Here is a 144,179-nt window from a genome sequence, read left to right as displayed (position 1 = left end):
ATTCTCTCCAATATACCTTCTGCTCCCCTCTCTGTTTCCTCTTCTTCTGGAATCCCAATTATTCTAATGTTGTTTCATCTTATGGTGTCACTTATCTCTCGAATTCTCCCCTCGTGGTCCAGTAGCTGTTTGTCCCTCTTTTGCTCAGCTTCTTTATTCTCTGTCATTTGGTCTTCTATATCGCTAATTCTTTCTTCTGCCTCATTTATCCTAGCAGTGAGAGCCTCCATTTTTGATTGCACCTCATTAATAGCTTTTTTGATTTCAACTTGGTTAGATTTTAGTTCTTTTATTTCTCCAGAAAGGGCTTTTATATCTCCTGAGAGGGTTTCTCTAATATCTTCCATGCCTTTTTCGAGCCCGGCTAGAACCTTGAGAATCATCATTCTGAACTCTAGATCTGACATATTACCAATGTCTGTATTGATTAGGTCCCTAGCCTTTGGTACTGCCTCTTGTTCTTTTCTTTGTGGTGAATTTTTCTGCCTTGTCATTTTTTCCAGATAAAAGTATATGAAGGAGCAAGTAAAATACTAGATGGATGGCAACAACCCCAGGAAAATATGCTTTAACTAAATCAGAAGCGACCCCAAATTCTGAGGGGGGAGAAAGGGGATAAAAAAGGTTCAGAAAGAAAAAAAAGAGGAAACAATTAAAAGAAGAAAGTGAATAAAGAAAAAATATAAAAAGGAAAAAATATATTAGATAAACTAGTTAAAAAACGTTAATAAAGAAAAGGGTTAAAGTGAAAAAAAATTTAGCAGAAGAAGAGGAAAAAAATTGAAAAAGAAAAAAAAATTAACTGCAAGGCTAAAGATCATGGGGAGAAAGCCATGAGCTCCGGCTTTACTTTCTCCTCCTCTGGAATTCTGCTGCTCTCCTTGGTATTGAAACTGCACTCCTTGGTAGGTGAACTTGGTCCTGGCTGGGTTTCTTGCTGATCTTCTGGGGGAGGGGCCTGTTGTACTGATTCTCAAGCGTCTTTGCTCCAGGCGGAGTTGCACCGCCCTTACCAGGGACTGGGCTGAGTAAATCTCTCGGGTTTGCTTTCGGGAGTTTTTGTTCCCTGAGCGCTTTCCTTAGAGTTCCGGAGGGCGGGAATGAAGATGGCAGCCTCCCGGTCTCCGGCCCGGAGGAGCCGAGAGCCCGGGGCCCCACTCCTCAGTGCCCCCTCAGAGAACAGTGCCCAATTACTCCCGTCACCCTGGCCTCTGGCCGCGCTCCGAGCTGAACGAGCCTGCGACCGGTTCAAGGTAACCCCGAGCTGAGAGCTCACTCCTCAGCTCTGTCTTTGTAGCCTGCTTCCCCGTTCTAATACCTGTAAGCTCTGTGACACTCAGACACCCCCGATCCTTCTGTGACCCTGCGGGACCTGACGCCACGCTGACCCTGCGTGGGCTTCACCCCAGTTAAGCCTCTGGAGCGATGTCCCTCATCAGAACAGACTTTTAAAAGTCCCGATTTTGTGCTCCGTTGCTCCGCCGCTTGCATGGAGCCGGCCCCTCCCACCGCGGTCTATCTTCCCGTCGCTTTGGATTCACTTTTCCGCCAGTCCTACCTTTCAGAAAGTGGTTGATTTTCTGTTTCTAGAATTGCTGTTCTTCTTCTCTTCGATCTCCCGTTGGATTTGTAGGTGTTTGCAATCTTTAGATAAGCTATCTAGCTGATCTCTTGCTACCTGAAGTAGTCTCAGCCTGCTACTTCTCCACCATCTTGACTCCTCTCCCCCAGTAGGTTCTTAATTTACATTGATGATTTCCCCCTACACCCTGAGGAAACCCCATCAATTTCATCCAGGAAGGCTTTGTGAATGGAGATGCCATGAGCACCCCCAAGATCTCCCTGGAGGAAAGGAATCACCATTTCTATCCTTATCTCTTTCTATCTTATCTATCTTTCTCACCTTATCTCTAACCAGTGTGGTTCCTTCCACACATAATTCCCAAGACCCTTTATTGTGGTCTCTGTGATCTTCAGTGGCACTTGGGTCTGAACAAATTTTATTTGTTGAGCATGTGCTTCAGCTGGCCCGTGTCTGTTCTATCCCCACACGATATCTGCATGCCCCCAGAGTGGTCATGTTATAGTGTAATCTGTGTTTTCTCCTTTAACTCTCCTGTTAGACCATAAGTTGCCCAAAGATCCAACAGTGTCTTACTCAGTTTTGTAGAGTGACAGTTCTTAGCAAAGTGCTAGGAGGCTTAGCATACTCTAGAGGCTCAGTAGATGTGTATGAAGAAATTGATGAATGAGCTGCTGCCCTGACTCACTCAAAGTTGGTGTTTCCTCCATAGAAATACAAAGTAGGAGCTGTGAATTCAGACTTAGAATGAAATGCTTTATGGAACACAGGACAATTGAGCTGACTGCTTAGAAAGGAGCAGAGCAGATGGGTGGTGGGAGTGTTGCTGCTTGTGTAGCAGGTGGGGAGAAGAGCATGGGCCCAAGTATAGAGTATGCTTGGGGACTAATGATCAGACTGGTATGGCCTGGGCATGGAATGCATGAATAGGCTCAAAGAGAACTCAGTTTCAGACTGTAGACTGGGTATAGGTCTAGAGGTCTTTCAATCAAGTGCCAGGAATTTAGAATTAATTCCTTGGACACTAGGGAGCTAAGAAGGGCTTTGGAGGATATGAGAAAGTAGGTTTTGGTGGCCATAGAAGTGTAGGGGTTTTGTGTAGACATTTTGAAGAGCTTCCCCCAGGGCTAATTAGCCTGAGCTACCAATCTCTTAGGCAATTCAAAATAACTATCGGTCAACTTCCTGGGGATCTTTTAGTTGTGGCTCTTGTTGGGGGACCCTAAGAGAGAATCTAGGCAGTTTCTGGGTTGTCTTCATCCCTAAGAAACTCTGGTTTGTGATTTTTCTTCTTAAGAATAAGACTGGGTAGATGTTCTGTCCTGGGAGAGTCTCTGGGGTTAGGTATCTCTATTGGAACCAACCACAGGTCTCCAGGCCTTCAGAAGGTATAAATTATGGTTCCATTCAGCCTCTTGGATCCAAGGGGTGATGAATTGCACTGGAGGTATGTGTAGTACATGACAACTTGGCTCCATTGTGACATTGCCTAGCAGGAATTCACAGTATGTTCTAGAAGGTTTCCAGGAAGTATGCTGAGAAACCTGTACAGTTTTGGATTTTCTTTCCCTGGATCACCACTCTGACCTAGTACCTGCAGAGAGGGTTTCTCCATGAGGAAGACTATCTTGATCCTGGAAGCTGAATCATAGCCCCACATCTGAGTCTTCTTTTTCTAAGTTTCCATGCTTAGGTTGGCTGAGGTCTTGGATCCCAGATTTTGCAAATCAGGAGAGACATCTTGCTCCCACCAGCTCTGGCCAGCTTCCCTTCCCCATAGCACAAATAAGGCCCAGGGATTGGCGAGAAGGCTTGGTTGAGGGACGATGGTCTACCAGTTTGTGGGTAGAGTAGAGTGCTCAGGTGGGGCAAAGGGAATTTGGGGGCCTTAGAGAGGAGGGATGAAATTTGAGGTAATCTGTCCCTGCTCTCTGGAAGAAGGTGAGGCAACTGAGTCTCTGCCCTGTCTGGAAGGCAGCTATGCTCACCACTATACCACCAACGCACTGCCCTGTCTGGATCACTTTCTGGCATCCCCCCAATCTATTCCACACGCTCAATTCTTCCCTTTTTTGGATAATCTTGACAAACATTCGGCCCAGAGTTGGAGAGGTCAGGGGGAGACTTGTCCTTCTGGGCTTTTTCTGGACGGGGGCATGGGGGACAAAGGGCCATCACACGATTGGTGGGTCATCATAGATGTCACATTTTCTGGGTCAAAAAAAAAAAAAGATCCTCACAGAGGGACTGTTTGCTATGTTTGAGAGTGTGCAGAGGTTTTGGTTTGTTGAAGCACTCTGGGAGATGTTAGTCTGTCCTGTTTTATTTGCCATCAAATCATAGAGTCCCCGAGTCACAGAGCCAGCAGGCACACTAGGTAAAGGTGCCCTTGGTTTCCCCTGGTCACACAGGCAGAGAGTGTGAGGTCCGAGTAGCGGGGTGGGGGGGGGCTTTCTCAGAGTGACACAGTGTGTCTCGTGCTCCACACAGGCTGGGGACTGAGCAGAGAGGATGCTGGATTGGCAGGGAGCATTTTTTCTTTTTTTTTTCTGGTGTATTCTTCCTGAGAGCCAGAGATGAGAGATGCATCTAAATGCCAGGCCCACAGGAGGATAGGAAATAAGAGCTAACCATTGAGAAGGATTCTTCTGGAATACTTCTTCATGCGGTGCTCCTGGTTACCCTGGCTCAGGATCCCCCTTCACACATGACTTGTTCGTGGAACACTGCATGCAGAGCCCATGTGTCTGGCCTTGGACAGCTGCCAGAAGACAGGGCAGGGTTTCCAGAGTGCTGGAATCTGAGGGGCTCCTTGAGACCACGCAGAACTGTCCCATTAGCTGGGGCTTGGGTTGTACTCATGGTGCTGTCTTCCCCATGCCCTGCATGGCTAAGTGAGAATTTATACTAAAATATAAAATATAAATATATATATATGTATATAAAATATAAAATATTTTATATATAAAATATAAAATGTAAAATAGAGGCTCTTCCTTCTCTTTGGGCAAGGGTCTTTGCTGCCCAGGAGGAGGCTTTATAGATCTCCCAGTGTTGAGGGGAGGGGTGTTTAGCTTAGTTAGACCAGGGAGGAATTTAGCTCACAGTTCTTTTTATTTTTTTCCTCCACTCTTCTTCTATATTCTAACAGTGAGTCCCTCTAATTAAACTGTTAAATCAGGTTTAGTTACCTTTCTTGATGGGAGAATCTAGAACACAGATTGCCTTTCAAAATTCCTCCTAAACATGTTAGCATCATGTTCCCATTTCCGTGCTGTGCCTTTAGAGAGGAGGAAACAGAGGCACAGAGATTCAGAATAATCTCTGCTTTCCAATTTCACATCATTGCTGATATCACCATCTTCCCAGACATGGAGGCACACATTAATGTCTTCAAGACCCAGAGAGAGGCTTTTATGCAAAAAAGCTTGGCTGAGCTGCCCCCCGATTTTGCTCTGGGAAGATTAACCTGGAGTTTTCCTACTAGCTCAATACTAACGCATGCTGTGGCCTTGGGCAAGCAAGTTTACTTGTCCAGACTTCTTGTCTCCCCTGAGCAAAATGAAGGAGCTGGTTTAGGTGGTCTCCACAGACTATTCCCAGCTCCATGCTCTGTCCCAGCCCCACCATGCTGCCTCCCCCCTGCACGGCTCTGCTGCTCCAGCAGGCAGACCTGCTAACACATGGATTTATGTGGGACACTGGCTTTCCCCAGAAGCTCGTTTCCACTGCTTATTACCAGAGGGACAATAGGCATTAGCCTGCTTTGCTTATTGAAGCCTTCACTCCAAAGATTTTATGTAGTGATGGCAGCTTGAGCCCCCAGGACTGACTGCAGCAAACTTTCTGGTTGCACTTCAGTACCTCAAAACTGAAAAGTGACTTTAGAGAGCACTCCTGGGTGGGGAGGAACACATGATGCCTTGAACCCTCGGTAACTGCTGACCTCACTTGAGTGAGTCAGGGTGGGGGCATGTGTGGCAATAGGCAGGTTTGGAAGATGAGTTGTACCTTGGTTTCTTCTTTCTGTTGGGATTTGAAGAGTCAGGTTGACAGTGGTTATAAGTGGAGTGAGGAGAGTAGCTTTAGCCTTATGTGGAAAAGAAGTTGGTGAATCATGAATACAAATCATTCTGTGGATGGAGAATAGGAAGAAGGAAGTACGCTTTGCCTAGAATTAGTTCTGGGTGGTTAATCTTGGCTTTTCTTAGTTCTATAGGTCTCTAGATAGTAGAATAAGACTGAATCTAGATAGCCGTGGTATTTTTCAGCAGGGACGCAAAGATCCTGTAACTGGAGAGACTTCTTCCCTGGAGCTGGTTCATCTGTAAGCATAGGAACTGAGTATTTCATGTAGCATCAATCCTATGAGATGCTCAGGAAGAAAAAGTTGTGTTCTAGTAAATTCTGAAAATGCCACAAACTCGTTTCTTGGAGAGGAATGCCATGCAATTCTATAGTAAACCCTCAGATACCCTACAGGGCCAGGGAGACAATTTCATTTTGTTTAACCCTCAGGCACCCAAGCATATTTGAGAATAAACCGTCTACTTTTAATATCCCACCCAACCAGTGTTCTGTAGATCGGACTTTGGGAAATGCTACTCCAGGGTGAACTCTGACATTAGAAACTATTGCTGTGGGTCTTCTTTGCTGCACAAATGAATAGGATTTTCTTTCTTTCTAGATCCTGGGGAAGGCATGGACATGGATTTATAGCTTATTTTTGATAAATTGACTAAGGGCATCCTAAAACCACAAGTTCAAGGTATAAAACCAAAAAAATACATGAAGTGAAAAAAAAAGTGAATATAAGTCATTGGTGTTACCACTGGAAAGGTATATTACACTACTTCCTTTTGGGAGGTACATGGTTGGGAGAGGGAGGGGCTAGAAGAGCTAAGTGGGTGGGGGTGAGGGTGGCCTGCCTAAATTAATACCTCCAGCTGGGGAGAGAGTTTTTTTTTTTTTTTTTTTTTTTGAGAGTACAATCTGAGGGCAGCAAGAGTGAGGGATACAGAAGAGGAGGCACAGAAGGAGGGAAAGAAAAATCCAAAGTGGTATTTTATGGAGTTGGCCACAGCCTTCCAAGAAGACACACGGCAAGTCATTTGGGTAAATGGGAAATTTGAAAGGAATAATGTTGGAATATCTTGGAACAGTCCTTTGGACACTCGACTCTGGAGAACAGTGAGAAGAATTTATCAGCTAGATCCTTGTACTGTTTGCCTCTCATGATTCAGAGTTGACCCGTTTTGGCAGCTGCTGGGAAAGGCAGAAGCTCCATGAATCCAGCTGGGTCAGAGCTGGGTGCTAGAGTGGTTAAGGCTCTGAATCCACCAGAACTTTCACCTCAGAGCAGGTGTGCTGGAGGTCAGTGGGAACCCAGCTCCTGCTCTGTGGAGGCACTGAGTCAGCTGGCAGTTTTTGAAGATGGGGGAGGGGCAGTAGTAGCAGCCCAGACTCTTCTGGCTGGGCAAGCAACTGAGGCTTAGGGGCAGGTGGGGCTGGTAAATCTGGGGAGAAAAGAAACAGAGTCTGGTATGAGGATTATCCTCAGAAATAGAATAGGGATATAATCCCTCTGGAAGGAGAGTGCAGGAAGTTACTTTTTTCTATTGTCAGACTTTGGGATTTAGGCATGATGAGATAGGATGGATAAGGCAGGCCAGATAGAAAATCAACCTGTTAACCATCCCACATTGCTGTCTGGCATTTTGGCAAAGGCCATATCCATGCGATGGAGAATGGATATGAGCCATTTTATACTCTTTCTCCAAGCACCAACCTCCAGTCTGGCCCAGGAGATGAGAGACCTTCTGTACTGGGAGGTAGTTTTGCCTGCCCCAGCATTCAGACTATGACAAGTTTATTTTGGTTCACCCTTGGATCATCTACACCCAGAGACCCATGCCTCCTTTGTGTGGAAACTCTCCTTCTCTTTGTGGTCTCCAGCTTGACACTGGCAGGCCTGGCCCAGCTGGGAGGCCGTATCAAGTTACATCTTTGCAGGGGCTCACAGGGATTCTTTTCCCTAAGCTTCTCAAGTGTTTTGCAAAAGAAAAACAAAAAGAAAGAAAAGAAAAAAAAAAAAGAAAGAAAAGAAAAAGAAAAAAGAAAAAAAAGAGAAAAAAGAAAGAAAAAAAAGGAAAACAACCTCTCCCCTTCTACCACATAACTTGGGCAAGGATGCAGTGGCTTTGGAGCCTCTGGTTTGCAGGGACAGAGCACCCTCCCCTTCTGGAAGGTTCAGCATTTAGCAGGGTGCCTTAGAACCATGGGACAAAGTGAAGCTGAGTGGGGATCAGAGGCCTGTAGCTGGGCATGAAGTCTCAGGGCTGGATAAGACTGGACCCTGAGATCCTCTCTAGTTGCCATTTTCACACTAGAATCTGCTGGCTGGCTCAGGGTTGTTACATAACTTCACTAAGGTCAAATAGCAGCATGCGAAGCATTGCATTCAAACTCGGGGATGCCTAGATCCAAAGTGAATCTCTTCCTTATCCTTTTAGCTAGAACCTCTCTTCAAGGCTCTCAAACTTGGCAGGCAGTGATGATATTTGGCTCTTTGAGGTCTTAAACTCCCTGAAGATGGATAGCATACTCCTGTCCCCAGAGGTGAACATTACTAAGTTAAGATAAATTTAGAATCTGGGAAATGTCAAGGTTTTCCACATTGCTATTTTCTCTTTGTCTCCTCCAGAGACTGGCCCTCCTATGTGCCTAGAAAAAGTTCTTGGGGTAGTCCTGCCTGCAGGTGAAGGCCGGGTTTCCTTGTGGCTTGGGGAATTTCTGATCTGTGCCTGGGACTGGCATTCATTTACTATGGTGACTGCACATTGCAGAGGTCCCTGTGGTCATTCTCCGGCTTCTGAGGATCATGGTTCCTAAAGAAGACCACAGCAGAAGAAAATGGCCTTGCTTGTTTTTGTTCTGGTTAGTAATTGTGAGATTTATCAAAGTGCCATTTATTAATGCGTTTGCATATAAATAGAACCCATGAAAAAATTGCTCTAATTTTGACTTTGCTTTGAAGGACCTCCCAGACAACTTATGTCATTGCTTGACAGAATGTTCAGACCATTTTTAGCAAGACTGTTACTTCATCTAAAAGAAATAAGATCCTGGAACAAAAATTCTCTAAAAAAGGACCTCCCCCCCCGCCAAATATGCAACAATTAAGCTAGTAATACCATGGGTATCCCATGGCGTTTCTTAGATGCTATTTTATTTCAGAGGCAAAAGGAGTTTATTTCCTCTTTATGAAGACCAGTACAACTCAACAATAATATGTTGGCTCCAGAAAGGATCTTTGAAAGCATCTAGTCCTGGCCTAGTAATTTTCAAATACATTTTATAAAGACTTGGGGCCTCATAAAGGAGTTTCAAGGGTATCACATTTATTTTATTCACATTTCATTCTGGAAAACATAAAAACTATTTCAAAAGCTCCAATGAAAACAACATGTATCATAGACTGCATTTTGAGATGTGCATTTGAGAGCCCTAAAAAGTTAAGTTGTGTTGACAGGTAATTAGGTAGTTCTAGTTGCTCTAAAAAATTACATAATGGATCAAGTACACTAGAAGAATAAAGCCTAATGGGTGTTTCTGAATGCTGGCCAGCTCTCCTTTAAGCAGAGGTGTGGAGACCCAGGTTCCTTCCATCTTGTGGCTCCACAATATCTCATCTGGGACTTCCAGGTTGTCTGGGTCCCTGTTTATTGAGCTAGCACAAGAGCAAAAAACATAGAGAATTGCGTGTCAGAGGTTCTTAGGGGGGCGCTGTGCCCATCTTTCCACTCCTATGCTATTGGCTGGAAATACGTTATGTGGCCCCATTAACTGTGAGGGACTCTGAGAAATGTAGTTGACCAGCTAACCAGCTTCTGCCTTTTCAAGGGACTCTCTTAGACACATGTTTGTAAATCAGACGTGGTTATCTGAGGAGTCACCATTTTTAAACCACTTATCTGTGTGAATCTGAATTTTGAGATGGTGTAATTAAACTTAACAGAAAGTGTCAGCTTTTCTCCATAGCTCTGGATCTGATATTTTTTTGAATTCATTGAATCAGCCTCATCAGTCCCATTGTTCTTGTAAACAATCAAGTAAATATCATATATTTGAACTCAGACAATATTGTATGCTAATGAAATGCTACTTTAACCTGTTATAAAAAATATGACGTCCTAAAACCTTGAAAAAAATAGTAATCAGGTGTAATTTCGTCTTTTTATAGGAATGAGAGACAGAGAGAACAAGCTACTTGCCAAAGGTCATATACTGATAAAGTAACAGCTGGTATTTGAACTCAGACTTCTTGGCTCTCATGAGGTCCAGGGCTTTTCCTTCCATTTCAACTTGTTCCAGGGCCTCATGGCCCTCGTAACTTGGATGTTTTTCAGCCTGTTTTAATTTTCTCAGACCGCAAGGGAGAGAATAGCTGAAGCTCAGGGGTTGTTAATTCTGTTGTAAGTGTAATGTCTTGCATTTTTGGCCCAGCTGCTTCATGAACGGACATCCACGAAGCATTTGCTGGGCATTGATTTGATGCTGCACGTTGTACCAGAGCTGGGGGTGCAGCGGCTCAAAGGGCACCCTTACGCAGGGGGTCTTGCAGTCCAGAGGGGTGATTAAACAAAAGCGTGAATGTATATATTTGCAAAAAGTGTTATGAAGGAAACAAACAGGAGACAGAGAGAGAAACCCCCGGATAGGTGAGCTCTGTCTTTCAGATGGGGCCAGCAGAGGCCAGCAGCCTCCTTCCCCTCTGAACATTACCAGTGAGATTCTTGGCCTGCAAATGTGCCTTCTCAGTGTTTTGTAGCACATCAGCAACATAAAACTGTCGGAGGCTGCAGAATGTGCACAGATGTTAAAATAAGTACAAACAATTAAAAGATGAAAGTGAGTCAAGATTCCTCTAAGATCTAAATAAGAAAAGGGTTTTCCCTGATGGCTGATGAAGTAGCTAAGTCAACGATGAAAGACAAATAGCCTTTCCATTTTTGAAAGGGTAGGTTGGGGGAAGTTTTTATTAAATATTCATTGGCATCCTTGTTGCCTTTTTGTTGTGCCTAAGTTTTTACATCTGCAACCTCCCCTAGAATTTTGCTGTGCAGATGAAAATTAAGACAGAGGAAGTGAGGCCATATGGAGGGCTACTGGAGTGGACACAGACCATAAAGTAGGGAACACAGAATTTTGTGCTCTGTGTGTGTGTGTGTCTTTATGTCTGTGTGTCTGTGTGTCTTGTGGTGTGTGTGGTGTGTTGAGTTGAACACAGATTGGTCCCCCAATAAAATGGCCCGAGAGCCAATGCCAAAGAGGAGAGCATCATGGGAGTCACCCTCTCTAAAGGGGAGTGATGTGCTGGGAGTAAGCAGATGACATCTTAGAAAGCCAGGATTCTAGGCCTCAGTCAGTTAAGCATCTGACTCTTGGTTTCAGCTCATGTCATGATCTCAGGGTCGTGAAGTGGAATCTTTTGTCAAACCTCACATCAGGCTCTGGGCTCAGCGTGGAGTTGGCTTGTGATTCTCTCTCTTTCTTTCCCTTTGCCCCTCCCCCTGCTCTCCCTCTCTTTCTCTCTCAAATAAATGAATAAATAAAATATTTTTAAAAAGACTTAAAGACCTTAAAAAAGATTTTATTTATTTATTTGACAGAGAGAGAGATCACAAGTAGACAGAGAGGCAGGCAGAGAGAGAGGGGAAGCAGGCTCCCTCCTGAGCAGAGAGCCTGATGTGGGGCTCGATCCCAGGACCCCAAGATCATGACCTGAGCTGAAGGCAGAGGCTTAACCCACTGAGCCACCCAGGCATCCATGAATAAATAAAATCTTAAAAAAAAAAAAAAAGAAAGCCAGGATGCTCAATATAAAAGGGATCTTAAGGGATACCTGGCTCTACTCTCCCATTTCTGCATGACAGGACTGAGGCCAGAGAAGGGAAGTGACACGCGGGATGAATCAGTGATTGGAGTCAGGGCAAGAACTTCAGTGTCGCCATTCCCACCCCAGTCTATGCCAGGACACCATGGGGCCAGGGTGAGGGATGTGGCCATTAAGGAGCCTCGGAGAAGGGGTTGCTCTAAAAGAAAACAATAATTCTATTCTAGAAGACAAAACCATGCCATCCACCTGCTTTGGGTGCCAGAAGGAGGTGGTTAGTATGGAAAAGGGATAGAGACTTATACTCTAGCACACTGTAGTGACCACTGTCACTGGGGGCTGCAGAAAATGGCACTTCATATGGAAGAGAGGGTGAAAGATTTTGTGCAATTGTTTTTAAACATCTCAAGTTGAAATTGTGATTCTCCTGGTGACACTCATCCTTTATGGTCACAGTGATATTTTTATCTATTTTAATGAGATTTCTCTTTCTATCCCTTAAAACATTTGAGTAAATTTGTACGAAGCAATTGAGTTCATTTATTTTGGGTGAAGACAAGGGACCTAACCTAATGATTTTTGGTCTTTGAAGGACGTGTGTCATCTTTCTTTCCTTCTATTCACCCTTCTTGCTTCAAGTGCCATTTGCAGATGGGTGACTCCTAAATTGACATTCCTTTTGTGGGTATCCCCTGTTGGATATTCATTTCCATCTCCTTATAACCCCAGATCAACATCATTCCTCTAAGCTGGGTTCCCCAGAAAGCAGACACCGAGATAGAGACTTATCTATTGCACTAGTGAGGGTTCTCCAGAGAAATAGAACAAAAAGAATGTATATTTACATACAAAGAGATTTATTTTAGAGAACTGGCACATGATATTATGGAGGCTGCTAAAATCTCAGGGTAGGCCTGCAGCCTGGAGACCCAGGAAGAGCTGATGTTGCAGTACAAAGCTGAAGGCCATCTGCTGGCAGAATTCCTTCTTGTTTGGGAGAGGACAGCCCCTTACCTGACGCAGCCCTTCAACTGATTAGGCGAGGCTCACCTGCATTATGCACTGTACTCAAAATCCACTGATTCAAATGTTAATCTCATCTCAAAACACCCTCACTAAAACACCTAGAATGTTTCACCACTGGGCACTGTAGTCCAGCCAAGCTGACAGATAATATTACGCATCTCATGTGTGAATAGTTTACCTAGGACTCCAAAGAGGAGTAAAGGAAAAGGAGAGTGAAACAGGAGAGAGAGGGAGATCCAGTACAAAGACAGATTGCCAAGTTTGCTATGGGCAACAGGGAGACCCAGCCTGTGGTACCTTCTGAGAAGGGGAAACATTTCCCATTATCCCCATTGCCTACTGGGTGCCCAGTGGGCGTGACTTCTCCTGTGCTTCTGGGTTGGACACATGTGAGTGGCCAGTGGTCCCGTCAGAAGCCGGTGCTCTATATGCCACTGGAGGCCAGAGAAGTGTGAGACTCCCCAGGGAAAGTATCCAGGCCCAAGTGGAGCTACACCGCACCAGCTCTGAGCTGTGGTCCCTGCCCAGAGCTGGCCGCTGAAGCTGAGAGGCTGGAGCTGGTGCTCAGGAGGGGACAGGTGCCTTCATCCCAACAGCCTTCCTCCCCTGCAACCCTTGTTTTGGAGACTGACACTGCATCTTCCAGCCACCAGGTCTTGGAGTCATTCTAGATTCCTCCATTTCCTTGACTCCTCCTATTGGATGAAGGCCCTTTACTTCTGTTTTTCTCTCTTTAGTATGTCTCATACATGTGTTCCTTCTCACCAACCCCTATGTTGTCACCACCACCCATCAAATCTCACCGACTCTCCTCTGGGTTCTTAAAGTAATTTTCCACCTGGTCTCCCTGCATCCGACCTTGGCCATCTCCCAGAGCGATCTGTCTAAAATGCATGGCTGAGTATGGCCTGTCCCTTGCTTAAAATCCCCCAGCAGCTCTGAAGTTTGAAGATGACATCTCTTCCAACTCCTCAGATGGGCACAAAGGCCACTGGTAACTTGGCCCCCATGTACCTCTCCTGTCATCTCTTGCAGCACGGCTCTTCAGATGCTCTGCTCCTCTAGGGAAGAATCTTGGAAGCTACTCAGGGCAACGTGTTCTGGCAAGCTCACTGCCCTTGGTCATGCTGGACACTTTGCCTGGAATATTCTTCCGCCACCTCCCTCCTCCATCTCCAGCCCAAGCTCTTACCTAGTGAATGTGTACTTCTCTTTTAAGGCTTGGCTCATGTGTCATTTTTATTATGAAATTGTCCTGAGCCTTCCAGGCAGAGAATCGACCATGTTTGGTGCCCTTCCTGCATCTTTCTGGGGAGCCTCCATTAGGTGCACGTAATAGGTAATGCACTCACTCCTAACACATCTGTCTTCCTCAGACATACAGTAGTAAGTGCCTCAACCGCAGGGATCCTATTCTGGCCATTGCTTTGTATCTACACCATGTCCCGCTTAGCCCGCACCAAATAGATGCTCAGCAAAGACCACTGCAGATGAGGCGATGGGGCTCAGAAGGGACCACGTCCAGACTCCTGGTGGAAGGCCATCCTCCCTGAAACACTGAGACGGGAGGCTGGGGTGAGCATTATGTCCTCTGGCAAGGTGCGAGAACGGGTGAGGGTCTTGTGCCTCTGATTGTGTTAGGGCCAGACTGCCTCAGTGGAGGGGGATACATTTTCTCCAGTGGAGCCCCTTCCCTTAGCACGAAGAAGTTGGACGTAGCTTCGGCAGAAGCTGAGTTGTTAAGGTCGAGCCAGAGTAGGTTGTGTTGGCCTGTGTCCGAGGAACCAGTGCTTCTGGGTTCTGAGAATTTGTTCCCTAATCTCTGCTTCCAGGGCTCCGAGCGGCTGGAGTCTGCATGAAAGGGGCCTTTGTCTGATATGGGAATGGCTTTGGGGGCTAATCTCTTCTTGGATGCATTTTAATTCACTTTAATGACTCTGCCTCCTGTCAGGCTTTTCTTCACTGGGTGGTGGGGTGGGGGTTGTTAAAGAGATTAGGAGTGAACACGAGCCCCCAAATCTAGCCTTCCTTGGAGGGCGCTGTTGTAGGGAAACTGGTGTTCTGCACAATGTATTCGGTTGCTCTGGGAGTAAGAGAGGGGAGGGAGCGGTTTGGAGAGTTGGAAAATTATATATCTAATAAACACACGCACATGTGAACACCCCAGCACCAGCCTGCTGTAGTTTTCGCCGCCCACCTCGTCCTGCCCCCCTGGTTGGAGCTGAAGCCGACAAGACAGTGATGTCATCCCCAGGACACTGTCCTTTCTCTCCCTCTCTCCGTCTCCCCGCTTTTGTATAAACACAGCTGTTTGTGAGGAATGCTGGCTTGGGAAAACATAAACCATCAGCATCTTCGACCTTTCCTCCCTACCACGCACCCCTTCCTACTGAATGTGGGAGACTGGAATGCTTTCAGCCCGGCAGACCCATTATCCTCACGTCAGCAACGCCAGGCCTTTCAGCTTTCTGGTCGGGGCTGGGGTGACAGGGCTTGGGGACTGTGCAAAGTCCTGCAGGGCAGACAGAAGCTTTGGTTGTGGGTGACACCTGAGACCACCTGTGGGACTTCTGGAGGAACACAGGGAGGGGAAGAGGGCTTCTCTCTTAGGCTGGGGGGTGTAAAGTAGAGGTTGGAAGGGTCACTGTCGAGGCAAGGGCTCACTGATCTGCTGGCTTTGTCCATGGAGCCCAGCCTCTGGAAATCAAGGGAACCAAAGAGCTGTGGCCTTAGGGTGAAGCTGTTGAAAAGCTGTGAAGAGGGCAAGCCCATCCGCCCTTCCTGGGCATTCACAGCCACAGTTTGGGTCTCCAAGTCTTCTACCATTTTAAGGGATAAACATGGGAGAAGTGAAAGGGAGAAATAAAGGCTGAACTCAGCTTCTTTTGAAATCCAGAGATGATGCGGTGGGCAACAATTTATTGGGGATGGTTTTCCATTTCTGGATGATGACCTTGGACCTTGGGGGTTAGGATTTTTTTTTTTTTCAAGCTACTAAACTTGGCATTTGGTAGAGAACAGGCTTATTTTTTGGCCCCTGTCCCATCCCAGTCTCCTAAGCCTCTCCCTGTGCCCCACTCTCCTGGGTGATTTTCTGGCCACAGCTGCAAAGGAAGAGAAACAGTGAAGACCCCCCGAGCCGCCCTTTCCAATGGCCAGGCACCCTAGAATGATGGCTGCCATTGTGGAATGAATGGGATTCAGTGCTAGAGAAATGGGGCTGGGCGGGGAGCCAGTGGTCTTCTTTAGTCTCTGCTTGGGTTGCCAAGTGGAGAGAAGACAAACCTTCACTCACTATTCTATGTGAAGTAGAAATCTCGAAGTTCACGCTCTGGGCCACTGAGGCGCCACTTGGCTCCCAATTGCCTTTCTTGCCTGAAGTTTGCAAGGCAAGGGGAGATCTGCAGCCTTACACCTCCTGGGTGCATGCTAAGTGTCAGGATGCTAGATATTTTGCATCTGTCCCAGTTCTATTCTCACAACAACACAGTGTTATTAAACAGTGTTATTTTATAATTAGTGATAAAAAAGCTGAGATAGAAGTAGTTTAAGAAACACTATCTGATGCGTTAAGATGGAGCCAGGATTCACACCAGTTTGAATGTCAATGTCCACGCAGTCCAGGAATTCAGGAGATAGGAGTAGAAAGAACCCAACAAACCTGAGAGATAGAGATGCAGTTGTGTAGGTGGGGTGATTTGAGGGCTAAAAATAAAACCCTTCACCTCCCCAGATATTCCTCCTGCAGCCTGAAAATCACATCACAGAGCCCTTCCTTTGAGTTAAGCCAAACTCTGCTTTTGAATGCGAATATTTCTGGGAGGGGGAAGTCCTTTAGCTACTAAGGTGCTCTATTAAAAAAAATAACTCTCGTTTTCTTTTAAAATGTTTTACTTTAAATTAACTGTGTTCTTTGTAAAGTAATCCTTAACAAAAAGTAGTTGGTATCAGAATAAATGCCTGGCAGGAGACCTCTTAAGGGAGTTGAGAAGTGTTAATCTTTGACATTTACTATTATAAGCACATTTTAAGTAATTCCTAGAAACTGATAAAATCTGTTAGGAGAAAAGGATTTCTCTGTCTCTCTCTCTTTTTTTTTTTTAAGTAGTAGAATATTTCACCCTTCTGATCTAAATAAAAGATAGACGGGGTGTTAACTTTCTGAGATACACCTACAAAAATGCAATCGTGTGGGGTTCTGCTTCCAAGAAGGAAATTAGAAAGATACTTTGAAAGCTTCAAATATTATGAGATGAGATGATATTTGTTAAAGCACTTGGAAAAACCCTAGAGTGAAATGAAGAGAAGCTATTATTATTTCTCCTAGGACTTAGAGCTACAAGGAAGGAAGAGAGAGGAGAGGAATAACATCCTGAGGTAGGGTTTCCCAAGTTTTCTGTGGCTCACTGGGCCTTAGGTTATCAATAAGTGCTACATGATTGCAGAGTTTTCTGGTGAAATGCATTTGGAAAACACTGGGTTAGACCAAGTGAAGCCTGTCTCTTTACAATAGGAGTTACCAGAAATTGTTCAATAAATAATTTTGCATCATTATTCTCCCAGAGGGTGGATGGGATAATATAGAGGGTTTCCTAAAAGTTATTTTTTTGGGTGATGGGTGAGTGGAGGGGTGTGGAGGAGCTGTCATTTCATAAGATCAGCATTCCCTGGGACATAGTTTGAGAAACAGTCTAAAACAGTAATTTACTTGCGATATGATTCGGCAGTTCCGATGACCTGCATTCAAATTCTAGCCTCACCACTCATAAAAGATACAAGCTGGGGCAAGCCATTTAACTCTCCCACACCTCTGTGTCTTCCGTCTGTCAAAAGGGACAGGTAATATTCTCTATTTATTTCTATTCTATATATTCTATTTATTTATTATCTCTATTATTTCCCCAGTCATGAGGATTAAATACAGAGTACTCACTATAGAGTGAGAACTCAAGAAATATTAGCTAGCGTTGCTATTATTTTTGACATTGTGTCCTGGTCCCTTCTGTGTATGCTGAGCACCACCAGAAAGGGAAAAACTGACCAGACATTTCTCCATCTTTCTTCAAGTTCTTTCCTCCACTTAGAGAGCCTTGCCCACCCCATCTATGCCTATACAAACAGCAAGATCTATCTCAGTGCTACTTTGGCAGCGAAAATCCTGGAATCTTCCAGCATTCCTGCTTTTGAACCTTCAACATCCTTTTGCAGGGCTCTTAGACTCACAACATTTGACTTTGTATTTTTATGTAACTTCTTTTGTCCTTGGAAAGATGTCCTCTTTATCCTTGATTTGCTGGTCTTGGGGGTAGTAGCTTCACTGGCTGGATCTCAGCTAATGCTTGGCTGAACTGTTAAATTTCAGAGCCCTCTACCTAGACGCAAATGCTCCTTAGTGAGCTAAGTCCTTACCTATACATGTGTCACCAAACTTTTTATAATTTGGCAAGGATTGGTGAAAACTGGCCCTAGTCTGGGCCTGAGGCACAGAAGGAGGGGATTCCAGTAAGAAGAAAGAGGATGAGGTAGGTACTGTGATGGTATTTTTATTTTTTTTTTCCATTAAGAACTTTCCAAATAAAAACATTCTCTCCCACTTTTCCTAGCCATGCCCACCCTGGGCGTGGATTTTGGGATGGGTATTGTATGCTTGGGGAAGGTAGAAGAAAATCAGAGACAACTCCTGGCTACAGTTTTACTGACAAAACCCTAACACTCCATAGTGGCGGCATTTATCTTGCTCATTCATTCAACAAACATTTGCTGAAAACCTGTGTGCGCTGAGCACTGGGCTGGTGTTGGGGATATAAAAATGAGCAAGTTGGACCTGATCTCTTACTCTCATGAAATTGCAGTCTGGTGGAGGGGCGATCAGGTCAGTAAAACACATAATTGCCAAACCCAGTACATAGTCAACATGTCATTGGTATTCATTTATTGACAGACTGAATAAAAGAATAAAGACAATATTGCTCCAAGTGACCGATGTCAGGCAGGGCTGCTGTGTGGGTTCACACAGGTCTTGTGTCCTACGTACCTCCAGAGACTTCACAGAGACAAGAGATGAAGCTTGATCCTGTTCAAGGTGAGGTGGTAGATCCTTTTAGAAATCAAGTTGGTTCTGCTTCCAGATGGGAGTGGGTATTCCGTCCTAAGTACCCTGCCTTAGAACGGCACATGCCTCTGCACCCTTTCTTTACTGGGTCACCTCTCTCAGAGATCACAACCCTGTGCCCACACTGTGCTCAGTAGTTTTGTCACCATCAGTGTGTCTGTCCCCTTGCTCTAGGCTTCAAGGGGCCAATCCTGGTATCCCCTGGCCCAGGACACAGAGCCTGGAGTGGATTAGGTGCTCAGCATGTGATTGCCAGGAAAATGAGAAAAATATCCTCTAGGATACCTTTAAACAGAGGACCAGAAATTGCCTCTCAGCTCCTTCTGAATTTGAAATCTGAACCACATTAGCAAGCCCTTTCCCTGACTCTGACTTGAACTTTAGTCTGCAGATGCCTCTCACCTGCTCATGCATTCCAAGGCCTATCAGGAGCCAGGTGGAGTTGGCAGGTGTGGATCCTGAGCCTGGGAACCTACACAGCCCATTGGGTGTGTGCGGGGCCTGCTGTGACCCACAGCTGAGGTCTGGTGTGAATACCCACAGATGCTCCGGGGGCAGGAAGGCACCGTGTGAAAGACACAGCCCACCCCCGCGCTGGGGGAGACTGCACTCTGCAGGCGGGCATAAGGTCTGAAGAGCAGACTTGTCTTTCCCCACTGGGGGACCTGTGACAAGAGGCCCCACAAGTGTCTGGGATTGGGGGTAGAATATAGAGGGAAGACTTGGGTTGGATGTCACCCCTTCTCATGCTCCCTGGAGGCAGAAAGAGAGTGAGAGAGAAACAGCTCATCTTTCCATTCTATTCACATAGGAAAACAAGACAGTTGCTTATACTTCTTTTACACATCCACTCCCCTCCTCTGATTGTGGGCAAAGCCTGGCAGACCCGCGGAGCTCCATGGAACAGGGGAGGACAATGATGTCAGAGGGAAGCTTGCTGGCTCCAGTCTTTAATTCCAGGAGTCTCATGAATTCCTTTCTAGGAGAGGTTGTAACCAAGAATATGTGGTCTAAAGGGACCTCTGGGGTTCTTCATTCCAACGTTGTTTCTCATATGAAATGTCTGAATGCTGTTTTATCTAGTCCTGAGGGAATAGAAACATATTTGGGGATGCAGCTCTGGGGGTCGAAGAAAAATGACTGCCTCACGGATCCTTGTTGGAGGGGAGGAGATTCATAGAGTCCCCCAGTTTCTACTACGCAATTTTGTTGGCTCTCTTATTCCCTACAAGTGTGGCTTGTGTATTCACTATTACTCGTGGACCCCTGGCTGAAGTGTTTAGTGAGGGGTGAGGAAAAGAGGAGTTGCATCCGGTATGATTTGATGTACCCTTCCCACTCAGGGGTTCCCATTCTCAGAATCTGGCCTAGTCTATGCCTGGAAGACTGCATTCTCAGGGAAGAAGTGGAAGTGACTTGTGACATTCCAACACCATTTTGGGCCCAGGAATGAAACGCATGGAGTTCCGAAGGCCAAAAGGACAGACTGAGGGTACACAGTAAGGACTGGAAGCCCTGGCCCGTCCTGCAAGGGGTTGCCAGGCACCAGGTTAGAGACAGAAGGGTGGTGTCCTCCCATCTGAACGAATTTTGTTTCCTCTTAGAGGCTCTGACCATCCATAGAGCAAAACCGTATCTTTTCAGGTGATGGCTCTAGTGCCTCTACTTTTCATTCCACCCCTTCCCTCCAAACCTGATTCCACTCATGGTTGAGAAGTTCAGGGGAGACAGAGAGGGGATGAGCAGAAGGGAAGTAGATGGGGTTTTGGAAATGGCCAATTGGTCTATTAGGTGGACAATGAAGGTCAGCTAGATAAGTTGTATCAACTTGGTTTATATTTGGAAACTGTGGACTACAGAATATATTGGCCGAAGTCCTCAGAGGTTATAAGAACAGACACACTAGTTCAAATTTCAGTTCTTGGGGTTTATTTCAGAGATGTCAAGGAATATAGGAATGTAGAGTAGTTTGGAATGTGACCTCTCAGCAGCATGGCATGTGTGACCTGGTGCTTCTAGGACTAAGAGTTATGGCACTAGAACAATCTCTTGACCTTACTTAGGATACACCATGATTTCCAGGAACTTGTCTTCTTCTATATGTATTGACCTTGTCTATTGGTTAGAATGTTTCCAATTGCAAGAAACAGAGCCTCATACTTCTTTAAATGATAGAGACACTTAAAATCTCACACAGAGAACATCTAGAGGTAGTATGGACTCTAAGCAAGTGATGCTTATCAGATCATTTCTTTGTAATTTGCTCAGTTTTTTTTTTCCCCCTTCTAAGGATTGGTCTTGGCTCAGGCCACCTTCTGTCCTGGTTTTAAGATGGCTGCCCATAGCAGCGGGGGCAGCAAGCTCTCTTATTTCACATTCAGGCAGACAGGGAAAACACGGAATAAAAATCCTTCCCCAGCATGGAATGAAAGTCCTTTCCTTCTACCTGGTTGTTCTACTTAAGACATGTGCCCATTTCTGGACAAATAATAATTGTTATAGGAATGCTGTGTGCTGAGTGGCTTAAACCTGATTTCTTGAGCCAAACACTGGTCAGGGACACGGGACTGCCATGATTGAGGTAGTGGAGTTAGAACCCACATCTGAAGGCACACAGAATAAGTGGGGAAGAGCAGACACTTGAACAAACCTGGAGCTTCCTAGGAAGGAGAAAGGGGTGAGAGATGCTGGATGGATATCCAAGTGAGTTTACATTGCTTAGCATTTTAGCATCTCAAAAGGGAGCTGCCAGTACCTGTGTGGTTCCTGGGTAGATTTCATACTGTTTCATCTCTGATGTCAGTGGTCTTACCCAAAATCAACTGATGTGTGGTTGTGGTTGCCTTTGACCACTCTAGGTGGTTTAGCTCAACTTGAAGCATGAGTTATAGCAATTTTTGCAGGGAATGACTGCATAAAGGGAGTCATATAACAGGCAGGCTCCTAAGACCTTTATGGTGGACCTGGTTCAGAAAGTTTAAGCCCATTGCTCAAGGTCATGCACTACTGAGTGACAGAACCCGCACTAGAAACAGGTCTTATGGCTCACATTCCAGTGTTCTTTCCGTAATACCAGAGGCATGTCAAAGCAGTGAAAATGACATCAGCCCTTTGGTGGTCAGGATATGGGTGAAGAATGCAAATTTTGACCTTGAGCAAGTTCCTTAATTTCTCTAGGTCCCAGTTTACTCACTACTAGAAAAAGGAATCTTATAAGGAGATATTGAAAGTACCTTCCAATTCCAAGAATCTATGAATAGCTTTAGATCATGCTTCTCTTCCAAGAACCTGACAACACTTGTTGTATTAGATCATTTAACTGCAGATTATTTGTTTAAATAGTTTCCCAGGAGTGACCCAGAATATCCTACATAATAAACCAGTTGTTAAATCATAAACAATATGGACAGGATTCATCATCATTGTGCTTCCCAACTGAATATCCCTGGGGCCTTCTGGTTACTTGGACACTCCAGCTAATGGAGTGTTGTTAGGGATTCCCTACGTGGGTGACCACTTTTCCAAGAATTAGAAAAAACACACTGTAACAAACACTAGAGCTCTCCTGGAAAAAAAAAAAATGTGTTTTTTTTTTTTTTTTATGAAACAGAACTGTGAAGAATCAAAGAACTTTGTGTTCTTCTTTCACCTCTTTCTTATCTGGGTGTCCTTGTTACTCACCCCACACCCCGTTATGATCAAGTTCTCAATGTGGACCACGAATCCTCAGTTAAGTAGTTGAGGTTTAGCATATTATAGTTCCTGAAGTGTTTGTAGGAAATCTTAAAGCCTACAGACCCAAAGGAATATATGGCTAATGACGGAGTTTTTGGTTCAGCATAAGAGAGGGATGGGGATGAGGATGTCTTCTTAGAGCATTTCAAAGCAGAGAACCTACTCTGTTCTCCAAGAGAAACAAGAAAACCCCAATGTTTCAGGTGTCCTTCAGAGTATTAGTTGCTGCTACAAGGAGGGCATGTGGGAGATGGGAAAGCATTACTTGAGTTTGAGAGAATTTATGTTGGGTGCTCTCAATCCCCTCACAACGGTTCTATGTTATCCTGATAAAGAGAAGATACATGATGTGAAAGTACATACTGTTAAGACGAAAAAAAATGCAGGAAAATAGGAAGAGTATGATTTTATTTGTATTAGTCAGGATAGTCTAGGTTCTTCTCCAGTAACATATAAATATCAAATCTGAGAGACATACCACTACCAAGGCTTATTTCTTACTCATGTCCCACTCCAGTGTGGGTCCGTTGGCTCTCTGATGTGGCTTTCTTCCAAGTGGGGACCTGGAAGCCATGTTGCCCTATCTTATAATTCCATCATTTCAGAATTCTTTACCTCTGGCTATGGGGATGACAAAGAGGCAACAAGGAGAAGGCATTGTTGACATAATTGCTTTGGACCAGAAGTGATATATGACTTCTGCTCACACTCCCACTGGCTATAACTCAGTCCCATGTTCCCAACCTAATTGCAAGGGAAGCTAGGAAATATTTTCTACTATATGCCCAGGATTAAGTAATAATGTGGTGAATACATAGTGTGATATGGTTTCTGCTACATCATTTATGTAAAAAAGAATAAAACTAGCTGTGTGTGTGTGTGCATGTGCACACTTAAGCAAATACAAAGAAAAATGTCTAGAAGGATATGCACCAAAGTTACCTCTAGGAAAGGAAGTAGGATTGAGATGGTAAGATGAGGTGGGCTTTCAGGACTTAATCCATTTTTTTTTTTTTGTATTAAGTTAAAATTTTTTTATAATTGTAGATCCATGAATTATTTGTATTGTGAAACAAAAGGTATCCTCCTCAAAGCACAGCATAACTCGTCAATGGTTTCATAGCAAGAGAAATCTGCCAGACTCCAAAATTCATGCTGTTTCACTCTTTAAATCCATTCCTTGTGTATCCCATAGTCTTTGCTTTTTAGGATTTTTCTCTAGTCTGCTGGGGGCTGGTGTTGGTGGATTATTTAGTGACGCCCTATTGGGAAGGAAGAATGGAGGGCTCATTTTTCTCACACTTAATGAAGAAGCATAGAGGTGCCAGGAAGAATGTTGGGATCAGTATCAGTCCCTTTCTCTTCTAACCCAGAGATCTAAAGCTCAGAGGGAGAGCCATTTAAGCTGGTTGGCTCCAGACAATGTTGGTGAGATTCTCTCCCTCTCTCTATCACTTTGCTCTCTTCTGCAGTGCCTCTATCCTCAAGAAGACTCCTCTTTAAGGTGGCAAAACAGACATCAGACAAAGTTCCCAGCTTAGGTAATGGCAGCTGAGCACCCCCAATGGCAAGTGCATTTTAACAACAGTTTTACTCAGAAGTTCTTGTCCTGAGTCTCTCTGGCTTGTCTTGGGTCATATGCCATCACCTTGACTTTGACCAGTCATGGAAGTAGACCGGGAGTCAGACACAGGGCCCAGACACAGGACTGAGCATGTGGGGAGGGGTGGTTTCCCAAATTGCATTTACAAATGGAAGAGAAGACTGTTTATTCCATGGTGACAGGCCAGCAAGGAAGATAGTTTCTGCCAGGAAGCTCTTTCAGAACTCCTGATGTACTCCCAGGAAGGAGGCCATGTGCTCATGTGGGACCAGTTGCTCCCCCTTCTTAGACGGGACCTCAAAGAAGGCAGGGGTCCCTCAATGTAACTGGTGATGAAGGTTAGGAGTGTCTGGAAGGCCTGCGGAATTGAGCTGGGATGGTGAGCTCTCAATCAGATTTAGTTTAGTCTGCTTTGATGGAAAGACTGCCTTGGGCTGAGTCATTTTCACACTCACAGCTCAGGAAGGTGGAGGAGGGCCCAGCAGGATCCAGGATCTGCAAATAAAGCCGCCATCCGGCGAAACGGGCCCTCGCAGCATCTTGATGACAGAGCATGGTGCTGTGGTCATGCTGGCTTCCGGGTCACTATGGGGCTTTGGATTTGCCAATCCCTGCTGTCCGCTTTACCATGGCATATGTCGACCCACACAGGCTGACAATGCACCCCAGCGGGTCTCTAAGACACCTATAGAGGCTGTCCTCCTTCTGAGCCCTCCTGATAGCATGCCGCCTGTCCCATTTGCTACTTGTTTCACAGTGCAGGGACCCTGGGAGGTCACCCAAGACCCAGTTTTGCTCTTTGGATGCGTGGAGACCTTCTCAGAGAGATCTGAGACCATCCCCAACCCCCAGACCTCATCTAGATGGGATGGCAGAGACGGGACAGCTCTGAATTTCCAGGAAGGAACTCCAGGATTCTCATCCCCTCCCAATGAGAAGGTAAGAGGCTCTATCGGACACGGTGATCCAGAGTCCAAAGAGAAGGAACATTAATTTTATGAAGGTCACATGGTTATTTAGTTCATTTGTGGTTTTTGACAGACTGAGGCGACCAGAGCCCAGAATTTGGTTCTGTCTTGGTCATGACTTTCCTCTATTACTCCACTTCCCAGATGACTTTCTTGGAGTAGAGTGGGAGGGCAGAAACCAGACAGGGACAGGAGGGCAAGAAGAGCTTGGGCTTGGGGGCTATGCCCACTTTTGAGGTTAAAGAAATTTTTCTTTTTGTGTTTCTTTACCATTTTGCAAAGTTAGAATGCCAGAGCCACAGGCACCCTCAGGTTTTCCTAGTTGTCCTTTGTCTTTGTACTTTTCCCCCACAGAGCCTCTGAGGAAGATGGCAGAGAAGGGGTATCCCGGGTCCCAAGTCATGGAGCTAAAGGAGGTGGGAGGGAGGTAGTGGTCAGGCAGCCCTTTTATTCTATAAAGCTGTGTGTTATCATCCAGGGCTGTCCCACCGTGAAATGGACTGTCCTGTAAAGTTGTGAGCACCCTGTCAATGGAAGTGGCCAAGCAGAGGCCAAAGGATCAGCAGACAGGAAAACTGTGGGGAGGAGGTTTCTGAGCAAGAGCGAGTTCGAAGGACTCCGGGAATTCCATGAGTCTATGGCGCAGCAGAATAAAATTTCCCCAGGCCCAAGATTGATGGGGCTCCACTGCCATCCTTTTTCTGGCCTTGGTCTGGCTGGGATGGCCTGGCTGACATCCAGGAAGTGTGGGCACGATGCCAGGCCAAGCGGTGCCTTGCAGAGTGCGTCAACATACTGGGACTTCCTCTCTGGTCCTCATCAATGACTGCTTGGATTAATCTCCAGGATGATGAGCATTGCCACGCTCTTCACCGAGTTCTCTATGCCATTTCCCGAACCATGCACTCCCCTCAAAGCCACAGAGTTACGTATTCTATTCGTGCCCTCAGAGAAGACAGACAGAAGGAGAAAGAGGCTTTGACGCTCTCCTGAGGTCCCTGCAGGGAGCATGCTTGTGAGTGGTAAAGCCAGAGAAAGAATTTTTCATCTATTTTTTGTCATGCGCCCCCTCAGAGTGGACCCTGGGCAGGGAGAGCATGAAGTGAGTAGGGAAGGGACAGGCAGGGGTTTGTCTTGTCTGATTCCTGGATATCTCATCCCCATTCGACAGTGGAGCCAAGAATGGACAAAGACATGAGGCCACCAGATAAGAGAATGTGCAGAACTGCAGTCATATCTGGGCTGCGCGGGGCCACACTCCAGGCGGGGGCGGGGGGATGCCACTGAATGCTGGCCTGAAGGGCCTGGCATGAGCCTCATGACCTTGTTGGTTAAAAGAAGGAATTGGGGCCCCTGGAAAGTCTCATGGGAGCTATTGGCAGAGCCCAAGCAGGCCTCCAGGTTTCCTGCAATCTTGTACTCCTTCTACCAGGAAAAGCTGGCATGCTACCCCTGCTTTTACCTGGCTGTGTGAACGGGATCCCCCGAAAGTCTGAGCTACAGGAGACACCCCAAACTATCTGTCTTTTCCCCCATTGTACATGTGAGGCAAATGAGACTCAGAGCAATAAAGGGCTAAGACCATGTTCAGAAAGAGGAAATGACTCGTCCCAAGTGACACAGTGTTGTAGGTAGGCTTGGGTCCCCTGGCCCCCTGCTGGCTTGTTCCCCCTATGCCAACCTCAGACTCCATGCCATCCCATCCTTGCCTCAGCAGCCCTCCCCTCCCTGCCTCTGAGGGAGCGGAAGCTCACAATGGCAGTAGTGGGGGTCCATTGGTAGAGAACTCTGCTGCACACAGGTTGTGAGGACCAGTGGGTGCAGGTGCTGGGGGTGATTGGGACAGACACCTGCACCTCCACAGGGGCCTGGGCAGCATAGCCCTCCTGGTGCCCCTTTCTCATGCCTCCTTTCAGAGTGAATGCAGTCATTGGTCCATGTTCCTCGCCCTTCAGCAAGGCAGTGGCCGAGTTTACCGTCCATCTTCCTGACTGCCCACTCTCCAGCCTCGGAGTGGGTGGGAGACCCCAAGTCACACCGTAAATCAGGGAAAGTTTCCTGGAACACTCCTTGAGGCCCAGAAAGAACATTCTCTGCTGAATCAGAAGGTTTCTGCTCCCCGGTGGCTGTAAGCCCCTTAGAATGTGTGTTGTGACTTTGACAGATGCTGGGTCTGGCAGGATGGAGTGCCTAGGTGAAACCCTCACTGAACTTTGTATTTTATTTCCCTCTGTGATTGCAGAAGGATAATCAGGACACAAGCTCCCCCACAATCCCCTGCTTATCCCTCCTTAGGGCCTGGGAGCCAGAGTCTCCTGGCTGGGAGGGCTCTGGGCAGGGCCACTGCCACCTCCACTCATGGCACTCAGGGCTCTGTGCTGCTACCCAGCCTCTCCCTTCAGGCAGCATCAGGCCCTCTGTGCCTCTGTCCTCGGATCTGTCCACCATCTGCTGTCTTCATGACTTTAATGCCTCTCCCTTTCCAGGTGTGCCCTCACGACCTTGTGTAAATCACACTGGGACATGGATATTGATCCCACACTCCAGGAAGGAGACACCCCTCGCTTTTCCCCAGGCACCTGTTCCATCACCTCTGTAGCCCTCGCTGTCGGGCAATTCTTTTGGTTGACCCAATTCCACAGGCCAAAGGTATTTCCTCTTTCCAACCACTCAGTGGGTGGCAGCATCTGGGGTCAATGTGGAGTGCGAGACAGCCCAGACCTGGCTGTGATTTTTCTGTCATCCGTGTCTACCTATCCTTCCTTAAGGATGCTTAACTCCCCAAGCACTTTCCCACCACCATTTCATTTGGTCTTTATTACTGTGAAGAGCACTGGCCTGGAATTCCTAAAGTGAAGACAATTCAGGGACCCAGCCAAAGTCCCAAGGCTGGTGTGGAGCAGGGTGGGGCCTGTCATCCCACTCCTGCCTGAACATTTGTCTATCATCTGGGCGCATGTCTCTGTCATTGCTTTTGTCACCTCCCTGAGCAGTCCTTCCACTCTTCCTGGAGTCTTTCCTAGCCCTACAACTGCGTGGTTCCCCCTGTGTCCCATCAGCCTTTCCCCAGCCTCTGACCCCACAATCCTGAGCAATACTGACACAAAAGAGACCTCAGCCACCGTGCAGACACACATACCACACACACATGCACACACATACCACCCACAGATACCACACACACTACGTATATACATGCACCACACGCACATACCACCCACAGACACTACACACACACATTACATATATACACACACCACATGCACATACCACACACACATGCACACATACTACAGATAAACACCCCCCACACACAATACTACACTATACACACACCACACACACATGCTACACACAGATACCACATGCACACATACCACACACAGACGCCACAAACACATACCACACACACACACCACTTACAGATATTGCATACACATACCACACACAGACACTATACACACACTACTTATATACACATACCACACACAGATACCACACACACATGCACACATGCACACACATACCATACACAAACACATACACACACATACCACAGATAGACACTGCACACACACACACACACACAGTGCTATACATATACACACACTACACTCAGTCACCATGCATACACATACCACACACAGACACCATGTACACACACACATACCACTTACAGATAACCATGTACACATACCATACACAGATACACAGTATACATACCACACACACACCACACATATACACACATACCACACACACACATACACATTCACACACACACACTATGAAGACTGAGCACATGAGAGGCAAACAACATCATGAAGAACAAAGAGAAGGACCCAGAAGTAGAGAAAGGGAGGAATGTAGTCTCTGATGGGTAAGTGGAAAGGAAGGGAAGATGGAGTAGGGAAGGAAGACAGATGACAGATAAGAGTGAACAGATCAGGGTTTGTACATCAGAAGACTGGTGTTAAGTCCACTTTCACCACTTACTGGCTGAGCCTTTTGCCAAAGTCACTTCACCTCTCTGAAGTCATTTTCCTATTTGTAAAATGGACATTGTTTTTAAATTAATCATGTAGGGTCACCTTCTAGGTGCCTAGTTACATCAGTGAACACAAGAGTTTAAAAAAATCCTGCCTTCTTATGGGTGGAGACAGAAAATGAGATAAATACCATAAGCAAAGGTCTTAGCCTACTGGTAGAGAAATTAGCTAAAGAGTGGTACTCAGAGGAAATGCTTGTGGGAGGGAAAGTAGGGGGCCATGGAGAAATGTGAGCCATTGGACCACCATGCAAGTCTGACCCTGGGTGAGGAGAGGTACAAGTCTGGCTGAAGGCTTCCCGGGTTGGCAAGGCCATCAGGGAGACTTCAGGACTGAGATGGACGTGAGGAGTCCCAGTTTTGTGGATGTACCCAGTCACTGGCTGGGGACAGCCTTTGGAAGGTGGGTCTCAGCTCAAATGCAATGGTAGGTATCAGGTCAGAGCAGCTGAGGCTCTTGGCCAACTGTGTGGCCTGGAGTTGGTCTGTAGGGTGCATTCTCACGTTACATATGTGAAAAGTAGCTTCTAAAGAGTGGAGTGGGTTAAGGAAGGTGGGAGAGCTGGGATGTGCACAGGTTGCTCTTTTCATAGGGTGGTTAGGGTAGACCTCACTGACAACGTGATTTTGAGCAAAGATTTGGAAGAGGTGAGGGAGAGAGTCATTGAGATGTCACCACTACCAACAAGTTGACATCATCGTGGGGTCGGCCATGTGTGGGAAACCACTTTGTAAATGGTATAGACTCGGTTGACAGAGAACAAACAAACAACAAGGCCGTTTGTCCTGGCATCTTGGGCTGACATGTCCCCAAGAGAGGAGATGCTGGCCTCTCTCCCAGACCATGCTGGACTCCTCTGTTGGGGAGGAGCAGCCTGGAGGACCACACTCCCACTGGGAAAGCAAGGTATTCTGTTTCCAGGACATGCCACTCTCAGGGGTCCAGGACTCTCTGAAGAGCCAGAACAAATAGCCCTCAAGATCCCCAGAGGACAGAGTCTTATTTTCAGCTTAACAATGGGAAATGAAACAAACTCTTTTCTCAGACAACTAGATGAATATGTTATTATCTCTGACAACTGGAGTTAACAATAGCTCCTGATAAGCGATCATTTTTGTCTCTGTGGCATCCTGGTAGACAGAGGGTCATTAGTTAAGTCCAGGGGTGAGAAGGAAAGGGTTGGAGGTCACCAAATGTTTATTCTGTGCCAGGTGCAATCATGTGATTTTCATGAGTCTCTGAGCATTCCATCCCCTTTATGAAATAGGAAAGTGAGGCCCACAGGAATCCACAGTTGATAAGTGGTAGAATAGGGATTCAAACTCTGCTCTCTTGTGTTTCCAAAGGCCATACTCCTTAAAACACTGCTTTCCATAGTGGCTCATATTTGCCCATTTTTTATTATATCTCTCAGATCTAGTTGTATTTTAATTACTCATCTGAGGTCTGTCTCTTCATCCCTCTCCACTCCCTCATCTCTGTCTATGCACTAAATACTGCTGAAGGGGAATCATAGGTTATATTGGTCTCTGTTTGGCCCACAGCATATATAAGTTGCCATGATGTAGCAGGCTCTGAAGCTGGGTAATAGATGGCCAAGTCATACTCAACCAGCTGTCTGTACCTTCCAGTGGAGAGAAGGATGGCAATAGGCTTTGGTATTCTTTGCAACTAGAGTTCTTAAATAGGACTCTATATCAGGATTGCCCGCAGGAAGTTGTTGAAATACTGATACCCTGGTCCTGTCATTGGAAATTCTGATTTGGTGGGTTCCAAGCCAGCCCAAGAATCTGCATTTTAATAAGCACTTTTACTCTATGAGAATATGCATGTAGGGTGGGCAACCAGCAGGTTGGGTCCATTTGGTGGCATTTCCAGGGGAATGGTTACTATTCTTCCTGTTGTCCTCTGGGAAAGGGCCACGGAACAGGTGGTTCTAGTGTCTTTGGAAAATGCCCAGGTTCCTCATCCCTAGTTCTGATCACAAGACAAGGACCAGGATCAAAGCAGAAGGGCTTGTGCACTTCCTTTATGTGGTTCAGCCTCCTTGGCCTGTTCAGAAATGCCCCAGTAATCCTTCAGAGGAAGGTGGGCGAACTTGCCCATAACTTGACCCCGTCCTCGAGATGTACTGTGTGAAGTGGTAGAAACCTCAGAGATATTTTCACCTCGTCCCCCTCATTGGTGTATGAACAACAAATTGGTGCTCAAGAGAGGAAATGATAGTTTGTGGTCACATATTCATAGTTCCAGAGCTAGCCGTGGAGCCCCCATGTTGATTCCCAGGTGAGCCCTTTCTCCCTATTTCTCTTGGAGCCGTAAAGGCATGCTGCCCTCAGGCCCAGTGTCCAGCTGTCCAGCATGAACAAGCAGGCCTTCTAAGATGTGCAAGGGTGAATGCTGGGCCTGACCAGTGGAGAATTCTGGGAGATGATTCTCCCGTTCCCAGAACCTCCATGTGCAGTAGGGCTAATACCTCCTGGTAGATCACAATAAAAACCAACCCCACCTCCACTCTTCGTACTCCATACTTGTTCATCTTCCTTCCTTCCCTCTGTAATGAATTAGAACTCACCCTCAGGTTCGTTGTTTTCAGAAGTTTGGTGGTATACAAGGTGATTTTAGATGGTCTCAGATGAATATTTTAACAGTTAGCATGCTTTGCTTGCTCTATGACAGGCTCTGGACATATCAACTCATTAAATTCTCAGAACTATCTCATGAGATAGGTAGTAGTGTGTCTCCATTTGTAATGAAGAAACCAAGGCACTGTGAGGTTAGATCTTCACCAGGGCCACAGAAAGGGTGTGTGGTGGAACCAGGTTTCCAATCCAGGGTCTTGTGCCCAGAGGCTGCATATTTATTTGCTATTCCATGTTCCGGTTTGATTTTTATTCCAATATGTATTAGAAAACCAGACAATGTAAATGCCATTTGGGGGATCTGGACTCCAACTCCTACATACTGTTGGTTCCAGATAAGACTAGGAAATTTTTTAAAAGAAGAGGAGCTTGAAAAAATTTTAAAAGCTTGTCTGGCATTTTCCAGATAAGGAAACTGAGGCCCCAAGGGCTGAGATCACCACCCACCCCACCATGTGCTGCTGGGAGTTAGCGGAGGGGCTGGAGCTGGAATCAGGTCCTCCCAATGCCAGTTCCGTGTCCATTGCTTTTCCCCTGACCATCCTCTTACATGGACCTGATGGAAGTCAAGTTTTTCACAATTTAAATGGTTTAAACTTGACACACATAGTTTAAGTTTGGAACCCAGAATGCACCAGGGTGTTTGCATGAGCAAATTTAAGCTCAATGCCCCCAAAGCTATTTGGTTAATAATATGGTTCAGAATCTGAAGGAGTTCCACTTAAAGCACTGTTACTGTGTCTCAGTCTCCACCCAGTTGATTTCTAAAGCACGGGGATATGTGTTATCTTTAAGTGTTGCTGGACTTTTCTTCTCCTGCTTATCACCTCTCCCCCCTAAGCTGCTTCTCCCCAAAGAGGCTGCTCTCATTTGCCTCTGCCCCCAGCCTTCTTGTGCCAGGCGATGGGTGACACATTTTGAAGCACAGCTGCTAGGCCGCCACTTATGACTCCCTTCCCTTTGGGGTCCCTTAGTTTCCTTATCTGTAAAATGATGATTAGGTTTGATGGTCACTAATAGCCTATCATTGACTCAATCGTGCTAACACTGAAATACTGTTCATTCCCCTTGACCCTCATGTTATTTCCTCTCCTCCGCAGACTCAGCTGTCAGAAGCATGCCGAGCAATTTCCTATTCCTCAGGAAGTCCTCAAATAAAGCTCATTTTTCAATGGGGGTGGGAGTTGCTGCACGTTATTCTTTTTCAAAATAATGACAGGAGAAGAAAAGGAACCAAAAAATTAAAAAAAACAAACCAAAATCCCAAAACACAACAAAAGCAGAAGCGGGTCAAAACAGGAAAATCCACCCTTGCAGGAGGAGGTAGAGAGAAAGGTCAGCACCCACCACATTCCAAGGAACCTTCAGCCCCCGGCTTTGTGGTTTCATATATTATTAGAGATTTTTACAACAAATAAATGGAGAAGAGAACCTGGACAGCGCTGACAAGTGGGGCTCTGGTGGGAAGTCACTCCTGCCCAACAAAGGCTCTGTCTAAAAATACCCAGCCAGGACCTCGTTGTTTCCATAAACAGATGGACACCACGGGCCCGATGGAGGGGTAGAGGCAGTGGGAGGAAATTATATCTGACAATGATAACAATCTGGCATCTCCCAGAGCTTCACATCCTGGATAAGTCCAGCGGGCTGTCCAGATCCCCTGCTTGTGCAACTGAGGTGGCTGTAAATAGAATTCTCTTGGCTCCCACCATGGCCACCCCTTGTTAGAAAGGGGGAGGGGAGGGCATAAAGCATATACTGCCTGCCTCCCTGCCTGGTGTCATCCACAAAGAGGAGGCAGCTGAAGTATGGATGCTGCTGGTAGGGTGGAAGAGATGAGATAGGCCCTCCCAGGGGGCATCCGTGGCCACCCTCAGTCCTAGCTGTAGACCCAAGCAGATCATGTTGTGTGCCTGTATGTGTGACTTTCAGGAAGTCTTACTTAAGTTCTTAGGACCTAATGTTCAATATCTGTCAAAAGGGAGGAACACGATTCCAGAAGTGGTGTGTTCCATTCTGAGAGACACACTTTAAGAGGGATAAGAACCAAGTGATAGAGTCAAGTGGAGAGGAGACCAGAGATATGACTGCTCTGTGGAGACCTGTCAGGATCTGGGCTCTCATATGAAAGGAAGCGTGACTTGCTTTACATAGTTCCAAAGGGCAGAAAGAAAATCGAGACTTTTGCATACAAAGTAAACATGTATGTTATCAGGGAGGAAGCTTTCCTCATCAGACTTGCCTAGATGGAGTGGGCACATCAAAAGCATGGAGTCCCTCATCACATAGGCATAACAACAGAGATTGGGAGACCATCTAGAGGCATGTAAATATTGGATTGAAGACCAGACCAGGCAACTGTGGACTCTAAAGTTCCTTCTGAACTCTGATTATAGGAACTTGTTCTCCTCTTTCATGAAATTTACCTCCAGAGTGCTTAAGGAGATGTGAAGAAACTATGAGGACTTAAGAGAGAAAACATAATGGTGACAGATCATTCAATACTGGTTTTCAGTACATGAGAAATGAACCACATTATTTGCAAAAATGGTTATTTGGACACAGATAGGGTGGTGAGGATAAGGGATCACTGTTTGGGGTTCACGGGTGTCAGTGACCTCTTTCTGGGATCCCTTCAAGCAAAGGATGTCCCCAGACTGAAGGTCACAACTCCTGTCAGTTGGTCCTCTCCACTAATTTTCTCTGGGTTGGATAACAGCTAACTTGCCAACCTGTCAAGTCTAGGTATAATAATGGTGCTCCACTGTTGCTTGCCTTGGGGTACTGAATGACTATTCATTATTTCCCTACACTCTGCTCAGATCTTTGTTAAATAGTCTTTTTATTAAACCCACTTCAAATGATCCCAATTTGGTTGTGTCTTCTGTTTCCCATTGAGACCTGGACTGGACTGTGATGGCCACAAAATTAACATTCTTTTTCTTTATTCCACAGACATGAATCAAGTACCTGCTGTGTTAAAGGTCTATTCTACCTACTGGAGATTTTATGGGAAACATAAACAAAGATTCCCTCCCTACATATTATGTTCTGCTCTTCAACATAGTGCAAAGAAGATAGTGGGGGTGAGAAAGGAAAGTTTCCTTCTCAGTGATAAAAGAGGCCTTCATTTCTGCCTCCCTAAAATCAGGGGCAGGGATGACCAGTTTTCCTGGGGCATGTCCTCAGGACTTGTTTGTGTTGGAGGCTCATTTCTACCCATTCCTACAGAGATGGACAATGCATATGACCAGAGAACTTAATTTAATTTAATTAAAGCCATTATTTGCTGAACAGTTCCGATGCTCCAGGTTGTATATGAGACAGTTTGGTGGGTACAAGGTGCACAATGGAAGGTTCTTAACCCCTGGATGGTCAGCACTGGAACTGGAAATCAAAGAAACACCTAAGAAAGGCCCAGGGGAGAGGATAGTTGCTGGGACTTGGTACGATGATAGCTATTGGGAAAGGCCTCCAAAAGGCAGTTGTGTCCTCAGGTAGGTATATTCAGGCACTGCCAGCCCTTGGACAGGAAGGGAGGGATTGGGGAATAAACATCTAGACCTCTTGCTCTTCCTTCCCTCCAATCTCTCCCACTGTAGGCTGCCAGTAGTGGAACCAAGGAAGCTAGAGGGAATGGGAGTTTTGTTCATGCCTTCCTAAGACATCATCAACTAAGGCCCCAGAGCTGGATGTGAGTAGAGAGTGGACCTGGGGGAGCAAGAAGGGAAGACCTGGTCTCAGTAGTCACGTCCTTGATCTCATCTCCACAAAGATACTGTACATCTGAGGAGGCCACCACGATGTCTCCTTCTGTGATCTCCCTGTGTCTGGTCCAGTGCCTTGCCCCTAGTGGAACCCTAAGTATTAGTTAAGAGATTGGGAGCAATGGAGCTGAAGATTGGTGGAGAGACTGGGTGACTTCCAGGGTGGGATGGTAATCTCTGATGCAGGAGTGAAGAAGGTTGGTTTCACATGGTCCCCAGGAACACCAGTCCTCTCTGGGTTCAAGGAGGTCACCCAGGGAGTCCCAAATACCACGTGAGGATGATTCTGTATGAGAATTCTTGCATCTGGATCAGCATCAGGACGACTGCTTGCTTTTGCCCTGTGGTTGGTGAGGTGATGAGGCTTCCGTGGGGCTCTCCTTAATCAGAGCCAGAACTTCCCTCCCCCATGTCATTATACCACTGCACATTCCAGCTATGACTCCATTTTTCTTATGTTTAATTTCAGTCCACTCATTCCAGCTATTATTATCATGGTGATTATTATTTATGGAGTGCTGACAGAGGGCTTGGCAACAAGGCAGATAAAGAAATACGTGCCTCTAGCTGTTGCGACTGCCACCACCTCCTCCTTTTGTTCTGGAATATTCTGACAGTCTTTTCTGTTTTCTGTTAGGTCTTGGATGGGAGTTCATAGGGCAGTATTTTTCAAGGGCATGGGTATGTTCCACTTATAACAGGATCAGTTTGGGTGCTGGAGAAATACAATTCTGGGGTACCACTTCTCATCTACTGAGTTGGAATCTCTGGGCCCCAGGACACAGGACATGAGCATGCTCCCCAGGAAATTCTTAGCTCCAAAGGGAAATCCTGCTGTGGCAAACCCATTGAACAGAAAGGAAAAAATGAGGAAAGTGGCAGGGTATAGACGTGTTGTTTATACCCTTGTCAGGCAAGTCCCAGAGAGAAGCTAGGAAGAAAGTTTTCATGAAGAAATGCTATCTACCTCAGTTTGGAAATGCTGATAAATGATCAATATGAGTTAGATAATAATGCTGATAAATATGAGTTAGAAAGCTGTTTTTGGTATTGCTTAGTTTTAAACTCCAAACCAGGGACACCTGGGTGGCTCAGTGGGTTAAAGCCTCTGCCTTTGGCTCAGGTTGTGATCCTACGGTCCTGGGATCGAGCCCCACAGCGGGCTCTCTGCTCAGCAGGGAGCCTGCTTCCCCCCCCCCTCTCTGCCTGCCTCTCTGCCTACTGTGATCTCTGTCTGTCAAATAAATAAATAAAATCTTAAAAAAAAACCCTCTAAATCATTGAAAAGCAAGGGGTGTATATGTATATATGAAAGTGATCTTACTCATACAGTCCCCTAAGCAATATTTAGAAAGCTGATAGTAGTAACTATTCTTTTTGGGTGTGTGATACTTGCTGTACGTTCTTCTCAGAGCCTTCTATGTGTGGTGCCCACTTCATGCTCACTACGGCCTCTGAAAGTCTGTGCCAGCAGCATCCCATTTTGAAGATGGGGAAACTCAGGCATGGAGAGGTTAAATGCATTGCTCAAGATAAGAAAACTGGCAAGTGAAGCTGGGGTTCAAGTTTAGGCATTCTGTCCTCCTGAACGTACTCTTTGCTCACTTCCAATGTGAAGAAAATGAGGTTTGATAAAATGTTGCATCCATGATTCATTGAAAAGATTTTGAGTTGTCTCCTGTGTATGAGGTGCACTTAAGAGTTACCAGGAATACATGGGAACTCATAGCCTGGAGTCAGAAGATCCAACTTGATTTTATTGGTTTCTTTATGTTTCAGTGCAGCTTTTTGGGGGTTCTACACAAGGCGCTAAACTTGCTTAGGTCAGTGGGGGATGTGTCATTGGGGAGGTGGTCTTGCAACTGATTCTTTAAAGACACGCAGGAATGGTTTGGGCAAAGAAAAAGGGAGAAGTAAATACCAGGGAGAGGAAAATGCACATGTAAAGACATGGAGCAGGGAAAAGAATGAGGTATTTTAGATGAACTGTGGCTGTCTGGAGCGTTGTAACACAGGGACTCTGGTGTGCAAGAGGCAGAAAGTGAAATTGGAAGGGTGGGCTTAGGACCATGTTGTATGGACCTTGAAAGCCATGGGGGCACTTGAGCTTATTCTGTCCACTTATTCCAGCTATTATTAGCATGGTGATTATGACTTACATGATTGATAGGTATTGGGGGAGCCCTGGGAGGAATGGCTTATCATAAGATGACTAGTAACAGTGGGAAAGAGTGGTGATTTGATAAAGAAGAGGAAGGAGTCCAGGAGAGCAGCTTGGGCTGTGAGAAAAAGCCTAGGTAAGAATATTGAGGACATGAACTCATTACAGCGGAATTGAGGATGGAGAAGAAATGAAATCGAAAAGGTGTTTACAAAGAAGGGTGAAAATTTCTTGGAGACCGATTTGATACTAGGGTCTGATGCAGAAAGAAACACACAAGTTCACTTTTTTTTTTTTTTAAAGATTTCTCTGTTTACTTGAGAGAGAGAGATGGGAGGGCAGAGGGAGAGGGAGAGAAAAACTTAAGCAGACACTGTGCTGAGGGCAGAGACTGACATGGACTTGAGTCAAGACAAAGAGTCTGATGATCCTGGTGGTGGGTATTAAGGAGGGCATGTACTGCATGGAACACTGGGTGTTTTACATGAACAATGAATCTTGGAACACTGTATCAAAAACTAATGATGTTTATGGTGACTAACATAACACACACACACACACACACACACACACACACACACACACACACACAGACCAAGAGTTTGACACTTAATCCAACTGTGCCACCTAGGCACCCCAAACAGGCTGACTTTTGGGTTTTAGGCTTGGAAGACTGAAAAGATGTTGCCATGAAGTTAAAGAATATAGGAGTAGGGATAGTTTTAAGAGGAGAGTAAAGGATTTGGATTGTGCCATGTTGCCTTCAAAGGGCCAAGAAATATGAATAAGAAACATAGGAGGGAGATCAGGGATGGCGATACAGAAACAAGATTTATTTTTTATTACTGAAACTACATACCTATCTGATGGTTCTACTTGCAATTTTTGTAGACCCCCTATTCCCAGCTGGAGAAGTATTTTTATTTTTATTTTTTTAAGGACACATTTGCACTTTACTAGTTGATAGAGAACATATGTACCAGGTAAAACCATCACTCAACTCAGATTTTTAGAAAAGCAACTTACTTTTTTTTTTTTTCCAAATTGAACTCAACTGCTGTTTTTAGTGATGGTTTGACCCCTCTCTCCCTTTATCTTTTTTACTCATGCCCAGACACTGCCCCCCTTCCTCTGGCAGACAACTGTTTGTTCTCTGTATTTAAATCTGTTTTTGATGGTTTAAACTTTTAACCCTGCTCCTCAATGCAAATTAGCTACTCGTAGTTTGAAATCTGATCTAGTTCAGGTTAATTTTTTGAAGCAGAACTTGATTTTCCTTTTTCTTTTCTTTTTTCTTTCTTTTTCCCTTTCTTCTCCTTCTTCTTCTTCTTCTTCTTCTTCTTCTTCTTCTTCTTCTTCTTCTTCTTCTTCTTCTCTCTCTCTCTCTTTTTTTTTTTTGTTCTTTTCTTTGCTCGTGGCTTTTGAGGAGAGATAAGCTTCTATGCTTCTACTATGGTATCTTGTGGTGGTACTGGGAGAGTATCTAGCGATGTCTAGGAACCTTACTTATACTCTTCTGTGGGAAAACGAATTTCGAAATATTTGTTTGTATGTGTTTTAATCTGTTTTTCCCTTCTCTAGTTTCAAGGAGGTAGTTTGTGAGTATGGTTTATATCACAGACCACAGACTCTAGAGACATGACCTGGGTTCAAATTCCGGTTCCACCACTGACAAGCTGTGTGACCTCGGGTGAGTTACTCAGTCTCACTGTACCTCATTTTCCTTGTCTGTAAAGTGGGAGAACAATAGGACTTACCTCGTAACATTTTTGTGAGAATTTAATGATCTAGCATATATAAAGTGCTTAGAATTTTGTGCTTTACTGCTTACGTACTTAGCACATAAAAAGGCTATACATGTTTTATATTTTTTAAGTGCTTTTCTTACAAGATGGAATGTACAAGTGACATTGAAATCAAAGTCTGTCTCTGTCTTTTGTGTATGTTTAAAGCTACCAGTCTATTTTCTTGGTGTTCTAGAGGAGGAGGGAAAAAGGAAGGAGGCAAATATCTTGGGAGCAGCATGACAGACAGTAGGCACCTCCAGAGTTTCGGGGGTCCTGGTGGTGCCTGGAGAGGAGGTTGGTTTTGGAGGGGATGATGGTGTGGAGGACCTAGGGAGGTTGGACTTGGGGCACAGTGGCATTGGACCTAAAGGGACTGGACTCTTTAGGCTGGCACAAGGACATCTTAGCCGGTACCAGGGAGATCTATTACCCAGGACCAGAGGGCTGTCTCCAATGTTGGCACCCTTTTGGGGAGAAGTCTCTTAGGAGAATGGAAGTGGATTAGTTTTGTTTTGCTCTTCCTGGTAGGTAAGAGACCTGAGATGAGGTACAAATGGATTGAAGGAAAATGACAACGGATGCCCTTGTACCTGTGAGGTAGTGGGCTCTTTGAACTCCACAGCCAGTTCCAGGGAAGGGCATGGAATGGTGGAGCAAGCACATGCTGCCTGTGTGACTCTTTTTGGTTTTTTTTTGTTCATTTTATTTTATTTTATTTATTTGAGAGAGAGAGTGATTGAGAGAGAGAGAGCACGAGCGGGGGGGGGGGGAGGGTGGGAGCTGCAGAGGGAGAAAGAGAAGCAGACTCCCCTACTGAGCAGGAAGCTTGATGTGGGGCTTGATCCTGGGACCCTGGGATCACAACCTGAGTGGAAAGCAGATGCTTAACCCACTGAGGCACCCAGGCACCCACTCTTTTTGTTTTTAATGAAAACACACAGAAAAGCTCTTTCCACTTCCTTCTTTCGCTTCCCCTCCAAAAACTAGAAGCGGAGTCCTTGGTTTCTGAGCTTAAGCAGGCCCTCCCCAGAGCATCATCATCAGGCAGGAAGATTTAGCCCCGCTCCCCTCCACTTCCCTCAGACCCTCCCTGAGACTGACTGCCCTTTTGTGTTTCACTTCCTGTTCTAGTCAGTCTTAAATGCTCCCCTGTGCAGCTGTTCCACAGCTGCTGGCCCTCCGGTCACCCCCCACCCCCATCACTTCCCTGTTGAAGGGGGCTCAGGGAGAGTTGAAAGGTGCTACATCAATGCACAACATTTCCTCTCCTGTCCCCTCAGCTGTGCAGCTCAGCTGTGTGTCCTCTGGCACCTACAAAATCAAACACCTGCCATCCAGATGTTTGTACCTACAGGCTGGAGAAGCTGGCTACAGCAAGTCCTTTAGAATGGAGACAGGTATTTAGTGGAGGGCAAGATTTAATGGAATTCTTGGCCTGAAAAGACTTGGGGTGAGTGTCATCTTTTCCATTTCTCTGCCTTCAGGAGGATGAAGCTTAACAACCAAGTTCTTTATGCTTTAAAGACTTTTAGTGGAAGAGTCCACCAATTCCCTCAGGCTCACTGTAGGGTGTTTTCCTTTATGATTGACCATATTTCTTTCTAATTTTAAGGGAGGTAGGCTCATACCATGCGGAGCTTATACATAATAATCATTCTTCCTTTCCCCCAAGGTAATTACTAGGAAGGGAGGAAGTGTGGTGGTGCAGAATGAGCATTGTCTTTTGGGGTCCCATAAACCCATGTTCAAGTCCAAGCTTAGCCATATACTGGCTGTGGCCTGCTTTAACCCCCAATTTCAATTTTGTCTTTTTAAAAATTTAGATAGTAGCCCTTGTCCAGATGAGTTTTGAGGATGAAATTGATAATGTAGAATTGTTGCTGGGTTAGAATAAGCCCCCAGCAAATCACAGCTATTGTTGATATTGTTAAGGACAGTCTGTTTCTTCATTTAGGCAAAAAAATCATTCTGTCCAGAATTAATTACCATCAGCCCATTTACGTCGAGTGCTTGCTGGTCTAAGTGTTGTGTAAAATAAGACATCTCACTAATGTGTTTTCTTTGGTGCACAATTTCTTTTTTTTTCTTTAAAAGATTTTATTTATTTATTTGACAGAGAGATCACAAGTAGGCAGAGAGGCAGGCAGAGAGAGAGGAAGGGAAGCAGGCTCCCCGCTGTGCAGAGAGCCTGATGCGGGGCTCGATCCCAGGACCCTGGGATCATGACCTGAGCCGAAGGCAGCGGCTTAACCCACTGAGCCACCCAGGCACCCCTGGTGCACAATTTCTTAAGGTAGGCTGTGGTCCAACCGCATCAGAACTGCCTGTGAGCACTTGTGGAAACTGAAGAACCTGGGCCCTAGCACCCTTACTGATTCAGAATATGTTCACTGGGAGAGGGAATCGGCATTTTTGTCAAGCACTTCAAACAATTCTTAATCACCTTAATGTCTGAGAGCTACTTCCTAGGGTATGTTACTGAGGTCGGATGGCTCATAGGTCAAAGAAGGCATATTGCTTGGTGTTTCCTGGAAGACAGAGCAGGAGCTTTGCCACATGTCCCTTTGTTCTTCCTAAGAGACAGCAGTCAGCAGTGCAACTTTCTGGAATCACAAGGGGACATAATGTTAGCATGGAAACAACCTTGGAGGCCACATCATCCAGTCTCTCACCAGATATAAGAATCCCTTTTATAGAAACCTAGAGAGTGGACTGCAGGTCCTCCAGGGCAGGTAGAGAAGGTGGGACAAAAGAGCAGGCACCCAAGAACAAGAAAGGTTTAGCCAAGGACTGGAACAACTGGCAATATTATGGGGTACTGGTTGTTTGCAGAGCCCAGCACTGATTGTGGCAGGAAGACACAGAGGAAAGCATAGATGGGGCTTACGGTGTCTCCAGCACACTCTGCATCTGAACAGGAACTGGGAAATCTAGTCAGTCATTGTTTTTAAGTAACCAGATGTTGCTTGCCAGATTGTTGAGGAGTTCAGGGTCCCTTTGGAAGACAGGGGAAGGAGAAAGGAAAATACATGGAAATAGACTGGAAGAAAAGGAAAAGAACCCAACAAGATAGAGGCTAATGTTGGTTATTAAATTAATGAATTCATTTATGGAGTCCTGCTAGGTGAACAGCCTTGGATTTACAGAGAGTAATCAAATATAAATGCTCCCCTCAAGGGGCATGTAATGTGTGGGAAGAATAAAGTCACTGGAACAAGATTCAAATTGGGTCTCACCACTTAGTAGCTCTGGGAACCTGGCAAGTGCTGTAATCTTACTGAGCCTTGAGTTTCTCAACTCTAAATGATACTAATAATACCTACCTTTCTGGCTGTGGTGAGGACTAAAGTAGATAAAGTGAGAGAAGTATCTGGTACAATGTCTGCACATAGAAGTACTCAACGTCTGAAAGAGTAACATAACTTCTATCACGCAGATGCAGTGGCACCATTAGTATCTGGTTAAGGTTGGTTTTGGTGTTGCAAGGGCAGGATGGACTTGCCTCTTGAAGACTGGAGCCCAGGTGCATGATCACCATGCATTATTCAACCAGTAAAAACTCACAGAGCTGGGGCACCTGGGTGGCTCAGTGGGTTAAAGCCTCTATCTTCGGCTCGGGTCATGGTCCTAGGGTCCTGGGATCGAGCCCCGCATTGGGTTCCCTGCTCAGCGGGGAGCCTGCTTCCTCCTCTCTTTCTCTCTGCCTGCCTCTCTGCCTACTTGTAATCTGTCTGTCAAACAAATAAATAAAATTAAAAAAAAAACCCTCACAGAGCCCAGCAGTAACTGCATTATTTGTTAGATCCTTGAAGTGCCCCTTAAAGCTGATCTAGAGTCCTTATCCAATAATCTTGAGTCAATGCTATGTGAAGACAGAGACAGTAAAGCTACTCATCTTTCTGAAGAACAAATCTAGGTCAAGCAACTGTTTTAGTCATTTCATTGTCTTCTTATTATTTTAAATGGTTTAATTAGAAAAATGTGAGGAAAAAAAATTAAAGATCACATGTATCGCTTCCATTTGAAAACGTTGCAGAAGATTCTGGTTTCTGACCTGTGAATTCAAAGCCTAGACAAAATGCATGGTGCTGCTATTTGAGGATTCTGAAAAGTCGATAGTATCATATGGATTGGGGGAAAAGGCTAGAATTTGTATTACCCCTGAGCTGGGAGTGAGTTTATTATTTTCCCCCAACTCTGTTATTTCCCTGACTTCATCAGCCCCAAATCTGCAAGTAGGCAGGAGGATGCAGACAAAAATGTCCAGGAGAAGTCCTTGAGTTCTGGCTTAAGCAGGAAAGAAAACTCCCAATATTTAGAGAGATTGTAGAAGTCCTCGTTTTTCTTTTCTTCTGGCCTTTTCTTCATTTTCTATTGTCCCAGCTCAAGCAAAACTGTGGTAGCAGCAGCAATGGGAACCTGCAGGAATCTGAAACCAGAGGGAAACCCCTTAACGTGGTTTATGGAGCTCTGGTATAACACCCTGGGCTTGACCCTAAAAAGCATATATAGATTTTGAGACCTGAACGATGGGATATACCACTATCCAAATCCCAGTGTGACCACTGGGTAGTATACCTGTGAGACTGATCCAAATAGTACTACAACAGCTCTGAAAGCTGAACTGATAACAGAACCACAAACCTTATAAGGCTAATTAGAACTTGTGGCCTAAGTGCTTTCTTTATAGGATTTAGATACACCCAGAATCTCAGAAAACAATGCTCAATATGTTTCGGATAAAATCAAAAATTACTTGGCACACAGAAAGATCCAGAAAAATCTTGACCCATACAGAGAAAGATAGGCAACAGAGTAAATGTCTCACTAACATGGACAAAAAATTTAAAGCAGTTATTAAAAAATTCTCTAACAAGTAAGGGAGAGCACTCTTTAAATGGGTGAAAAGATAGAAATTCTCAGCAAAGAAACAGAAGATGTAAAAAAAAAATCCAGGAAATTTAGGAAAATAAGGAAAATTTGTTAATCCAGAGATAAAAATAAATCCTCACTAGATGGGTTTAAGAGTAGAATGGAGATGACAGACGTGAGTCAGAATATGAAGATAGATCTAATCAGGACACAGAGAGAAAAGATTAAAAAAACAAAAAACAGATCTCAAGGGCCTATGGGACCATAACAAAAGGTCATCAGTGCACCAGAAAGAAAAGAGAAAAAGTATAAGAATAAGAAAAAAATGGTCTGAAAACTTTCCAAATTTGATGAAAGTCAGAAACCTACAGGTTCAACAAGCCCAGTGAACCTCAAACCTCAGATAAATCCAAAGCAAACCACATTCAGATATGTCATAATTAAACTGCTGAAAACATAAGACAGAAAAATCTAGAAAGCATTCAGAGAGAAATGATGCATTTCTTGTAGGAAAACCTGATTCCAGTAACTGCAGATTTCTCCAATTTCTCATCAGAAACCAGGAAGCCAGAAGAAATTGGAACATTTTTTCATGTGCTGAAAGACAGGAACTCTTCATCTAGAATTCTACATCCAGTGAAAATATTTTCAGGGATGAGAGCAAAATAAAAAATCTCCGATGAAGGAAAGAGAAAAGAGTCTGTTACCAGCAGACCTGATCTAAGGGAATTGCTAGAGGAAGTCTGCAGACACAAAGGAAGTTATGCCAGGAAGAAACTGGGAACATCAAGAATCAAGGAAGAGTAACAGAGATAATAAATATCTCAGTAAATTTAATAGACTACCCTTCTCCAATGAGTTCTTTGAAGTTTGTTTGATGATTAAAAACAATAAAATACAACGTTGTCTGATGGAATTTTCAGTGTATATAGATATAACCTAGGATAGCTATGACATAGAGGGGAGATGAAGGGAACAACTGGTAGTTTCTGCATTCCACTTAAAGTGATAAAATATCAAACCAAACTAGATCAGAAAAGCTGATTATGTATATAGTCATTTCAAGAGTGACCACTACAAAACCTATACAAAGAGATACAGTAAAAAAAAATGCAGTGGATAAGTTACAATGGAATAGTAAAAAATGTTCAAATAAACCCAGAGAAAGCAGAGAAGAAGAAATAGAGAAACAAAACCCAGAGAGGAAAAATGGAACAAAGAACAAAATGGTAAATCTAAATCCAAGCCTGTCAATAATTATGTTGTAAAAAACTCCCTTCAGACGATAGGTGTTGGTTAAAAGTAAAAGGATGGGCAATGATCTGTCAGGCAAACACCACACAGAGGAGAGCTGGTGTGACTCTACTAATCTAAGACAAAGTAGACTTCACAGAAAAAAAAACAAAAAACCCCCAAAACTCATGGGCACAAAGAAAGACTTTATACATTTTATAATGATAAAAGAGTCAATTCACAAGGAAGACCTACCAATTCTAAATGTTTTGCTGCTAACAACAGAACACTAAGATACATGAAGGAGAAAAGCAGATAGAATTGAAAAGAGAAAAAGACAATTTCACAATTACAGTTGGAGACTTTAGAAGTCTTCTCTCAGCAATTGGTAGAACAAATAGAAAATTGGTAAATATGTGGAACTGAACTACACCATCAGCTGACTGGGCCTAATTGTCTTTAACCCGTGGCACCTAATAGTGGCAGGATATACATTTTTTTCAGGAACACACAGAATTTTCATCAAGATATCCTGCATTATAAAACAAACCTTAACAGATTTAAAAGACTCAAAATCATACAAGTATGTTCTGTGATCACAATGGAGTTAAGTAGATAATAGAAAACATTCCAGAACATAGGAGGAAAAGGAAAGGCTTTGTGACTTTGGAGGAAAAGGAAAGGCTTTGTGACTTTGTGACTTTGTGCAATCTCCCTTTGCAAAGGGGATTGCATCGCTATGATACCAAAGCATGGGCCACAAAAGAGGCAACTGCTAAGTTAGACTTCATCAATATTTAGAATCTCTTTTTGAAAGACAGTTAAGAGAATGAAAAGTTAAGCCAGGGACTGAGAGAAAATTTGCAGCTTACTTATCTGATAAAGGACTTGTTACAGAATATGTGAAGAACTCTCAAAAGTCAGTAAAATTAAAAATGAGCAAACAATTTGAAAAGGCACATCACCAAAGAAGATGAACAGATGGCAAATAAGCACATGAAAAGATGCTCAACACGGTTAGTCAGTAGGGAAATGTAAGCTGAGACTATGATGAGAGAACGCTACTCTTCTGTGAGAATGGCTGAAATGAACAAAGGCCAAGAATTGTCAGGGGTCTAGCATGGCTCTGGGCCGCGGGGAGTGGTGAGGAGTGTGCAGGGGGACACAATGTGGGTGTGATCAGATTATGTGGGCCCAAGAGTCCAGGTCTCCCTGGCTCTGAATTATTCCATGGTGTTTTCTAGAGGTGGGCTGGATTCTGATCCATGAAATCTTAATGTATCTCCCAGGGCCAGCATGACTTTATTTTGAGATGCTCACTTTTCCCCCTTCAATGTTCCTTAGACCCTTGGGAAGGAGACGGCACAAAGTCCCATCACTCCTGCTTCAGAAGATAAAGGGCTTATAGGTGTTGCCAAGGTAACATAAGCAAAGTTGGAAGTTTTCATAAAGAGGAAGCTTAACACAAAAAGATACAGGACTTTGCATTTTCTTCTTCATTTTCCAAGGACAAAACCTTTGGCCATGCCACATGGCCCCTTTATCTCAGCACTTACCCTTTCCTCCTCCTGTTCTTTCAAGCCCAGTCCCACCCAACCCTGACCTACCTCATGAATTCATCCATTCTGCGTTTGGCTCTTTGACTCACTCTTGCACCTTACTCCTAGTTCTGGAGCTTGTCTAGATTCCAAATGCTGCTGGTCTTTGGAATTTGGGGATTATTTTCTTTTTCTGACTTGATTTCTCTTGATGCTGCATCAAGTATTGCTGAGTACAATTCCAAGCACCTTTGACTCAGCAGTAATTATTCTCCAAGTTGGTGTGGAGGGCTTCATTGGGAAAAGCTGCATGCAGAGTTCACAGCCTGAAGTTATGACGGAGAGCCAAGTGGTGTCTACACAATGCATTTATTCATTCAAGAAATCTTTATGGAGTACCTACCATATTCCTGGCACTGTTTAAGGTTAGCAATGAACTCTAAATGAGCTTCCATTCCAGTTGGGGGAGAGAAAGGAAAAACAACAACAACACATTGATCACTATATAGTATGACAAATGACAAAAATATTATGAAGAAAATCAGAGGAGTGTAAGGGAGATATAGAGTGAGAGGTGCAAGGGGATGAGGGGAGGTTGCCATTTTATGGAGGGTGGTCAGGAAATGTATCCCTGAGGTAAGGAAGTGGGCAAAGCAGGAATCTGGGAATCAAGTGTTACAGGGAAATGGAAAAGTATGTGGAGGGATCCTGAGGCTGTATGTGTGTCACAGCAAGGAGCTGAGTATGACCTGAGCAGGTGGGGTGCAGGCAGGAAACAGAACTTACCATAGATGGTTCCAGTGGAGACTCTGATGAAGGCACTACTTTAGAAAGTGAGGACTGGCTATTAAAGGATTGAACAGGAATGTTGAAGCCCCCAGAGAAAATTGTCAGCAGGAAGCTGCCATCATCTGTGGGGCTGAGGGGACAAGGCATGGGGTGTGGTGTCACTGGAGCCCTGTGAGAGACAGCTCAGAAAGGAGGGCTCCTTGGTAGGGGCTGTGAGAAGGAAGGGGTGCAGTAAAAACCCCAGAATCAGGCAGAGGCAGGGATATAGTGGGGAAGAATGTCCTTAATCTTTTTTTCTCCTGCCCTCTGATCTCCTACCAGCACCTTCCACTGGCTGAATCTGAAACGTGCCAGTTGAAAATGGTATCTTCAAGGCCCAGCCTTCTGGGGCAATAGCACAGGGCAGGACAGAGCATGGATCCAGAGGTGGGGCAGTGGCTATCTAGCACTGAGAACAAGAGAGAGAATGGTCACTTGGTGTAAAGAGAAGGAACAAGTCACTTCAACTCAGGAACAGTGAGGTAAAGTGCCAATTCAGATCATGCATGGAAAGCAAACGTCCTTTGGTGTTTGAGTGAACAACCTGGGAAGGCAGTCTCTGCAGGGGAGGCTGAATGGCCTGGCTTGTGAAGGTCAAGTGACCATTTCTACAGTCATTGGAACCAGGTTCCTGACCTGCTGGCTGTGTGCACTGTGTTGTAGTGTTAAGTTCAATCACACCGTTTTCTGTCTTTCCTCTCATTTTTCTCACTTAAAAATTAGACACACTTCTCCTTCTGTCTAGTTGGCTTTCCTACACAAAAGTCTTTGTGAAGAATATTATTTAGTTCTGTTCAAGAGCTAGCTTGGGATTTATTGTCCAATCTAGGTAAGCTTAATCACGAAGACAGGAGCTTTTAAAAAGAATGAGATTTTAGGGGAAACCTGCGTGGCTCAGTCAGTTAAGTGGCCAGCTCTTGGTCATGATCTCAGGGTTGTGAGATTGAGCCCTGTGTTGGGCTCCATGCTGGACATGGAACCTGCCTGGGATTCTCTCTCTCTTAGGCAATTCTGCTCCAGGCCAGAAGTGTGGCAGGGATGTCTCACAGACCTCCCCATCCACCCAGCAAGCTAGCAACTCCAATTTCCAGCCTTGGTCTTGCCCAACATTATCCCCAAATACAACGTCTTCTCAAAAGGTGGTGCTGCAGATTAAGGAGAGACTCCTTGGCAACTGGTTCTCAGGCTGTCTGGGGAGTCACTCTGGCAGGTCTCCAGGAATCATCTGCCTTTAGGGGTCACCTTGAAGACCTCAGGCAGCCCCACTCTCGCCTGGACCTGTGCCCAGGAGGCTGGAGTGGTTGTGGAGGGAAGGGACTCCTGGTGGTCTGTCAGGTTTGAGCTGTGTGTTTGTAGGGTGAAGACTGAAGTGATATCAGGATAGCAGAAAGGGCAGAAAAACCAAAGATGGAATGGGACACTCTCTAAGACTTCTCCTACCTCAAGAAAGAACACATGGATAGCCTTTGGATAGGGGAAAATGGGTCATGGTAATCATGAGTAGTTGCTATCAGAGCATTGTCGGGTTCTGTGTAGGAAGATTGGTGCTCAACACAAACATATTCATGGAGACAACCATCCCTCTTTTAATTATGAAACACTTAGAAAAATGAAAAAGAATTCATTTAACCCTCGATGTTAATTCCGTTTGGAACAGTTAGTCCATTTCTTTGTAACAGTCCTTTGGGAATGGGTTGGGATATTCCAGAACAGAGTCTCGACTGGGGTTTGGTGAGTTGGGTTAGTGTGTGTTAACAGTGATTTATTATGGTCATTTCCTACAAGAGAGAACAGATGGATGTGGAAACAAGATGTTGAAGAACTGCCCATAAGAAATGCCACATTCTGCTACAAGGTTCTTAAATGATTTAGGTGTAATGGGTTTAAGGCTCTCAGAATGAATTTTACAGTCCTTAAATGAAGAAATGAGTCTTGAATCAGTTTCTTTAACAAGAAATTTCTCTGCTACTTTATCTAGCACAAGCTTTGTGATCTTCAGTGGAAATCTCTGAAGCTCATCTGTAAAGTAGGGCCAATATTATCACCACACTGGGTGGTTGTTAGGAATAAACGAGGAAATGCCAACAGTGGGTCCTTAATCAACATTTATAAAGTAAGGATATGTGTTAATCAGGTCCCTGTGTCAGTATCACTCTAAGGAGAAAGACATGGGAAAATAGAAGGAATGAAATATGAAAGCTTCTTGGAACAAACATGCACTCAATTACATTACACTTTATTTTTTAAATTTATTTTTATTGTGGGAAGATATATGTAACATAAAAATTACCATTGTAGCTATTTTTCAGTATGGGTTCTTTGGCATTAAGTACCTTCCCCTGGTGTAACCATCACCACTGTCCATCTCCAGGGCGTTTTCACATGATGGCAAACTGAAACTTTAAACCCATCAAACAGTAACTCACCATCCCTCCCTTCCCGCAGCCCTGGGCAATCACCACCCTACTTTCTGTCTCTGAATTTGACTGCTCCAGGTGCCTCCTAGAAGTGCAATCATACACTATTCATCCTTTCATGTCTGGCTGACTTCTTTTACCATAATATCAAAATCCTCAATTAGAGGTCAAGGCTAATGTGAAAGACAATAAAAATGACCAGAAAGACTGAGGAGGGATGATCTATTGGAGAAAATGAGGCACTAAATTCACTGATGCTAGTGGGGGAAGAGGGGCAAACGAATTAGCTGTGGCTTTTACAGCTCCCAAACCTCTGCAAGCAGGAAAGAAAAATCTTTATTTCAAATTTTTATTTGCTTTGTGCATTCATCTTAAGGACTATTTGTTTCACGACCGGTGGAGGAGCCATCGATCATGATCTGGATTTGCCCAGATGTATGCTAAACTCCACAAGAAGGGTGCTGCTCTGTACCTTCGAGGTACTTCTCTGTGGATAAAGGAAGTGGCTCCATAGATTTCTAGAAATCTCTAATTTCTCTTCTGGCTTTGCTACCCTGGGCTGCTGGGACCTAAACTTAACTTCCTAGATATTTCTAGCCCCCTCTGCTGTGACGTTAGGCCAGGCCACCGTTACTTTTTACCGAGACCATATGTTCTCCCTGCTTCAGGCAGAGTTGTTGAGAGTACAAATCTGAACATGTCATCCCTATTAAAACCTTCCAGTGCCCACACTCCTCCCTCCCCTTCAAGCCTGCCACCAATCTCAGGGTCAGACTGAATTTCTGACATGGCCTTCCCTGCTCTGCATGATCTGGACCCTGCTTCTCTCCCTCTCTTTGTCCTAGGCTCCTCCCACTCCTCATTGAGCTGCCCTGGGGTGGTTTTGGCTCTTTTTTTTTTTTTTTTAAAGATTTTATTTATTTATTTGACAGAGAGAAATCACAAGTAAGCAGAGAGGCAGGCAGAGAGAGAGGAGGAAGCAGGCTCCCTGCTGAGCAGAAAGCCCGATGTGGGGCTCGAACCCAGGACCTGGGATCATGACCTGAGCCGAAGGCAGCGGCTTAACCCACTGAGCCACCCAGCCGCCCCTGTGGTTTTGGCTCTTGATGGAGCTTGCTGTCCCATTGCAGTTCATCCTTTAAATGTCTGTCTTCCCTCCATGTGTGATGGGGGGCTCTTGTGTCCACTGCTAGAACTCCCATGCTTGTCACAGCTCATGACACAACTGCTATTTATTTAATGGATGGCTGAGTTGTATTAATCAGGGCCATTTAGGCATTCATTTTTTTAATTAAATCATCCACCCCCCTCCCCCAACAAATGAATAGCAGTTTTATTTGAAAGTACATAAACCCAACTCTACAAGCTTAAGTTTTTACAAAGTGGGGAACATACTGGGAGATGTAACAGAAAGCCCATGGGTGGAAGGGGTTTCAGTCACATCTGGATCTATAGGTTTAAGCAAGGTGTCATCTCCCTCTGCATTTCTGCTCACATCTCCATACCACTTCCCCAGCCTCGGGCTTTATTCTATCCTTCAAGAGATAGATTTCTTCTTCAGTGCTTCCAGGATTCATGTCTCTCCTGTTCCATTCCTCCAAAGGCAAATACCTTCACCTACAGCTTCAAATGGCAGAACCCTGGGTGGGGTGGAGGAGGATGGGAGGGGGACTCTCTCTGACCTGGCTTGAACTACATGTCCACATTCCAGACTGTAACTTTGATTAGGGAGATGTGGTCCTCTGATTGCTCAAGACTGAGCCCACCCCCCTGTGGCCAGGAGGAGGGTGGACTAATACAGAGGTTAGTCATAGCATAGGGTTGGAAGCACACATTTTAAAACTAGACCTTCCAGGTACCCATTCCAACTCTGCCACTTGGTAAATGACCTTAAGCCAGTTAACTTAACTTTTCTGTACCTCAGATTCCTTGTCTGTAAGAAGGATATAATAATAGTACTTGCTTCACAGGATTATTGTGAAGATTAAATGAGTGCATATATGTAAAAGCACAGGGGACAGTGTTGAGTACATGGTAAGTACCATGTAATTATTTGTGAAATAAAAATAGCCAAGCAATGGAATAGAAGAGATTCATTCAAAGAAACAACCACCTCATACATATTTATTAAGGATTCGTATGCACTAGACAGTAGTGTTCATAGCTAAGGGGAAAAAGATGAAATTTCTTTCTTTATTACATTCTGAAGTGCTATGCACAGGGTACAGAAGGGATAGTTTGCATCCTTGAAGAAATAAACAGATTGTTATAGGACTGAAAGCCTCAGTGAATTGTGCAGTTTCTGTTTTGCAGGAACCTTATCTGATTAACAAGAGGCTACTGCTTAATGGAGTACTAAATTGTTGCCATCCAGCATGGGGACAAACTGGTGGGAGGGTGCTCATGCAGATATACTGCCATGTACAGAGGGGAGGAGCGGTCGCAGGGAACACAATGGGGAGCAGAGGCTCACTGACCCCCCCCCACCCCCAGCTGTGGAGAAAATCCAACTTTTAGAGCAAACAGTTTTTGTTTTTGTTTTCTTGGGGGTGGATTGGGTGAAGGGTAACAGCATGAGACTCGACTTGCTAGCTAGAGCTGGAAATCAAAGGGTATTCTTTCTGTCAATTGGGGACCAAACTGAAAGGGACCCTTAACTACTATAAAAGATAGTATTTTCTTGAAGAGTATGTGTGTGTGTGTGTGTATAGTGGAAATACATATTAACTTTTTTATGATAGACCTGATTTTCAGTATTCTATCATGAACACCTTTAAATTATCAATACAGTGCAGAAATGATGTTACTTTATTAACTGTAACTGCCATAATGATTTAGCTAAGCATTATCATGAAAATATTTCACAACTGTTCCTTTGTCATATTACCTGATTCTGATTTTGGTGGAGAAAGAATTTGCTGTGTAAGGACACACTTGACACATGACCCAAATTATTCATGAACAATGCTATTCTGTAGTCAGATCACATTTTCTCTGCTAATCTCTTCCCATTGCCTAAAGGAGATTGGGTTAGGGGAACAACTTGTGGCCACTGGATGTAATCTACTAGATTTCATTTTCTAATGAGTCAAGCAACTGTATCAGCTTTGTCTACTTTTGTATTCCCTTCCCCTAATAATGATAGCAGCTAATTCTCATTAAGTATAGAGTGTGTGCCACATACCACGCTAAGCCCTTTGTGTGTTCATTTAATCTCTTCAACTCTATAAGGTACGTTGAATCCTTTCTTCCTCTATACCTTAGGAGTCTGTGGCTTGGATGGATTACTCACTCCCTGAGATCATGTACCTTGTAGGTAGTTGGGCCATATTTGCACTCAGGACATCTGAGTGGAAAGGCCCAGGCTTGGGCCATTATGCTAGACTGGCAGCTGGGCAGAGGTTCAGTATGTGTTGGAGGAATAAATTGTAGGATGGGATGAAACTAAGTGCCTCATTCAAGGACTCACATCTTTGAATATGGCATCAAGTGTCCTGGACCCTCATCTGCTGAATTGACCAGGATGGGGCCTCAGACCCTGAAAGATGACCTCATGCATATATATTTGAGAAGTAGGGACTCTTCAGAATGCCTTCACTGCTTTTGGGAATGTAGGGAAGGACTTGCATTGATCTAGAACCTGGGGTAAGGAATTATGGATGTGACCACATGCCCTACAGAGATGACGTCTCATCTCATTCATTCTAACACAGACCCAGGGACAGAGATGATGAAGGAATTGTTTGATTCACTGGAGAGGCTGGAGCACGGGGGCTCACAGAGGAAGTAAACTTGATATTCATCCTTTTTCAGTGGGTGTGATTACTCCTCTCTTCAACTAGCAGAGTGTTTGTTTTGCAGCTCACTTCTTTATTCATCTTCCTTTTTCTTGTATGGTGCTGTTTGGGGATATTTTGTTTTGTTTTGTTTTGTTTTTATCTATTGGAGTATGCTTTTTGAGACGAGGCGTGATCTCCAGTTCATAGTAGATGCCTAGGAAATAAAATCAATTTATGTATGTTTTTTTTTTTACATAAACTTTCTATTTTAAGTATATTTTTAAACATATCGAAAAAGGGACAAAGATAGTACAGAGAGTTCTCATATACCCAACAGTATCCCCTATTGTTGATGTCTTACATTGTGATGGCACATTTGCCACAATATTTCAATACTGAAATATTAGTATTATTTTAAAGATTTATTTATTTTAGAGAGAGAGAGAAAGAGAGAGAGAGAGCATATTTCTGAAAGGAAGTCTACAGAGCTCCGGTGCAGTGCGTTCTCAATATATTGTATCAAGAGCATGTGTTATAAACTTGCCTTTCACTGATGATGTTGATCTTGGTCATCTGGCTTAGGAAGTGTTGGTCAGGTTTTTCCACTGCAAAATTACTTTTTATTTTCTCTCCATACTGTATTCTTTGTAAGCAAGGCACTAGGATTACCTACATCTAAGAGGTAGAGGGTTACACTTCACTCCTTAAGAGGGTAGTATCTGGGGGCACCTGGGTGTGGCTCAGTGGGTTAAAGTCTCTACCTTCGGCTCGGGTCATGATCTCAGGGTCCTGGGATTGAGCCCTGCATTGGGCTCTCTGCTCAGTGGAGAGCCTGCTTCTTCCTCTTTCTCTCTCTCTCTCTCTCTCTCTGCCTGCCTCTCTGCCTACATGTGATCTCTGTCTGTCAGATAAATAAATAAAATCTTAAAAAAAAAAGAGGGTAGTATCTGCATAAATTATTTGGTATTCCAAGTGGGAAATTTACCTATCCTCTACCATTTATTTATTCAAGCTTTTACTTCTGTCAGTATGGATGCATGTGTATTTATTTATTTTATACTTTGGGTTATATAATCTAATATTATGTTACTTATTTTGTTGCTCAAATTGTTTCAGCTTTAGCCATTGAAAGTTCTGTTGGTTCCTACTTCTTTTTGACATACTCCTATTATTTTGTTTTCTGAGCACATCCTTAATTTCTGGCCCTACAAAGAAGCTGTAGGCTCATCTTATATTTTCCCTGCTCCAGCCCTAGAATCAAGAGCCTTGGTTCCTTTAGTTGTATAATGTATTAGCAACCAAGGTCTGGGTGTTGGGTATGCTTATTGCTAGTAGAATGTCATTGCTTCTAGGCCCTCTTAAGGGCCAGATCAAGAAAATACATACATGTATACTAACATATATGTCTATAATTATTTTCATATACCCATCAGCATCTATATTAAGCTAAGCATGAGTTCATATGGCTATCTCTGGCTAATCCAGTACCACATGGTTCATCCCTTTCCTTATCTGTAACCGCCCACTTCAACAGTGAGAAACATGGCTCCTCATATTTGATGTCCATTTATTTATTTGTTCAACCCTGGCACACAGGACCAGCCGTTTCAGAACTGTTAGCTTGTACCACTGTGAGAAACAAGTTTACCCACTAGAGAACAGTACAGCGCTGACGCATAGTTCTCTCAAATGTACGTCAGTGACAACAGATTTTTTCCCCTAAGAATCATTCTACCCAATGCTAGACGTCTAGTGGTTCTTTCTCAGAAATAATTGTTTCAGTGTGAATGTACTTAAGGCCACTGTACACTTAAAAGTTGTTAAAATGGTCAATTTTATGATAGGTACCTTTTTACCACAACAAAATAATGTGTTTTACCTTCCTCCAGATATTCTAATGAATTCATCTCTAAAGCAGGCCGATTATCAAAAGCCAGGTCGTTATAGTATGAAGCAATAATCTGGATTTGTAACGAGTTTCCCAAGTGATTGGCAGCCGCTTCTGAATTAGTGGACTTTTTTTTTTTAAGAAAAGAAAATAAATATGCAGCTGGGGAGGTTCTGGGGCCCTGGGCCCTGCCAGTAGACAATGTTGTCCCTATGCATGATGAGGAGAGGTGCGGGCTTCTCCACGGGCTGGCCTAAGGACCTCATTCGAGCCTTGCTCCTCATCGCCTGCCCAGCCTGCCTACAGGTCTGGCTCAGCAGCCCCCGCTTTGAGCTGCCTGGGCATCTCCCACAAAGGCTGTGCTGAGTTGCAGAAATTCAGAACCCTGCCTCCCTGTTCTTCGGCATGATCTCAGCATGTCAGAGTTGCCACATGAAAGGAATCTGCTTGTTTCTCAGAGCAGGTTGCCAGTTGGATAACCAACTTTTGCCTCCCAGCCCATAATAAAACCTCCATTAAAGCCCTTTATTACTTTTCCCAGTCTGTAGAGCAGGCTTGCCTGGAACCAAGGACTGCTGAAGTCGGTTCCAATGTGGGTCCCCTGCCCCTTGCCCGCGGCTGTCTTCTCTGACACCTTGGAGGCTGGTAGCCTGGCAGTGAGCGGGGCTTTGATTCCAGAGCCTGACCTGGCCTGTGTAATTAGATGCTCTGGCTAGACCCTATCTCATGTCTGATTCACCCAGAAGAGGGTGCAGTCAGTAGGTTCTCTGAGCCAGTCTGTTCCCTTGTGCTGAGAGCTTCTGTCTCTAAGTAGAAGCATATGGAGATCCAGGGCCCTGTGTGGTGATTCCAGGTCCTCTCCAAATCACTCACCATGGCACAGCCCCGATTTGAAGGAGAAGGAAGGGGATGTCACTTTGCCTATATGGACTGATGTATTACTCTTGCTTTGTAGGCTGCTTTGTGTATTTGAGTACAGGGTATGTAAATAAAAAAACTATAATCTAGGCAGCTGACACCTCCCAGACATGAGAGCATGCGAGAGCAACTAGAGACAAACTCTTGTGTTCTCACTGGTCCAAGGTCAAGAAAGAGGACATTTGGAAAGGAAACTGAGGTCAGAAGGCAGGTTAGCCATTCACTGGCTGAAGGAGCTTGGGAAAGTCATGGATCCTCTGATTTTCTCTTTATTTGAAAAAAAAATAGAGTTAAAAAAAAGAGTTAAAAAGATTTAAAAAGTTAAAAAAAACTAAATTCAGTAAGAAAATGACTATGAAGTTGTTTGTAAACTATGACACAAGAGGTCAGTGTATTATAACTGGTTAAACCAGATCAGACAGTAGATTATATCACTGCACTTTTCTAATGTGCTCTGTGCTGGCCCCATCTTGCCCCGTTCTGTGGAATCACTCTGGATAGTCTTCTTTATCCATTGCCTTGGCACAAAATACCCTCACTCCCCGACCCCCACCATTTTCAAGATTATCTCTTGTTCTAAAGCTACACCCCAAAGTCATCTCCTTTTTAACACCATTTCATCAACTACTTCTTTGCAGAATTCATTCATATGTCACTCTGGTGAAGCTATCTTCTTACCAACTCCATCTGGAGGTTCCTTCACTGTCCACCTGCCATGTTCCTAGGTACCCCCAGAATGTGCACCCTCAGCTTTCCCCTAGAACAGTTTGCTGCAGAGCTGTGTCCTACCTTGACCACGATCATGGCCATTTCAGCCCTCAGTGAGTCCCTCTTCTTTGAAGCACAACCCTCACACTGCACCGTTCTTCTCAGTTGTTCACATGTGTTAGCACAGCCTCTTTGACAGAACCGTGTGGTCCTGTTGCCCAGCATGGTCAAGATCAATAGCACTTGCTCAATAATAAATGTGTCGGTTGGCTGGCAATGCCACAAAGATGGAATTCTGACTTCTTTTTCACCCTTTGGCACAGGTTCTTTATCCAACGCCATCTGTATTTCTCAGTTCTGATTGGTAATTTCATATCATGTTATAGACAAGGGAAATTCTACAGATAGGTACCCTAACTGCACCCTTTAGCTCCTGTCACCCCTCAGCTCATCTCTGTCATAATTGAGAGGATTTGTTTTCACCCTCTCCTTGTTTTGCTTCCTGGCTTTTCACCTGCTGTGAGTTCAAGGGCCAGGGAGCTGACTCTGTATGCAGTCCTAGTATTCAGCGTGGGAGGAAGAAGTCAGGACATAGTAGCATGAGCATCCTAGATGACTCTCAGGAGTGTCCAAGCAGAAGGACAGGGATATTGATCCATGTGTCATTCACATGAATTATCACTACAGTTCTACACAGATACAATATGTGAAATCCTAGGAATGAGTGAAAGTAGTGTTCAAAATCCTGGGAACGAAAGGGGCAGACTATAGGAAGCTTCTGAACTAAGACCAACGCTTGGCTTGAGATGTGACATCTAGAACCTCCACCTACTCTACACAGGAGAGTAAGTGGGGTCTCAGAACCAGACTGGTTATTTGAAATCCTGCCTCTACCCCTTAACAGCTGTGGGATTTGGGGATATTTGCTTGACTTCTTTACTGTCATCCCTTCCGTTTCTTCTGGTGGATAAGAGTATTTGTCTCAAGAGTTAACGAAGCTTAACTACACCCATGCACACGGTAAATTTCAATAAGTGTTAGCTATTATTACTATGGATAAATAACTGGGGATTTTCTTATAAATCAGCCCATGCACTTAAAAGTGTTTCTTTATTCCTGCTTCTGCGTCAGAATCCCTCAATTTTTCTCCTTCCTCCTATGATCAAATTTTGGAAGAATGTAACTCAATGCCTTCGTTTCTTAACCCTCCACCTTTCTTAACCGCTCCCTACCCCAACATTTATAACTTGGCTGCCATTTTTATCATTCATGGAGGCTTTCTATTTTTAACATATTTGATAACACTGCAGTCTCAATCTCATCAGAGGACTTTGAAGCCCCCTTCTCTTTATGGAATTTAGCATCCGAAGGCCCTCTCTTTCTTTCTTTCTTCCTTTTTTTTTTTTAAAGATTTTATTTATTTATTTAACACAGAGATCACAAGTAGGCAGAGAGGCAGGCAGAGAGAGGAAGGGAAGCAGGCTCCCCGCTGTGTAGAGAGCCCGATACGGGATCATGACCCGAGCCGAAGGCAGAGGCTTTAACCCACTGAGCCACCCAGGTGCCCTGGCCCTCTCTTTCTTGACGTCCTCCTCTTCCTTGTCATTCCTTGACTTCCACAACTTTTAATAACCCCTCATTCTCCTTTTTTGAATCTTCTTTGGCTCTTCCTCCTTTGATCACATTCCTTCACTCAGCCCTTAGTGCACCCGTGTGCTGTCCCTAGCCCTCAGTACTTCTTGATCCCTTCTCTCTACCTGGGCATTTCATAGCCATGGCTTGAAGTTGCCTCACTGCACAAACAGATCCATGATGCCCAACTGAACATAGCATCAACTACGTGGTGAACAGGCAACAATTTAGCTCATGCAGGTAGTTCTGGCCACCATTCTACTTAGTTGACCTGGTAATGGGAAACTGGCTTCTAGTATTTTTCTTATAACAGACCCCAGAATGCAAGCCTGCTACTTCTCTTGGTGGCCCAAAGGCCCCTCCCCTTCTGGAACAATCCCTGGTCCTACTGGACTGATAGCGCAATTGGATCTCAGTTTCAGATGTTGCATTTCCCTGAGGGACTCCCAGTGGTTATTTTGCCTCTGCTCAACATTGACCTTGAGTGTGGCCTTCAGAACCTAACTTCCATAAGGTTACACTGCAGTCATCTCCAACACAGGTTCCTAACTTTTCTCTTGCTAACCCATTTGTGTGTGACATATTCAACTTGTTTAAAAGTAATTTTATCTCCTCTTTAGTTTCCCAGTTCCATACATTTTGTGTTCTTTATTGGCACACTCTAGAAAACCTTGAAACAACATTCAGTCTTTTCTATCGCAATGCTTCTTTATTCTTATATTGGTGGTTCCTCTTCTGGACTCTGCTAGCTTTCCAAGAAGTCTTCTCCCTCAGTTCTCCACCCTTCCATTCTGTCTCCTCATTATGGCCAGAAAGCTCTGCGTAAAGAGCAGAACCAATCTTACCACATCCTTGCTTAAAAAAATTTCTTAACTTGAGACAATGAATACAGACTGAGGTCCCAAACCATCAACTTATTCTTAAAGCAGAAAAACTTTCCTATTGCCAAAACTTTGCCTGCCATGTTCACTCAGCTTGAAATACATTCTGCCTTCTCTGAATATCAAAATCCATTTCAGCATCAGGACCTAGTTCAGATGGTACCTCCTCTCTATAGTTTTCTTGGATCTTGTGGGTGCAGATTAATGACCACCACTTGGGTTCCTATTGCATTTTGTTTGTATTTCTGTGAAGACACTTAGCACAGTCTGACTAGTGGTCACTCTGTAAGAGTCTGCCTTTGTTTCCAGGTGGAACGTGGGGTCTCATGTCTCAGGGCCTCAATGGTCTTCTAGTCCTTGTCTTTTTTTAACCTCTCAGGACCTGGCCCATGGATTGCACTTGGGGGTTTTCCATAAATATTTGCTATGGAAGCAAATTTATTTTGGGTAGTTGTATGAAAAGAGTTTTAAGCAGCAAGTGTGGTTCCTTTGAAAAGAACTTTGAGATCCTCATCCTGTTCTAAGGCAAACCAGGTTTTAGGGAGAGGAGACTCTGGCTATTTGGTGGCAGTATGTTCCACTCCCACTTGAGGCTCACCTTTCCCTGTGGAGTCAGTTGCCCAGGAGTAGCTGGATTTACAACCCACATCTTCTGGACCCAAGTCACTAGGATTTGGATAAATACTATCTGAGGCCAGCACAGAGAAGCTGTGTTAGATGTCCAGTGTTGCACAGCAAACAACCAGGGAGAAAGGGACTTGCCCTACAGTTCTCTTCAGGCTTACAACAAATGTCACATGTATTCTCTCCTCTAATAGACATTTTCTGTGTGCTGCTTGATCCCCACAGTGGTTTTGGGGATATAAAGGAAGTAAGAAGAACAAAGCTTAACTTCTTAAGAAATCTGTGGACACAATTGATTATTTTCTCAGATCACTTTTGTTCAGGTTTTTACGGCTCCACTACTTCTCAGCACTTCCTTTCCGGTTTTCATTTCTGGCTCTTTTTCTCTGCCCACTAATGAACCATTGTGTTACTGGGACTTACACTTCTTGCTCCTTTATCCATTTCCATGACCTGAACATTTCTTTCCCTTCTGAGAACTTCCATATTGGTTCAAACCTTGGTTCAGACATAATTTCTTGCTTCCCAGATCCACAAAACCCCTTCAGTTCTCTCACCTATTATTTCCTGAATCTTATCTCCATTAAGGTATGCTGGGCCAAAGGATCATTATTTTCCATTTTACAGAAATAAAATACTGAGACCTGGACTCTAAAGGTAGATTTGAACTCTCATAATGTGACAGCCAACCTGCAGGACCAGAAGAGCTGTGTGCAGCACTGAGAGCTTATAGCCATAACAAGGGAATTTCCAGGCATGGGCCTCCACTTGAGACCCAGTATACCACATCTTGTAGTGCTGGTCCCTCTAGTAAGATGAAAGGTTGTCCACACCTATTCCCTTCTATTTTGTCCTCACAAAAGTTGCTTTCTCCTTGACCTTTCCCTTGCCATGTGGAATCTGTTTAATCATGAGAAAGCCAGCTTGGATGCCACATCTTTTTTTTTTCCTTTCTTTCTTTTTTAAGATTTTATTTATTTTTATTAGCGATAGTGCATGAGCACAAGCAGGGAGATCAGCAGGTAGAAGGAGAATGAGAAGCAGGATCCTTGCTGAGCAAGGAGCCCGATGTGGGATTCCATCCCAAGACCCTGGGATCATGACCTGAGCAGAAGGCAGCCACTTAACTGACTGAGCCACCCAGACACACCCCCCACCTTTTTGTTATTGTTGCTTTCTATTATAACATTTCCCAGATGAGTTTGCAGGCAGGAGGAAGTTGAAGGGCTTATACAGTTCTTGTTGTTCTTGTTGTTGTTGTTGTTGGTGGTGGTGGTGTGTGTGTGTGTGTGTGTGTGTGTGTGAGAGACAGAGAGAGAGAGAGAGAGTCAATGAAAGGTTTGCTTACCATTGTTACCTGGACCTTGATCACTCTTACATTTTGCTAGATTCATAAGTCAGGGGGTAGTTTCAGCTTCTACGCATCTCAGGATTCATTCCAAAAGCCAACTTGTTCCCTTGTTTCATCCTGCATTCATTCCCTCTCCTGCTGGGAGGTGGTCTGGGGAGGGGGCGGGCATTGATCTTTCAGTTATGTTCCCTGATGGGCAATCATTTTATTCTCCCCTTGTTCCCAGTTCCTACTGGGTCAGGTTTGAGAGCCAGACCCTAATGGGGGGCTCTCTGTCTTTTTCATGCCTCTTCGTCATTGCTCAGAGCCCTCAGGGAGCATGGACCCTTGTCCTAGCACTGCCTCAGCTCTCTGGAATGCTTTTCATCCTCAGCCTGGGTGAATCAAAAGCATCTTCCTGTTTGAAACTAGTTGAACATCCCCCTTGTTTCCTTTGGCTTCCTCCCCACCCCCAGGGCCTGAAAACGGCTGTTAATACTGTGCTGTAATAGTCCTGACTGTACATGGGTGGGGGACTTGGAAGTTGACAGAAGATGGAGGTGATGTGTACATAGCTCTACCCAGTTTCCTCAGTTTACAAGCTGGTTAAGAATCCTGCTTAGGGCTACATGTGCTGTTAATTGGCAGAACTAGAACTTAGACATTCTGACCCTGGCGTGGAGCTTTTTAACTCAGGGATGTAACAAGATGAGGAAGAAATGATAGGAAGTTAAGTATAAGAGAACCATACATGGGATGGAGCTTTTGGCACCTGAGTCCTTTCACAGAAAATTGAAACTAGTGGTTCCTGTTTCATCAAGATCTCTCATAGATTTGCTAGTAAACTGTGTGATCATTACTTACATATGGGAGCTTCTCGAAGGAAGAAAGACTGGGAGGAAAGGCTCTTCACTTGGGTTCAGGTTACTTATCCCAGGTCACTGCCTCTGTAAGTCGGACAGCATTACCTACCTAAGCTCCTGGAGAGGGAAGATAAGCAGAAGTTACAGTCTCCACCCTGTTGAGAAGGTTGGCATCATAGAAATGAAACTGGCTGAAGTGTTTGAACTAGACTTTCGCATCAGTGGAGGAACCAGTTGGCACTAAAATGTAACCCTAAGAGGGTGAGGTAGTCTTTAGAGGAGAAGCTTCCCTTGAAAATAATCTGTGTCCTGATGCTACTCAGCACTGATGCTGACAACCGCCGTTGGGGACCCACTTCTCTGTCCCACGATGTGCTCATCAGGAACACAATATTTGGGGGAAATTAAGACCTAGAATAGAAAGAATGGGTGCCTGGAGAGTGGAAGGCTGAACCCAAAGAAAAAGGGAATAAATTTGAGGAAGAGGGATGCCAGAAATAATCCAGGGCCGGTGCAACAGATGTGAATTGCTCTGTCACACTCAAGGTGTGGACTGGTATCTCAGACCGTTTGGGCTGCTGTAACTAAATACCACATGCTGGGTAGTTTATCAACAACAAACTCATTTCTCACAGTTTTGGAAGCTGGAAGTCCAAGATCAGGGTGGTTGAGTGAAGGCACTTTTCCAGATCACAGACTTGTCATTTACTTTCACATGGTGGAAAGGGTAAAGGATCTCTCTGGGATCTATTCTGTAAGAGCGCTAATCTTATTCACAAGGGCTCCACCCTCATCACTTTGATCAACTCCCAAAGGCCCTACTACCATCACCTTAAGTATTAGGTTTCCAGCATATCAGTTTTGGGGGACCCCAACATTCACACCATGGCAAGTGGGAATTTCCTTTATTCTTGTAATAAAATTCTTGTATTTGCAACAAAAATCTGTGCCTAAGCCCTAGCTCGCAGGGTGGTTAAAAAGTTCATTATTGTTTTCTCCTCTCCTCATCCTTTTTGGTTGTATTCTTTGGTCAGCAGTCTTTCAGAAGACACCCACTAGACAGACCTGCATGACCAGTTTAAATTCAATTTTCCAGGGACCAGTTGTGGCCAGAGGGCCTAGTCCCAGGTCCCAGAGTTTCAATATCCAATACTTCATCACTGAACAACTGTGTGAGAGCCCTATCAGAGGTTCACTTGGGATGTAGCCTTTGGGTAAAGGCACAGGGTTGTGTCCTTCTAGAACTTGTGATTTCCTAGCCTCTCTGATATGAAAAATACGATTGCATCCTCTCTGAAACTGGGCCTCTGTCTTCCCCTGGATAGTGACCTTCATCTCCTTCTCCTCTTGGACAAACTGTCTGGAAATGTCTCTGTTGACCATAACACTGACTAACCTAACTGAGTTCTTGAGCCATTCAAGATCCTAGAAAACATTGGCACAGAGGGATTTTTTTTTTTCAAAAAATTTAAAGTGTGAACCATAATGTACTTCATCTCTGTGGTCACTGAGCTCCAGACGACAGGTTGCAAAGTTTTGTATTCCTCAAATGAACCTCATTATTTTCGTTGATTGGCTTGATACTAAATAAGTATTAAAAATAAATAAGTCAAGCAGAGAGAGTCAATTATCATATGGTTTCACTTATTTGTGGAGCATAACAAATAACATGGAGGACAAGGGGAGTTAGGAGAAGGGAGTTGGGGGAAATTGGAAGGGGAGGTGAACCATGAGAGACTATGGACTCTGAAAAACAATCTGAGGGGTTTGAAGCGGTGGGGGGTGGGAGGTTGAGGGAACCAGGTGGTGGGTATTAGAGAGGGCACTGATTGCATAGAGCACTGGGTGTGGTGCAAAAACAATGAATACTGTTATGCTGAAAATAAAAAAAAATCTGAGCTTATCTTAGAATTGGTCTTCTGTTTTAAATTGGGATTCTTCATAGAATTTTATTAGGATAAATCCCAAACATTTTTGGGGAGCCACTGGAGAAGGTGACCAGACATCTCCAAGCTCAGGGGCTAAGGATTCTAAGCAGCTGTGCATATGCTGACTCACAAACAACTGAAAGACCCCCATCCCTTCTCAGCACTGACCTGTCTTCCCTCAGCCTCCTCACATCACAGCCAGGCAGAAAGAAAGGGATAACAAAGCCAGCAGTGGGCTGCTCCTCTCTCAGGAATTCAGGGTCAGTGAGATAATGTCTGTGGAAGAGCCTCTGCAGGGAAATATGCTCTGCAAATACAGGGGCACTCTTGTTATTTCTGGGCCTCCCGAAGCAGCCCAGGTAACTTGGCTCTTTCATCTTAATGGCCAGTTGATGCTGTGTCTCACTCCTTCCTCCCAGAGTTAAGGTTTTTCTTTAAAGAAATAATTAGCAGGTACTTTTAAACCTTCCCAGTGACTCATTCTTCTTTGAAATACTAACCTGAGGTTGTCTCCTTCAGAGAATAAAATAATGATGACAGCAATTTATTTCATAGCTAGACCCAGGCCAATTAGCACATACCCTATGTTCAGAACTTAAAAAAAAAAAAATTCCCTAATCTCTTTCAGCCCCAGTGTGTCCTGAAAGTCCATTACCAGGGTTTTTCCTTTGAATGCTTGGGTTATCCATAGTACGAAAGAGGTCGGTGAGAGATCAGAAGTGGAGACCCCATAGGCATCAGCTTGGGGAGGGGGGAGATTTACTGGACTTTGAACTCCTGCCCATCTAGCAGAGAGGAGGAAGCTTTCATAGGCCTCAAGAGTCAAGTCTCCATCCAAAAAGAGGATGGGAGAGGTTTCTTTATCATGGAGTTTCACAGCGTTCCATTTGTTTTTATAATGTCTCAAGGATGATTAGGAAGAGTACGTGACTGACCAAGACACTCTGTCCTTTGTACTTGTGTGATATAAAACATTATTGACTTTCCTTTTAAGAGTCCATTCTCCCCACATCCCACTTCTACCAATTTTCACTCTTGCTGCAGGCCCTATGAGATTAGTAAGGCAAGGATATCGCCCAAGATGAGAAGAGCTGAAGAAGACACCTCGGAGATGAACTGTGTGGAATTCTCTCATTGTCCAGACAGGATGCTAGAAGTCAAGAGGAAGGTAGAGCCCCTTTAGAAGACCATTACATGGATTTTGATGCAACTGAGATTAAACCCAAAGTCTCCTGGCTTCTTTCCCTTTTTTTTACTTCACAGCTTCAGATATTAAACTTTCATTGTATTTACAGGAACATGCACCAGATTGGGGAGTTAGAAAGCCTAAGATCTTGGCAAAGACTTTACATGTCAGGTTAAGTTACATTCTACTGTACTTTGGGTCTCCAATTCCCATTTCGATTTTCCATAGGAATGAAGGGCAGCAATCAGCAGCTTTTTAGCTAGCTAACAACTGACACAGCTCACTTTTGGAGGCAAGTTTATTATCACTGTGGTTCATGTCTCCAAGTTTCTTCTTCCTCTTCACTGGGGTGGTGGTGGTGGTGGTGGTGGTATGGACTCAGGAGTCTGAGGAAAGCTGAATCTTAAGCTTTTGGCAAAATGTTCCCATGTCCAAAGGGAGATTCTGAACTGTTTGGGGAGTGGGAGATTAGACCAACTTATACAGTTATTCCGCCAAGAGAAATGGGTGCTAATAAAATGGGCGTGGAGTTCCACGGCGTGAGGTTTGTAAACAAAGGTAACCTCATGCTACCTGAACAATTATCTAGAAATTTTATCTATCTGGGTTCTGGCCTGTGATGTACTAAGCTTGAACAAGGTGCTTTTATTTGCTCATCCATAAGTAAGCCTCTCTTTTTTTGAATATTGAATGGGAATAAAAATAATACCTACCTACTAGGTTGTTAAGATGAACCGAGAAATATTGCCTGTATAGCATGTTGCACAAAGTAAATAATCCATGATACTAATTTTTATTGCTGTAATTTCTTGGCATTTTTGTTGACATGTTTTCTATTTTATTTTTTATTATTTTTAAATTTTTATTCATATGTTCACTTAGCCAACATACAGTACATCATTAGCTTTTGAAATAGTGTTCAACGATTCATTAGTTGCATGTAACTGTTAACTTCTTAAATCTTTTTAAGATGGAATCCATGATTTATCTAGTGGGCTAGATGGTGTGTGAACTAGGGGTGGAATGTGGGGATTTTGATTCTGTGCTCTGTGCTTTTCTTTGTGATGTCTGTTAACCAACCTTCTAGGACTTTCCCTGGGCCATTCATCTATGTTCTCTTGTGTGAAAGACTGCCAGATTTATCTTCTCTGAGCTAGACAAGGACACCAGGCCAATTTCTGTCTTTTCATGGCCAAGCCAGAAGAAATCCAACTGGAGGGGGACAGCTCACCACCTTCCATGCTTGTAAATGAGAGGAGCTCTCTTCCCTCACCCAGGGCTAAGTTAATCGGAGGCTATAAAAAGATCCCTGTCCACTTCAAAGGACTATTTTATCAGTTCATCCATACAGATCCTGTTCAACTCTTCTCATTTTCAAAGGCAGAACAAAATCCCTTGGCTGAACCTCCAGATAGGCTCTTACCTTCCTTAAAATATCTTTAACTTCAATTAAACTGATTCCTCCTGGCTCCTTTTAGCAAAGAAGTTGTGTTCACAAAGAGTTCCCTAACATTCCCTCCTCCTCCACACACCCACTCCAGACCTAGTCCCCAGGATGTCATTCTGATCTGTAGGTGATTTTAAACAGTTGAGTCCTGTGGCTCAGCCAGGCCCTGATGCCACTAGACCTGTTTCATCCCCTCTTGTTTGAGAACATAACCTGCTCTACACCACTTTTGTGCCTTTGAGAGAGAGGCCACCAATGAAGTGCTGACTTGGAAATTCACAGCTTGGGTTTGTAGACCTCCTTCTGACCCAGACTTCTCATGTCAATTTGGTCAGGCCTGGGCTTCATGTCCTTCCATGTAACATGAGGAGAGTAAATGTAACCATTCACAATGACAGATCACTTCGCTGTCATTGCCAGTGTCTAAGTCCGTCTCCCCAACAGACAGTGTTCCTTGAGGGCAGCAAAATTTTTCCCACCTCTACATCCAAATTTTTTGGAAGACATTTGTTGAATAAAGGTACCTGAGCTCTCTTCTAGTACACTTTTCCATCATAACCATTTCTACCTGTTGGTGCCAGGTATGGCATCTATGCTTCCTTAGTTTCTTATAGTTTCACAATCTCCCAAACCCTTAGCTGCCTTCCTCTGCCACGACAGCGGGTTCCAGGTAAAGGAGACTGAAGGCCAAATTCCTTGGCTCTTCCCACCTCTTTCAGGTGGGGTGCAGTGCCACACTTCTGGTTAAAGGATTTGGCTTCCCTAGTGGCTTTTAAAGGGGTCCAGGTGATATGACCTAGAACAGGAGAAAGAAATCCCAGTGGGTAAAATTTGACCAATGGGGGAAAGAAAAACAGAGGGCGTCTACAGATAAATCCCTGCTTTTTTCTTCTTTCCAAGGCTTATTATTATTATTATTTTTTTTTTTTCTGTACAACATATGCAGAAATGTCCGGTGTGATCAAATGACACTTTGGACTTCTCTGGAGCAGGTAAAGCTGTGGCTATGTTGATAATTTCTCCCAAATTCATATGTTGAAATCCTAACCCCAAGGATGATGGTATTAAGAAGTTGGGCATTTGGGAGTTAGGCCTTGGGAGTTGAGCCTTAAATCATAAGGATGGGGCCTTAATGAATGGGATTAGTGCCTTATAAAGAGGTTCCAGAGAGATACCTAGTCCTTCTACCATGTGAGAACACAATAAGAAGGCAGCAACAATGAACCAGGAAGAGGCTCCTCTTCAGAAGGTGACCATGCTAACACCTTGATCTTGGACTTCCAGTTTCTAGACATATGAGAAATAAATTTCTGTTGTTTAAAAGCTACTTGGCCTCTGGTGTTTTGTTAAGGCAGTCAAAATCATTTAAGACAATAATACATCAACTTTGCTTCTCATTCTTCCTTGTCTTGTGTTCTTTTCCCTCACTTTTGATGCCTTGGGACTGTATCTCCCAATGTAAGTCTCTACTCAGATCTTGTTTACTGGGGAAGCCCAACTTAAGATGCCATCTGTCCAAATTAACCTACCTGAATCCTATTTATCCATAGAGGTTCATAGAAAGTCAGACCTAGAAAAGATGATGCTACCCACATAGTCATTTTAATAGATAATACAGTGAAGTCTAGAGAAAAGAAGTGACTTGCTGAAATTAAGAATTGAACTAGTACTAGAACCCAGTGTCTCTAATTACTACTCCAAGATCTCGGAATAGGAACATGGAAAGGGAGGAACAAATATTTACTTCTCTCTGTTTTGCAGTTGGTGGTTCAGTAAATGAGAGCTCCTCACAGTAGTGGCAGCATCACAGTGGGACTTCTCATTTCTAGTTGATCCCTGTACGGAACAATACATCAGTAATGTGGGACAGTGCAAGCAAGACAGGACAAAAGATGTTTTGTACAGAGAAGAGCCATTTGCTTTTGATCAGGAAAAACAGAGACACCACTTTTGATGGGACTGAGAATCTAGGTATCTGCTACACATAGGGACTTTGGGAGTAATGCAGAATGAAATGGTATCTCCACTTTCTCATTTGGGCTTAACTGTTATTCTGGTTAAAAGCAAGGGTCTGGACAAGACCTTTTGAAGGGTCCTTTAGTGCTAACAAGTGAGTCTTTGTGCATAGCACCATCTGAGCTCCTTCTTCTTTTTCCCAGGGATGAGACTAACAATTGTGAGTATGAGAGCTTATCCACATGACTGTTGTCTGTTTCTAGGATAAGAGAAGCAAAGAGAACAAGGAGCTCATAGAAACACAGAATGGAAGGGCGCTTGGGATTCTCATAGTTAACAATTTTCCTTTACGCAGATGAAGAAACCAAAGACCCAAAGGTCATGTGACCTGGCCAGGGTCAAGCAGCTGATTGGGGCAGATCTGGATTTTGAACTAGCTTAATTTTCTAATTGAGAGAGGTACTTTAGAAAAGAAACTGAAGTTTTCCAGAAGACTGGATAGGGCAAGAATCATAAAGAGGACTCTCTTTTCTCCTTCTTTCTCAATTCCAGCGCTAAAATGAAAGGCATCCTCGTGCTAAATTTTAGAATGTTCTGTGGTCTCAAATTTCCATGGCTGTTCTTCCTTCTCCTGTTTTTTTTTTTTTTTTTTTTTTTTTTTTTTTTTTTTTCCCTGAGCTGTGTGGGAAAAGAGAATAATCTGAGAGAAGCACTAAGGTGTAATATTGATGTAGACAGTCGATCTGAGTCAACAGACAAGGGCCATCTTACTAACTTGGGAGCTTGAAAGAATCATACAACTCTTCTGAGTTTGTACTTTCTTATCTCTAAAGTGGGGACAAACACAACTGATTCATAGGAAGGTAGAAAGGAAGAGGCAAGATAATACATGTCTAAAAGTATCAGGAGTGTCCTAGAAGGAACAAATGAAGAAGTACACTCAAATTAGGGTAATTCAGGGAGAGTTCCCTTTGTAAAAAAAGGACTCTACAAAAGTGAGGGCAGAGTTGAGAAATCACACAGGTGGAGTTATCCCAGCATTAGTACCATGGAGTGGTGGGGTGAGGGACGCCTGCTAGAGCACCAAGGTAAAAAGGTGAGGGGAGGGAGTAGTTGCCAGAACCTGGAAGGAGAGAATCAATGGTCCATGAGAGGGTCTTGGATAGGAGCCACTGACCTTCAGTTGGAGGAGGTGTCCAATCCAATGTGACCTTGCAGAGATGGAGCCAGGGCAACAAGCATGCTGACCTCGCTCTCTTCCCTCCCTCTGATCTTCGGCCAGGGCTCTATTGGCTGAACCCAAATGGGAGTCAGAGGGCATGGGAGCCGACTGATGTAATTCATACAGGTCAGCCTCCCAGAGCAAAGAGCAGGATGGAGAAAAGCAGAGAGTGGATCCAGAAGAGCAAATGGAACATGCTTGTTAAACTATGAAATATTTAAAAAAGGATAGTGGATTCTGTGTTGTGCCATCCAGAACTATCACAAATGAAGCTTGTATTCCCCTAGATGCTGCCAGTGTTCCTGGCTGATTGCTTGCAGCTGAGTTCTTTCCCAAGACTTGTCCTTGCATTATGGGCCTTTTCCCTCAATGTCATACCCCTTTCCCAAGAAAGGCTCCCATCCCTGATTGATCTATACAGTGTATACGAAGGTCCAGCCAATTTGCCCAAATTCTAGACAATTCAGAATGACCATCTCAACTGCCAAGACCCCTACAGGTTGGGCTGAGACTTTTCTCCAATTGCATTGTGGTTCTGTTGCCCCATACTGTTCCCTTCCCTCCCCTGTAGTTGTTCATCTTGGCCATGTATCCCTGAATAGGGATATTTAGCTCTGAGCCTGCTTGTTGGGGAACCTCACTTGTGACACATAGGAACGTACCATTATTATTGACATATAGATTTTTGAATAAATGTTGTAAGCCAAGCCTTGCTATTCAGCTATAGTTGTGCAGGTTTTACAAGATTGTATGGGAGCCTCCAGCCAACTAAGTCAAATGAGAGATGACATCCCTTCTGTGCAACACTCCCTAAGCTTTTTGCTCTGGCATGGGCTTGTCTTTTTCTAATTTACACAGTTTCTGTATGGGCTTTTGCAGCCTTGGCTTTAGGCACTTTATTTTCAATGACGTGTCCCTAAGGATGAGAGAGAAAGGAAGAACATAATGTCTGGGATGAAGTTGCAACATCCTCTAGAAAATTAAGAACAGGTTGTCTGTTCTTATAGACTCTGAGAAGATGGCATCAAGGATGAGACAAGCTTCCTCAGGTGGCCCTCAGGAAATTAGTTTGTGTTTCCTGTTGCATCCCAGCTGGTCTCATTCACCAGAGCATGGCCAGTTAGAAGTGACTTAGAGAAGGAGTGGGATTTGTATCAAATTCTAAATGGAATTCTCTTGCACAAGAAATTTCTTTTTTTTTTTTTTCTGAGCTTGAAAAGCCAATTCTGCCTTACTGTGGTCACTGGAGGGGATCACTAAGAATGCTTTTAATTCAGCTTCGACCCTCTCACTTTATAAGAAAATGAACTTGGAGAGGGGAAATGACATTCTGCAGGCCCTGTAGCTCTTCAGTTGCAGACTATTGGTCCAGTGTTTTGACTTCGTCATGCTTCAGTGCCACTGAAGCACTAACATTTTATATTGAGGGTGAAGAAATGTTGAGGAAAGGGAGCTAGGGAGGGGGCAATGGTGGTTTTTCCAGCAGTCCCAGCACAACCTCCTCTTGACAATCCTGGGAGAACACTGGGAGTGGGTGTGCTTCCTTCTCTATTTGGCTCCAAGTAAACTTTTGAACTCCCAGGGCAGGATCCACAGAGGCCACAGGGAGCAGACAGAACCATCCCTTTGATGTAGCTCCAAAGAGAGGCCACTCTCCTTGACCAGTGGCTGGGGTTTTTACTTGATGCAGACATTTCCCGTCTTCCCTTTGCTTGAAAACATCCCTGCAGGAGATAAAGTATTATACATTTATAGCTTTGGCTTGCCAAGAACAGCCCCTTAGCTAGTTTCATAAATCCCACCAAATCTCCTTCCAGTAGCAAGTCATGGTCAGCCTTGCCAAGCTTGGGGCAGCTAAAGAGTCACTGATGGGCCAGCCCAAGGCCAATTAGCAAAGCCACTCTGTACCCTTGAGAATGTGAGTCTCCTTGTCCTTCCTGCCCTCTGAACTTGAGTCACAATATTCCCACAAGCAGTCAACAATTACCTCCAGAGGTAATTTATATTCATCCATTTTCTCTTTCTCCTTTTCCCCACCCCACCCACCATTCCACCCTGTTTTGTCATTCTAAGTTTACACTAAATGCAAGGTCTTTCTAGTCACTGGTTCAGAAGTCTCAGGCCAGGCTCATGCCTCCTTAGTCAAATCACAATACTTAACATTTACAGAGGAAAGCTCGTCTTCTTAGCCAGCCACGAGACTTGGGTAGATATTTCCTTTGTGCTAGCTGGGTGTCTCTATCTGCCTGGTAGAAAGATGGGAGTTCTAGGGCCCATAGCAGATGGGAAGACAGGGAGGCAGCTTAGTCTTCTCTTTCTACTCTCTCTTCTGCCAGCCTTTGGCATCCATACAAATTGTCTTGGGTCTTATCCAGTTGCAAGTTGAACCAACATGATTGATTTATCGGATTCCAAAATATTTTCCTTTTTGCATGATCTTCTTAGCCTCTATTTTCTAGGTGTTCTTCTTGTTGAGTGTCAAACATGGTTCTCTTGTTACTCTATTTATTCTGAAGTTCCATCTGCTTCCATATGCTCTTTCTGCATCTTTTCCCTTCCAATCTCCCAGCTTATAAGACAACAGATATAGCCAATGTCATTAGCAGAGTAACTTTAAAGGTCAAGCCAGACATTTTCATATCATGGGAGAAGAGTCAAAGACCTGGAAGGGTAAAGTATCTTGCCTACTGTCATCTGGATAGTGGATGCCAAAGCTACAAACAAATCCTGCCATGCCTTACTCCTTAACCAATGCTTTTTCTGTGATTGCACACTGCTTTTCCTTTTCTTTTGCTTCCAGGAATTCATCCCTAATGATTGATTTTTGCTCAAACTTCTAACTTGACCCTTTTTAGTTTCTACCTGTATTCCAATTTTTGTGGACCCTGGAGTGGGAGGGAATGGGAGAAGGACTCAATTTGGAAGGCTTTGTCTTGATCACTAGGTGGTTGGGTTTGGAGCTTAGTTCCAAAGCCAAGTTATATTTTTGATATGAGACCATAAGTATTGGTCCCAGGCTGCTTATAGATTCCTGGGAGGGTGAATGGTAATGCAATTACCTTCTCACTCTGAAGTTTGAATGGAAAAAAGTGCTGAGACATATTCTTTAGATAAAAGAGAAAAACACATTTTGTTCCTTTCTGAACCACCCAAGGAACACAGTTGCAACCCTTTCTCTTGGAAAGAGAAATCAGATATTTCCAAGTAATCAGAGGACACATGATTCATTTTCTTTCTGGGAATGACACATGTTTTGTCCCTTGCTCGCTCTTCTCAAGAAAAAGCATTTCAGCATGACCTGTACTGCTTCTAGGGAAGCCAAAGATGACAGAGCTTAGAGACAGACAGAGACGAAGACAGAAATACCTTATTTCTTGAGCATACAGGAGACCAGCTGAGTGTTGCAGAAGGTTCACTTTTAGTGGCAGGACAGGGACAAGCTTCTAGACAGGTAAGAAGGTTCTAATAAGATAAGAACCAAACCCCTCTGAGGGAAAGGGTGGTAGGGAGATTTTTCCATGTCTTTGTCATGTCTTGCTTTGGGTCTAACATCCTGCACACCATTTTACTCCAGATGCTGAATGTCACATTCCCCGGGGTCAAAGGTCCCAAAGAGCCCTTTGGAGATCAGTATCTCCCAGGAATGTGGCAAGCTTTTGAGGTCCTGCATTTTAGGGCAACCCCAGGTAGTGGTCAAGTTCCCTGAAAGGTAAGGTCATGTATCAGTGTGTGGGCCCAGAACCCAGTCAGTCTGGGAGTCTGCATGAGATAAGAGAGGGAATACTGCTTTTGAGCCATACTGACCTGGGTTAGAATTTCAGATTTCTTTCTCAAGTCACTTGCTATCTTTGTGGGCTTGGGTAAGCTTCTATGAGACTCAGTTTCCTCATCTGTAACACAAGGCTAATAATTCTAACTTACGGGGTTAGGGAGAGGAAAAAGTGTGTTTGTAAGTACCCGGAGTTGTGTTTGGTGAAGAGTCAATTTTAATTTTGTTCTCCCCAATGCCACTTCAGCTCTTCTACCTAAAACATCTCTAAAAACAACCTGAGTTCCCTGGGATCCAACAATCTTGAACTCTCTAGTAACTTTGTTTTCTGCCTTTGAAGAGTCATAAGTAAAAAGAAAGCAAAACCAGATCACAGCCTTTAAGGACCATCACAGGGTCATAAGCATTTGGGTTAGGGCCTGAGATGCCCAGATTCTGCCCTGGTTCTTTCTTCTTCCCTGTGCAACCCTAGGCAAGCCTCTTCTGATGTGCAGGCATGGATCAGTTCTTTCTTCCCCAACTCTGGGATTCTATCACTCTAATTTCCAGATAGTAAGTGACTTGGATTTCTTCTGCCAGCTACTTAATCAGCAAAGAAAGATTTGTTGAGGTTTAATTTACTACACCAAATGAAATTAGAAGGTGGAATCAGTCAAAGGGGCACATGCACCCCAATTTTATAGCAGCAATGTCCATAACAGCCAAAATGTGAAAGGAGTCCAAGATGTGGATGGAGTTAGAGTGTATTATGCTAAGCGAAATAAATCAGATAGAGAAAAACAATTGTCATATCATTTCACTCACATGTGGAATTTAAGAAACAAAACAGATCAACATAGGGGGAGGGAAGGAATGAAAACAGAGAGGGAGGCAAATCATAAGAGACGGTGAACTCTAGGAAGCAAACTGAGGGCTGCTGGAGGGGAGGAGCGTTGGGGGATGGGGTAACTGGGTGATGGGCATTAAGGAGGGCACTGATGTAATGAGCACTGAGTGTTATATGCAACTGATGAATCACTAAATTCTACCCCTGAAACTAATAATATACTACATGTTAACTAAATTGAATTTAAATAAAGAAAAAAAAAACCTGGTATGCAATTACAAAAACATAAAGGTGAAATCAGACATTTTAGACAAGATTTTAAAGTAGTTAATCCCAGGTAAGTATCCTAGATGACCCTGAATAAATGTTTATTATTAATTGCTTGCAGGTGGAATTTTCTGGGTGGCTAGGCTACTTTCTGTTGAATTGATATAATCCTCATATTATAGGGAGTTTGCAATCTAACAAAGATGGTAAAATACAAATCCTTCCATGGCTTTCCATTTTCCCCAAATCTTTCGCACAGCCTACAAGACCTTCATTAAGAGGCCTCTGTCTACCTCTCTCTTTCTCTGCTCCAGCTCCTCTGGCTTCCTCGTAAATTCCTGTGCCTTTCTCTCCTCTCCCACAGCCTGGGATGCTCTCCTCTGATTCCCCCAGATAACTCTTATTCACTTCTGAGATCTCAGCTTTGATGTCCCTTTCTCCAGAAAGTTTCCCCATCCTTCAGACTCCTCAGGTTCCTCTGAATTGGTTCTGATGCCACCTGTAACTTTCATTCTTGCCACAATTATGATTAGATAACTTACTGTGTATTATTATTTAATGTCTCTCTCCCCTTTTTGAAATTCACCTCCATGAGGGTAATGCTTGTCTTCATCATCCTGGTAACCTCGGTATGCAACACACTCTTTTGCCATTGTAGAAACTTAATGGATATTTATTGTATGAATGAATGAATATGTGAGGATAAATTTCACTGCAAGAGCTGCGTTCTCACACTGGGTAACAGTGTCGGGCACCAGGCAATGCCTGATACATTGACTGTTGCAAATAGTGGGATAGATGTAGACTGCTCTGAGTTCAAGGATGTGGAGGTCACCGTAAATTGTGCAGGCTTCCTGGGTACAGATCCTAAATGGGTGTGGGCCCCTTCATTCCTCTCACATTCCAGTTCATCAGGGTTTAAATCGACAGACAACTCTGCCCAGATTCTTAGGATGTTTCCACAGGCCAGAATACCAACATGAGTAAGCAATGCCACCGTTGTGCTAAGTTTATCCAACAGTAGATGCTGCAGTGTATTGGCTGGAATTTGTTGGTCTCTTATCATTGCAAGGTTTAAGCCCATGTTCCAGCAGCTGTTTCCGGTATATTCTTAGAGTCATACTTCTGGGATGGTGTTAATCCTCCTACCAACTTACAGTAGACAGCTATCAGCTGGTGTGCCATCTTAGCAGCATCATCTTTCTGGAATAATCCACAATACCCAGGGAGCATATCCTTCAGGATTTTCCATCTTTCTATAGATACCTCACATTAAGGCAGGCACCAGGTGGAGCCCTGAGCATTCCTGTGTACTGGGGCCAGAGAAGGGACTAACAGGGGTTAGGGAAATATAAATGGAGTAGCAGATATGTCCAGTGTCTGCATAAAGGACAATCTAAAATAGGAAGCAGAGCATCCGAGAATTTTTTGCCATGGTTATATGCTCAAAGTGTACCAGAGTGCTAAGTATTTCACCTAGAACTCTGTTTAATACATCTTTTCATAGCTAATTTTTTTTTTAGCTCTGTGAAAGTTGGCTGGTAATTATTCTGTATATATTTTTCTTTCTTAAATTGAGATATAATTGACATTCAACAAATTACATGTGTTTAAAGTTATAAATTGGTAAGTTTTGACAAACATATACACCCATGAAACCATCACCACAATCAAGATTATCAACATATCTTTACCCTCAAAAATTTCTGGTGGTGCCTTTGTACATTTACCTCATCCTTAGGAAGCCACTGAGCTACTTTTCCTACTATAGATAAATTTACACTTTCTAGAATGCTATATAAATGGAAATTTACAGTATGTTCTCTTTGTTGTTTGTCTTCTTTTACTCAGGCTTTCTTTTTTTTTAATTCATTCATGATAATGTGGCTATCAATAGCCTACCTTTAGGTTTTGGTTGTTGTTGTTGTTGTTTTATTTATTTTATTTTGTTTTTTTTTATTGCTGAGCAGAGTCCATTGTATGGATATAATATGATTTGTTTATCTATTCATCTTTTCATGGATGTTTGAGTTGTTATAGTTTTTGGTTATTATAATAAAGCTAATATGAACACTTATATACAAATCTTTATATAGATATATGCTTTAATCTATCTTTGGTAAATATCTAAGAGTGGAATTAGAGTGACTGAATCATATGTTTAATTTTTTAAACTGCCAAATTGATTACCACAGTGATTGTACCATTTTATATTTCCATTAGCAGTGTCAACACTTGATAGGATCAGTCTTGAATTTTAGCCATTCTAATGATAGTGTAACAGTAAGTTGTGGTTTTAATTGGCATTAAGTTAGTTAGCATTTTAATTTGCATAAAGACTAATGATTAACTTGGCATCTTTTCATGCACCTATTTTCCATTTGTATATCTTTTTTGGTGAAATGTCTTTCAATCTTTTGTCCATTTACAATTTTTATTTTTATTAATGAATTTGAGAGTCCTCTACTGAGTCTGGATACAATTCCTTTACAAGGTAGTGATTTGAAAATATTTGCTTCCAGTCTATCACTTGTCTTTGTATTCCCTTAACTGTGTCTTTCAAAGTATAGAGTTTTTAAATTTTGATGAAGTCTAATTTATCACATTTTTTTTAATGGGTCTCACTTTTGGTGTTGTATTTAAGTATTTATCACAAATTTTTTCTCTGTATTTTCTTCTAAAAGTTTTATCATTCCACACTTAAATTAAGGTCAATGATACATTTTAAGTTAATTTTTTTGTGTAAGGCATACAGTATGAATCAAAGTTTTTTTTTTTATATATGGGTATCCAATTGTTTCAACATCATTTATTGAAAAGATTATATTTTCTCTACCAGATTGATATTGTACCTTGTCAAAAATCAGTTCACATACATATGGGTCTATTTGTGAACTTCTCTTCTGTTTTATTGATCCATGTGTCTATCTTTATGCTAAAATGATACTGGATGGATTACTTTAGCTTTATAGTAAGTCTTGAAGTCAGGTAGTGTTGGGCATCTAATTCTGTTTTCTTTTTCTTTTTTTACAGTTCCATATAAATTTCAAAAAAAGCTTGCTATTATAATAATAATAAATTTTTAAACAAATAATAAACTCTGAATTCTACAGAATAGTCTGCTGGGATTTTGATTTGAAACACATTGAATCTATAGGCAAATTTGGGAAAGAATTGATATTTTGATAATATTGAGTCTTCTGAACCATGAACAAGGTATACAGCTCCATTTATTTTTCTTGAATTTCTCTCAGCAATGTTTTTTGGTATAGGCCTTGCATGTATTTTCTCAGATCTATGCCTTAGTATTTGATATTTTTTGATGCTGTTATAAATGGCATTATTTCTTAATCTCACTTCTGATTGTACATTGCTAATATATAAGAATACAATATTGTATATTCATTTTGTTTCTTGCAAACTCATAAGTTTTACTATTTGTGTGTGTATGTGTGTGTGTGTGTGTGTGTGTAGATTCCAAGGGATTTTCTACATAATCATGTCATCTGCAAATAAAGATGATTTTTTACTTCTTCCTTTATAATAAAGATATACTCTAGGTGTTTTTAATTTATTTTTCTTGCCTTATTATACTGGCTAGAACTTCCAATCAAATATGGAATAGAAGTGCTGAGAATAGATGTATTGTTTTGGTTTTGATATTAGGGACAAAACTTTAATATTTTACTACTAAGGGGCGCCTGGGTGGCTCAGTGGGTTAAGCCTCTGCCTTCGGCTCAGGTCATGATCTCAGGGTCCTGGGATCGAGCCCCACATCGGGCTCTCTGCTCAACAGGGAGCCTGCTTCCCCCTCTCTCTGCCTGCCTCTCTGCCTACTTGTGATCTCTCCCTCTCTCTGTCAAGTAAATAAATAAATAAATAAATCTTTAAAAAAAATTTACTGCTAAGTAATGTCTTACTATGGTTTTGGTATCTGGGTCATGCTAGCTTAGTGAAATGAATTGAAAAATATTCCCTTCTCTTCAAATTTTTGCAAGAGATTGGGTAGAATTGGTATTCTTTCTTCCTTAAATGTTTAGTAGATTTCACCAGGGAAGATGATTATGCTTAGAGTTTCCTTTGGGGGAAAATGTTTAGCCACCAATACATTATTTTTTAATAGATAGAGAGCTCTTCAGGTTATTTCTTCTTGAATGCACTTTGATAGTTTTTGCATTTCAAGGAATTTCTCCATTTCATCAAATTTATCAAAATCATTCAAATGAAGTTGTTCATAACATTCTCTTATTATCCTCTTAATATCCATAGAATCTGAAAAAATGTTACCTTCTTCATTCCTAATATAGGTAATTGTGTTTTATTGACATTCTCAAAGAACCAGCTTTTGGTTTTATTGTTTTTTGCTATTATTTTTCAGTTTTGTACTTCCTTGAGTTAGGTCATATTCTTTGTTATTTCCTTTTCTCTGCTTACTTTGGTTTTAATTTGTTTTTCTTTTCTAGTTTCTTTTAAAAATTTTTTTTAAATCATTTTTTTAAATTTATTTTCAGCATAACAGTATTCATTGTTTTTGTACCACACCCAGTGCTCCATGCAATCCGTGCCCTCTCTAATACCCACCACCTGGTTCCCCCAACTTCCCACCCCCCCACCTCTTCAAACCCTTCAGATTGTTTTTCAGAGTCCATAGTCTCTCATTGTTCACCTCCCCTTCCAATTTTCCCCAACTCCCTTCTCCTAACTTCCCATGTCCTCCATGCTATCTGTTATGTTCCACAAATACGTGAAACCATTTGATAATTGACTCTCTCTGCTTGACTTATTTCACTCAGCATAATCTCTTTCAGTCCTGTCCATGTTGCTACAAAAGTTGAGTATTCATCCTTTCTGATGGAGGCATAATACTCCATAGTGTATATGGACCACATCTTCCTTATCCATTCGTCTATTGAAGGGCATCTTGGTTCTTTCCACAGTTTGGCAACCATGGCCATTGCTGCTATAAACATTGGGGTACAGATGGCCCTTATTTTCACTACATCTGTATCTGTGGGGTAAATACCCAGTAGTGCAATTGCAGGGTCATAGGGAAGTTCTATTTTTAATTTCTTGAGGAATCTCCACACTGTTCTCCAAAGAGGCTGAACCAACTTGCACTCCCACCAACAGTGTAAGAGGGTTCCCCTTTCTCCACATCCCCTCCAACACATGTTGTTTCCTGTCTTGCTAATTTTGGCCATTCTAACTGGTGTAAGGTGATATCTCAATGTGGTTTTAATTTGAATCTCCCTGATGGCTAGTGATGATGAACATTTTTTCATGTGTCTGATAGCCATTTGTATGTCTTCATTGGAGAAGTGTCTGTTCATATTTCTGCCCATTTTTTGATATGATTATCTGTTTTGTGTGTGTTGAGTTTGAGGAGTTCTTTATAGATCCTGGATATCAATCTTTTGTCTGTACTGTCATTTGCAAATATCTTCTCCCATTCCGTGGGTTGCCTCTTTGTTTTCTTGACTGTTTCCTTTGCTGTGAAGAAGCTTTTGATATATAGATAATTTTTTAACCTATTTACCATCACAGCGAGCTGTCCAGTACATCAAATTCATAATAACCTTCTAACCTGAACTTTTTGATATGTATACCTGTGTTTTTCTTTTGTATTTCTATTTTTTGAATTTTTTAAAATTTTAGTTTAGTTTAGTCTAGTTTATTCCTTTTTTATTTTTATTTTCTAATATTCATATAGAGTTAAACTTCAAAGTAATCCCCTTTCCCCAATCAATACTACCCCTATAGGTAAACCAATTTTTTTTTTTTAAAGATTTTATTTATCTGACAGAGAGAGATCACAAGTGGGCAGACAGGCAAGCAGAGAGAGAGAGAGGAGGAAGCAGACTCCCTGCAGAGCAGAGAGCCCGATGTGGGACTCAATCCCAGGACCCTGAGATCATGACCTGAGCTGAAGGCAGAGGCTTAACCACTGAGCCACCCAGGTGCCCCGGTAAACCAATTTTTAATCCCCCTTTAGCCTAGGAAAGTTGAGTCCTTTAACAAAGATATCAAGATACATCCAGGAAGAATCAAAACAACCTTCCTCGCCCACACTGAGAATTTATAACCACTCTCCCATCTTTTTCTTCCACCAGTGTTTCTGTGTTTGTCCTGATAGTATATAAATCTTACACTTGGGGTTCTTGTCGACAAGGTTCTTCCTTTATTTGCATATATATATTGTTTTTCTCTTGTTATATACTTTTATCAGTCTTTTTGTTTGTCTGTTTTTGTTTGTATACCTCATAAATCCTACCTTGGGGCCCATTTGGGCTGAACCTTCTCTTTCATCTTCCCTTTCTTTCCTGTCTCTCTCTCTCTCTCTCTCTTTTTTCTTTTTCTTTTCTTTTTTCTCTCATTTGGGTGGGGAATCCTGATTGCTCAGAAGTGTTCCAGGGTGCACCCAGACTGCACCCCGGTCGATGCAACCAGCTACATCTGTTCAGTCATCTCTCACCAAAATGACTAGGAGGAGGAATGTCCAACAGAAGAAAAATACAGAGGATGGACCTTCTGCAACAGAGCTAACAGCTATCAACATAGACAATGTCAGAAAGAGAATTCAGGCTAACAATTATCCAGGCAATAGCTAGGTTGGAGAAAGCCATGGATGACCAAATGGAATTGATTAGGGCTGAGCTGAAAGCGACCAGACAGGATGTTCACAATGTTAGGGCAGAGCTAAAAGCTACCAGGGCTGAGGTTCACAAAGCTCTCAATGAGTTCCAATCTAATCTAAATTCTCTCAAAGCTAGGGTAACTGAGACAGAAGATAGAATTAGTGATCTGGAGGACAAACAGAGAGAAAGGATCAGGAGGAAGCCTGGAACAAACAGCTTAGAAACCATGAAAACAGAATCAGGGAAATAAATGACGCCCTGAAACATTCCAACGTCAGAATTATTGGAATCTCTGAAGGGGAGGAGAAAGAAAGAAGTCTAGAAGATATAGTGGAACAAGTTCTTCATGAAAATTTTCCCAATCTCGTGAATGGAACAAGCATTCATGTACTAGAGGCCGAACGGTCTCCACCCAAGATTATAGATTCCAGAAAAACATCAAGGCACCTGATAGTCAAATTGAGGAATCATAATTTTAGGTATAATCTCTTGAAAGCCGCTAGGACAAAGAGGCTCCTTAATTTTTTATTTTTTAAATTTCTTTTCAGTGTACCAGAATTCATTTTTTTATGCACCACACCCAGTGCTCCATGCAATACGTGCCCTCCATAATACCCACCACCAGGCTCACCCAACTTCCCACCCCCCCCCGCCCCTTCAAAAACCTCAGATTGTTTTTCAGAGTCCATAGACTCTCGTGGTTCATCTCCCCCTCCAATTTCCCCCAACTCCCTTCTCCTCTCCATCTCCCCATGTCCTCTGTGTTATTTCTTATGCTCCACAAATAAGTGAAACCATGTGATAATTGATGCTCTCTGCTTGACTTATTTCACTCAGCATAATCTCTTCCAGTCCTGTCCATGTTGATACAAAAGTTGGGTATTCATCCTTTCTGATGGAGGCATAATACACCATAGTGTATATGGACCACATCTCCTTATCCATTCGTCTGTTGAAGGGGATCTTGGTTCTTTCCACAGTTTGGCAACCATGGCCATTGCTGCTATAAACATTGGGGTACAGATGGCCCTTATTTTCACTACATCTGTATCTGTGGGGTAAATACCCAGTAGTGCAATTTCAGGGTCATAGGGAAGCTCTATTTTTAATTTCTTAAGGAATCACCACACTGTTTTCCAAAGTGGCTGCATCAACTTGCATTCCCACCAACAGTGTAAGAGGGTTCCCCTTTCTCCACATCCTCTCCAACACACGTTGTTTACTTTCTTGTTAATTTTGGCTGTTCTAACTGGTGTAAGGTGGTATCTCAATGTGGTTTTGATTTGAATCTCCCTAATGGCTAGTGATGATGAACATTTTTTCATGTGTCTGATAGCCATTTGTATGTCTTCATTGGAGAAGTGTCTGTTCATATCTTCTGCCCATATTTTGACATGATTATCTCTTTCATGTGTGTACAGTTTGAGAAATTCTTTATAGATCCTGGATATCAGTCTTTTGTCTGTAATGCCATTTGCAAATATCTTCTCCCATTCCATGGGTTACCTCTTTGTTAAGATGAAGAGTACTAGACAGGTATCTTGTTATTGTGTCTTCCAATTTGTGTTTGTTGTTTTCTCATTGACTAGGAGTTACATATTTTTTGGAAGAATACCACAGAGGTGAAGCGCTCCTTTATTATATCTTACTAGCATCTACATGATACCAATATGACTTATTACTGGTGAAGGTGGTTACTTATTACCTTACTTGGATAAGGTAGTATCTGCCAGGTTACTGTTTTTCTTTTCTGATATTCGGTTTGTTAGAAATGAGTCACTAAGTTTAATGGACACTAGAGGAGAAGGGAATTAAATACATCTTGGAGAGAGAAGTATCATAGAATTTGTGGAGATGGGGGGGGAAAACCACTACAGTTTATAATAAATAATATATTTATTATATATTTGGGAGAGATCTTAAGACTATGTAAATATTCTGGTTTCCTTACAGTTTTTACTCTAATTTTGCCATTAATCCATGATTTTGCCTGCACTAACACTGGTGTTGTAATGGTGAATTTATATTTCTCTGATTTTTTCTATGTGCATTATTTGGAATTTTTCTGTTAGAAATATTTGTCCCTTCTCCTTCACCCATTTATTTATTCAATCATTTATTTATAGCAGTATGGACTCATGGATATTTATTTTATCCTACTGGTTGACTTTTGAGTACATTGTATAACATCATCCTCTGTACAGCATCCTCTACATTTCCTGTAAGAGATCTCAGACACTTTATACATCAGACAATGTGACTCATCCATTCAATATTTCATATATCTTAAAATATACTGCCATGTAATACAGGACATTGAAAATACATAATTCTCATGAAATGATTTGACTCTCCAAACTTGTACACATAAATGAACAGAAACCTCATTCTTTTCTTTCCACAACTACTTTTACTCCAAATCCCTAAGGCTAACTCCCAAAATCTCAATAACATTCACAAACTGCTATAATCTTGTCTCTGTTGCACATGGACGCACATTTCTGAAGTTGACTTGTCTTCATTGTGTTTTGCAGGAAGGATGGGTGGTAACAGAATTTGAAGGCAGAAGAAAGAGAAAGAGGGTTTATCTTGACCAGCATGATCTACACACATATAATTGCAAACAGTGGATAGATAATTTTGTGATTAGATCAGAATTTTCTTTTTTAAAATTATGTTCAATTAGCCAACATACAGTGCATCTTTAGATTTTGATGTAGTGTTCAATGATTCATTAGTTGTGTGTAACACCCAGTGCTCATCACTCATCACATCACGCCCACTCCTTAATACCCTTAACCCAGTTACCCCATCCCCTCACCTTCCTTCCTTCTGTAACCCTGAGTTTGTTTCTTGGGGTGCAGAGTCTTTCATGGTTTGTCTTCCTCTCTGATTTCTTCCCATTCAGTTTTCCCTGCCTTCTCCTATGGTCCTCTGTGCTATTCCTTATATTCCACATATGAATGAGTTTTCATTGCTTTTCCAAAGAAAAAATAAAGTCAGACAGAGAAGAAATAACAGAGAGGTGATTTAACCTGAAATATAAAACCTTTTACTATTTTGACAGCTTTCTACCTTGCTACTTGATATCAAGAATTTTCATGGCTAAGCTTTCTCTTCACTGGACTACAGGTGAGTTCTCTGAGCTAACTGGTTTATCTGAACATAGCTCCCCAGCTAAGGCTTCCTGATCCTGGGAAAGTGAAAAATATATAGTCTATCATGTGTTGGCATTACTTACCCAAATTCATAAAACTGTTTTGGCTGAGATTCTTTATTGAGTTGGTTTACTTTTTTGCTAACATGTCTGAATTGAACAGTGCCTTTGGCATCCACTAGCCCCCATTGGATATCCTTAGCAGTTGTATCTTTATGAAGCAGAAGGGGACCAAACAGGGCTTCTGAATGATCCTATTCATTCATCCACAGAGGCATTACTTCCTGCCTCACAGCCTCCCCAAAGAAAGCTCTTTCTATTTCCTCTCTGGCTCTCCAAGGCTCTATAACTTCAGCTTTTAACTCCCCCAACAAGTGGGTCATTTCCAGTCTTAGTTTATTTAGGCCAGTGTCTTTCTTCATATACATGTGTACATTGGGTTTCTCCATGTGCTTGGTTTCCTCTCCTCACCAGTTGTCTTTTTCTACAGATGACAGTATTTGCATTCAAACAGAAAAGAAGTCTGTCCTCTTCATTCCTGGGGCAGCCACCTGCCTTCAGCTGCCAGAGCTCCTCTGTTACATTCTTGATTTGGGGTAAACTGTAGAACTGGATATGGTAGAACAGAATTCCAGAGTCATTTACCTGAGCAGTTTACATCCCTTGGACCTCTCCAAGCAGCTTTCTGTATCTCCAATAAGATTCAAATTCCTCTTTCTGACCTCTCTGGCTCATAAATTTCAACAAATGTGTGAGCTCTGTGTCCACATTTCTTGGTTTGCTTTGACTCACACCAGAGGGGTAGTTAGAGCAGGATGAGTGGTCCATTATGAGTGTTCTAAAATACATATACACTTCTATGTATGCACCCATTTATTAAAAAAATTTTTTTTGTTGGCATTGACGAAGCAGACAGGAAACACATATCATGAGCAGATACTAATGTATTCAATTATTCATTCAAAAGCCATTTTCAGGGCAACTAGCATCGTCACGTAGCAATTACTGTGACTATAAGGTTACTACCATGAATTCACTCATGAAGCTGATTATGCAGCAAACATCGGCTAAGAACCAAGTCTCTACTCAAATTTCCAGAATGGCAAGGATGAACAAGACAGGGAAGTGTCCCTGTCCTTAAGAACTCATTTTCTAGGGGCGCCTGGGTGGCTCAGTGGGTGAAGCCTCTGCCTTTAGCTCAGGTCATGATCCCAGGGTCCTGGGGTCGAGCCCCACATCGGGCTCTCTGCTCAGCAGGTAACCTGCTTCCCCCTCTCTTTCTCTGCCTGCCTCACTGCCTACTTGTGATCTCTGTCAAATAAATAAATAAAATCTTAAAAAAGCTCATATTCTGGTGTATTCATGCAAAGTGTCAAGGAATAAAGCTAACACTTGTGTTGGATACTTCATGTAATATATTAAACTCATTAAATTTTCACCAATATCCTTAAGGTATACTGATATTTTTATAGTACCTTCTCAATGTCCTCTAGTTCTCCCACCTGGTCCCTTTCTCACTGTCTTTGTCTGTTACGAAGTTCACATGGATGACACAGACATGCAATCAAATATGCTGTGAAATATGTACCAAATAGATATATGGTCAAGATGCTAAGGGTCAGGAAAGAAACATTGTTCACTGCCCTGGAAGGTAGGGCTCCTCAAAGTTTATTGTGCATTAGGATTACTTGGGAAGCTTACTTAAAATTTTTAGGCTTGGCCTCTAGTCTTGGAGGTTCTGATTCAGTACATTTAAGGTAGGAAGAAGGGATCTGTGTTCTAACAAATAATCCAAGTTATTCTAACGGAGAGAATTTTGACAAAGAGTAGTCTAGGAGTAGGTAAGATTCCTAGGTCATGCAGGTGACTCCTTTAGGAGCCCAATGCAGCCAAATTAGTTTCTTACTGATATTCTAATGTATGGAATCATTGCCAGATGGATTTATTTATCCATTTCTTGATTTTTTTTTCTGGGTATCACTATCATTTAATATCTTACTGTGAACTACATCACCAACTGCACTGATCCTTGATAAAAGAAATGTAGGTACATAAAACACAAAGTTAAGGTAAAGAATAGGGGGAAAGGCAAAGACTCAATTCCCAGGACTCAGTTGAGAGACAAAGTATGAGTCTCTGCATGATACTTTTTTCACAAGTATCTGTTTCATGGCTACATCCAAATAGGTCAAGTATATGGAGATTAGTTCAATGTCCCTCACCTCATTTCTTCTGCCTGAGACCTAATTCATGCACCATTCAGTCTTCTATGAACGCTTTCTTCTCTGATTGGACATCTCTCAGAATTCTGTCTCCTTGGAGCCTTCCCAGACTTCCAGACATAAATTTACCTTTTCACATCATCTCTCAAGATTCCCAGGTCCTCTGTGTGTAGGGCTGAGCATGTGTTCTTGAGTATGCTCTTGATTACAGGTATGGCTCTTAGCCTATAAACTCAGGTGTGCAAGAAATACTGCATTTATTTCCTCTAAATTAACAAAAATATAATCCTGATTCCTCATGTCTTCGAACCATTTGGAAATTCAGTCTGCTATCCTAGTGGTCTCCAGACAGAAAGGTCCCAGGGTCTTATGAGTACCAGAACTTTGGGGAGCCCTTCTAGTCATGGGCAATGATCTATATTGGTTAGGGCTGCCTGTCATCCCTTCAGGGTGCTACTTCCAGTCTGGTGGCTCTGTTTATTTGTGTCACACTGAGAACATCAAGATTCTATGGAGGTTGGACACCCATTGTTCATGGACTAAGTCCTTTTGATCTCACAGGTATCCTCTCTTGAGTTTTTGCACAGTATCCCCAAATAATGTTATCAAGGAAAAGGGGATGGTGCTTCACTCATGGTGAGAACTTGAACAATCTGTCTGAATAGTTTAGGTTTTGTTTGGAGGTGGAATTGAAAGCCAACTTCTTTTTGTATAAGTCACCAATGGGAGAACTTGTTAAGACTGATGTTAAGGACTTGTGTCATTTTTTTCAGTTAGAGAGAGGCAAAAATGATTTTTTTTGGCTGCTTTTTTTTGGAAAATAATATTGATATTGAAAGTTTACCGTATAACAGGACTTGGACTATGATATCCTATCTAATCTTTATAATACATTTAGAGAGAGACATAGCAACCCCCAGGTTTTGCAATTAAAGGGGAAGAACAAGGGACTGAGAGTACAAGGTTTGTCTAATACAAAAAAATTTAGGTACAGAAAATTGAAGTCAACATGGGTCTCTTGACTCTGAGACCAATTTTTGTCTTCCCACATCATATATGTCTATCTGGCATTGCTGTATATTTGACTAAAAGGATTAGTCCTCCAAAACCCCCTTTCTTTAGGGAGCAGTGTGCATCGAAACTGACTTCCCATTTACGATGAAAGCTGTAAAACATCTTTAATATTTAGAAAATGAAATCTTAGCAGATGTCAAGGAGTTTCATTTAAGAGTTTCTTTGGTCATTTGCTTGTAGGTATAAAGAGTCTAAGAAAAATCAACTTTTGAAGGTTACGTGCTAAATTGACATAAGCACTGAGGATCCTCCTCTACCTTTAACTCCTTTTCCTGAAGTAAAATATATAATTTGTTACTAAAAAAAAGACAAAAGCATATCTTCATAGTCATAATGATCCTTATGTTTTGATGGAAATCCTCCTGTGTCTAAAGTCACATTGGGAGAGTTAGGTCACTTTACAGTATGTGTTCTGTCCTCCAAGTGCCCTTTGGCTAAATCAGCCCAGACTGATGCATTCATGACCTCATTCAACTTCAAATTCTCTAGAGGAAGAAATCCTTCAACTTTTCTTCTTCCATTATTTCATAATCCTTTATCTTAAGCATGCTTTTCTACCTGTGCAACTTACATATTGCCCACTGTGATTTCAGTGGTTTCCTCTTGATACATTTTCAGAAAAGATGGAGAACAGCTGGCTTCTGCTCTGCATATAATAACTCCTCTGAGACCCAAATGCTGTTATTCATTTCCTTACCTTTAATGGAAGACATTTTTGCTGGACATTTTGGATGGTCCACCGGATACAGCTTTTAATAAAATACCCATAAACTGGAGGAAAGTCACCAGATAGGAGATGACCTCTCTTGGAACCAAACCATCATCAGGACCATAAAATTTAAAGGCAGAACCCATCTGGAGGAGTCCAGGCTGCTGGAACAGCCACCTTTTTTCCCTTTCCTTCTTCTTCTTTTTTTTTTTTAACAAGTCAGTGTTCAGTGTGGTTAGAACCATCAACCAATGGCAAGATATTGGCACCATTAATATTTACTCTCAAGTAACTAACTTGAAATCAAAAGGAAATAGGTTTAGACCTAAGGAAATCACAACAAGGAGAATAAAAGAAAATATAGGCATTGTCATCATTTGTATTTTGGTTCTTGTTACTTCCAATATTTAATCATCCCACAAATTATTCTGCCCCATGGTGTCCCAGGCACTGCCCAAGGCACTGGGGCTACAGCTGTGACAGAAACAAGTCATTATTATTACCCCTTAGAGTACATATCCAATTCCCCCAAACAAATCTTGTTAAATACAATCCCTGCGACTTAACACTCTTTTAAGCCAGAATAGGAAGATTGATATAAATCCACTGAAAGAAAGTTAAAAAAAGTGAAAAATATTAAAAAAAATGAGAGACAGCATAATCTTTGAAGAAGCTTGGAATGAAAGAACAGACTCTTAAAATTGCAAGGGGTGGGGTGGGCTTTGGTAACTATAAATGCAAAGTCCTGAAATCGGTGTCTTCAAGGAAAGGTAAGAAGAGATATGTTCTGGGAGCACTGTCAGAGAGGGAACAATGGTGGGAGATGAGGTCAGAGAAAGTCAGAGGCGGGGCTGCTAGGGACCCGCAGACCAGCTACAAACTTGGAAACCACACATAAGAAGGGGATGTTTGGGGCCTCCAACAGGGCAGAGACTTGGCTGTCTCCTCAGCTTATACAACAGTGTCTGACTTATAAAGGGATCAGTAAATATTTCTCACATTGATGGGTGCATTTGTGCTCCTCCTTGGATGCTCACCCTCTCAGATGTTTTCTTTCTTGTCAGGCACTTTCTTTAAAGAGGCAGGGAATTGAAAGCACCACTCTTAAGCTGCCTGGCCATTGGGCATGACTAGTACCTCCACTGAGGTACATTTTGTATCTATCCCTACAGCCCTGAGACATTTGCTTCTAAAGGAGCTTCATCTCATGGCTCATGTGAAATTGTGGGGAGGTCAGGAATAAAGCATATACCATGCACCTCATGCTGAACTAAAGCCAGAGTGTAAGTGGCAGCTGCTCTCTCTGTCACAGCCCCCCTCCCTTGACTAGTGTGAGCCAAGTTTCTCTACAGTCTCTTCATGTAACTTTTGGTTTGAATGGAAATGTGGAACCTTATGTTTATCGCCATTAAATTTCATCTTCTTGGTTCCCACTCTTTGTCTCCTGGAGAGGGCTGAACACACTTGTTCTTTAGAACATGGGTGAGTGGCCATGCAATCTTCAGAGCAAAGGCCCTCAGGGTGTCTTGCTAGGAAATGATGGTGGTAAGAAGAATGTGTGGTGGGTAGGCTACTGGAGAGACAAATTAAGAAAGGCATGAAGTTGTGTAAGACAGGGCAGACTTGGGACGCCTGGGTGGCTCAGTTGGTTAAGCAGCTGCCTTCGGCTCAGGTCATGATCCTGGTGTCCTGGGATTGAGTCCCACATCGGGCTTCTTGCTCGTCAGGGAGCCTGCTTCTCGCTCTGCCTCTGCCTGCCACTCTGTCTGCCTGTGCTTTCTCTCTCTCTCTCTCTCTGACAAAAAAAAAAAAAAAAAAAAAAAAAAAAGACAGGGTAGACTTGGAAGTCAGATTGGTTTGCATTTAAATCCCCAATCGCCCACCTCCTGTGAACTGGGCACATTAAATAATCTCTCTGAACTTTGACATCAGTAAGTTGGGAATGAAAGACTTCTGTGTTATTTTGACCATCAACAGGCAAAGATGAGAATTGTCTAGTTGTGTAACTCACAGCAGACCCTGACTAAAGGAGGTGGTTACTGCTGGCTGAGTTGTTAGGTAGTGTTCTGATGAGGTTCTAACACTCTTGGGATCCTCATGTAGAAGACATTATTGTTTCCAGTTCCCAGTTGTGAAAACTACGTGCTTAAGGATTAGTGGCAAGTAATCACTAATGAGTGATTGAATCAGGATTCAAATCCAGGCTTGTTACATGGTGTCTTCCCAAAGATCAGAGACTCTGTGATCCATCTGGAGGTTAGGGAGGCTCTAAGAGGTTTTTATAGTGGGAAGAGTGGCTGAGTCTGAGAGGAAAGCCTGTAAGCAGTGCAGCAGTGAGGGCACAGAATATGCAGCAGAGCTGCTGGCGTGATCCAGTGAGATCACAGAAGGGAAGAGTGAGTGCAGGGGTGGCCCCCTATAATAAGTATAAAGAGGCCCAGGATAGGTAAACTCTTAGGAAGTCAGGGCATTCCTTTGAGCTTGTAGTGACTTCACGCTGTTGTATTCCTTTCGGCCCTATTCACATCTCTTGGAAAGTTTGATCAGCCCAACTTATATTGCCTGGAAATGGCTCAGTTCCCTTTGGAGTAGATTGGCTCTCTACCAGAGAAGTGAAGCAAGAGCTGGAGGAGATAAAGAGAAGAGCAACAATGTCATCTTACCACACTATTATTTATGTGTGATTTACTGAACACCTAGAGTGTAGGAGGCACAATACATGGTCACATTTAATCCTCTTATTATCTTTGGAATGAACACAGGTTTTGTGACCTGTCCATGAGAGAGGCAGGCCTGAAAGTTTGACCTTAGACTCTTGGCTTCAGAAACTCACGTGAGGCTGGCTCAGGAAGGGAGAGGGAATGGAGAGGAGGTTGCTGCCAGGTGCCCGGTCCTTGGTCTAAGCATTGGCATGCAGAGAGCTTTTGGCAGGTCAGGCCAGAAATTGCCCTTATGGAAGGCTAGCCATTTGTAAGATCTTGTGGGTCCAAGACATTGGGCAAATCATCTGATTTCCTTTTTCCACTCAACATTCTCAGGCCAACTTGGGTGGCTTATTACATCCTGCATTCAGATTAGTCTGTTTGGACACACCAGGAGAACATAAAAAGTCTGTATAGAAAAATTAGTGATTTAGGGAGGAGGAGTCAAGATGGCAGAGAAGTAGCAGGCTGAGACTACTTCAGGTAGCGGGAGATTAGCTAGATAGCTTATCTAAAGATTGCAAACACCCACAAATCCAATGGGAGATCGAAGAGAAGAAGAACAGCAATTCTAGAAACAGAAAATCAACCACTTTCTGAAAGGTAGGACTGGCGGAGAAGTGAATCCAAAGTGACGGGAAGATAGACCACGGGGGGAGGGGCCTGCTTCCAGCAAGCGGCGGAGCAACGGATCACAAAATCAGGACTTTTAAAAGTCTGTTCTGCTGAGGGACATCGCTCCAGAGTCTTAACTGGGGTGAAGCCCATGCGGGGTCAGCATGGCCTCAGGTCTCGCAGGGTCACAGAAGGATCGGGGTGTCTGAGTGTCGCAGAGCTTACAGGTATTAGAACAGGGAAGCCGTCTACAGAGACAGAGCCGAGGAGTGAGCTCACAGCTCGGGGTTACCTTGAACCGGTCACAGGCTCGGTGAGCTCGGAGCGCAGCCGGAGGCCAGGGTGACAGGAGTAATTGGGCGCTGTTCTCTGAGGGCGCACTGAGGAGTGGGGCCCCGGGCTCTTGGCTCCTCCGGGCCGGCCGGAGACCGGGAGGCCGCCATCTTCATTCCCACCCTCTGGAACTCTATGGAAAGCGCTCAGGGAACAAAAGCTCCTGAAAGCAAACCCGATGGATCGGATTACTCAGACCCACCCCGGGTAAGGGCGGTGCAACTCCGCCTGGGGCAAAGACACTTGAGAATCACTACAACAGCCCCCTCCCCCAGAAGATCAACAAGAAACACAGCCAGGACCAAGTTCACCTACCAAGGAGTGCAGTTTCAATACCAAGGAGAGCAGCAGAATTCCAGAGGAGGAGAAAGCAAAGCAGGGAACTCACGGCTTTCTCCCCATGATTCTTTACCTTGCAGTTAATTTAATTTTTTTTTCTTTTTCAATTTTTTTTCTCTTCTTCTGCTATTTTTTTTTAACTTTTGCCCTTTTCTTTTTTAACGTTTTTTACTAGTTTATCTAATATATATATATTTTTTCCTTTTTATATTTTTTCTTTATTGGTTTTCTGTTTTTTAATTGTTTCTTTTTTGTTTCTTTTTTCTTTCTTTCTGAACCTCTTTTTATCCCCTTTCTCCCCCCTCACAATTTGGGATCTCTTCTGATTTGGCTAAAGCATATTTTCCTGGGGTTGTTGACATCCTTCTAGTATTTTACTTGCTCCTTCATATACTCTTATCTGGAAAAAATGACAAGGCAGAAAAATTCACCACAAAAAAAAAAAAAGAACAAGAGGCAGTACCAAAGGCTAGGGACCTAATCAATATAGACATTGGTAATATGTCAGATCTAGAGTTCAGAATGATGATTCTCAAGGTTCTAGCCGGGCTGGAAAAAGGCATGGAAGATATTAGAGAAACCCTCTCAGGAGATATAAAAGCCCTTTCTGGAGAAATAAAAGAACTAAAATCTAACCAAGTTGAAATCAAAAAAACTATTAATGAGGTGCAATCAAAAATGGAGGCTCTCACTGCTAGGGTAAATGAGGCAGAAGAAAGAATTAGCGATATAGAAGACCAAATGACAGAGAATAAAGAAGCTGAGCAAAAGAGGGACAAACAGCTACTCGACCACGAGGGGAGAATTCGAGAGATAAGTGACACCATAAGATGAAACAACATTAGAATAATTGGGATTCCAGAAGAAGAGGAAACAGAGAGGGGAGCAGAAGGTATATTGGAGAGAATTATTGGAGAGAATTTCCCCAATATGGCAAAGGGAACAAACATCAAAATCCAGGAGGTTCCGAGAACCCCCCTCAAAATCAATAAGAATAGGTCCACACCCCGTCACCTAATAGTAAAATTGACAAGTCTTAGTGACAAAGAGAAGATCCTGAAAGCAGCCCGGGAAAAGAAGTCTGTAACGTACAATGGTAAAAATATTAGATTGGCAGCAGACTTATCCACAGAGACCTGGCAGGCCAGAAAGAGCTGGCATGATATATTCAGAGTACTAAATGAGAAAAAAATGCAGCCAAGAATACTATATCCAGCTAGGCTGTCATTGAAAATAGAAGGAGAGATTAAAAGCTTCCAGGACAAACAAAAACTGAAAGAATTTGCAAATACCAAACCAGCTCTACAGGAAATATTGAAAGGGGTCCTCTAAGCAAAGAGAGACCCTAAAAGTAGTAGATCAGAAAGGAACAGAGACAATATACAATAACAGTCACCTTACAGGCAATACAATGGCACTAAATTCATATCTCTCAATACTTACCCTGAATGTTAATGGGCTAAATGCCCCAATCAAAAGACACCGGGTATCAGAATGGATAAAAAAACAAAACCCATCTATATGTTGACTACAAGAAACTCATCTTAAACCCGAAGACACCTCCAGATTTAAAGTGAGGGGGTGGAAAAGAAATTACCATGCTAATGGACATGAGAAGAAAGCAGGAGTGGCAATCCTTATATCAGATCAATTAGATTTTAAGCCAAAGACTATAATAAGAAATGAGGAAGGACACTATATCATATTCAAAGGAACTGTCCAACAAGAAGATCTAACAATTTTAAATATCTATGTGCCTAACGTGGGAGCAGCCAACTATATAAACCAATTAATAACAAAATCAAAGAGACACATCGACAATAATACAATAATAGTGGGGGACTTTAACACTCCCCTCACTGAAATGGACAGACCATCCAAGCAAAAGATCAACAAGGAAATCAAGGCCTTAAATGACACACTGGACCAGATGGACATCACAGATATATTCAGAACATTTCATCCCAAAGCAACAGAATACACATTCTTCTCTAGTGCACATGGAACATTCTCCAGAATAGATCACATTCTTGGTCCTAAATCAGGTCTCAACCGTTATTAAAAGATTGGAATCATTCCCTGCATATTTTCAGACCACAATGCTCTGAAGCTAGAACTCAATCACAAGAGGAAATTTGGAAAGAACCCAAATACATGGAGACTAAACAGCATCCTTCTAAAGAATGAATGGGTCAACCAGGAAATTAAAGAAGAATTGAAAAAATTCATGGAAACAAATGATAATGAAAACACAACGGTTCAGAATCTGTGGGACACAACAAAGGCAGTGCTGAGAGGAAAATATATAGCGGTACAAGCCTTTCCCAAGAAACAAGAAAGGTCTCAGGTACACAACCTAACCCTACACCTAAAGGAGCTGGAGAAAGAACAAGAAAGAAACCCTAAACCCAGCAGGAGAAGAGAAATCATAAAGATCAGAGCAGAAATCAATGAAATAGAAACCCAAAAAACAATAGAACAAATCAATGAAACTAGGAGCTGGTTCTTTGAAAGAATTAATAAGATTGATAAACCCCTGGCCAGACTTATCAAAAAGAAAAGAGAAAGGACCCAAATAAATAAAATCATGAATGAAAGAGGAGAGATCACAATGAACACCAAAGAAATACAGACAATTATAAGAACATACTATGAGCAACTCTACGCCACAAATTTGACAATCTGGAAGAAATGGATGCAATCCTAGAGACATATAAACTACCACAACTGAACCAGGAAGAAATAGAAAGCCTGAACAGACCCATAACCAGTAAGGAGATTGAAACAGTCATCAAAAATCTCCAAACAAACAAAAGCCCAGGGCCAGATGGCTTCCCGGGGGAATTCTACCAAACATTTAAAGAAGAACTAATTCCTATTCTCCTGAAACTGTTCCAAAAAATAGAAATGGAAGGAAAGCTTCCAAACTCATTTTATGAGGCCAGCATCACCTTGATCCCAAAACCAGACAAGGATCCCAACAAAAAAGAGAACTACAGACCAATATCCTTGATGAACACAGATGCAAAAATTCTCGCCAAAATACTAGCCAATAGGATTCAACAGTACATTAAAAGGATTATTCACCACGACCAAGTGGGATTTATTCCAGGGCTGCAAGGTTGGTTCAACATCCGCAAATCAATCAATGTGATACAACACATTAATAAAAGAAAGAACAAGAACCATATGATACTCTCCATAGATGCTGAAAAAGCATTTGACAAAGTACAGCATCCCTTCCTGATCAAAACTCTTCAAAGTGTAGGGCTAGACAGCACATACCTCAATATTATCAAAGCCATCTATGAAAAACCCACCGCAAATATCATTCTCAATGGAGAAAAACTGAAAGCTTTTCCGCTAAGGTCAGGAACACGGCAGGGATGTCCGTTATCACCACTGCTATTCAACATAGTACTAGAAGTCCTAGCCTCAGCAATCAGACAACAAAAGGAAATTAAAGGCATCCAAATTGGCAAAGAAGAAGTCAAGCTATCACTCTTCACAGATGATATGATACTATATGTGGAAAACCCAAAAGACTGCACTCCAAAACTGCTAGAACTTGTACAGGAATTCAGTAAAGTGTCAGGATATAAAATCAATGCACAGAAACCAGTTGCATTTCTCTACACCAATAACAAGACAGAAGAAAGAGAAATTAAGGAGTCCATCCCATTTACAATTGCACCCAAATCTATAAGATACCTAGGAATAAACCTAACCAAAGAGACTAAGAATCTATACACAGAAAACTGTAAAGTACTCATAAAGAAATTGAGGAAGACACAAAGAAATGGAAAAATGTTCCATGCTCCTGGATTGGAAGAATAAATATTGTGAAAATGTCTATGCTACCTAAAGCAATCTACACATTTAATGCAATTCCTATCAAGGTACCATCCATTTTTTTCAAAGAAATGGAACAAATAATCCTAAAATTTATATGGAACCAGAAAAGACCTCGAATAGCCAAAGGAATATTGAAAAAGAAGGCCAAAGTTGGTGGCATCACAATTCCGGACTTCAAGCTCTATTACAAATCTGTCTTCATCAAGACAGCATGGTACTGCTACAAAAACAGACACATAGATCAATGGAACAGAATAGAGAGCCCAGAAATAGACCCTCTACTCTATGGTCAACTAATCTTTGACAAAGCAGGAAAGAATGTCCAATGGAAAAAAGACAGCCTCTTCAATAAATGGTGTTGGGAAAATTGGACAGCCACATGCAGAAAAATGAAATTGGATCATTTCCTTACACCACACACGAAAATAGACTCAAAATGAATGAAGGATCTCGATGTGAGAAAGGAATGCATCAAAATCCTTGAGGAGAACACAGGCAGCAACCTCTTCGACCTGAGCCGCAGCAACATCATCCTAGGAACATCGCCAAAGGCAAGGGAAGCAAGGGCAAAAATGAACTATTGGGATTTTATCAAGATCAAAACTTTTGCACAGCAAAGGAAACAGTTAACAAAACCAAAAGACAACTGACAGAATGGGAGAAGATATTCGCAAACAACATATCAGATAAAGCGCTAGTGTCCAAAATCTATAAAGAACTTAGCAAACTCAACACCCAAAGAACAAATAATCCAATCAAGAAATGGGCAGAGGACATGAACAGACATTTCTGGAAAGAAGACATCCAGATGGCAAACAGACACATGAAAAAGTGCTCCATATCACTCGGCATCAGGGAAATACAAATCAAAACCACAATGAGATATCACCTTACACCAGTCAGAATGGCTAAAATTAACAAGTCAGGAAATGACAGATGCTGGCGAGGATGTGGAGTAAGGGGAACCCTCCCACACTGTTGGTGGGAATGCAAGCTGGTGCAACCACTCTGGAAAACAACATGGAGGTTCCTCAAAATGTTGAAAATAGAACTACCCTATGACCCAGCAATTGCACTGCTGGGTATTTACCTTAAAGATACAAACGTAGTGATCCGAAGGGGCACGTGCACCCGAATGTTTATAGCAGCAATGTCTATAATAGCCAAACTATGGAGAGAACCTAGATGTCCATCAACAGACGAATGGATAAAGAAGATGTGGTATATATACACAATGGAATACTATGCAACCATCAACAGAAATGAAATCTTGCCATTTGTGACGACGTGGATGGAACTAGAGGGTATCATGCTTAGCGAAATAAGTCAATCGGAGAAAGACAACTATCATATGATCTCCCTAATATGAGGGAGAGGAGATGCAACATGGGAGGTTAAGGGGGTAGGAGAAGAGTAAATGAAACAAGATGGGATTGAGAGGGAGACAAACCATAAGTCACTCTTAATCTTACAAAACAAACTGAGGGTTGCTGGGCGGAGGGGGTTTGGGAGAGGGTGGTGGGGTTATGGACATTGGGGAGGGTATATGCTATGGTGAGTGCTGTGGAGTGTGCAAACCTGGCGATTCACAGACCTGTACCCCTGGGGATAAAAATATATTATATGTTTATAAAAAATAAAATTTAAAAAAAGGCAAAAAAAAAAATAAAAAAATTAGTGATTTATGTTCTTTTTCAGAGAGAAGATGGGAGATGAACTGTTTTAGATAACTTAACACATCCTTTTCTTTCTAAGCTGGGGGTGGGGTGCTCGAGATCTATTTTAACCCCAGCATGTTTTGCAGGGCTCTCATAGCTGATATAGTAGCAGAGAATAACTTAGCAGCCCTTGAACAAAGTTATGCAGTGTGGAGGGGGCAGTTTCTCTGTTTCTTTATTTTCTTCCAGAAGAATCCAATCTTCTGTGTAGGCTGTCTGACATAGGCCATGGCCTTGTCGGTGGCTCCTTAATTAACAAAGAGCTTTTTATTTATCCAGTGCAAAGCTTGTCTTACCTCCTTCCCCTATCCGCTAAGCCAGCCATGCAAATCAGCACGTACTGAGACCTCAAAGAAATCCAACAGTGGACTTAAAAGAATCCACGCAGCTAGCCGAGGTGGGGCGGCGGGGCGGGTGGTTTAATAAGCCTGGTCTCTCCTTTTCTTCTCCTTGCATTCAGTTTTTATAGGACTGTCAATGTGTTTGCTGGGGGAAAATGCTGGGACTCCCAGAGGCAGTCAGGGAGTTGCGATAGTTAAGGGAGCATTGGGAAGGTAAAGGGAAGTGTGGCTTGGACCACAGCCAGTGACTGGACAATTCAGAATTTCCATAGCCTTGTGCTTGGGGAAAAACTTGGCAAAGCTGTAGCCTGAAATATATAAGCCTAGCTTTTTAGCCTCCAGGGCCTCAAACTGTGTATATGTTCCCTTCCCCTATAAGCCTCAGGCTAGCTTTAATCTCTCTTGCAGAGAGTCCTGGGCTGGCTGGTCCAGAGGAGTTGGGGTTCACCTGCAGGCGCTGCCCCCCCCCCAAACAGTTATGAAGACCTCTTGGGCTGTCAGACTCTTGGGGAGCAGCCCCCGCTGCTGGTAGAATTAACATTGTGACTGGCGGCCTTCATACATTCCAGAAAGGGAGGATCTATCTTCTCCAGGAGATTAGTGAGAGGACAAGGGTGCCAGGTTTTCCATGACCTTTACCCTCAACTGAGTCACTGGGGAGCGAACCAGCTACAAAGACACCACTACAGTTGCCTCAGTAATCCCCTCTGAAACTCACTCATCAGAATTAGAAGAGAAAAGATGAGTAATCAACAAAGTAGAAAATGTTTCCCAAGGTCTGAACCCTGGCTCCTGTGTTTGAGTATCTTGCCTAAAAGCCTCCTTTTGTCCCTCCAGTTAAAGCATTATATGGTAGAGGGAAGGGATCCAATGACTATTATCAGAAATGATGTATGCTACTTCTGGGCCAATGCGGTGAAGAACCACTGTGCCATCTCCATCTCCTTTTCCTTTTCAGGGGCAACTTCGAAAGCAATATGCTGATATGGATAAGCAACTAGATCCCTGAGTTATTGGTTGAAGGAAAACTCCTACCAAGCCACCTTGGACTGCTAGTCAGTGAAAATTTAATTTTTGTTGTGTTAAGACACCAAGGTTAGGAGTTGGCCTGTGCCAACCACCAGCAATAATTATCCTAATAGGTTGGTGTTAGGCTAGTTGTTTCCAGGAAAAGTATTCTAGCAAGCAACAGCTATTCTTCAGAATAGGCTGATGGAAGCCTGTTTCTGCCTAGTCTTGCACAGTCTCCACAAGTTTTCACAAGCATCCTTTGTGGGAGCCTGGAGTACTAACCAATCCCTAAAGGACATCTCTGGATTGCTGAGGTCCCTGCAGCTTGATGATTGGAAAGTAACTTCCTCAATGTCCAGGGAGCTCTTACTGAATCTACCAATATTCTGGCTACATAGGCACAACCAGTGGATCTGACTGCATTGATTCAGTCAACAAATGTTTACTATGTACTTATAAAGGTCCAGACAGTCTTCTGGGAGCTGGCATGTATAGTGGCATTTCACCTCTTTCATGGTCCTGCTCCCATCCTCCCAAGATGGCAATTATATAACATGATGGAAAGCACATACTCAGGAACTGAGCTAGGTACCGGACCACATCAAGGACCTCCTCCAACTCCTCAAGAACCCATCAGATAAGAATTCTTCTCTTGCTCTTATAGATAAGGAGCCTGACTTACAGAGAGCCTCCCGGTGACAAGGCCAGGAAGTGCAGAGACTTCTCAGCTCCAGACTCCCTATCTTCTGTACTCTTTTTGCTATACATGGATATTTCAAGATTCCTTCCCAAATTAGTCACACGAGATTCTCAGGATGTTCTCTCCATGGTCAAGTTCATCCAGTAGGCAGAGAACTTTCTTACTAGTCACAGGACAGCTGATTCAGATTCTGGCCCAAGAATCATGAAGTAAGTATGTTTCTAAGAAACATGGATATACACCCCATAGAGTCAGACATAGGACAGGATTTGGAGGAAATCTGGATTGGTCCCTTGTATTCTTCTGGGATTATAGCATACCTTCTTGCTCTGTCCACTCCTCCCCCATTAGCATATTTGTGGAGGAGGAGATAGATGTTATCATCCTTTTGGATGTCTCTTTTCTATGGTCTTCTCCTGTTGGCTGGCAGGGAGATTTTTTTTTCCACTCTAAGTGCATTTTCTTTGATTAGACTTTAGTAAAGAAGGAGAGTAACTGTGAATTAATCCATCAAAGGATTGTTATAAAATATGTCTGTGGCCCTGGTGTGAAGTTTTAATAATAATGATTACTGGATCAGGGATGAGGAGAAAGGTGGGAATTAAAAGAAATTTTCTAAAGTCAAAATGCATATTCTTCAAGTCAGAATGTGAGAGAAAAGAACAGACTAAAGATGCAGACTAAGGAGTCATCTTGTTCCAGAGCCAAAGAAATTGCCAACTCAGTAAAACATCGCCTTTGATACTTTTGCCGTAGGGACTTTCTCTTTAATGGGGGGTAATTAATTATCATCATCCACTCTTACTTAGTAATAATTCTTTTATAGGAACTTGGGCATTCCACTTGAATGTCATTCTCTAACATCTATGCTGGAGGGAAGTAGTTCTTGGGTGGATGAAAATTGCATCCCTGGAGAGCTTCTGCCTTGGGGCACATTCTCCCTAAAACTCTGTGACTCACTAGCTATATGGAGCTTTGAGAGCTAGACGTTTTTTGCAAGGCCGTGGAACCCTGGATCATCATACTTGGTATGGCCCGAGGGAGTGGAAAAGAGTGGACACAACCCTGTTCTTGCTCTGGAGGCAGAAGAACACCATGAGACCCTTGGTGATTACAGAACAGTGATCCACGATGTGCTGGCTTCAGTTCCATCTCTGTTCTATCCAAACAGCATTGGGCAGATCACTTCCTGGGCTGAGCCCTCCAACCTGAGCCAGGCATAGCATGTGCTTCTTCTCCTGACCTCACTCAGCTGTTCACAAAGGTGACTGATCTCATCCAGAGGCTGAGAGTGACAGAGCTCTTCAAGGACAGGTGCAAAATAAATAGAAGCTATTATGACCTCATGATGATTACATGCCTTGAACAAGTGTTGCAGCACCCTGCCCCTGTGCTCATGGCTTTTTCTCTGCTTTCTTTTTGGCTGAGAGTTTGTTCTTTATCATAAAGGTGGATGGTGGGAGGCAGGACGGGGAGTGGGGGACTGACAATTAGAGGGCATCTCAACCAGTCCAGTACTTCACTAGGGCACTTCATCTGGGTTTCCTTGCTGAATTCTCACCACTGTTCTTGATGTCATATCACTTCATTTACAGATGGAAAAAGTGGGGCCCAGAGAAGTTAAATGCCACACTCAAGATGACAGTGCCAAAGCTGGAGTCCATGGGGCCAGAGGCTGGGCCGTTTCCACTTTGCAAGACCACCTTTTAGGTAGAAAAGTAAGGGCAAGAGCGAGTCAAAGCCAGAAGGAGAATGAAACCAGCCTCATCATCCCTGTTCTTCCCATCTATCTTATTGTTTCTTTAGGATTTATTTCTTTTAGAAAAAGGGAGAGAGAGTGAAGAAGGATAGAGAAGAGATAGATGGAGAGAAAAAGAAAGACAGTGAATGGGGGCAGGGGCAGAGGGAGAGGAAGAGAATTCCAAGCAGACTCAGAACTGAGCCCAGAGCTGGACTTGGGGCTCAATCCCAGGACCCTGAGATCATGACCTGAGCTGAACCTAAAAGTTGAATGCTTAATCAACCAAGACACTCAAGTGCCCCTCCCTCTGTCTTACACCAAACCTCCCTCCTTCTAACTTAAACTGTGTCCATCCTGAGAGATCAGTCATGGTGAAATGGCTTGGCTGACCATCTCCTGTTCTGCCCTACATTCCTGATGGCAACATCCCCTTCCCCTTACTCCTCCCCTCTAGCGGCAGTGAGGAGAAATGGCCGCTCACCCCCCTCTTCCAGGGCGAGAGTGCCCTCCTCCCCTCTCCCTGTTGCCATCCCACCCAGAGCCTCACACTGGCTCCTAGACTTGCCAGGCTTTTGGTGACAGGGAAATCAGAGGAGGAATATGGGCTGCCAGGTCGTGTCAGGTACCAGGGACCCATCTGGGGAGATAAATGGAGTGCCCTGCCCTTTCTACATTTTCTGGACCACTGAGAAGATGGAATTCCAGAGATAAAGTTCCCTCCCTCTCCCCACTGTTGGCTCTTGCTAATGGAGCCTGTTGATTTTAATCTTTGAAAGAGGAGGGGAGGGGGACCTTCAGGAGGGCAATGCTGCAGATGCTCCACAGGGCAGCCCAGAGGCCACACGCTTGGTGCTCAGTTCTGGAAAACACCTGTTAATCTTTGTCTCTCCTCTTTAACTGCCATGCATGGCATTTTCTCAGCTGAAATGTGGTGAGAGAAATAGTAGCTTAGGGGCCAGTACTGAACAGAGAGAAAGTGCGTTATGTCTGAGAAATTGATGCTCCAGCTTCTATAAGGATGGAACTGAGATGAAAGATGAGGTGTGTGTGTGTTCAAGAGAGAAGGATGGGTCACTGAAGTCAGATATTAAGAAGAACTTCCAACTTGGGAGGGGTATGATGTTAGGCTAGAGGTGGAAGAAAAAGAGGGTCATTTCTAATAGAGGTCTCAGCTCAGGGGAGAACTCAGAGGAAGGGGATGCACTCAGAGGACAGCTTTTGGGCCAGAAAGTTTGATGGGAGATAAAATAAGGCACAGGCCACCACTAGGATCCCAGAGCCTGAAGGCATCATCCTTCAGTACATTCTGGGCTGGGTGTTCCTTCCTTTTCTATTACAATATCATTATTGTCTTCTAAATAGTTAGCTGCTTTACCTCACAGGCAACGGAAGCAAATTCATACACCAGAGTGGAGCTATTGGCTCAAATGCGTTTCTAACCTCTTAAATTCACATCGTTTCTAATCTTCCAGATCCAGACTGCATCGTCGTGATCTCATGAGAAAACATTTCATACACTCTTTGTCCGTGGCCACATAACTAGCTCTGGAACCTGACTGCGTACACACCCCCTGCCTCTCCTTATGATGCATTCACTGAAGGGTCTTCCTGAGCATCATCTTTTACTAATCACCACAAACAGAATTCTATTTGGTGGAAGAAACTAAAGAGGCTAAGGAATCTGCTCACACCCCTAGAATCACTGAGGAACAGAGCTGGGTGCAAATCTGAGCACCCCAGTTCTAAGACCTGTGCTTGAACCTGATCATTGGAGAGTTCCCCCCTTCTGAGGACCTACACATTACCTGACAGGGTTCCCGCCTACTTACATTCTGTTCTGTTGCTTATTACTTCAGAGCACACTACCCGTCAAACATGGTGCCATAGGATTTGCTTTCTCAATTCTGAGAGTGAGAAATCAGAGAGGGCACATTGGGAATGACTCTTCCTTCTCCATGATGTCTCGGGCTTCAGCTGGGATGGCACAGATGGCTGCAGATTGGAAGAGCCAGGCTGGGGGATCCACTTCCAAGATGGCCTCTTCACTCCCAGATCTGGTGCCTTGACTGGGATGGCTGTCACCTGGGGCATCGACTAATGTCTTCTTTTAGTCATGTTGGTGACACAGAGGGAATTCTTACATGGAGACTCAGGGCTCCAAGAGTGAGTGCCCCAGTGAAAGTGGAACTTCATCCCTTTACAACTAGCCTTGGACATCACCTAGCCTCCCTTTTGCTAGCCACTACTAGCCCAGATGTCTCAGACTCACTCATAGCTAAGGGGAGGGGACACTTCCACCTCTCAGTAGAGGACTGTCAAAGCCCTGGGTGTTATATGCAATGGATAAATAACTGAACTCTACATCTGAAACTAGTGATACGTTATGTTAATTAATTGACGTTAAATAAAATAAGCTAAAAAAATAAAACCACCATATAGGTATTAAAACTCTGTGGGTTGAACACTTCAGATCTAACATAGACCAAGGAAAAAGTACTTGTCACATGTTTTTTTAAACTTTCCTTTTAAGATAAGTTAACAGAAAGTGTTGAGATGGAGAATATGTAGGCTTTTATTTGCCTGAAGGCATCTTCTTCCTCATCACCATGGTGGCACAGGAAAGAAGAGAAAGTGAGTACTATCTGCCTGTGGCATGTTGACCGAAGGGAAAACAAATAGCTCTGTCATCTTGGCTATGGTTCATATTCAAAATCAGCCCACCTGGTCCAGCTTTTCCATTTTACAGCTGAGAAGGCTGAGGCCCAGAGAGGAGGACAGACCTGTGTAGGGCTGTGTGGTTCAATATGGCAACCACTAGACACATGCAAGTACTTAAATTGAAATGAACTAAAATTAAAAACTTGGTTCCTCAGTCACATTGCAAATGTTCTCCAGCTATGCATGGCTGCTGGCTTCTGTGTCGGACAGCACAGATAGAGAACGTTCCTATTTTTGTAGAAACTTCTCTTGCGTAATGCTGTTCTGGAGTCATATAACCAGTCTAGTCTAGGACTGAATCCTAGTCTACAACCCTCTACTCTGCTGACAAGGTCCAGGAGTTTTCCCCAAGGAAGCTGCAGTGACTTGGGGCATTGTCTCCAGAGGCTCAAAGCGCAGAGCCCATCTCTCGTTTTGGCCTGTGCACTTTTCTGGCTGACTCTCTGGTTAACCAGGTGCCACCTCCAGGTGTGCTGAAAGAGGCTGAAGGATGGGGAATGGGTGGCCCTGGGGTCTCTGCTGGGGATGGGGAGGACCTTGGAGATAAACTTTTGGCAGCCCCTTGGAAAGCTAGCCCTTCAGAGTAGGGGGTAAGCCCCCTGCCAAGGAAGGGAGACTCCCTCTCCTCTCACTGCTGTAGACACAACTGCATCACCAGCTTTCCTTTGGCTGCAGTGCTGGCCAGTCAGCAGGCCCCAGCTCCTGTTCTTCAGCCTGGCAGCTCTATGGTATCACCTTCCATCTTGGACAGGGGTCCTCCATTCAAGGTCCTCTTAGATCTGCCAGCCTCCCCCTTCCTTCTTGGGGCCAACATCATTGCCCTCTGCCCTCTTTCCTGCTGTGGTGGGAACAGAGGCATTGGCACCCTTTTCCCCATTCCGTTGCCAGGCGCCACCATAGTCTCCACGGCCCAGTGCCCACTCAAGGGCTGAGTGGCAGATGCCCAAGTCTTGGCTCCTGGCCCCAGCTCCACTCTCAACCTAGTACATGACAATGGTCGTGTCAGTTCTTCTCTATGCACTTCATTTTTTCATCAGCAAAATGAAGCAGAAGATGGGGGTGTTTAGGTCAGTGCTTCTCAAACTTTACCTAAATCTCTTGGGGAATGTTGCTAAAATGCAGTTTCTGATTCTGTAGGTTTGGGATGGGGGCTGAGATTCTGCATTTCTTTCTTTCTTCCTTTCTTTTCTTTTCTTTTTTTTTTTTTTAAGATTTTACTTATTTATTTGACGGAAAGAGAGAGATCACAAGTAGGCAGAGAGGCAGGAAGAGAGAGAGGGAGGAAGCAGGCTCCCCGCTGAGCAGAGAGCCCCATGCAGGGCTGGATCCCAGGACCCTGAGATCATGACCTGAGCTGAAGGCAGAAGCTTAACCCACTGAGCCTCCCAGGCACCCCAGATTCTGCATTTCTAATAAGCTCCTAGGTGATGCTTCTGCTGCTTCTCTGGAGTGCAAAGATTTTGTGCTCTTCTATAGAACTTTCCATGGTGGTAGAAGTGCCCTTTATCTGAGCCTGCTAATATGGTAGCCTCTAGCCACTGTGGGTATTGAACACTCAAAATGTGGCTGGTGAGTCCAAGGAAGTGACTTATAAATTTTCTCAGTTTCAATTAACTGACACTTCATTGTGTGGAAAGTGGCTACCAGCTTGGGCAGCACAGATAAATAACCTCTAAGATCTGCCACTGATAAGTGGTGTGAATTTGAATAGGTCACCTAGTCTCTCAGCACTGGAGCTTTCCCACTAGTAAAGAAGAAATTATGGTAAGGTATCACTCTTTTTGTCTAACAGGGCTATTGGCGTGGGGCAGTGGTAAGTTCTAGAATAATTTTAGGCTGTATAGACGTGGGTTACATAGTAATGATCACTTATATCAGTGAAGCATAGTAGTTTTGAATAATTAATGCATTAGGTTTCCTTCACAAGGAAGAGGCTTGTTTTGTGAGATGGGAACATGTCTTAAGCGTCTGGATCTTTGCGTAGGCATCAGCACTGCAGTCCACTAGGAGTGCAAGTTATTGGGGTGACTCAGCTCCCTGGCCCTCACCCCCAAGGCAGATTTCAGCCTCTAAGGAGAAGAGAAAAATCACAGCCTGCCCCGTTACCCTGAGGCCTTCACCCTGAAACTTACTCCCTTTTCCCACTTTTACATGTTCTTGAGTCTGAGTCAAATTCCCTGAAAAGAAATTATTAGAAGGACAATTTTCCAAATGATCAATTTCACCTATTGACTAATGTACCAAATTTACCAAACTGGATAGTGTGTAATATTTGACTAGAATGTTTAGCTACTTTAATGGGAATGTCTTAAAATTAATATAAATGTCTCATTTTTGCTACAACTGATGCTACATAAAGAAGCATATTTTATAATTAGTAATGCTATTTCAGCATTTCACATGGGAACTTTTCAGTTTATGCTAATATTTATGTGTAACTGTTTTAACTAATGGCTACTTTTGATTTTCTTTGTATGCTTTGGAATATAAATTCTAGTTTAATTTAGTTTAAAACTGATTCATCTTGCATGCTTCCTAATTTCAAATTAAATTTTGGATTTTTTTGATATTGAAGATTTAGTTTAAATTTAAATTTAATGCTTTAAATATTTTTGAGTGCTTTTGAATATAAATAGAATAAATATAAGTGTCAAATTGCCAGGAGTATAAAAATTAAGGAATATGTGAACATCACTGAAAAGTGCTTGATGTTTAGAGAAATGGAAAATAACATTGTGGCATAATAGAATTTAGCAGTGGTTAAAAAAAATTCACCACACATAAGGAAAAACAAGTCTCTTGATTTTATGGCTGTTCTATACAGAAATAAACCGTGTCTTATGATAAGTAACATTGTCCCTTTTTGGCAAATCAGCTAAGCAACTCAAAAGATATTTTTATATTATTTTATTATTTTATTAAAGATTTACTTACTCTGGACATTGCTGCTATGAACATTGGGGTGTCTGTGCCTCTTATTTTTCACTGTATCTGTATCTTTGGGGTAAATACCACAGAGTGTTATACACAACTAATGAATCATTGAACACTACATCAAAAACTAATGATGTACTGTATGGTGGCCAACTTAACATAATTAAAAAAATAAAGATTTATTATTAATTTAGAAAGAGAGAAAATGAGAGAGTGAGTGAGAGAACACACAAGTGGGAGGGACAGAGGGAGAGGGAGAGAGAAAATCTCAGGCACACTCCCTGCTGAGCATGGAGGTTGATGCTGGACTAGAACCCATGACTCATGAGATCATGACCTGGGCAGAAACCAAGAATCAGACGCTCCACTATCTGAGCCACCCAGACACCCCTAGAAAGATACTTTTAAATGCCACTTTGGGTTTTTGCCAATCTTGTATTTTTGTATTTTGCAGATAAGCCAATCTACCTTGATTTATTATTTCCAGTCCTTAGTGGCCACATTTTAAAGTGCAAAATGATTGCTTTGTTGCTTCTGAATTGATTCTTCCTTGACTATAGGCCTGGTTTTTGACACATGACTAGTGTGACAAATCTCTTCTGGTCATTTTCAAAGCCCTTCCACTGTTTTGGTGTGCCTTTTCTTCTTGCACCTTTCTACAAACCGCTGGCAAGTCAAAGTAAAATCTTAATTAAACTAAAATGAAAATAAGTTAACTTTAAACAGCAAGAAAAAAAAGCAGAATTTCAGATGTCATTAATGCATAATTTAAAATTCAATTCCATAGCAAAACCATTCAAAAGAAATCATAATAATATTATAATTTTTAAGTGGAATAATTTCCACTTTAAGTGGAATAATTTCCACTTAAAAATTTCCACTTAAAAATTATAATATGCCAAAGAGATTGCCCTATTTCACACTGGAATTCAGGGGATAAACATTTCCATGAAGCATCATAACATGTGAATTTGGAAAAATTAGTGAATTGGTAATTTGGCAAATTTATCTTTCTAAGAACTGGCTTTCTGGGAATTTGCTCTCAGCAAATCGGCCTTCCAGAGAATTAGCTTTTACCAATTGGGCATTCATTGAAATGATGGATTGAACTGAGCTGGTGGGTCTCTACTCCTTTCCACTCTCACCTCTGGATTTTTCTAGAATCCCCTATTGCCCATATGAAGCCCCTGTGAAGTTCTACCTAGCTGGATTTCACAGGGGTGCAGATTCACTGAGGGCACTTAATGGCCAAGTCTTTAGGAGGTAGAGGGAATATTTTTACATTTCTTTGGGGCCTTGGGCATGCCAGAAACTCAGGGTTTAAATGGGTCTGATGATATGGGTATGGTATTCTTGTCCCCTCCCTGGCTTTGCCTTGAAAAATGCAAAATTACGGAATTCAATTCCATCTATGAAGCTAGATGGAAAGAAAATTAAGGACCCTCATTTAGTTCTGGAGTTGGAAGACACCTATGATCACCTTGCCTAGAGTTTCTTATCCTCCATACTACTGACATTTTGGACCAGATAATTCTGTATTGCAGGGGCTTTCCTGAGCACAACATGATGTTTAACAGAATCTCTGGGCTTTCTGCACTAGCTGCCAGTAGCATCTCCCAAGCCATGACAATTGAAAATGTCCCCAGATGTTGCTAAACATCTCCTTGGGAAGAGAACAGTAAAATCATCCCTGTCTGAGAACCTCTGATCTACTCTCCCATCCAATGTAGATCTTCCTTTTAGACTTTATAGCATACACCCTCTGAATGCTGCAGAACCCTGAGAACTCACCTTCTCACTGTGGTGTTCCTGGAAGTCAGCTTTACTGATGTCAGGAGAAGACCATGGGCTTTGGGACATACCGTCCTGGGGTCAGATCGAGTCTCTGACACTCATTAGCTGTGACCTTGGGCAAACTTCTTAACCCATTTCAACATGTTTCCTGACATGTCCTAATTCCTGCTCCATAGATTTATTGTAAGGGCTAAATATCTGTGTAAATAAAATGTTTGCCCTTTGGTGTGCTTGGTAACTATATTTCCTAGATTGGGCTCCAATCCTCCATCTTTAATTATTCACCTACCATGATGAATGTTTGTGTCCCTCAAAATTCATATGTTGAAATCCTAATGCCCAATGTGATTGTATTATAAAGTCGGGCCTTTGGGAGGTGATTAGGTCACAGGGTGAAGCCCTCATGAATGGGATTATTGCTCTTAAAAATAGGTCCCAGAGAGCTCCCTTGCTGCTTCTACCCTGTGAGGCCACCACAAGAAGTCAGTGGTCTGTAACCTGGAGAAGGATCTTCATCCGAACCTGACCATGTCAGGATCTTGATCTTGGACTTTGAGTCTTCAGAACTCTGAGCAATCCCTGCTGGTTGTTTACAAGCCATCCCATCTGTGGAGATTTGTTACAGCAGCCTGAATGGACTAAGACACTCTCCCTGGCCATGGTCCTACACCTCAGTGGCATGTAGACCATCGGATCTTTGGACCTTGTGACAGCTCTGAATTCAGCTGTTGCAGGTGGCATCCTGGGCTTGGTCCGTCCTAGCTGACCATGATCTATAAATCTCGATTCCTTCTCAGACAGTCCAGAGACAATAGCACATTACATTTGAAGGGAGAGTTCATCATTAAGTCTGTATGAACCTGAGCAGAAAGGAAACTTGGAGCTGGTACCACGATGAAGAAAGGGGACTCCTGAAGAGCTTGCCTGGAAGGTGTGCTCCTCCAGAGGCTTCAACAGTTGGCGGGCTGGATGCTCCCTCAGCCTGTGTTCCAGAAGAAGTGGCAGATGAACCACCTTTTTTTTTTTTAAAGATTTTATTTATTTATTTGAGACAGAGAGAGAGAGAGAGAGCAAGCATGAATGGTCGGGGGGAAGGCAGAGGGAGAGGGAGAAGCAGACTCCCTGCTGAGCAAGGAGCCCTATGTGCAGCTTGATCCCAAGACCCCAAGATCATGACCTGAGTGAAAGTCAGAGGCTCAACTCACTGAGCCACCCAGGAGCCCCCCTGTCATCAGTGACATCCTCGTGCTGCATACCTCATGAGGTCTCAGGCTAAGAGACTGTGATCATGCTGCCCTTGACATCTCTCTTTCCCCACCAGTTGCCTATTTGGAAATAGCTCCTGACACTTTCCAAGAAGTATAAATGAGACATGAACCCTCCAGACTAGGGATCTGAGAAGCCACATGACCCCTCCAAACTGCCAGCATTTGCTGAGCAGTTTTAAAAAGAGCATTGGCGTCAGGGAAGCCACCAGATAGTCCTCCTAGGGGACTTGTAAACTCCTCCTCCTTGGGGAGGCCACTAGTTGGGCTCACCTCACATGCCCCCACTGGTAACCTGGACTTAACATAGCTCAATTTCTCTTGTCAACTCCACGTCTGGAAAATACAGGTCCCAGGTTGCTGCCTTGGGTCAGGGGTGGGATTCTGAGTCAAAGTACTGGGGATCCATCTCACTAGTGCCAGAAAGATCCCCCAGTCAGGGATGGTAGGCCCCGGATAGGGCAGTGGATAGAAGGGATTTGCTTCAGTTGATGTGATATTATTTGAGAATATTTTCTTTAAGTGCCAGAGATGGCTTTTGTTTCTCTGGATGAGGGAAGATAAATTGGTTCTAAATGTCTGTAGTTTAAGAGGATGGTCTCTCAAAGCCTCTTTAGGATGAGACTGAAATCATGGATAATGTTGGGACTTGCACAGGAGGGAGTCCTGCCTGCATTCCCTGGAGTAGGAGAGCCTGTTAGCCAAGGGGATTAGACCAGATGGTTTAAGTACGGGGTGGCTGCATCAGGCCTAAGGCTCTGTGCAATTTACTCCTGGACAATCTCTCAGTTTATGAGACTAAATCACATTGAGCACAATTGTGAATCACCACTGTGGATCCCTTGTAAAATTTTGAAGATAAGAGCTCCAAACAGATTTCTGTGCACCTAGGGAAGAAGATGAGAACTGTAATTTCTAGATCCATGGAAGAACATTATATTGCTTTCTGGACATCTCTGGAAATGTGAGGAGGAAGAGAGAGGCAGTTTTAAGGTCTTTTATTCTCTGTGATTTGACTTGGCTGATGAAGATAGGGGAAGAGTGAGAAGTGGTCACTCCCATTAGAGGTAGACTCTCTACTCTCTATGGAAGGCCTGTGCTGTGCCCGACCTTCTTGGAAGAAACATAACCTCAATCCCTCTAGAAGCATTGAGTCTTGGCCTGGAAAGTATGTCTATCTGGATCTAGTTCAGTCTCTAGTTCAGTTTCCTGCCTCAACTGTAGGGCTGTAACCAAACTTTTCCTTCAGAACCACTTAATGTTGGTTTTCAAGGGTCTTTAGACATGGTTAGCCCCCATTGTCATGATCTCAGAGGAAGTCAGAGAACTAAAGGATATCAGAGGCCAGCCAGTTCAATCAATGTGGCAGTTCTAAAGTTAAAAAAACCCAAGGATTGGAGAAATGTCATGTCAGAGTCTGGACCATGATACAGAAGTCTTTCCTTTGGCCCCACCTCTGTCTTCTCCAGTTCTACCAACTTAAGGATATTTCATTGTTTTCGTGGGCTCCACTTTTCTGTCTTTCTTCTTTCTTTCTTTTTCTTTCTTTCTTTCTTTCTTTCTTTCTTTCTTTCTTTCTTTCTTTCTTTCTTTCTTCTTTCTTTCCTTCTTCCTCTTTCTTTCTTTCAAGATTTTACTTATTTATTTGAGAGACAGAGAGAGAGAGGGAGAGAGAGCATGAGCAGGGGGGATGAGCAGAAGGAGAGGGACAAGCAGACTCCCAGTTGAGCTGGGAGCCCCATGTGGGACTCCATCCCAGGATCCCAGGATCATGACCTGAGCTGAAGGCAGACACTTAACAGATTGAGCCACCCAGGTGCCTCCTTTTCTTCAGATCAGAAAAATGAGCCATGCAGAATAGTACCTATATGTTCTCTTTTTCCTTTGTCTCTTTATTTTTTCAGCATGTTATTTAAAATTTTTTTTTTAATTAAGACTTTTTATTGATGTATAGTTGATATACAGTGTTATGTTAGTGCCAGGTATACAACATGATGGTTTGACAATGCTACACATCACTCTGCTCACCATGAATGTAGTCACCATCCGTCACCATAGCACAGTCTTACAGTATTATTGACTGTCCCCATGACTCACTTCCTTTATAACTGGAAGTTTTTACCTCTTCATCCTCTTCACTTTTTTAATCCACCTCCCTTACCCATCTCCCTCCTGTCTGGCAACCAGTTTGTTCTCTGCATTTATGATTCTGTTTCTGTGTTTGTTAGTGTGTTCATTTGCCTTGTTTTTTAGATTCCACACACAAGGAAAATCATACAGTTTGTCTTTCTCTGTCTCACTTATTTCACTTAGCATAATACCTTCTAGTTTCATGCATGTTGTCACAAATGACAAAAATCTCATTATTTTTGCAGCTGAGTAATTCCATTATACACACATATATATCTATCTCACATCTTCTTTATCTCTCTATTAATACACACTGATTTTTTTAGAGTTGTTTTAGGCTTATAGAAAAATTGAGAGGTAGGCATAGAAATTCTCCATAGACTTCCTGTCCCCACACATGCAGAGCCTCCCCCTTGTCAATACCACTTACTGGAAAGGCACATTTCTTTACTGAGGATGAACCTACATTGACACTCAAATCACCCAAAGTCCATAGTTCAGCTTTGGGTTCAGTGTTGATATTGTGCATTCTGTGGATTTGGACAAAAGTATAACGACATGTATCCACCATTATAATATCTTACAAAGAACTTTCACTGCCCTAAAAATCCTTTGTGCTCTGCTTATTCATGTCCCTCCCATCCCTAACAAATGCAGATCTTTTTATTGTTTCCATAGTTTTGCCTTATCTAGAATGTCGTATGAATGTTTGAGGTCCATACATACATACATACAGTATGGAGCTTTTTCATATTGACTCCTTTCACATAGTAATATGCATTTAAATTGCCTCCATGCATCCTTTTCATGGCTTGATAGCTCATTTCTTTTGAGACAGAATAATATTCCATTGTCTGGAGGTACCACAGTTCATTTATCCATTTACCTACTGAAGGCCATCTTGGTTTCTTTTGAGTTCTGGCAATTATGAACAAAGGTGCTATAAACATCTGTGTGCAGTCTTTTGTGTGGACACAAGTTTCCACCTCCCTGGGTGAATATCAAGGAGTGTGACTGCTGGAATGTATAAGGGTACATTTAGACAGCCACGCTATATTGCAAAGTGGCTGTTCCATTTTGCATTCTCACCAGCAATGATGAGGATTCCTGTTGCCCCATATCTTTGTCAGCATTTGGTGCTGTCAGTCTGTATTCCAGCCATTCTAATTAGGTATGTAATGGTTTCTCATTGTAGTTTTAATTTGCATTTCCCAGATGACATATGATATAGAGTATCTTTTCATATGCTTATTTACCATCTGTATATATAACAGAGAGGTGTCTGTTAAAGTCCTTGGCTCATTTGTAAAACCAGTTTGTTTGCTTTCTTATTGTTGAGGTTTAAGAGTTCTTTGCATATTTTGGAGAACAATCCTTTATCAGGTATGTCTTTTGCAAACATGTTTTTCAGGTGTGTGGCTTGTCTTCTAATTCTCTTGATGTTGTGTTTTGCAGAGCAGATATTTTTAATTCTAGTAAAGTTCAGTTTATCAATTATTTCTTTCCAGGATTGTGCCTTTCGGTGCTGTGTCTAAAAAGGCACCCCCATCCCAAAGTCATTAGGCTTCTTTCCTATGTTACCTTTTAGGAATTTTAGTTCTATGAATTCATTTTTAGTTATTATTTTGCATTTAGTTCTATGATTCATTTTTAGTTATTACTTATTTTTTTGTGAAGGCTGTAAAAATCTGTGTTTAGATTCATTTTTCTGCATGGGTGTCCAGTTGTTCTAACATCATTTGTTGAAGATACTAACTTTGCTTTATTGAATTGTTTTTGCTCCTGTGTCAAGCATCAGTTGACTATATTTTGGGGGTTCCTTTTTTCCTTACTAATATTTATTGAATATTTATTTGCTTAACAACAGTCATTGAATATTGATTGAACCTTATCTATGTGCCAGGGATGATGTTAAGAGCTCTGTGTCTATTACCACATTTAATCCTCAAAGTACTCTAAAGTACCTACTCTTGGTATCTCCATTTCACAGAAAATGATGCAGAGCCTTGGAGAGATAACCTAACTGCTCAGTTTGCACAGTTAGTCATGGATTTGAGCCCTGATTGTTCCATTTTCTCCCTGTCAGTTGAGTTGGTGATGTTGACTATTATGTAATGCTAGATCTCCTACTCATTTCCAACTAATTCTGTTTTTTTTTTAAGTTTTTAATATTTATTTATTTGACAGAGAAAGAGACACAGTGGGAGAGGGAACACAAGCAGGGGGAGTGGAAGAGGGAGAAGCAGGCTTCCTGCTGAGCAGGGAGCCCCGCTCGGGGCTCGATCCCAGGACTCTGGGATCATGATCTGAGCTGAAGGCAGATGCTTAAAGACCAAGCTACCCAGGTGCCCCACTGATTCCAGTTTTAATTCAAACTATTTCTAAGTTCATGAGTGGACTTAACTACTTCTACAAGGTGGCCATTTGCACACTGGCTTGCAATGTTTTACCCCACCTATATTATTTCTCTTTCCATAGGGACCTTCCTGCTCTTCCAACCCCATGTGGAAATGAGCGTGGCTATCTTCAACTGTGCTAGCTCTATTTCTTCAGGGCTGGAAAACACATTGGGCCAGACGATGCTTATGGAATAACTAACCCAAGGTTAGATAAGACACAGCCAAACTACTGTCAAAGGTGAATTTTTTTTCTTTTGTTATTTTTGTCTTCTAATTCAAAAAAGTGTATTCTAAAAGCTACAAAATTCAATGCATCAATATTATGAGGCTTGTGGTATATGATGACTACTCTGGATATCAAACCTGGAGACATCAGGGGAGATCTGAGGCCAAATAGGTCACAAGAAGTCTTAGGAAATGTCCTTAGAAAAGAGACATTCCAGATGCTCCCTGACATGACCCTAACCCACCTTTCTGACAGTGAATATCTCCTGTTCCTTCCCAGATGCAAGCTTCATTGTAGCCCAATTTAATCATTCACTGTTTTCCAGGCATGCTTCTTAGGAATTTCCTAGAAATTGGTCCCAGTGGTTTTTATATCTCTATGTCAGTACTTGGTAAGACATTACCTTCTCAGGGCACCTGAGTGGCTCTAATGGTTAACTGTCTGCCTTTGGCTCAGGTCATAATCCTGGGGTCCTGGGATTGAGTCCCCAGGCTCAAAAAAAAATTTTTTTAAAAACAAAAACATAAAATAAAAAAACCCATCACCCTCTCAGTGGAGTTTGCCCTCTGTCTCTAGCTGGAAGGAATTTCTCCATCCCTTGAGTTCCTCCTCTAACTTCTCATCACACTTGGCACAGTCCCCTTGGTAAAGTAGCTGTCTGCTGACATGTCTTAGCTTAGCTGACCTTAGAAATGAGAAGCCAGTGAAGGATTTTAAGCACCAGAATAAGGGGTAGATTCCTGTCTGAATGTTGTTCTGTTTTCTTATTCAAAGAGCTTGGCCAGAAAGAGTCTGAGAGAGGCGAGATCTGAAAAGAGATTCCAGACCTCTTGAATGAATTGGTAAAAACAGTTGGAGTAGATGAGGAAGCTCTGTGATCTTTTGAGGTGCTCTGGGGGCTACAAGTCTATTCTTTCTGGTCTCTGGTTTCTTAGTCCTTTGCCTAAGGATGTTTCAGTTCAACATATCTTCCCTTTCTCTCTGACATAACTAACTACATGGGTTCAAGTGTGTGTTCATGTTTTTGTGTGTGTCAGGTGTATACCCATGTGTGCTTGTGCATGCACATGCACGTGTGTATGTTTGTGCTGACCTGCTATGGTTGTCACCATTGCGGCCAGTGCCCCAGACACAGATGCAGAGATAGAAAGCCTACAAATGACAGTGCGTATAGTTTTGGAATGAATAGAATTGGAGATTAGATGCTGTTAAAGGAAGTCTATTTCTGCTTGGCTTCCTGAATGTCAAAGTGTTGGAAACCTGTGAGCAGGTGACTGAAGGGACAGACTCAACATTTGACTCTGACAGCTTAAAAATAGGAGGATCTCTTTACCCATTCGATACTTGCATCTGTTTATAATAGGTGAGGGCCTTTTTGGTGGGAGGCAAGGGCATTGCCAGGGTGACCTGGAGGGCCCTTCCGGGATGAATCACCTGTGATGTTGTCTCTTAGGCTCCCATGAGAGGGGAGTATATATTATTATTGTAGCCATATGAAAACTGAGAACACTACATAAATTTGTATTATTGAGCAAGAGTGGCTACGGTGATGCAGTATGTTTTCACATTGGCCCTTGCAATTTCTCTGTGCTTTCCGTATTTTGGTTTATTTAAAATTATGATCTCCTGTAGGAGTGGAGATAGGGTCTGGCTTAAAGGCAGAAGCCTGAGCCTCGAGGAGCATGGAGGAGAGGTGGTGGTGGCTTCTGCTTGGACTTGGTGAGGACTGTGTGTGCTTGAGAGGGAACATCCTGACCTTGTTAAAGAACCCCAGAGCAGACACGTGGCAGCTCCCAGCTAAAAACCCTCACCCCGAGAGGGCTGCAAATTGAATGAACAGAGATCTCAGTTCTTTTTAAACCAGCCAGGGAAACAAATTTATATTTATTTTTTTGTCAAGACTCAGCTTACACCCAATAGTTTTCTTTGTGATGCTAAGGACTGAGTTGTAAGATACAAGTTAATTTCATTTGCATGCATAATATGGAAAGGGGAGCCAAGGACGGTAAGAGGAATGGAGTCTAAAGTTCATTGAATATCAACAGAAAGATGCTTGCAGATATTCTTTCACTAAAAGAAAACTGGCATCCAGATTTAAATGATTTGTCCAAGGCCACATAGAGCATTAGTGGTTGAACTGGCTCAGAAGCCAAAGGACTTGATTTTAATAAGGCTTTATTAGTAATCCTAAAAATTAGTTTTCTAATGGTCAAAACAGTTTTAAGAATTCCCTGAGTCAAAAAAGATTTCCAGATTCTTTCTCTATTTGCCTGTCTGTCCCTCTCAAATACACACACACACACACACACACACACACACACACACCCTTCATAAGAAGGAGAGAGAATTCCCAACTTCAAATTACATTATAGTAAGAGAGTAAGCTCCCAGGTCCAATACTGTCAACTGTAGACCACATCTTTGGGAACAAAGAACCAGGTAAAATATGGTAAATAAGAGAGGGGTCTGGGGGCTTTGGTGTACCAGAACCACAGATAAAATGACCCCAAGAGAGAAGTTTGCACCCGAATGAAAACTAATGAGAACAACTCTGAGACCAGGTAGCTGGGGAATTGAAAGGAAGGCCTTGGCATTTCATGGGACAAGGGTTGGCAGTGTGGGAAAGGAATCACTTCTGGAGGAGAGGAGGCTACTGGGCAGGGGTGCTTTTGGAAGCTTGTTAGTGAAGGGAAATAAAGAAGTAAGAGTATTCTGCTAAACAAAAGAGAACCTCAAAAATCAGGAGATATACCGATCCCTCCTCCTAGAAAGTGCATTAATTAAAGAATCTACACTTTTCAGTACCAACAGAAGAGGGTGCTCTTGAACTAAGAAACATTGTCAGTCACCCAAACACCATAAAGGTGCTTACATATAACCATATATGAACTCTTAAGAATGAATAGATAATCTCAAACAACACCAATACAAGGCTAATAAGGAAACAAAATATGAGCATCCAAACATTTCAGCAGATGCAAATGCTTCTATCAATCAAACACAAAGCAGAAGAAAACTTTGATGTAAGACCCAATCTCCATTAAATATCCTAAAATTAGACACCTGGAAATATAAAGCTGACATCTTAAATCAGAAGTTTCAAGGTTTAGGAGAGACATAGACAAAAACTCAGGGAACATGTGAGGTGAGAGTTGAATGAATTCAGGAAAGAAATGGAAGAAAACCCAAAATCATCTTAAAAATAAAAGCTAAGTTACAAGGTACTCATGGGACTATAGTTGTCACTGAAAATCTAAGAGAGACTGAGGAGAGTCTGCAAGGGGATGACAAACAAGGAATGAAGCAAAAAAGAGCACGGAGAATATAATTGGTTGAAGACTGGCCCAAAAGAGTCTGCATAGGAAAAACATTCCAATGGAAAACAACTATTTCACACTGTGAGCTAAGACAAATTTACAAAGTTAAAAGAAGACTTGAATCCGCATGTTTAAAGGCCCCACTGTGCTCCTAGGAAAATTAACCTGGAATGGTGGAGACTAAGACATATACCAGGAAACCATCAGACTTACTTAAAGAAAAAAATCCTCTAGGACTCCAGGCAAAAAGACCAAATCCCTTACATAGGAAAGAAGATCAAGTAAGCAGCAGACTTCTCATATAAAATAAGACAACAATGGAGCTGCACTTTCAAGAAACTAAAGGAAGTACAGTAGGAATATTTTCTCTCTAGATGAGCTCATTTCCAAGGATGAAGACTGTGACAAGCAGTGTTCTATGTGCAAGAGCTCAGATATCACTGGATATTGTTCTAAAAGGGATCTACTAGAGGGTGAACATTATTCAATTGAAACAGGAACAGGACCAGGAAACTTTGGCAAGGGGACTGAGATTGAGCATCAGGTATATTTTGGTGTAAATCTGTAGCTACACAAGGATGGAGCAGGAGTGGAAGGACAGTATAACTGTTAAATATTCTGAGCTGAGCCAATACATTGTTGCACAGATAAGGGGTGGGAGTGAAGGATATTACTTAAAGAAGACAGACCAATAAGTAGAGGCTAAATAAGAACAAATGGATTAAAGGCATTATGATAGGTCTTGGTGAAAAGCTGACCACTGCAATGAAAATACGAACCTTCCTAAACACCAAAAGAAATATTAAATGGGTCCAGAAAACAAACCATATGGAGAAAAAGCAAACATGTACAGACAATTTTATAAAAAATGTGAGTTGAGACCAAGTACATCAGTCATATTAATAAATTATATCAGTGATATCATAATTTATTAGTAAGCTTATTAATAAATTGCAAAATATTCTCAGTAAATATGTTATAATTGACTCACAAAAAACTTAATTCTATGAGATATATAAGACACACTTAAAACAAAGTGGCCCAGAAAGGCTAAGCATCAAGGGATTAACAAAGATATTCCAGAAAAATGGAAACAATAAAATAAATAGGGTATAAAGAGCTAATTGACATAATTAATAAGGTGAGCATATGGCTATATAGCAAATCTCAAGCCTTGGTGATATAAAGAATATTCTCTCTTCTCAAAGCATTAGCATGGTGTTCACAAAAATGGTCCACATGATAGGTCACAAAGAAAGTCCCAGTAGGTGCCACAAAGTAGAAATTAATAACAAAATTTAAAAAGGTCCTTCTATTTGGAATTTGAACAACAATAATAAATATTAAACAACTATTCAGTTCCTACTATTTGTGAACAAAAATTACAGAATTAAAAAAAAACAAAAAATTAGATTGAAAAATATGTATATCTGAATTGGTGAGACACAATAAAAGGAATAATCAGGAAAAATCGTGGTCTTAAATACTTAAATTGGTAAAAAAATATTTAATTCCTAACTAAAAATATAGAAAAATCAAAAGATAAGTCAAAAGAAAGCACAAGGAAGGGAATAATAAAGATAAAAGAAGAAAATAATGTGGGAGAAAAGAGTAAAAAAAGTAGAGCTAACAAATGAATCAAAATTCTGGTTGTTTGGGGTAAAAAAGTGAATAGACTCACCAATAGCCAACCCATCAAGAAAAGAAGGAAAGCACAAATACATAAAATAAGGTTGTTTCACTAGAGGAAACAACCCTTGTAACAATGAAAATAAATCATAAGTAGATGACTAGGCAAAACTGTGCAAATACATTCAGAAACTATGAAATTGATTATTCTCTATAAAAATGTAATTTATGAAAACAGACCCCATTTTGATATAGAAAGCTCAGACAGACAGCTCTCTGGAGTGGAAAAAAGATGGAGAAAGTTATCAAATGATTATATTGAAACACCAGAGCCAGATGTTTGCACAGGAGAATTCTGCAAACCTTCAAAGATCAGATAATATTCATGCTCTGTAAATTGTTCCACAAATTGTTTCAAAGTGTAGAAAATGAAGGAGAACTTCCAAATTCTTTTTTTTTTGCATAATTTAATCCCTCTTTACTATTAAGATCTAGAATATTAACATATGGAAGGTAAGCAACATTTTAACAGAGAAAAGGTAAATCCACATGATGTGCACTAAACAGCCATTTTTTAAAAAATAAAGTAGAACCAAATGTGCAGGACAGAAAGACATCCATATACTGAGTGAAAAAGTGAAGTTAGAAAATTCTATGTGTAGTAATAATATGTATAATATTTCATTTATGGGATATGAACAAACTATATAGCAATATATCCCTTCATTGATTTTCCTAGGGTTGCCATCCCAAAATACCACAAACTGGGTGCCCTAAATAATGGAATGTATTGTCTCAAAATTTCAAAGGCTGGAATCCAACATCAAGATGTCAGCAAAGTTGGTTGCATCTGGGGGCCCTGAGGGAGAATATGTTCCTGGTCTTTCCCTCAGCTTCTGGTGTTTTGCTGGCAATGTTTGGCACTCTTTGACTTGTAGAACTCTGTCCTCAAGTTCACAGGGCATTCTTGTGTGTGTCTGTCTCCAAATTCCCCCCCCCCTTTTTTTTTTGTAGATAGCACTTTTTTTTTTATTAATTTTTTATTTTTTCAGCATAACAGTATTCATTATTTTTGCACCACACCCAGTGCTCCATGCAATTCGTGCCCTCTACAATACCCACCACCTGGTGCCCCCAACCTCCCACCCCCCACCCCTTCAAAATTCTCAGATCGTTTTTCAGAGTCCATAGTCTCTCATGGTTCACCTCCCCTTCCAATTTCCCTCAACTCCCTTCTCCTCTCCATCTCCCCTTGTCTCCATGCTATTTGTTATGCTCCACAAATAAGTGAAACCATATGATAATTGACTCTCTCTGCTTGACTTATTTCACTCAGCATAATCTCTTCCAGTCCCGTCCATGTTGCTACAAAACTTGGGTATTCATCCTTTCTTTTTTCTTTTTCTTTTTTTTTTTACAGCTTTATAAACATATATTTTTATCCCCAGGGGTACAGGTCTGCGAATCGCCAGGTTTACACACTTCACAGCACTCACCATAGCACATACCCTCCCCAATATCCATAACCCCACCCCCCTCTCCCAACCCCCTCCCCCCATCAACCCTCATTTTGTTTTGTGAGATTAAGAGTCACTTATGGTTTGTCTCCCTCCCAATCCCATCTTGTTTCATTTATTCTTCTCCAACCCCCTTAACCCCCCATGTTGCATCTCCACTTCCTCATATCAGGGAGATCATATGATAGTTGTCTTTCTCCCCAAATTCTTTTTAAGAGGTAAGTTTAACATTGGTATCTAAACCTAATAAAGATTAATAATAGCAGTAATAATAATAACAATAGTGTAGCCTAGAGAAAACTGTAGACTAATTTGCTTTATAAATACAGATACAAAAATTGAGTAAAATTTTAGCAAAAAGAATCTCAAACCACCATAATAAAATAAAACATCAATACTAAATTTCAGGAGTGCAAGAAGCTTCAATATGAAGAAATCTATTAATATAATTTACCTTATTAATAGATTTAAGGAGAAAATAATGTGGGAGAAAAGAGTAAAAAATGTAGAGCTAACAAATGAATCAAAATTCTGGTTGTTTGAAAAATACAAATATGAAAAATCATATTATCTCCATGGGTGCTGAAAGATTTTCAACATTTAAAATCCAGTCCTGAAAAAGGCACTCAATAAAATGGGAATTAATGGATACTTTCTTCACACAATTTCATATATGGACACATACATAGACACACACATATGATTTGTGTATATATGTATGTATATGTCCTAAACATAGCATCTTATTTAATTGGGAAGCATGAGAGGCACTCTGACCAAGACTAGAAATAAGGTAAAGATGTCCCCTCTCTCTATTACTATTTAACACTGTATTGGAGCTGTGGATCAATGCCATTAAATAAAGGTATACAAATTCAAGAAGAAAAACTATGTATGTAGGTGAAATGATAGTGAATCTTGAAAACACAAGAATTAGTAATTAAACAAATGGAAATTAGGTAAGGAATTTAGTAAGATAGTAAGATATAAAACTGACTTATGAAAATCCATTACCTTCATATGTATATATATAGCTAATTATAGGATACAACATAAGAGGAAAAACTTGTTTGTAGTTGCAACAATAAGGTGAATCTTAAATATGTATTTTAGATTCCACATATAAGTAAAATTATATAGTATTTGTATTTCTCAGCCTGACTTGTTTCACTTAACATTATACTTTCTAGGTCCACTTGTGTTGTTGCAAATGGCAAGGTCTCATCCTTTTTTATGGCCAAGTAATATTCCAGTGTGTGTGTGTGTGTGTGCGCGCGCGCGCGCGCTCGCGCGTGCACGTGCATGCATACACATATACACATATATACCTATATCTTCTTGGGGTTGAGGGGATGGGTAAAATGGCTGAAGGGAGTGGGAGATTCGGGCTTCCAGTCATAGAATGAATAGGTCATGGGGATGAAACATCCATCACAGGGCATATTGTCAGTGGTAGTGTGATAGTGTTGTCTAGGGACAGGTGGCAGCTACACTTGTGGGAAGCACAACACATGTATAGAGATGTTGAATTACTATGTTATTTACCTGAATCTAATGTAACATCAGGTGTTAACTGTGCTCAAATGAGAAAAAAAAAAGGTAAAATCTAAACAAGGGAATTTTAAGATGCTCCTGAAAAGCATCTATTATTCTTAGAGAGAACTACTCAACATTATTCAGATGTTAGTTCTTCTCAAGTTAGTATATAAATTTAAACCAATTGCAAGAAAAATGCCAACAAGATTTTTTTTAAAAATAGTTAAATTGATTCTAAAGTCATGTCAAAAAATAAACACACAAGAGTTAGGAAACTTTGGGCAGGGAGGAGGAGGAAGCAATGAGGGAGAATGATCTTACCTGTTAGTAAAACATATTCCAACAGGTTGTTGGTTAATACAGGGAAGTATGGGTATATGAACAGAGAGACCAAAGAAACCAAAAAGAAAGTCCAGAAATGGATTCAAGTGTGCACAAAAATGTATTATTTGGTAAAGGTGGCATTTCAAATAACTGGAGAAAAGTGGATTTTTTAATTAATGATGCTGGAACAGCTAGGTAGCCATTGGAGAAAAGATAAAACTGGATTGACACCTTATGCCATGTGTCATAAAATAAAAGGATGAGAAATCTCAATGTAAAAAATATAAAATAAGGGGTACCTGGGTGGCTCAGTTCATTAAGTGTCTACTTTAGGCTCAGGTCATGATCCCAGGGTCCTGGAATTGAGCTCCTCATTGGGCTCCCTGCTAGTGGGGAACTTGCTTCTCCCTCTCCTCCCCACTTATGCTCTGTCTCACTTACTCACTCTCAAATAAATAAATAAAATCTTTAAAAAATACAAAATAAACAATCACACCAGTATTGGAAGAAAACACAGATGAATGGTTTTGTAACATGAATGTGGGAAAAAACTTTCTAAATGTGACTCAAAATTCACATGCAAAAAAAAGAAAAAAAAGAGGTAGATAATTTCTACAACATAAAAGTAAGAAAAAATTGCATGGGAAAAAGTAAGCAAAATCAAAAGAAAAGTGGATCACTGGAAGAAAATGTTTGCAACATGATGTATCAGAAATAAATGACTATCTCCCTATGTCTAAAATGTTTTTAAAAATTGAGGAAAAAAACCCAAATCACCCATTTCTGCAAAAATAAGAAAATGATCTTCAAACACATGAAAAGATGCTCAACTGCACTCAGAATAAAAATAATGCTGATTAAAACTGTACTTTTTTTTCACAGATCAAAATGAAAAAAACTCATAAGTTGGACCATCCACGGCTGGCGAGGCAGTGGAGAGACAGTCTGTGTTGTATGCTGGGGCTGCCATTAAAAACTACCACAGACTGGGTGACTGACACACAGAAGTGTATTTTCTCACCATTCTGAAGGCTAGAAATCCAAGATCAAGTTGTTGGCAGGTTTGGTTTCTTCTGAGGTCTCTGTCCTTGGCTTGCAGATGGCTGCCTTCTCACTGTGTCCTCATATGGCCTTTCCTCTGAGCAAGCACATCCCTGGTATAATTCTGTGGGTCCAAATTTCCTCTTCTATGACACCAATCAGATTGGATGAGGGGTCACCTTACCTACCTTATTTTTACTTACACACCTTTTTAAAGGCCTTGTCTCCAAATATAGTCATATTCTAAGGTACTGGGGATTAGGGCCTCAATATACGAATTTTAGAGGGGAGACTAGTTAACTCATAAGCCAAGTACATACATTGTTGATTTAATCCATTGGGAAGAAGTTATGGCAATAGCTAAAAAATGCTCTTTGCAACATTTACCCTTTGACAGCAATCTGATCCTCCAGAAATTTGCCCTGAAGCTGACCCTCAAAACAAAGAAGCAAGCAAAAAGCATATGCACAAAATTATTCATCAAACTGTGATTTATGGGAATAAAATCACAGAAACAACCTGTGTGACAATACAGGAAATAATCGTTAAATAAACTGTGGTACATCCACACATTGGAGTAACTATTTGACTACAAAAAGAATGGGGGAAGATCTCTATTAATTATTCAGTTATTTTTAAGATAGATTTCAAATAAAAACTACAAAGTGAAAAAGAGGACACATGTAGAGGAGAGGAAATAGGAAAGAAGAACACACACATGTTTTTGTAAAAAGAAACTTGGGAAGTGTAAACCAGAAGTTAATGAAATAGTTGCCTCCATGACACGTGTAGGGTAGGAATAAGAAAAAGGTAGAGGGATGAGGAAATAGTGACACTTTTCTGAGTTTGCCTTCTCATATAGTTTTTACTTTTAAACCATCATAACATTATGTATATTCAAAAATAAAGTTTAATAAACAAGAGCCCAGTCCCCTAATTTGGACAAAAAGAAACAAATGAACCCTACTGTACAACCAGTTGATAGCAGACCCCTTACAGAAAGAAAGGATCATCCTAACTAATTAAACACAAAACTGGCCACATATGCCTAATGGGATACAGTCCAAAGGCAAAAAAGAATTGTAAAGAAATTTGGGCTTTACTTGGTAGGTTTGCTGTTGGTTGTGATACTGGCATCACAATTCCCATACTACTTTGTGAGAATTACAGGATAGAATAAATGAGTTAACACCAGGTGTTGTTAGGAACCAGGTTTTATCACGAGAGAAGGGAGCTACAAATGTGGGACAGGAGGAGATGAGGAGCTCTCTGTGTTGGATTTGAAAGTATCAGAATGACTCATGATTTCAACACACATTTCTTAGTTCTGTTGAATGGGGTATCAGGAAAGAAAAGTACAAGATCAATCTGGAGTATCTTACTGTCCCTGAAAGCAAGAGAGTGTTAAAAAACCAAAAACTTATCCACCTTCCCCTGGAACACAAGTGAACACAGGAGCTAGCTTGAAGAACTTCCCACTGGCTAAATTAGGGAAACATTGAGTATCCCAAGAACAATGATAATAATATATTTTATTACACTGAATTAAAAATGATATTTAAAAACAAGCAAGCACACTAGACAAAAGGAGATGAGAGAGTGAAGAGGTGTTCTTTACAGAAGAATGGTAAGGGAATGTAGAAGTAATGACAGAAAATGACCATTTTGTCACCATCGAGGTAATGATTAATTCAGGCAAGTATCAGCAATAGATTCTAAAATTTTTTGGTGAAAGATTCTTGAATAACAAGATATTCTTATCATTTTAAAGTTTAACCTTGCAAGTTATTTACTAATTAAAAAAAGTTATTTCTACTTTGAAATAAATCTGTTAGACATCTCTTAACCAGTAATCAAATAGCATTACCCATAATGGGGTAATCTGACATTATTGCTTCCTGATGTGATGCACAAAGAAAGACCCAATGCCATTTACACTATATCCTTGCCAAATATGTCTATTCAGAATTTAAACATGAGAAAACAATCAGGAAAGTCCAAGTCTGGGGGCTTTGGGTGTTGCAAAAATTCACTCTCAGTGAAAGATAAGAAAAAAAAAGTGAAGGAGTTGTTCACAAAGAATAAAAGGACATGACAAATAATTATATTTTATTAGATTTGACTTTTGATTAAAAATAATTAACCATTAAAGACATTGTCAGGATACTTGGGAAAATTTGAGTATTTCTTGTATCTTACATAGTATTATGGCATCAATATTAAGTTTCTTGAGAGTGATCATGGCATTGCGGATATGTAGGAGGATGTCCTACAAAGAAGAAACTGGTCCTAGAGAGGATATTTGGAAGTAGGAATATAAAGTGATGAACTCAGGGGAACTGAAGACCTAATACTCCTAAGTATCTCTAAAATGTAAGTGGGATTTCAGGTCTGTTTGGACAATGAGAAAAGGTGGACTTGAAGATAGTGTGTCTAATTGGAGTAAAAGGGTGGATGAAATTGGCAAGTGTGCATACTGACTTGAGAGATCTAAAAGACATTCATGAGGAAACATTCATGGTATCATTAGAAAGGTTAGTTTAAAAGTCAGGAATCAAATTAGAGACAAATTCCAAACTGAGGTGACAGCTGAAGACATTGTAGGAGGTCAGATTTCCCAAGACGGTAGAGACAGGGATGACAATGGGGCTGAGCATAGGACATTGGAAAACCTCTGCTTCTTTATCCTATTGTCTTATCTACCCTCTACTGGAGCACATTCCAGCATATCAGAGCTTCAAAGAACATCACTTCATTGTCAGTTAGCAACACCTGTACATCAGTCAAGTCCCACCAAGAAAACAAAAGTCATGGAGATGGTCTGTCTTCTGATAGTGTCAGAAAAGTTAAGGAAACACAGAATTTGGGGCACCCAGTCTAGAATGTCAAGAGTGGAAAACCATTACCATTTTGTATCATTACTTTTGTATTAAGGAGCACAGAGAAGAAATAATGCTCTTGGTGCCCGGTGTGAGTTGGAGTCCTGGAGGAAGGACTGCCCAGTGGGAAATTTAGACAAAGAAGAACATGCCTGGTGCCAGAGAGGCCTAACTGAAAGGTAGAAGAGGGGAGAAGAAATACCCCAATCTCTCTCACATTCACATTAAAAACACTGAGATATAATTCACATAAAATTTCATATAACATAGAACTCACCATTTTAAAGCATATAATTGAGTGGTTTTTAGTACATTCACAAGGTTGTGCAATCATAATCATTATCCAATTCCAGAACATTTAATTTCCATCATCTCAAAAAGAAACCCACACCCAGGAGCTGTCAGTTGTCTCCTTCCTCCAGCCCCTGGCACCTAATTCAATTTTCTGTCTCTATGGATTTGTCTATTCTGGACAGTTCTTTGTATGAATGGAATCATACAATATATGACCTTTTGTGTTTTTCTTCTTTCACTCAGCATAATATTTTCAAGGTCATCCATGTTGTAGTATGTATCACTAATTCATTCCTTTTTTATGAATGAACAATATTCCATCATGTGGATATACCACATATATCTGTCCATCCAATAACTGATGGATATTTGGGTTATTTTCACTGATTTCCTGCTTGTACAGAGCCTCAGTGTCAACCAGGGCTAACTCAGGTCTTTCGTGAGACTGTGTGTAACTATGTGCATAGTGTGTTATCTTCTAGATTTTCCAAGGACCTGTAGACAACTCACTGTCTAGCTTCTTCTAAGCATTTTGGTTGGCCTATTGTTTTCCCCCATGTTCTCTAGCAGTGCCCATATTAAAATACTAGCTGTTAAATGATTTCTACAAATGGCTCTACCCCCAAAGGCTTTCATTATTATGCAAGTTCTGAGGCTGGTGAAGAGACTTTTGAATGAAATGTAGTTTCTTGAGTGTGGTCTACCAGAGAACCCAGAGAAGGTCAAATAATTATTATTCTTTGGGAATGAGTCTCTCTGAGAGTGCTCCAACTTCATTCTGCCCTGTCAGGTACCAGGAATGCAGGGTATTTCTCAAGGGTCCCACTAAGCTGGGGAGTGGGGATGAGACTAGGCTAAGGGTTGTTGCTCTTACTGAGATTCAGTTGTTTTTCTTGAATAAGTTACTGGGTTGTTACAAGCTTGTGATTAATTTCCAGAGTTCTGAAAAAATTTGATTCTGACAGTTTTTGCAAGAATTTTGGGGGCTGATTTTAAGGAAGGGATTTTTTGGGAAGTTCTTATTCTACCATTTTGGTGACATTGCCTCACACCCCTATTTTTAATATCCTGTCAGTGGACAGGGCATAGATGGTAGAAAATGGAATGCAGCATGGGTGCATTCATTAACAGCATGGTAAATCATTAGCTCACCCTAGAACAGTAGTCAGGCTTTGACATAATGCAATATCAGTGGTCAGTTGAAACCTATCTAGGTTTCAAATAAATCAAATTTCTCCTTTGATACCTGTAAGTCAAAAGGAAATAAATAATTTTGGTCAAGAGATCTTTTGAGTCTTTGAGGCACCAATATGGTCCAAGTTTCAACATTTTCTTGCAGCCCTCATGCCCACTGTTTATTTTTATTTATTTTTTTTAAGATTTCATTTATTCATTTGACAGGCAGAGATCACAAGTAAGCAGAGAGGCAGGCAGAGAGAGAGAGAGAGAGAGAGAGAGGTGGAAGCAGGCTCCCTGCTGAGCAGAGAGCCTGATGCTGGGCTTGATCCCAGGACCCTGGGACCATGACCTGAGCCGAAGGCAGAGGCTTTAACCCACTGAGCCACCCAGGTGCCCATGCCCACTGTTTAATCCAATAACCTTACTAGACTCTAAGGAAAACCTTTTTCAAATCAGCATTCTTTTTAGGAGGACTAGATGAAGAATTTTTTTCCCCTAGTCTTCAATCTCACAGAAGATCAGGTCTTATAAGAAAGAAGAAAGAAAAACACACAACTAAAATCCATATGACAGCACACTATTCCTCTTTTCCAGAGCTTTATGCTGGCCATTTAAAATAGGTTCATTTCTGTAGTCAGTTTCAGAATACTCCTTTTGTCCTCAGCAGATGTGAAGAATAGCTTGATACCATCTTCTGTAAAGCAATTCTTCACAAAACTGAAGACCGTTATGAAATGTGTGGGTCTTCCATCAGATAATCTTTCTCATAAAACCAATGTGCCTGTGGGTAGAAAACTTCTGGTCCAGTAGGAGAGGAGCTTTGATGTGGTCTGCAAAGTTATTGAGTTCCAGAAAGCAATCACTAAGTTACCACTTACTCAAACCCTTTAATTTCCCTGTGCTGTTAGAACACATGGACTCCTATCTCCTTCTTGATGAGGCAGGTGTGTGTAACAATGTGCATCATTAGGTGGTGAAATTCAACCAATATTTTATATTCTGTGACTGGCCTAGGGTTTCTGAGCAGGGATGTTACTGCTCTACATTTGTCATGAAAGAATAATATGAAGACCCTGATTGAGGAGGGATGGGGGTGTTGTCTATTGATCCATGGATGTCTAGAACACCTGTTGGGGTCTTGGATCATCCAGCTACATTTATTCTACTCTTACTATGTACATTGCTGCAAGAGACCTGATGAGGAAACTAGATTCCAGTCAGAGTTGCATAAGAAGACAACTGCAGACCTGGGGGCAGTGGTATAGTAGTGATATAAGCATAAATTATGGTGGCAGGACTTGACCCTGGGCTCTCAGGCAAAACTGAAATTTCTCCTTATGCAGAGTTTCTTATTCCTTCTGCCATTTTATTTGCTCTAGGTCCCCTCTTGCTTTTGGCAGCCTTACATCCTAGAATCTCAAAAATTAGTGCCCACTTAGATTTGCTGTCCCAGTGTTAAATTAATTAAACAGGGAGGCCATAGACTGAAGTGGCTTTAATACCTTAGTAGCCCATGTAAGCAAAGCAAAACCTAAGCCAGTAATGTCTAAGAAATTGAAACATAAGAATAAATAATCATAAACAACAAACAAGGCTTTCCCAAATAACGCATAAATTATAGACAATCAAATAATTTCCTTACTTTGCTTCTGAGTCTCCTCTATAAAAGTCTTTTCCTTAGCTCCTGTTGGTGAAGTTCTCCCAACCATTTCTGGTTGCCCAATTAGAACAGATTTTTGCCCTAATAAACCCTTAAAAATTTAATATATTTCCATTTGTCTAAACACAAGCATACCATGTTCCAATATTTTCCCCTTTCATTCTAGACATTAAAATTTACCTATCTCACACCCTTATAACATCAGAAATTTAGTCTGACTACTAATATATATCGAGATGACAATCACTGAAAAAGATGACTTATCTCTTCTAAGCAACATGTTTGAATTTTAACAGTACCTTTCAATCTTTAACTTGAAAGGGAAATCAATGAAAATTCCTGGGAGACAAACCATGAGAGACTCTTGACTCTGAGAAACAAACTGAGGGTTGCAGAAGGGAAGGTGGGTAGGGGGATGAGGTAACTGGGTGATGGGCATTAAGGAAGGCACATGATGTGATGAGCACTGGTGTTATATGCAACTGATGAATCATTGAACACTACATCTGAAACTAATGACATACTATATGTTGGCTAATTGAATTTAAATAAAAAAAAAGAAAATTCCTAGAAAAACAGCAAGGTGTGTGAGCTGAAAAATTTATGGCTACCATCTCATTCCCTTCCCCTCCATGTCAGCTCTCCACAGGACACTTTAAATACGTAGACCATTCAATCTTCATGATAACCCTATGAAGAAGGTATTATCATTTTAATGTTCATAAAGTGAGTAACACAGGTAGTAAAAGGCAGAGCTGTGATTTGAACCCAGGTCAATCTGATTTCAAAGCCTTAAGTGTCTCTCCTGGGGCAGCTGCCTTGGCTGGATGCAGTTTGGACTGAATATCTCCTGCCAGGGACATTGTGGTGGGAAGTCATGTACTTGGCCTCACTGCATCCTCCCCTTTTTATTCTAGTCAGATAGGTAGTCCCTTCCAACTCAGAAATCTCCTTCCTTGCTCTAATTTTTATTTCTTTTCCTGGATTTTAAAATATATATATTTTTTATTTCTTTTCAGCGTAACAGTATTCATTGTTTTTGCGCCACACCCAGTGCTCCATGCAGTACGTGCCCTCCCTAATACCCACCACATGGTCCCCCAACCTCCCACACCCCCGCCTCTTCAAAACCCTCAGGTTGTTTTTCAGAGTCCATAGTCTCTCATGGTTCATCTCCCCTTCCAATTTCCCTCAATTCCCTTCTCCTCTCTCCCATTCTGGGGCTGAACTGACATGAGAAAACTCAGGCCTTTCTCTTTTGGTGGCACCAAGTTACTCAGAAACCAGGGAGAAACAATAAAAACCACTATTCCATTGGAAATGGTCCTTCCGTGAGTCTTGGAATTAGTGAATGTTTAATAGCTAGGTAACCCAGAGTAGGGTTCTGGATCAAATGAAGGGGCATAAATAACACCGTGATCTCAATAGAAAGGCGGGAAACACCATTATGCCCTTCTTTTCTCCTCCATATGTTGTGAGTTGTGAGACTCAAGGGAAAGGCACACTGTGCTGTGAGGGGCATGGGGGAAATGCGAGCTCCCGGAATGATGTTTATGAGCACTCAGATCTTAATGAAACACCAGGTTGGAAATGTGGTCCACCTGGCTTCTTCCCCTACCATGTAACCAGTTGGGCAAGAAGCCCAGGGCAGGTAAGCTAGAAACAAATTATTCTCTGTTTCAGTCTCCCACATATTGGTGAGATTCAGAGCCAGGCAAAAATAGGGATTATATGTTTGAATTTACCTATGATGATTACAGAGAAATTGAAAGCCAAATTTGGATAATAATTGCTTGCATATTAGCCATGACTCTTCTTTCATCTACTGCTGACTGAGGTAGGTAAATGAGTTGGCTGGAAGAGATCTTAATTTCCATGTGAGACTTGAAGTCATCTAGAGCTAGAACTCTGGGTGAATATATGGACTGTGTGAATTTTGGTTATATTCTATAAATGTCCCCATAATCCATGTCCTCAATGTATATGTTATTATGCTCTGTTTGCCTTTACAGGATTCTATTTCCTTAAATTCCCTCTTTTCCATTGTTCTCCACTACTCTTTACAAATGAACAGTATGTCCTATACATTTAGCCTGGAGCAGAGGGAAACAAAACAACTCAGAGATCCAGAAGAGGGTGAGGTTAGCCACTGGTGAGGCCATTTGGACCCAGTGCCAGAGATCCAGAGGGTGCTTAGCACATAGTTGGAACTGGATGTCAGTCCGTTTTCATTGATTTTTCACAAAATGGTGTCTCTGGATTTCTGGTTGTTGGCAAGAACTAAATATAAGGTGTGGCAGTGTGTTTGGCCAAAGTTAGAATTTTTGGTTGTGGTGAAATCTGAGTGCAAAATCGAAATCCCATCTTGCTCCCCCAACTAAAGCCACTGAAAATAGTTCCTCACTGTGGTTTCTGAGATTCATAGAAAAGACAGCTCCAAGTGGTTTATTACACAAGGTTCAGAAGGCTCTGGACATCTAACAGTTCCCACCACACTGGATTTTGATGGGTTAAGTGTAAGTGAATCAGGAACATAAGGATTAAATTTCCTCTCCAATACACATGGGTTTTAAATGAGGGGAAAAGGTGCTTGGGGATAATGCATTTATTTGCCAAATACAAACATTCAAAAAATAGTTCAAGATGTCTCAGTAAATTCAGCCTGCTGCCCAATCCCCTGTCTTCCTGGAGTGCTTGTCTGCATACACATGTTGATAGGTACACAGATATCATGCCTAGTCTTCTGGAACACAAGTCTCTGGCACAGATAACTATAAATTCCTAGATAGCCTAGTGATAGTTTCAGCACTCTTTTCCCCAAAATATGGACCAAAACTTCCTCAAGCTCTCTCCTCTCACCCCATGTTTGCTTAATTGCCTGTCCTCATGAGGTAAAGAGATTTTGTATTGACCAAGAACCAGTGTCTTAAATATTTAGATTTAAAGCCTGTACCTTGTCTCCTGTTTGCATGCAGTAACATATTAATGACTATTGGCTGGTTTGAGGTGAGACCCATAAGTGGTGAATATGTGGTTCAGTTTCTCTGGATCTAAATCTAAATATTCTAGATTACAGAGGGTAATAAGCAAGGAGGAAGGGGGCACAAGGATAGTGGAGTCTTCATCAGACATCTGGTGGTAAAGGCATGGAGAAGAGGGTAAGAACTATGGAGCTAGGGGGAAGTTGAAGTCCAAGAAAACTTCTGAGTCTACATGTCCTTTGGCAAGAAGTTGGGAACAGAGGGTTTCACCAATCTAATTTGTTTAGACCAATTTTAATGATGAAAAGTAGGAACAGGAACTTACTGTTTCTTTATGGCAGTGGGTTGGATTATCTTAGGGTAAACCTGTTGTATGGCAACAACACACCAATCACTTCAGAATCAACTATGGTCATGTCTGGCTACACACTGGTATTGGCAGGGTTTAGAAAGAGGGAGTAGATATGGAGTAGGAGGTGAAGGAGAGAGAAGATGCTTCCAAGTGACAAACCTGCTATAGGGTAGACTGAGGTGTCAATGCTAGAGAAAAAGAAAGGGGATACGGTGATGATGATATGCAGAGATGGTGCCTTGAAGTATCATTAGTGCATATTTGTTTTGAAATTATATGCATTCTTGTGTTTGTTTAAAAACTCTTGTAATTTAAATCATATAAATAGATGAAGCTGTCCTAAATCCTTATTTCACTTTCTAAGAGAAGAACATGGTACAGTACAAGGTACTGTACAAGATAAAATCTCAGTGAGTTGAATTTTGATGCTCACCTCCATTCCTGACTTTTTATTTCCTTTAGATTCTTATTCCTTTCTGTTCCTTGGGATTTCCTTTATCTTTTTATGGAAACATGTAATTATGCTTCTTCAATTTTAATAGTGGTGACAAAACATTCATATTAGACCTTTATCACCCCCCAAATCTGTGGATTTCCATAAAATCTTTTATATAGAGAGAGCATTTGATGATATTTCTGTGTTGTTAATATGCAACTCTAAGCTTTACAGGTTAGAAGACTCAGTCATCACTTTAAAATGACTACTTAAATAAGACTTGATAGAATTCCTTGATTGAATTCATCCTTGAGATGCCATTTTATGCCTAAGTTCCTCTTCAAAGAGGGAAAAGGAGTAAGGTTGCCATCATCCTAGTTACAGAGATTAAAGCAGAGGGATATGCACTGAACCTGAGTAATGCTGTGGTAATCAGTGAAGTTAAGAAGAGGAACCAGAGAAATCAAAGGGTATCAGAGAAAGGATGGGAGAGCTAGAAAGTCATATGTTGGTTAAGATGGAATAACTATCAAGAAGTGAGCACCAGAAGACATATAAATGGCCAAAAGACATACAAAAAAATGCTCTACATCCCTTGGCATCAGAGAAATACAAATCAAAACCACAATGAGATACCACCTTACACCAGTCAGAATGACTAAAATTAACAAGACAGGAAACAACAAATGTTGGCGAAGATGCAGAAAAAGGGGAACCCTCCTATACTGTTGGTGGTAATGCAACCTGGTACACTCTGAAAAACAGTATAAAGGTCCCTCAAAAAGTTGAAAATAGAGCTACCTTACAACCCAGCAATCACACTACTGGGTATTTATCAAAAAAATATGAATGTAGTGATCTGAAGGGGCATCTGCATCCCAATGTTCACAGCAGCAACGTCCATAATAGCCAAACTGTGGAAAGAGCCTGCACATCCATCGACAGATGAATGGACAAAGAAGATGGAATATTACTCAGCTATCAGGAAGGATGAATATCTACAATTTGCCTCAACATGGATGGACCTAGAGGGTATTATGGTGAGTGAAATAAGTCAATGAGAGAAAGACAATTATCATATGGTTTCACTCATTTGTGGAATATAGGAAACAGCACAGGGGATCATGGGAGAAGGGAGGGAAAACCGAATAGGAAGTCATCAGAAAGAGAAAGAGAGAGAGAGAGAGAGGGAGGGAGAAACCATGAGAGACTCTTAACTCTAGGAAACAAACCGAGGGTTTCTGGAGGGGAGGTGAGTGGAGGGATGGGGTAATTGGGTGATGGGCATTAAGGAGGGCATGTGATGTGATGAGCACTGGGTTTTATACACAACTGATTAATTGCTGAACACTACATCTGAGACTAATTATGTACTATATGTTGTTGGCTAATTGAATTTAAATTTAAAAAAAGTGAGCACAAAACAAACTGAGGGTTGCTGGGGGGAGGAGGGTTGGGAGAGGGGGGTGGGGTTATGGACATTGGGAAGGGTATGTGCTAAGGTGAGTGCTGTGAAGTGTGTAAACCTGGAGATTCACAGACCTGTACGCCTGGGGGTAAAAATATATTATATGTTTATAAAAAATAAAATAAATAAAAAATTAAAAAATAAATAAAAAAAAGTGAGCACCAGGACAGCAAGAATTTTAACTGATAGTATATGAAAAACAGGACTCAGATCTCAGGTAGATGTAGGAATGGCTGCACAGATGACTGCAAATATTGCTTTCCAATGAACAAGGGTCCACCTGGGAGAGGACAAAACTGGGGTGTGATAAGTGGGCTTCCAGAAAACTCAGAGCCAGAAGTGACTGTTACCATCACTTGCATTCTGGATGATAAACTTGCTAATACATTTGTTAGGCTGGAAAATGATACCAAACTAAGAGGTTGGGAAAAGCAAAGGTCACAGGAATAGAAGACACAATTATAAGTGTTGTGAATTAAGAAAGAAGGCAAGAATATGGTGATCCATCTGGGGTGAAAAATCGAACTAAGTTCCCCAAGGGTCCCAAATTCTCCTCCTGTGATCAAAATGGAATGAGATAAGCATTCTTGAAGCCCACGCAACTTGATGAATGGGTGCTAGGACCAGAAACTATGAGGAATGCTTTCAAATGTGATATTTTATCTCATGCTCAAAACACGTGAATGAAAAAGGTTTTATGGGGTTTTTTCAATTGACCGTTGAGGAAGCTGAGGTTTGAACTGAAAGGACTTGCCCAAAATAGCACAGGTCACGAGTCTCAGAGCTGGACCTGGAATGTGGAGTTTGTGACCACACACTCCATGTTTCTCTTACCATGCAACACTTCTATGATTTGTGGGAAGGGGATTTCTGTGTCACTACTGAACAAAAATGAACCTTTAAAACACAGAAAGTCAAAGGACTGGACCTATGACCTTTCCTTTAGCTGCTCAAGGCTGCTAATTCTCTCAGACCCTATTTCTGAGTTTTACTACTAGTCCTGATACTGTCTCATCATGTAACCAGAGACAAGTCATGTAGTCACTGAAGTCTCAATTGCCTTGTCTGTAAAATGATCTGGATCACAAGCATTTGACACTGTGACATTCACATCTGCAGGAATCTCTGGAGTTGCAGCTCATCTGCCAGCTCTGAGTCTGCAGTGTTTCAGAGGCAACAAACCAGAAGGAAAAGGACAAGAGCACAGACTTGTTTCTGGGACAAATCGGAAGTGAGGATGTGGGGGAACCTGTCTCTGATTGGGTCTCCACTCCTTATGGCCTCTTCAATTCTTTAAATGTCTACTATGAGTCTACACCCAGAGGTCCTTGTGTCTGTTACCACTCAGTCAGTTCTCCCAAGAGCTTGTCAACCTGGGTTTAAAATATTATCTTGTCCCCAGAGGACTCATTTTTCAAGAGTTGACTCTAATAAGTGGAAATTAAAGATTTAAAAAATAAGCCAATAGATTTTTGAAATGCCAGTTTCACTACTGTGTTTAAGAATGGCATGGAGGCTGCACCAACTTGCATTCCCACCAACAGTGTAAGAGGTTCCCCTTTCTCCATATCCTCTCCAACACATGTTGTTTACTGTCTTGTTAATTTTGGCCATTCTAACTGGTGTAAGGTGATATCTCAATGTGGTTTTGATTTGAATCTCCCTGATGGCTAATGGTGATGGACATTTTTTCATGTGTCTGTTAGCCATTTGTATGTCTTCTTTGGAGAAGTGTCTGTTCATGTCTTCTGCCCATTTTTTTGACATGATTATCTGTTTTGTGTGTGTTGAGTTTGAGGAGTTCTTTATAGATCTTGGATATCAGCCCTTTGTCTGTACTGTCATTTACGAAAATCTTCTCCCATTCTGTGGGTTGCCTCTTTGTTTTGTTGACTGTTTCCTTTGCTGTGTAGAAGCTTTTGATCTTGATAAAGTCCCAAAGGTTCATTTTCACTTTTGTTTCCTTTGCCTTTGGAGTCATATCTTGAAAGAAGTTGCTGTGGTCGATGTTGAAGAGGTTACTGCCTATGTTCTCCTCCAGGATTCTGATGTATTCCTGTCTAATGTTGAGGTCTTTTATCCATTCCAAGTTTATCTTTATGTATGGTGTAAGAGAATGGTTGAGTTTCATTCTTCTATACATAGCTGTCCAATTTTCCCAGCACCATTTATTGAAGAGACTGTCTTCTTTCCATTGTATATTTTTCCCTGCTTTGTCGAAGATTATTTGACCACAGAGTTGCGGGTCTATATCTGGCCACTCTACACTGTTCCACTGGTCTATGTGTCTGTTTTTGTGCTAGTACCATGCTGTCATGGTGATCACAGCTTTGTAGTAAAGCTTGAAATCAGGTAATGTGATGCCGCCAGTTCTGTTTTTCTTTTTCAACATTTCCTTAGCAATTCAGGGTCTCTTCTGGTTCCATACAAATTTCAGGATTGTTTGCTCCAGCTCTTTGAAAAATGCTGGTGGAATTTTGATTGGCATGTCATTGAAAGTATAGATTGCTCTATGCAGTATAGACATTTCAACAATGTTTATTCTTCCAATCCATGAGCATGGAATGGTCTTCCATCTTTTTGTGTCTTCTTCAATTTCTTTCATGAGTGTTCTGTAGTTCCTTGAGTACAGATCCTTTACCTCTTTGGTTAGGTTTACTCCCAGGTATCTTATGGTTCTTGGTGCTATAGTAAATGGAATCGATTCTCTAATTTCCCTTTCTGTATTTTCATTGTTAGTGTATAAGAAAGCAACCAATTTCTGTACATTGATTTTGTATCCTGCCACATTACTGAATTGCTGTATGAATTCTAGTATTTTGGGGGTGGAGTCTTTTGGTTTTCCATATAAAGTATCATGCCATCTGCGAAGAGAGCTTGACTTCTTCATTGCCAATTTGAATACCTTTTATTTCCCTTTGTTGGCTGATTGCTGTTGCTAGGACTTCTAACACTATGTTGAACAAGAGTGGTGAAAGTGAGCATCCTTGTTGTGTTCCTGATCTCAAAGGAAAGGCCGTCAGCTTTTCCCCATTGAGGATGGGTTTTTCATATAGATTTTATGATGCCAAGGAATGTTCCCTCTATCCCTATACTTCGAAGTGTTTTAATCAGGAACGGATACTGTATCTTGTCAAATGCTTTTTCTGTATCAATTGAGAGGATCAGGTGATTGTTCTCTTTTCTCTTATTGATTTGTTCTATCACGTTGATTGATTTGGGAATGTTGAACCACCTTTGCATCCCATGGATAAATACCACCTGGTCATGGTGGATAATCTTTTTAATGTACTGTTGGATCCTATTAGCTAGGATCTTGCTGAGAATCTTAGCATCCATATTCATCAGGGATATTGGTCTGAAACAGTGCAGAGATTCCTTAAGAAATTAAATATAGAGCTACCCTAGGACCCTGCAATTGCACTACTGGGTATTTACCCCAAAGATACAGATGTAGTGAAAAGAAGGGCCATCTGTACCCCAATGTTCATAGCAGCAATGGCCACAGTCACCAAACTGTGGAAAGAACCAAGATGCCCTTCAATGGACGAATGGATAAAGAAGATATGGTCCATATATACTATGGAGTATTATGCTTCCATCAGAAAGGATAAATACCCAACTTTTGTATCAACATGGACAGGACTGGAAGGGATTATGCTGAGTGAAATAAGTCAAGCAGAGAGAGTCAATTATCATATGGTTTCACTTACTTGTGGAGCATAAGGAATAACACAGAAGACATTGGGAGATGGAGAGGAGAAGTGAGTTGGGGGAAATCGGAGGAGGAGACAAACCATGAGAGACTGTGGACTCTGAGAAACAAACAGGGTTTTGGAGGGGAAGGGGGTGGGTGTTTGGGTGAGCCTTGTGGTGGGTATTATGGAGGGCACGATTGCATGGAGCACTGGGTGTGGTGCATAAACAATGAATTTTGAAACGCTGAAAAAAATTAAATTAAAAAAGAAATGAAGTCCCTCTGTCTTCACAGTTGGAGGAGTCAGGAGAAAAGTTCTGAGCTTACTGTTTGCAGGAGACCATGGATGACCCAGTGTGTAGGAGCCCAAAGTTGTCCCCATTCCCACTACTCCCCGCACATGATTAGAGAGAGGGAGACTCGAGGGGTTCCCACCACATTCTGGGTTTGCTGTTTACCTCCGCAGAGCACCCATGATGATTTAAATCATAGCTCTCCAGCAGGGTCACAGCTCCTGGTGTATCCCTAAGATCCCCGCTGCCCCGGGCAGCAGGCAGTGGTGGGTGGGGTGGTGGTGGTGGTGTGGCAGGGCAATGGGCCGTGTGTGTGTGTGTGTGTGTGTGTGTGTGTGTGATTCTGAGCTGTGAGAATGGGTATAAAATCTGCCAGTTGGCAGCTTTGAGAAAACAGAGAATACCCACCTGGAGTTCTGGTCTGGGGCACAGAGACCCCCAGAGAGCCAAATCACCAAACAGTGAGTTGCTCATAAATTTGAGTAGGGTGTGAGAAGCAGAAGAAACCAGTGAAATCTGTAGACATTGCCTGCTAACCTCACATCATCACAGAGGAGGAGGCAGTGCTGCAGGCTCTCTGCAGGGTGAGTGCGGTGGGAGTGTGTGCAGGCGTGCATGCGCATGCACACGCACACACGTGCACATTCATTCTATAATGACCTCTACTGAAAACTCCTCCGCCATCCTTCTCATCCACAGTGTTGCAGCAATTAGGTAGGACTTGGGCAGAATGATTCACGCTTCAATAAATTCAATTTCAACAAAACATAATTATGGTGAGTCACCTAATCGCAGCTGTAATCACGGCCCGCCCCTCCAGAAGTCAAAACAGTTGAGGACATTCAGCAAGGGCGTCTGTTCCCTCATTATGACTGAAGTTTGAAAATTTTGCCAAGCAGCCATACTTGGGACTACAGTTCCTTCTTAATTTTTAAAATTACGGAATAGTTCAGACATACATAAAGGTGCACAGCATACCCTAGTGAATACCCTTGTATGCGCCAAGCAGCTGAAAAAGAAAATGTTACAAATAGGCTTGAATCCCTGATCCTATCCCTCTATTTGTCAGTAGGTATTTGCTTTGGGTATTTATCGTTCCCATTGCTGCTTTTACATATCTACTCTCTCTCTCTCTCTCTCTCTGTAATCTTAAAATCACATAGCATAGTTTTTGTGTATTGAATATTATTTTTCATTTTTATTTTTTTATAAAGATTTTATTTATTTATTTGACAGAGAGAGGGTGAGAGAGGAAACACAAGCAGGGAGAGTGGGAGAGGGAGAAGCAGGCTTCCTGTTGAGCAGGGAGCCTGATTCTGCAAGGCTCCATTCCAGGACCCTGGAATCATGATCTGAGCTGAAGGCAGATCCTTAACGAGTGAGCCACCAGGCACCCCCAGTGTTAATTTTTTTTTAATTTAAAGATTTTATTTATTTATTTGACAAAGAGAGATCACAAGCAGGCAGAGAGGCAGGCAGAGACAGAGGGAGAAGCAGGTTCCACAATGAGCAGAGAGCCCGATGTGGGGCTTGATCCTAGGACCCTGAGATCATGACCTGAGCTGAAGACAGAGGCTTAATCCACTGAGCCACCCAGGGTCCCCACCCAGTGTTAATTTTTAACAAGTTTTATATAAATAAATAAATAAATAAATAAATAAATAAATAAATAAATAAATATTTTAGAGTGGGGAGGGACAAAGAGAGAGGCAGAGAGAGAATCTTAAGCAGGCTCTGGGCCCAATGTGCAGCAGACACAAGGCTTAATTTTAAGAACATGAGCTCAGGACTGGAGTGGAAATCAAGATCTGTGCTTAACCAACTTAGCCCGCCAGGCACTTCTTGAGTGTTGAGTAAATGGCATCATTTGTGTATCCTTCTGCCACTTGGTTTCTTTGCTTAACTTTTTGATATTTTTCATATTGAACATATATCTCTAGTTTTATCATATTAACTGCTGTTTAGAGTTCCATATACACATATATCAAAATGTATTTTTTATCCATTCTCTTCTTGATATACATTTAATTTGTTTCTAACATTTTCTACGACAAGTGATATTTGCAGGAATATCCTTACACGTGTTTCCTGTGCCCATGTGTGAGTTTCCCTAGGGGTGGCCGGGGAGTGGGGTTGCCACTTGTTGGGTATCTGCTTTGTCAACTTTAGATGCTGCCAAATTGTCCTTTAAAGTACTTGTACCCATTTGCATATCCACCAGAAGTTTAGAAGAGTTTCTGTTGTTTGTTTTCTCACCAGTACTTGATACTGTCAGACTTCTAATTTTTGCCCATTTGATAAGTGAAACATTTCCTCATATAGTTGTAGTTTACCTTTTCCTAATTCTTGCTGAGATCAAGCAGCATTTCATAGCATGAGGAACCATTCAGATGCCTTCTTTTGTGAATTGTCTGCTCATGTATTTTGCCCCTTGTCTATTGTTTACATTTTGGGGAGGTTTTTGATAATATATTAAATCTGTTCCAAATATGGCAACACAATTTCTGCTTATTTCCTTATCAATTTTAATAAGTAAGTTGTATTTTTCAAGAAATTATTCTTTTCATCTTAGTTGTAAACTATGATGGTATAAAGTTCTTTCTAAGTTCGCTTATTTTTTTAATGTCTGTAGGATTTGTGGTGATAATGCATTTTTAAAATTCCTGACAGTGGTGACATGTTTTCTCTCTCTTGTGAGTTTAACTAGGGATTGATTGATTTTGTTTTGTTCTTCAAAGAACCAGCTTTTGACTTTTTTATTTTCTTTATAAATAATTTTCACTTTCATTGATTTCTATTCTTATCTTTATTTCATTCTTTCTACTTTGGACTTACTTTAATCTTCTTGGTAGAGCTTGCTAAAGTAGATTAGGTAATTGTTTTCAGGCCTCTCTTTTTTTGCACTTAAATCTATGTTTTTTCCTCTGAGCCCCACTTTATTACATCTTCTAAATTTTCATGTTGTATTTTATTTATCATTCAGTTCAAAGTATTTTCCAATTACCTTTGTGATTTTATATTTGACTCAAAATTATTTAAATGTCTGACATTTAATGTTCAAATAATCAGATTTTCCTAGATATTTTATTATTAATTCATTCTCTTGTGATCATAGGAGATGATACACATGATTTCAGTCCTTTTGAACTTACTGACACTTGTTTTATAGCACAAAATATAGTCTAGCTTGGTGAATATATTATCTGTGTTTAAAAGGAACTGGTACAGCCACTCTGGAAAACAGTATGGAGGTTTCTCAAAAAACTGAAAATAAAGCTATGCTACAGCCAGGCAATTGCACTACTAGGTATTTACCCCCCAAATGCAAACATAGTGATTCAAAGGAGCACCTGTGTTCCAATGCTGATAGCAGTAATGTCCACAACAACCAAAATATGGAAAAAGCCCGGATGTCCATCAACAGATGAATGGATAAAGAAATGTGATACATGTGTGTGTGTGCATTCACACACACACGTGCGCGCGCACACACACACACACACACACACACACACACTG

General features: G+C 42.2%; 1 long non-coding RNA gene across 2 annotated transcripts; it reads left to right on the top strand.

Moving 5' to 3' along the window:
- The first annotated feature begins 40,476 nt into the window (after window positions 1–40,476).
- Window positions 40,477–104,947, top strand: LOC125096120 (uncharacterized). 2 transcript variants are annotated; one of them, XR_007126073.1, is made up of 4 exons: window positions 40,477–40,777; window positions 85,142–85,206; window positions 100,098–101,059; window positions 104,064–104,947. It is a non-coding gene; the product is annotated as an uncharacterized LOC125096120 (long non-coding RNA). The 2 variants fall into 2 exon arrangements; XR_007126071.1 differs by lacking the exon at window positions 40,477–40,777 and having other exon boundaries at window positions 85,088–85,206.
- The last annotated feature ends 39,232 nt before the right edge of the window (window positions 104,948–144,179 follow it).

This window comes from Lutra lutra, chromosome 3 (genome assembly GCF_902655055.1).
Source record: "Lutra lutra chromosome 3, mLutLut1.2, whole genome shotgun sequence".
NCBI lineage: Eukaryota > Metazoa > Chordata > Mammalia > Carnivora > Mustelidae > Lutra > Lutra lutra.
The sequence above is the reverse complement of the archived record's forward strand: the minus strand, read 5'-3'. Positions and strand labels throughout refer to the sequence as shown.